The sequence below is a fragment of the Coturnix japonica genome, chromosome 13 (assembly GCF_001577835.2).
Source record: "Coturnix japonica isolate 7356 chromosome 13, Coturnix japonica 2.1, whole genome shotgun sequence".
Classification (NCBI taxonomy): Eukaryota; Metazoa; Chordata; class Aves; order Galliformes; family Phasianidae; genus Coturnix; species Coturnix japonica.
Window position 1 is genome coordinate 2,140,648 of NC_029528.1, and position 137,085 is coordinate 2,277,732.

A 137,085-nucleotide genomic window follows, 5' to 3' on the forward strand; every position below is an offset into this window, starting at 1 on the left:
CTACATGTTTAAGTAGTAAAATATTTCCATGTTCTTGAATGGGTAACACTGCCATGCGAGTCGTGACTGAGGCACCCACAGCCCCAGCCAAGATTTCTCTGAACACAAGGCAGCCCAGCAGAAGGCACTGAAATATTTCCCAGTGTCACAGATGGCAGTTTCACTCTGCAGGGTGGGTCTGGGGATGAAAGCAAACTTGGCCCCAGCAGACAGCAAAAGCCATCAGGGAGTCCTTTGTAAATGTGAGTCTGTCTCTGTGATGGGTTACTCTCTTACTTGATGCTTCCCTACACAGACTGATCAACTACATGACACTTAAACGAGGGGAGGAGCTCTCAAAAAAAATTAAGAATATAACCAATGGATGATTAAGCTTCCAACAGGACAATGGGAGTCTATCAGATTTGAGGTTAAGAAAACAAAAAGGCTGGATTTAATGTTACTCTAGTCACATTTTTCCTAATAAACTTGAACCTGCGCAGCATTCCTTGACTGATACCCACAGGTCTAAATGCTTCTGCTCCCTGTGCCCGTGAGGATGAGCACTACAGCTCTGGTGCACAGCAGATGCCAAGGGACGCATCTCTATGATACATGGGCTGGGAGGAACCGCATCAGGCTGTGACACCAACCAATGCTGGTATCACCACGTGAGGATCTTCCGCCTCAAGACCAAAAAAAACCTGATACACTTCCTATTCAGCTCCTTTATGGAAAGAAAAACTATTCCTTGGTATGAAGTAGCTCTTAAGCACATTTCTGGGCTCGCAGATATGCAGCCATTTATTTCCCCTTGTGGTTTATCTGCAATAGCCCACAGCGCTCAATGTGTGGGCACAGCCCCCTGCCCTGCCAGGTGCTGCACTCACTGCTGTGCCCAGCACTGCCTGTGCAGTTTGGTTTTCCCCACTCACATCTCAAGGCCATTTGAGCCCTGGTGGCAGCGTGCTCAGAGTCCCAGTTCTGCAGAGACGTGAAAATAAATGAAGCCACAAATCACCAGGTAGTGCCATGGGGTCACACACCACGTCAGGCACAGATATGAGCTTTAGGAGATGCCTGAAGTTTGTAAATGCTCTGCATTATGGAACAGAGCACACGATAAGATTCTCTGCCCCAACGTGTGCTGTGCCATCACACATCCACAGAGCTGCATGGCTCAAGATTTACAGCCCTGCAGTCTGCAGTTTCATTCATGCAGGTAATAGTGAAAATGTGCAGCGTCCTTGTGATGATCTACAGCACCTGCAGGACCACAGCCTTCCCACTGCAGCTCTGCTTTCAAACTACATGCACCATAGAGCAGATTTCATCTTTAAGGATGGATTGATGCCATGGATCTGTAGCACAACAAACACTGGAGCAGAAGGGAAATAAACAGCTTAAAAGCAAACGTAAATACTGTGATTTAGCCTGAACTAATATTTACAGAATTAAAGAAAGAAAGAGTCTGCTCTTAATTGCACGGGTATAAATTATGAGCAGTGTTGTACCAAACCCCCTAATTAAGCGATCACACATAAATATCAATTTAACAGAGCTGGGGATGCCGCAGCCTGTTGTAGCTGCTGTTTGCATTAGAAGTGCAAGGAGGAAGAAGTGCACATGCCGTGCATTGAATTAAGAAATGACAGTAACTCTCGGCTCCTTCCAGCCGCCTGCAGACCAGGAAAGGAGCAGCGCTGCTGTCACTCCCAGCAGTTCAGGGCTCTCCGTGCACCCAAGGGGGCTCAGCTCAAACGTGCTCAGGGACACATCCCTTGTGCCCGGCCCCTCTGCAGCAATGCCTCACATCCACCAATAGGGGTGACTCATTGAAACAACACCTCCCCTCCCAGCACGTTTTGACACCTTGCTCCTCCAGCACCAAAGAAGAGCAATATGGGTTCTCTCTCCCTGCAGCACACATAGGTGAGGAGCTCCCTGACTGCATCCCATGGGGACATCACTCCTGCTGCCAGGGCAACCCCATTAATGCCCCACATCCCCATTGATGCCCCACATGTCATCACAGTCCCAAACAGGCTGGAATAAAGGGTGCAGGCTGTGGATATGTGTATGCCTTCCACAGAGCATTCTGGGTGTGGGGATTATAGTAGGTTGCCTTCATAAGGCCTTTTTGGAAGGAACTCTGAGCAGATCACACTGATTAAATTCCCTGAGGCAGACGAATCACAGAATCATTAAAGTTGAAAAGATCATCCAAGACCATTAAATCCAACCCCAGCCCCACTGCGCCCATTGATGTGTCCCCAGGTGCCACGTCCCCACATTCTGGAGCAGCTCTGCGGATGGCGACCCCCGCTCCCTGCGCAGCCCATGCCTGTCCATCACCGATGGAAATCGCTCCTGATATCCAACCCGAACCCTCGAGCATCCCCTGCACTGAGCAGAAACCTCCAAGTGCTCCTGACCCCCATCACAGCGCGGTGTCAGCATCGCCACGAACATTCCCCACAATATTCCGCGGCGTGCACGGCTCGGGCAGGATGAGTCAGCTCTGCTTCGCGTTCTGACGTTTTTCTCTCTTTTTCCTTTTTTTTAAACCAAACCCCCCATGTCGGACGGTCTCCATCACCCTCCAGCAGCTGTTGTACCCAGCGAGGCTGTGACGATGCACAATGGAGGCAGCTCCCACCGCAGCCGCCCAGAGCTCCCAGTGCAAACCCGACTCGTGCACGTTTCCAGACGGCCATTTCCCCCCACCGCGAGAACTGAACTTGAAGAATAAACGCAAGTGAAACCAACCAGCGAAGGGCCGCGGCTCGGCCGCTCTGAGCTTCCGAGGTGACCCGAGGCCACCGCGCTGCCCCCCCGCGTCCCCACGCAGCCGGAGCGGGGCAGTGCAGGTGCCGGGCGCGGCCGCCGACCTTCGCTCGGCGCAGGGGCAGCGCAGCGCCGGGAGCCCCGCGGCTCACACCGCCCCCAGCCGCGGCTCCCGACCCGGGGGGCTCCGTCACGCCCGGCCTCAGCTGTCACGGCCCCGGCGCCGCGCCGTGATTTCGTAACCGGGTGCCGAACATTACGTAAGAAAACAGTTATTCCCGATGTGACGCGGCTCGGAGGGCAAAAAGAACAACTGCCACGAGCCGCCGCCAGCTGCCACCCGGCGCCGGCCGCCCCCCCCCGCACCACGGTGACCCGGCGCTCCGGACCCCCCTGGCCCTACCTGGCCCCGCCGCGGCGGCAGCACCGCGCTGCGCTCCCGCTCCCGGCGCCGCCTCGGGCTCCTGCGGCCCCCCCGGTCCCCGTCCCTGTTCCGGCCCCGGCCCGGCGCCTCCCCGGGCTCTGCGGTGGCGGCTGCGTGACGGCGGGCGGGGACGGCAGGGAGGGGACAGACGGCGGGGGCGGGAAGGGGCGGGCTCTGCCGCCGCACCGGGTGCCGGGAGCCCTCCCCGGGACTCAGCGGCACCGAACGGCCCCGGTTAGATCAGGGCTCAGCACCCCTAAAGCACCTGCGTGGCGCGGCGCTCAGCCCCGGCTGGAAGCTGCGTTGGGTTGGAATTGCCGTTCCCGCAGGTGGCCGGGCGGGCTGTGAGTCAGCAGGCGGCGAATAGCGCGGGGCACGGCCCGGCCGCGGGGCGTGGAGATGCTCCGGTGAACGAGGGCGTTGGGCACCTTTAGAACTGCCTCTTGGAGACGTGAATCAGCCTCAGCTGCGGCTGTGTCCAACCCCACGTCCTCCCCGTGACACAGCGCAGCACAACACCGCTGTCGGAAAGCAGCAGGTGCCGGTGCCGGTGCCGGGCTGCGCACGGGCTGAGATAGGAACCGTCATCTCCGCCCTGCAGGGAGCTCCGAGCGTCCCCCGGAGATAAGCGGCACCAACCCGCCCGGAGAACTGCTGGTCCTGATACCGCCCCTATAGCCGCGGCGTGTGGGGAGGGGGGTTGGCAGGAAAGTCGTTGCAAAGAGTCCACATCCCACCCATGCCAAGTTTTTATATGATTACTTTTAATAACGATTCCTTGCCTGTCTTTTCTCCTTCGCATACCAGGAGCAGACAGCGAGTGGCAGAACTCTTGCTTGGCTCACCCCATTGCTTTCCCAGCAGCACTGCCCCAGAAGTTTGCACAGCTGTGGGTCACAGGGAGATCAGAGTCATCTGCTGGAAAACAAACCCGGAGCACTCAGCACTCAGAAGGGCACCAGCATAAACCAGGGCCCTTAACACAGCCCCAGAGCCGGGCCACGAGCCCAGAGGTGGCTCAGCTCAGCCCATGTCTTGGTCCTGCACTAGGGCTCGGGAGTCACTTCTGCAGTTCACTTCATCCCATTTTTGGGGGTGGATGAGCGTTTCCTATCAGATCAGAGCAGATCTAGTTTCCAGCTGATGGAAAGCTCCCATGTCTGCATTGGAGCAGAACCATAAAGGCCATAAGCAGGCTGTAAAAGAGCAGGTGTGGGAACATGAAGTGCTTGGCAAGGAGCACGTTTCTTGTCTGCAGTCAGGGAGCATAACGAAAAGAAAGAAGAGCACAAGAAGAAGAGCCGAGATCCTCTGCAGAGATACAGCCTATTCCCTCCATCTTTTCCTAACTAACTCACGGGGTTTTTATATCCCAGAGGACTCCTCAGTGAGGGCACGGGTAGGACCGGAGGTGTCTGCGTGATGCGGCAGCGGGTGAAGGAGCTGCAAAGCGGAGCCGCTCCGGGAAGGACCGTTTGCTCCGCTTTCCATAACGCGTATCTGCCATAAGATGGCAGCAGAGCCCTGGGATGGAGCTGGCAGCGGTGACAGCTGCTCTGCAGGGCTCTATTTTCCATACGCTCTATGAGCCGAAAATTGTGCTGGTGATAATCGGGGATTACACCGCGTGTCCCCAAGGGGAAAATCTCTGCTCGTGACGCCACTCGATAGGAAAGAGATTCCTTCAGCAGAATGAGAGCACGCAGATATTTTGGGCACCTCTAGACATCAGACCCCTCTCAAACTTTGCCTGCCTGCTGTTTGGATAATGCTATGTCTTAATTTCATTATCTGAGTGGAAATGGAATAACAGAGAACACAGAAAGATGGATTCATTCCACAAGTAATGAGACCCCAAATAATTCACACACAAGGTCCATCCAAACATTCCTCACCGCTGGAAACTTTGGCTCTTGAGCACCCAGAGAGGTTTGTGCTTGGTGGAAAAATCAAACCTGTTCCTCTCTTTGTTACATAAATCCATCAGCAGGGTTATTTCTCAGCTCAGTGCCGTATCACCAGCGCTGTGTGGCTGTGACCCTGCATTGGGTGCAGTTTCATGCTGTGGGAACAGGGAATAAATGTGAGTCAGGCACAAAGCCATGGGATCAGCACCTTCTGGTGGTGTTCAGCTCTGTGTCTGTTTGGAGCAGTGGTGGTGCTGCTCAGGGCATGGTATAGGCAGCCCTTCTGTGTGTTAAAGTGTGCTCCTTCCCATTCAGTTCTGTCACAACCCAGGGGCAGGAAGCAGTGCTTTCATTCATCATTTTTACGTGGTTTAACCTATGCAAAGTTGTGTGGTTTTTTCTTCTATTTCCAGTAAGAATGATCTGCCTAAAATGGAATTATGAGGGGAAAACACTGCCCAGATGCCCCGTGTTGTGAGTTTTACATCAACAGCTTTGGGCTGATTCAAATACAGCTCCATCCCTATCTCCAAAGGAAGTAAGAAAAGAAGAACACCAGAAAATTAAAGGGGACCACAATAACAGCAAACTCCCCCCGGCTTCTTTTGATCTCAGATAACAGCAGCAGGATGTCCTGACAGCCACGGTGATTTCTGAATCTACACAACCACCTTGTCTTGGAAGCAATGATTTGGTATGTAAGATAAGTGATAAAAACCTGCCAATGTTCCTTGTAGGCTATTTAAATTCAAAGAGCTGCTGTAAAAGGAAGCATTGGTATTAATTTGGCAGATAAGGCTTCCACTTGTGGTCACAGAGCTGCAAACCAATGTGATTAATACAAAGCAGTCTAGCACTTCAGGGTTCCTCTGTACAGTTAAGAACAAAATGCATGAGTGCAAACCTACATGTGGCTGAGCTTTGGGTCTGCATCCTCAGCCCTAAACACAGCTGCATTTCAGTAGCCAATAAAATAGGATGCATCCAACCTGCAGGTCTTTTCCTGTTCTTTGGACAGAAGTGAGTACATAACACAGGACATCCCATGTCTCTGGTGCTGCTCACAATACAATTCTGTTGTTGCCAGATAACTCTGGATACAGTCAGCTCTGGAGATGGTAGAAACTACTATTGGAGAGCAGAGCGAGTTCACCTCCTTAGTGCTAACAAATAACGTTCATTAAGAGGTTGCACATCCCAGAGTAGATAGATACACCCACACAGAAAGGTGTACACAGATGGTTCTTGCACTGTCATTTTACACACAGCTTTCCCATCCTTCACCTCCTTCCCAGGCAGTCTGACAGGGAAGCAATGCACCCACAGGGGACCTTGTGGGAAGGAGCTGGAACAGATGTGGTTGGGGGTGGCAGCGATGGGTTGGTGCTTAGACTTGATGACCTTTTCCAACCTTAATGATCTTATGGGGCCATCAAGCAGCTCTCAAGCTCATTCCACCACTCCCCAATCACGCTGCTCAGACAGCCCCAAATATTCAGGCTGGTCAGCTAACCCCATAGCTGGATGGCAAGAATAGCACAAACATAACATCAGAAACTTGAGAGGAAGGATGACATGGTCAGGAGGCAGCAAGAAAAAAAATACTTTCCTCAGCCCTTTGAGCAAGGCCTGGCATCAGATTAAAGTCACACTTTGAGCGCACTTGTAATTGCACTCCTGGGTGGAAACTGAGAACTGCATTAGCACAAGACAAGTGTGCAGCTGAAGGCAGGGGACTGCTCCATGGAAAAGTGTTTTGTTGTTTTTTCCTGGAAGATGGAGGAAGGTGACTGAGCTGGAAGAGCTGCACCACAGCTGCTCCCAGATCCCCAGAATGGAGCTCTGTGGTTGTTACAGTCCACACCTCCCAGCCCATGTGTTGGGGTATAGGAGATATATATATATATATATATATATATATATATATATATATATATATGGGGGAAAAAAGGAAAAAGAGGATTTATTCCTAAAGGAATATTTCCTACAGCTGGTGGCGAGCAGTGCTATGACCTTCCAGTCACATCTGCCACCCTGCTGAGCCTGGCAGGGCTGAGCAGGGGCTGACCGGAGCCAAGAATAATTAAAACTCTTTAGTTCTGTGTTTACATAAAAACAGAGGACTGATCCTCCTTGGGATTCAGTTTCCTGTTTGCATCCAGCCTGGCCTAAGTCCAGCAAGAAGGACAGTAATAACAGCTTGCTGTAAAGATGTGCATGTTCTTGTCTGGAAGAAATGCAACTCTTTGATCTACTCCACCTTGGACAAGGGAAAGGCAATTTTCCACCTAGCTCTGAGAAACAGCAGTTGTGGTGTGGAAATGCAGCTCCATTACTCTGAGAGGTTCAGTACAGTCCCAGCTCTTACTGGGGGTGTGTCTTTGAGGGGTTTGCCACTGCAGATCTATAATACAATGGCCTGGGAGGCTCCTGAAAGGCCTGAACCTGTCAGAACTGCAGCAGGAATGGGAACAGAAGCCCAGAGAGCAAACTCCAACTGCTGACAAACACACAGCACTGTGCAACAGGAATTCGTGCAATAAACACCAACAGAACAAGGCAGAGGTCAACCAGAACCACAGACTTGAGGCTCCCAGGACAGAGCACAGCAGCATGGCACTTCCCAGGGCAGTATGGATGTTTTGTGCATTCCCTGCCCTCAGAAATAGATTTAGAAGGATGTAACGTGGGGAAGAAACCTCTCGTGCCTGGTTTGCCCTGAGCCAGGACAAGAGCAGCTCACATGTGCCATCTAGTGATGCTGACGCTACATGGAGTGCGGTTTCTCTCAGCAGGATCAGAAATGCTCAGGGAAGTTTGTGGACAAAGGCAGACAGAGAGCAAACTTCAGCCCTCAGAGCACCCCGTCCCACAGTGCTTTATGGTACACAGCATGTGCTTAAATCTTACATGTCCATGGGTGCATATGTCTGGCTTAACTGGAAACTAAACAGTAAGGGAAGGACCAAGACTGAAATCAGAGAATAACACACATAACACACAGTGTTTAAAAGTACATCAAAGATGTGCTGGGACCATTATCCAAAGGCAGAGCATACATGCACACACACCAAAGCCCTGGGGCTGGCAGGACTTACCAGGCCATGAGAGCAGCCTCAGACATTTGGGGCTGGGTGTTAGAGGGATGTGAACCCGCTCTGTCAGTCACACACAGGCACTGGGCTCCAGCAGCCCCCAGAATTCATTCTATCTGTGTCACAGCAAATCTCAGTTCCAACAAGTCCAACGTGGGACAACCACACCTCACACAGGATTGTTACAGCTCACCACTCACAGTAAGAAATACTCTCCCAGAGCACAGAGAAGAGCAAATAGACAATTCCCCCCCCCAAAGCCCTTCTTTCCAGGCACCTTGCCCCTCTCTGCGTTACCAGTCCCATACCCCAAAAGTTTCACTTATCACCGCTGAGTCAATTTCCAGTTCTAGGAGACTGACTACCTTTTCCTATCAGAAGTGGGATGCTCCATGGAGATCTGCACAACCCAAGGGGGACAAACCCAGACCAAACTGCTCCTCCACTCTCCTCTAAGGGCAGCTGTAGACAGATGGTCATTCCCATCCAATTAAGCCCCAAAACCATCCATCTCTGTGCTATGTTCCAGCGGCCCAAAGGGTGTGGGTTGTCAGCAACACAACCCAACTTCTCTCCCAGCTGCAGTTTGCTGGGTCCTTCCCTGGGAGCTAGAAGATGCCTCCAGATTTTTCCCAAACTGTTTAATCTCCCGCTCTCTCACTAAGATGAATGGTTCGACTCACTTTCAACCCTCAAATGATTGCCCTTTTCCCTGAAACAGCTACAGATTTTATCTCTCATTTCCCTATCCACCTACTCTCACATTTAAGATTACCCCTGAAAGCCCTGAATTCTTCTTGCTTGCTTTTCATGGCCTGCAGCTTCTCTTTTAACATTAAGAGCACTGTTCCTGGCAAGACATTAAGGTGCTCCTCAGGTGCCAGCCTGAAAGCCATAACTGCGCCATTTGCATTCATGTTTTGATAGTCCCTCCATCCCTGCTGCTGGGGAGTCTCCCTCAGTGAGAAATCTGGTTGTGCCCATTCTCTTGGTCCCAATCTTTCCTCTTTCCATCAGAGATTGCTCCAGCTGAGAAAGGCACCCAGCACAGCAGCAGGGACAGCGTCTGGCTCAGCCTCTGGCTCTTATACTCCACATCACAGCTCACAGAGGGCACAGCCAGACCTTCACTGGAGCACACCATGGGATGACATGAGCACGACACCCAGAAATCATGATGACCAGCTGATATTGTTATGACAGCAGTCTTTCTTAGGTCTTATACTGCTTTAATTCAGTTTCAAGGCTTTGGGAAGAAGATTTGGGCCTGGAACTATGAAGTACAGGAAGATAAGCCACAAAAACATGCAGAGCTCTCAGCAGTTCTGGGCGGTGCCACACATCCTGACCACCAACAGCTTCCCATGCTCTGGACTAGAATTGTCACTTTGCTCTCAGGTTTCCTACATCCCTTGGGGAAGTCCATTCCCGTAGCTCTCCTTCAGCAAGGTCTCATCAAATGGAAACACAAATAAAGAAACTGATTTATTCTCATTTAAGGACCAACAAGTTCTGCACTGGCAGCTGCCCACATGTGCTTGGTATCCCTGTACCTGCTCTGAGCTTAACCACATAACCCAGAGATGACAAGTTAGAAATTCCCCAAAGGGCAAAGCCTACAACCTCAGCTCTCAAAGCCCTGGATGGCATTTACCAGTCTAGAGACCACTCCTTGTTTGAGCCTGCAATGTGCATGAGAATTAGGGAGAACAAAGACTGAATTTACTTCATTTTTTCCCCAATATTACTGTGCAAAAGGCATCTTCTGAGACTAGCCCTGGAGATGAGCACAGCAGCAGCCTTCCTGCAACATTCACAGGCTCTTGCAGATATCTGCAGCAGCAGTCCCACCATGACCATGTGTGGTACACATACGTTACAGCTGAACCCTAAACAGAAATGGGCTGCAAACTTTCCCAGGGCAGATCACACACAAAGCGTTAACATTCGGTTCCACTTTGAAGCCAGGTTTGACCTAGTTTAGTTCTTCTTCTCTCTCTCTGTTAGTTCCTTTGGCTCACTTGAGCTCTTCTGGAGGAGTTCAGAAATTGGGAGGTGTTGGTCCCATCCCATCTGCCCCTCCATCCAGCTCAAAGCATCAAGCTGCACCTCTGCCAGCCTTCCTCCCAGCCCTGACTCTTCACACCTCTGCCCACACTCAACCAGCACGCAGCAAGCTAAGCAAGAAGCTGAAGGGCTGGCAAGAGCCACCCAAAAATGCCCCAAAAGCTCCATAAGCCATGCACCCAGTAGAGTACTGCAGCAAAAGTGCAGAGCTGCTCTGCACAGCACTTCTCCGAGCCAAGTAGGTCACAAGAAGGTCAGCACAAGGTTTTCCCCTTCTCAAAAGCAGAATCATCTGCTTGTGGAATAGCTGCAATGGAAGACGTTGCAGCAAAATACCATATGGCAGCCTCATGCAAAAAATCTCATTTGCAAGCATTTTCGGAAAGAGTCATATTGAAGGAAAGAGGTTAAAAGCTTTCAGATTTATAGGAAAAAGGGTATTTTTGTTTTCTTCAAAACATTAAGGTCAGATTAAACAATGTGATTTGTTCTAATGATGGCTGATCAGTGTGCTCCTTCATACAAGTCCACAACGTCTGTACAGTTCCCTTACCCACACCAAGGCCCTCCAGCCCCAAGCACAGCTGCTGCACTGCTGAAGATTGCAGTTGTCCAAACAGTTTAACATTAACAGTTCTTTGCCCAGCTTCTCAGAAAACTGATGTGGGGGCAGATTTTGCCCAGCCTTCCAAACTTCCCTTGATCATATAGACTCACAAATAACCCCAGTGTCTCTGAAATCAAATCAGTCTGAAATCCTGCTCAATCATTGTACAAGAATGGCACCAAAAGCCATTACTCCAGCTCCTTGATGGCCTCAGCTATAATAAAAAGAACACAAAGCAATGCCACAAGAACAGCAGAGGTGCTCATAGCTACATCTGACACTGGCACAGAGACCTTGTGGTTCATTGAGCACATGCCCAGCACCTTCCTGAAGCACCTGACTGTCACCTCTACCCTTTTGCTTCTGTATATTCATATTCATTACTTGAAGGAGAACTCTGTTTTTCTGAGCCTAAGAGGAATACAGTCTGTGATGATAGAGAAGCTTCACAAATCATGCTTTCAGACCAGTACATCTCCAAACACACTTTAGTTGTGTTCCTTCCCCCTTCAAGCCAGCTCACTTGAAGGGTTGTTGGAGTCCTTTTATAATACAGCAGCCAGACTGGAGACCTTAAAAGAAACATCAATGCCACATGCTCTGCACAGGGCATTGGAGGCAATGAGCAACCAGGTACACTGAGTGCTGTCTCCTGTGGTCACCTACCACAGCCTGTGTTACCAGCTGGACAACAGGAAAATGCAGCATCACCATTTCAAAACCCATTCCCACGTGCACCTTGAGCAACCTTGTGCAATCTCTAAAAATCAAGAGTCTGTTGGTGTGAGCATTGTGGTCACCCCAGTGGTGTTTACTCCGTTACAAGTAAGTGCTTTGCATTAATGGTGTCTATGGCCTCAAAAGTCCACATGCATTTTAGAAGCATTTGGACTAATTAGCAAAATCCACATAAGAAAGCTCAAGTTCCTGCCACCCCTCCCATTTCATTAAGAAGATCAAGAGGTTAAAGAACAGCTTTTCAAAGGTGACCAGCACCCAACTGCCTCCTGGCCCTGAGCAGCAATGCGAGCTGCATGTCCTGGCTGTGCCAGAGCCAGGATCATCTCCCAGGAGCTCTGCTGCAGACAGAGGTTCTGCTCCTACAGACACAGGCCTGCACCTTTGGCAACAGCCCTGTTTGCTGGTACATGAAGGTGACATTAGAAAGGAGCAAGCCATGGCCACAGAGTCAAAGAAAATGAGATCTGATCTTTGAATACATAGTATACATATCCATATACATATGAATATACATATACAGTATAGGTGTCCTGCTTCACACCAGCATTCACCCATGCACTCATACCTATCCCATCAACTGACTACAAAGGAAAGTTAAGGCTTTGTCAGTAGCACAGTGACATCTCTGGATTCTGAAGAGAACATGTACAGCTCTGTATTCCAGCAGACAGAACCAGAAGCCTGGATTTAGCCAAGCAAAAACTCCATGAGCATTTTCATGTGAGTCTGGACATGCTAATTCCACACAAACACCAAGGATATGTTACGTTAGCATGGTAATCTCCTTCCCAGAATAGTTAACACTCAAGCTCTTGGAGATTGGAACAACACTGCCCTGTATTTCCTGAAGAAATACACAAAAGGGTCATCCTACTGTAACATTTTAATTCTTGATTTCAAGAGGGATGCATTTGGAAATACAAACTCCTACAGAACTTGTCTTAAAAGAATCTTCTTAAAAGAATGTGGTAACTTTGGGATCTGTGGTCCAGTGAGACAGAGGAGTTCTCCTGTGTCTGAGTCACCTCAACAGCTCCTGGGAGCTCCCACAGGCACTGGTATAGGACCAGCCTCCAATGGGCTCTTCCAGGAATCCCAACACTCACAGTGATTGTATCTGCCGTGGTCAGACTTTGAGCCTCATCTGTGTGCTCCTGAGAGCCTGTAAGCACAGCTGAACACCAGATAAAACATAAGAGGGGACATTAACATCATTTAGGTCTTTGCCATTGAAGATACTCTTTTGTGGGCATCCCTAAAACCTCGATTTAGCTAATCGTTAATAAGACCTACGTACATTCCCTGATACTTGTTCTTCGCTTGCTTTCTCACTGCCAATAATTATCGTGGCTTGCCTGTCTCCCAGTAAAACCTTCCTTACTTTCCTAATTAAAATTCCTTTGCGGCCATCATCTAAGAACTCATAATCCAAAAAACTCAAGCCATTGCACAAACCAGATCCAACTCATACCTAATATAAGCCCATTGCAATAGAGTCGACAGCTACACCCAAAACCAACGAACCAGAGCCTGGAAGGAGCACCTGAGCTGCTCAGCCTTCCTTTGTGCTACTGTGGGATTGCTCTCTACCAAATCTCCCCAAGATCCCGAGCAATGTAGTTTGCAAGAAACCAATGAATGCCCTTAAGACCTCATTGCCAAGGGCACAGCTAGATAGCTCAGCTGCATTTGCTTCTCCCTACATCTCCACATGCTGCACTAATGAACGTTGGCCTCCTGATGTTGGAGCCCTTCAGCACCACAAGCCGTGACCACCTTAAGCACTGCTCAGCCAAGCTTGCCTCATTTTGCTGGTTTAACCTTTCTTCTCCAACACCCCAAATAGTTTTTGCCCTTCTCACAATTCTTAATTAGCTGAAGAAAAACCCCAAACCCCAGTGATGCCCAAACCTGAACACAGCCACTGATGAGAAATATGTAAGATCATGTGGTGGTGGGTAATACCATGAAAATGCCCATTTGTCTGGATAACTGAGATTCATTCCAAAATCACGCCTAACAAGGAAACTCCAACACACCACCCTAATACCAATTATTAGCTTCAAAGGCAGCAGAACAGACTAATGCCGTAGACAGATAATATCATACATCCCTATATTAAAGCAAGCACAAATGATTTAATTTCACTTCACCTGGAAAGTTCTGGCTCTCCCATTTATTGCACTGGTCCTGGTGTGTCATGAGAATGGCATCAGCCGTGCTGACCCAGCCCTGCCCGTGTCCCAGCTGTCACCACTCCTGCCCACAGCCATGGGCCACGCTGGTGGCACCATGCCTTGGCCAACAAGAGCCACAGCATGCCCTGATACCGCCACTGGTTACACAGAGGTCAAAATAAGACTGAGGGAAGAGTTAATAATTCACTTTGGATATTAAACTTTTTTTCTTTTCCAAAGACACCCAGATTACAATGAGGTGTATATCAGGTCAGTATTGCTACAATGGGTATCAAAGAAACTGGAGGACACTTGAGCCATGCTCATGTATCTTCTGACCCAATCCAGTTTTAACAGGACACTTTATATTTCAGCATAGCTGAGCTTCAGCAGCTCACAGGAAGCTTTAACTTGCTTATTTCATGGAACAACGTGTTGCAACACACACTGAGGGCGCAGGGCATGGCAGTCAGGCTATGCTGACTAATGAATGGAGAGAATCCCATTGACCTGGGCAGTGTCCAAGCTGAAACTGGTGGTTGTGCAAGCTTGTGTGTTAGCCTGTCTTATTTCAAGAATTACCTTGTATCTGCTCTTGCCAGCATCTGAAGGCACGCTCTTCTCACAGCTGCTTCTCTGGTGTCGCTAGGTCTTCCCATTCTGTCAATAAAAGCCCAGTGAATGTCCCCAGCCCTGCTCCAGGCCACCATCCTACAGCGGGATGTACAAGACAATGAGGAATAGAAAAACCATGCTGCAGCACTACACCACATGGACTGATTGGAAACACAAGGAAGGGCTCAGTGCAGTTAAAAGAGACCATCTGAATAATGTGTATTTACCTTTAATTGCCAAGAATAAATTCCACAAATGTTTTTACGTGCCTCTTCCAAGGTTTCCTGTTGGAGCTCTTTACAAAGGGGCTGTAGGTCCTTCAGCACAACCTCATGCATCTGGCTTCATTCACTAAACAGTTTGTTTCCTCGTATGGTTAAAAGACAAAAACAGTTGATGTGCCTGCACAGAACAAGAGCGGTGCCAGCCACAGTCAGAGCTACCACAGCCTGAAGCTGGGTCCAGAGCTAACAAAATAACCCACGATATTTTCTCTGTTCTCAGAGGGGGAGAGAATTCATTGCTCTGTGCAGCAGTGGCCACTGCAGAGCCTCCAGCATGTCAGATCTGAGAGAAAAAAAATCATGGGCAGCTCCATAGGGTGCAGGCAGGAATACTGGCTCCATGAAGTCAGGCATCAGCCATTCAGCTCCCCACTGCCAGAACAGCAGGTGTAAGAAATCCTCATACCATAAGGATGTAATAGAGCTACAAAAACACAAGAAGGCTTTGTATGAAGTGCTGCAGAAACATGGAGACTTACTTGAATTTTTTTCCACTGTATCCTATAGCATTCTGTAGCAGAACTGAATAATCTCTGTACAAATGTTGGCTATAAAGCCAGCAGAAACCTCTGTCATTACATTCTACAGTTCTCTCCAGTGCATGCCTTGGACAAAAAATAAATAAATAAATAAATATAGTCTGCAGCTTTACTGAAGAGTAGGGGCTTGGTTGGCACGGAATTCCCATCTCCAGGCTTTGGGAGCTATGGGATGGAGGCTTTCCTTTCACATGGCAATACAGCAATACACAGCCCTCAGTTCCCCAAAGCAAAGCCACTGCTGAACTCATAGTACAACTGGGAATGAAGTAGAAGGAGCCCCAGAAACAAGGATTCACCACATGATCGTCTGTGAGAAATTACCAGCTCAGGTCTGATCAAAACCTTTCAGCTGCTTGACCCCATGCCCCAGCTGGAGGCAGGCCATGGCAGAACGCACCTCTCAGTGCATCTTTTAACAGCAAAACTCAACATATGAGCTCCATTACAAGGCTTTGTCTTCACAGATTCTTGTTTTCACATCATAAGTTTCTGCCAATTATTTTTAAAACAGAAAATGAGCACAATTAGGGGAATGAGAACAGAGGAACCCAAAAACTAACAAATACGAGTCCGGCCTGCGCTGTCAGAACTTGCATTAATGGGTTTGTGTCCATTAGCCCATGTACAAGTCCCAACCCAGCACCTCATGCTCCAGTGTTCAGAGATGTACCATGGCACTGTGCAACCATGTCAGCCGAAACCCAGCCAAAACCCCAAACTTCCTTTCTTAAAGGATGTAAAAACAGATCCTGCAGAACACCTGCATTAAAGATTTTAACACTTTGCTTTTCTCATGGGGATGGTGACATTTCAGATGTTGTTCCTCCCCTCCATAGACTGGGAAGAATCAGAAACCTGGGAGCAAGTATCAGAGTAGGTGTCCAATTAATCCTTTGGACAAAGTCAGCAGAAAAGGTAAGTGGATTTTCCCAGGACCATATTATGTGAGGCATGAAGGATTAATGCATGGAGACATCAAAGCCCGGTGTGTTGTACAGAGACATTAACTGAAGGTTTGCTATGTGTGCCATGAGGTGCACACCAGGTTCCTGTGGTTAGTGGAGACCTCATGACCTCTTGCACGAGTTGACCATGGCATCCTGGTCAAACACCAATACCTTAATTACATTTTGACTTCTGGTGTTGTCTGCTGGGTGAGCTCCCAGGGCAGGGTGCCTCACTGGTGGGCAGCTCCAGATGCCAAGGAGTTGCTGCTTGGGTATTTAAGGCAACCTCTGGGTACATATAAGAGCACATATACTGCAGATTCCTACTGCTTCGAGAGTGTGATTTCTCCTTCCATGTCACAATGCTCAATGGAACTATAAATAAACTGGCCTCCAATTGCTGACTCTTAGTCCAGCAGGAGCTCACAATTGGCGACACCCTGAATGTAGATGCACTGAATGCAGCCTTTTTCCCTTTCTAAATAAGGCCAATAAAGGGAAAATGAAAGGTCAGAAACAATCACAATTAGAAATAATAATAAGAGGACAGGTTCCATCTCCCTACCATGGGCACCTATCCCGTACACCATACACAGGATACAACAAAATTAATTGCAGCTGAGTTCTCATAGCTTAATTCAAACGTTGACTCAAAGTCATGTAACTCTTCCAGTAGTTTGTATCAAATTATCATGGAAGAAGCTACCAGGTGTCCTAAGGAACGTATCTGTTTACCATCTCACTATGATTCATTAGCTCCAAGCTCCAGCCAGGATTAATAATAACAATAATAATAATAAAAAGTTCACTTAATTGGTCTAAAAGCAGTTATTTTCATTTTCTGTGAGGGTTATGCTCTTGTTTTTTCAGATGTGGTTACCTTCATTTTTCTTAGAACAGTTCCTTGTTTGCTTTCCCTCCCCTGCTCACAGGACTTGAGAGGTACATGGATAGAGGAAGGTATCTTTAAAGTTAAAAATAGGAAACTGAAAAACCACACACAACTCTCAGTGAGACGTTATCTGGGGCTGCAAGTCCACATCAGCCCTTTGACCACACCATGTGGGGACTTTGCTCTCCCCAGCGAGGTGATCTCATGTTCCTCCTGCTGCTGCACAGAGAGACGTTGGCAGCAGGGGTAAGTTACAACACAAAGCCCACCTGCTTCTCCGTGTTTTAATTTTAATGCTTTAGAGGTCTCTCCTAAGCCAAACTACACACCCAGGGCTGGTACAGAGCAGGAGCTGGTGCTGCAGCCCATACTAACCATGCTCAAGAGCCAGTCTTGCCTTTTCCTCTCTCTGCTTCTAGGATCCTAACCTCACTTTGGCATTCCTTGAGGAAACAGGTGGTGTAGCATCTCACTCAGTGGGACATTCAGATCCATGCTGAAGGGGTGAGGCTGCACCTGGCAGCAGAGCTGACAGCCATATTCCATGTGATGTGGGGCCACCAGTGGGACTCACAATCAAAGAAAACTCAACCCAAAGCTGCACATAGGGAAGAAACACCTAGAAGTTACACTGTTATGCAAAGCAAGCGAGATCTAAAGTGCTGAAAAACAGATCTGAGAAACCCACAATACTAGGAAGAGCACTGTGAGCCTTGCCCTGCTCAGGGTCACTCCTCAGCCTTGGAGAAAGGAAATTGCTGCTGTAATTTAAGGTGCATTGACTGCATTTCTGCATGGAAACAGCTCCTGCAAAACTGAGCACATGGCAGTGCCACCCTCCAGATCTGTTCATACATCAGCCACCCCAGGAGGCCATCAGAAGCCCCTAGGGCTGCCATAGACATGGCAAGGGGATGGAAACCCAGCCCACAGCCACAGCATTTGTTCCCTTCAAGCTTTTGAGCAATATGAACGTACCCTGTGGGGTTACTGCCAGAGATCCTTAGGGTGGATCACTCATTGCATGGCCTGAAACAGTGTGAGAGCACAAAAGTCACCTATGAGAGGTCTCTGCAATCAAACACCTGAAAACAACACTTCAGACAGAACCCCACACAGTCTCAGGACCCCCCACCACAAACCCCTTACCAGAGGGGCCTTCCTCCTGCAGCTACATCCTAGCAGGGCCACAGGGAAACATGGATTGATAAGGCTGCACCCACCCATGCCAGCTTTTAACGTGCTAATTGGTAAAAGCTGGTACTAATACCTGGGAGAAATGAATGATGATGGGGGAGAGCTCAGTGAGGCTGCTGTACCTGTGAGCCAGGAGCAGAGTGCCACTAGATGGTGACAGTGCCCACAGAAATAGAGCTACCAGGGGAGAGTCCCATCTCCAGTACCAGGACACAGTGAGTTGGAAAGGATCTTCAGGCAATGAGTGGTCAGAGAGAGAGCGGGCCGAGCCATAGAATGGCTTTGGGTTGGGAAGGACCTCGAAGACCATCCAGTTTTATTCATCATCTAAATAATGCACGAGAGAAAAATGTAACTTCCTCAATCAAATAGTAGCAGAGGAGAAACTTTATCTCAGTGTTTAATCATCTTTGTCATCTCTAACCAAATGCCAGTGGATAAACAGAAGGGCTTGGTTTATCTGGTTGTCTCCTTATTGGTGTTCTCTTATCCAAACACAGCTACAGCAAGAGGAGACTGACCTGAAAGGAAAGGACAGGACCCAGATTCTTACAGAGTGCACATCTGTGTTATGATGTGCTGCCAGCCCTGTGCCTGCTCCCAGCTCCCTGCTGTGCAACACAGAGCACAACCAGAGCCATCACTGTAATCACCACGGTGCAGACAGCAAAAGCACCGCTTCCCTCCTGTCACACACTCAGCTCCTTCAGCCAGAAGAAATGTCCTCATGACTCCAAAATAAAAAATACGTAGAAGCAAAAGGATTTCTCCTCCTTCACAATGGATCTCAGGTGCTTCTTCAAACACTGCTGCCCAGATGTGGCCTTCTGCTTTTCCAGGCTCATAGAGCAGCTGGCACACAAATGCACACATGCTTATCACAGAATCATAGAATGGCCTGGGTTGAAAAGGCCCACAATGCTCATCAACTCCAACCCCCTGCTGTGTGCAGGGTCACCAACCAGCAGCCCAGGCTGCCCAGAGCCACATCCAGCCTGGCCTTGAATGCCTGCAGGGATGGGGCATCCACAGCCTCCTTGGGCAACCTGTTCCAGTGCATCACGACTCTGAGTTATGTCACTGCAAAGCAATGTATTCCCATTGCAAATCCCCTCTGCTTGAAGGTGGGACAACGATTACTCATTTCTAAGCAAAGCCTTGTCTCTTTGCTTGAAAATAACTCATTTCAGAATGGAGAAAAAAAAAAAAATCAGTGAATTTTTTCACAAAAAAAAAAAAAAAAGAAAAAGAAATTTCAAGTTTCGGTTTTACGGTAAGTGCGAAAATCCTCCGTTCTGACAGTTTTCACTTTTATTATATATTGCATTTATCTGCACACTCCCTCCTTCCCCAGGACAGCAGGACCCCATCAGCCTGCATGGCCACAGGGCCTCATGGGGGGGATCTCTGCTGTCATTTTCTGTATTGGTTCCCATTTGGTCTCAGCCAGTGCTGCCCTGCAGGGCTGTGGGGTGGGAGCTGGGGGCAGTGCAGTGGGTGTGGGTCACAGCCTCTGGATTCCTGGGCAGAGCTCTGTGAATTGCCCCCGATCTCACTACAGTTCTGAGAACATCTCCTCACTTGTGGCAGCACCTGAGCTGGTGGCGTTCCCTCTAGAAAAGCAGCTTAAAAAAACATGATGGGAAAACATGGTACCAATTTACACATGGGTAAACTGAGGCAGGATGGGCAGCACCACAAGACACAAGGTGATGGAGGGGTCTGTGCAGAGCTACGAGATCACTGGCTAGACAAGAGGGCTCAGATGCACACACGGGTGGCACAGTGCAGGGGGTGGCCCTGTGCTGAGCTCTGCGGGGAGGCACTGAGCACACACAGGTGGGCTGGAGCTGGGGCTGGGGTCAGGGTTGAGGTGCTGCAGCCCCAGCACCGCACTGCAGGGATTCACACGGTGCCATCACTGCGGGGCTCTGTGTGGAGGAGCGTGGGGTGGAATTCCCCTTTCCCAGCTAATCAGCTCCATTACTCGTGTTGCAGCGGACTCCAAAATTCCCTTTGTTAGCTGTGCAATAAACTTTGTCCCTGCACTGACTGCGTGCATCTCTATTTAGGAGAAAAGTGCTTTGCAGAGTGGCCCACGTCTGCCTGCAGTAACGGGAGCCTCGGTTATGGTAACCCTTGCTCCTGAGATGACAATTATTTTTCCAGACATATGAAAACCAAAATCATTTGAATGTTGCATCATATAAGCAACCTGGTTCTCAGGCATGGACTCATCGATTCCATCCCGAAACAGATGTGCAGAGGATGATGACGAAGCAAAAGCAAGGGACCACCAAACAAATGCTTTCTGCAAGCAGGGGACTGATCCAGGCTCCATTACAATTGCCCTCCCCATCCCAGCAGTGATTTCCACACCTCCCCAACTTTCTGGCATGCACATGGAAAGATGTGGCTATAAAACATGAGCAAAAATGTCAGGCTAATTAAAGGGCTTCTATCTGGTTAAAACCATATCTCTTTTGAAAAACAGACATTTCCTTGCCCATATGTCCTGAACAGCACCTGAAGTTACTGCAGCAAAAAGGAGTTGTACAAAGCAGATTTGCATGACACTGTTTATTGCCTCCTGTGCATTTTTGCATGTCTCCCAGCACAGTCTCGCTGCTCCTACCTTTCTCCACCAGCACTTTCTAATCAATGGTGTTTGCAGACACTCACCTGCCAGTGCCAGACAGCACTCCCTGCCACCCTACAAAGCACAGGGTTGGGTGCACAGTTCCTGGAGCACATGCCCAATATTGGGGCACAGGGATGAGGTGCCAGCTCCCAGCTTGCAAATGTCACCACCACTCCTCAAGCAAAGCAGCAAAACTATGAGCTGTGTGCTGCAGTACAGGCAGCGAGGAACCCACAGGTGGGGTGTATGGCTTTGAAGGAAGGAGACTTATGAAAGGGTGTAAGGGCGCTGTAGTCCCTGGGGTGCAATGTAAATCCTGGCTTTCCAGGCAAACTCCCTGCTCCAGAACTGGAGTGACTTTATTCAGGCATAAATGCTCTGCTTTAAATAGCATGGCAGTGCTTATCTTTCCATCTCAGCTATTAAGGAGCTCTTTGTGCTTCAGCAGACTGCCACTGGCCTGAGCGCTGCTGCTGTGGCACATGACTGCTGTGTTTGGTTTTAGCCAAAACAGGATTACTCGCAGCAGCTGGAGATGCTCATTTTCCTTCAGCAAAACCCTTGCAGACTGCAGCCGTCCTGACTGGGGCTGCACAGAAATGTGTGGGAGCAAAAGAAGAAGGCAGGACTGGTTTTGCCCCATCCTGGCATAAGAGGCTGAGGTTATAGCCTTGAAGATACTGCATGGAGAAGCTTTGCATCCTCCCTAAAGCACATCCCAATGTGTCTGGTCCAGCAAAGCTGTCGGTGATTTGCCACTTGTGCATCTCCCTTCTCCCCCAGCATATCCCCTTTTGTTACCCCAAGTCTGAAGGCTCTGCAGCTGCTTGTGCAGAGTCTGGAGAACACCTGGTTAACACAAGCAGCCACTCTGCCTTCTGTGCTGTAAAACACTGCAGGTAGCCAAACGAGAGGATATTGGCATACTGAGAAGTTCTCCACTTCAAACAGATCCCATCCATCCCAGGTTGACAGAGCCCAGAATATTGTCATCTGACACCAAGGCTGAAGTCAGGCTGTACCCCAGCAATTTAAATCTGCAAGGATGTCAGAAAAAATACAAAACATAGCCTAGAAGTGCATGGTTTGGAATGGAACTCCTGAGCTTTGCACACAGTGGTGGAGCTCAAAGCCTGGATATGCACCCATTGGACATCCCAGGGGCCAGCAAGCTCCCAGCTCACACAGGTGTGGTCTTACATTCCCCATCATTTTGCTCAAGCTGTTAAAAGCCCTCCATAAATCCAAAAGCATCTTTTCATCTCAACTGCTATGGATGCTGGAGCTCCTCGTTCACACGCTGATCTCCACCAAGGTGAACCCATTCACGTCCTATGAGTTATGGGATGGTCAGCTCTAATGTTTGTAACAGAATCCATGAAAAAGCAAAGCAGTAATTCTGCTGTCTCCCTGCTGTAGCAGTAATCTGCCATGCAATTGCTAGGAAGCTTTCACAGCTATGAAAACACATGCTACTCTGTGCAGGCTGAAAATAGCAATCCCTACAATTACCCGTTAAGGCTCAGTTTGCCCTAAAACACCACTTGACTGTAATTACTTATATTTACCTAATTGCAACTTATCACACCCTGAATAAGAGGGATTGGCAGCACTTTCATGAAGATGCCTCGGAACACAGCATTGCACCCACAGCCCTTTGGGAATCGAGCACCAGGAGTTAATCCCATATAAGCACGGCTGGTTCCCATGGCCAGGCTGCCTGCTGCCCTGCCACGTCACGTCACCCCACATCACATCACCCTGCAGTGAGGGACCCAACTGCAGCTGCAGGGCTCACATCGCTGCACTGGGTCAGTGCCAGCCCCTCAGACTGCAGTCCTTTAGTACAGTTCCATAGGATAACATGGGGCATCAGTGCTTGTGAATGCTTTGTGCAGAAGGAGGCAAGTAGCTGAGAACCTGGAAGTGCTTTACTACTCATTTCTGCTACAAACTGCTGATTTGAGCTGCAAGTACTGACTGATTCAGCAGGACCTTGCAGTATATACTTGGTTTTAGCTGTGTACCCCAGGGGATGTGTCTGGATGCTTTTCTGAATCAGGCTTATAAATCACCAGCTTATATCCGTACTTAGTTTTTCCTTGAGGTTTCATAGACTATTGAGAGTTAGAAAGGAAATTAGAAAGATTTCTTATGATGAATGCAAATAATTCCTTTCTTCTTGCCACCTGTCTGCAGGCTGAGATGCACTGAGGGGCTGAACCAGAGCACCATTACAGCAAGCAGCATCCCCAAGTTACACTAACAACACAACAGTACCATTTTCCAGGAGTCTTTGTAACACTGGGTTTTCATTGAAGTGCTTGGCTCTGAAAGAGCTACTGGAAAAACTGCAGGAGAATCAGCTGCTGGATTTTTATCTGGGCAGAAACCCTGCAGGAATAGAGGTGTGACATGGTCAGGGGGCACAGTGGGGGTGGGTCGGGGCTGGATTTGGGGATCATTCCCAACTTTCACATTTTTATGATTCTATGACAGAAATAAAGAGTAGATGAAGCCCAGTGCTGGGCTGGCCCGTGGGGTTCAGAGGCAGCTCTGTCCCAGTGCTGCTCATTGCATGGGTCTGTAGCATCATTTCAGCAAGTACCACTCACTGCATTAACACCAGTCATAATATTACGCAACTGTTTGTTGTTGTTATGAAAAAAAAATAGACAACAATAATATTTAGCTATATGGACATTTTGCTGTAACAAGGCATTGCCAGATGTTCTGCCCCTTGATTATGCATGCCACAAAAGCATGTTTTATAATCACATAAAACAAAGTGAGATGAAAGCCATGGAAACGTCTGTGTGTTCTTTCCCCAGTGCAGATGCTTTTGAGATGGCTTTTGCATCTGTCAGGCATAAATCAAATGGGAAAAATGATCCTCAGGAGCAGTGCATCTCTTGATTGAGTCGGTGGTTGTGTCACTGGCATTAGTTCACGTCAATGATTATTTTTGTTATATACTCCCTACACTCATGTGGAGGTTAAGTTCAATGTTAGTAAAACATTTCAGTGGAAACGGAGCGTGCCGAGAGTTTCAGATTGAACCGCATTTATTGATTAGAGTTAAGAGATAAATAATGGGCCCTGCTGAGGGGGAACTTATGTTAACTATCATCCCTAATTTCCATTCCCAACAGTGCCAAAATACACAAGTGGCTGTGGCCAAATCTCAGGCTGCTGGGGGTCACATCAGTTAATTAATAGCATTCCAAGATACTCAGATGAAACCTTCATTAGTAGATAAGAATATTTTCACGTGACCCTGCTGGGACCCAGGCAGCAGGATATCATACCAGTGACTAACACTGCAGCAATAAAAGGTGTTACTGCATAAGCACAAAACACTGCAATGCCGAAAGAAAGAGCACCCACTTTTTCTGACCTTTCCAAGCACATTGCGGCTGTGTGCCACCTATATCCTGTATGAATGAATCCCTTTCTTGTGTGATCGCTCAAAGCCAGTGTGTCCGTTTCTATAGAAGCACCCACAGGATCACCGAAAACCACATATTCAGCTCTTGTTAATGTCACCAATGACGTACCAGGGCAAGTACTTGTTTGTCCCGAAGAAATACAGGACTTCCACCACTCGGTGCGAGCGCTGCTGCAGAAAAGAAGTTGTTGACATGAGAGGAAAAACCAGGTTTCCTGTTTGAACTCTGACAGGTACTGGAAGATATGAGTAACATCAAATCTTGGTCTGCTCTAAAGGCAGTCTGTGGTCAGGGGGTTCTCACATTTGTTTGTGTGGAACAGCTTTGAATTGTTTGCAGATACTGCGCAGAAGAAACTCGGAGATGCTTATCGCCGCGCGGGGCCTGTTATGAGATGTGTGCGTTTGTGAACGGGTTAGGGGAGATCAAAACGGCTCCAGATGATATGCCTCACATGCTGTAAATGTGGTAGATGATCCCGAGATACCTCCGAAAATATCACATGTTGCAACGTTGTCGAGTACAGGCGGCAGCTGCCCCTGTTTCCATCTCACAGCACGGGGCAGGCGAGAGGAGTTTGGGGGATTTTTTCCAGATCATTCGTATTTGTGTGTGTGTGCCTGGAGGCTCAGATGAAAACTTTCCCTCCTTACGATTCTCACTAACGGAATGGCTCAAACAGATCAATCTGAAAGCAGTGAGGTGTGGGAGGTGACGGCTCTGAACACCAGGCTTTGTTCTTGCTGCCCTGTGCTGGTGGCCACAGCCCAGGGAGCTGCTTTCATCCCATTCTGCCCATGGTGTCCGTGCTCACTGCAGGAGTGGGAATGGATGGCCTTCACAGGACCCTTCCAACTCTAAGGATTCTATGATCCTATGATCCCGCACCAGCGGGGCAGCACCCATCCCCTCACCCTGCAAGGAGCAGATCCCAAACATTTGCACACACAAAACTAACCCTCGGTTTTCTTTAACACAAGCCATCTTTTCCAGAAATTCTGCTAAGACAAGACCTTACCCAAACTCTGCCAAATCGGAGTAATATCTGGAGATATAGCTGGGTTTGTAGATTCCTCTTACAACTTAGAGCTGTTGTGGCTCATTAACAAAACTCTCCTCCAAAGCACTGGCCCTTCAGTCATAGAATCACAGGATGGTTTGGGATGGAAGAAACCTTTAAGACCATCCAGTTCCATCCTTCTAGACCAGGTTGCTCACAGCCCCATGCAATTACCCTGTGCCATCACCTCTCTCACAGCTCAAACTGAAAAACCTGAAATGCTCTCCCTGAGACCAATTCTGCTCACGCAAGTGATGCCCAGACGTGGCACTCCAGAAGGGCATCACCACCATGACCTTTCCCATGGAAACACCACACCAAGGCACTGTCAGATCAGCTGGGCTGCATCCCACTCAGCACTCTACAAACTGGTTCCTGCTCACTTCTGTTCGCTCCCCAACATTTTGTCAAGATTTCTTGTTCTTTTTTTTCCAATAGTTTGAGTGCTCACAGAAAGCAAACAGTCCTTTTGAGCACAGCCGTGGAAACAAAGTGAAAAGTGAAACCATTCAATCAAGAAAAAGAGCAATTCCCACCAACAGGGCCAGCCGCTGCCACCCAGTAACTGGGCTTTCAGATCTGGGCTACTCACAAATTAACTCCGACTGCAAAAGACTATCTTGAGCCACTCCTCAGGCACCTGATGCTCAGCCCCTCGCAGAGCACCCAGCTGAAGAATAATGGGACAAGAACCATCCCTTGCAACACTGGGTGCTGGGTCTGTCCTCATTTCTGAAAGAGCTGGAAGCCTTTTAGGTAGAGTCACCATTTTCTGCATTCGTTTTTATAAACTTAGTGAAGATTTGTGGTACCCCACAAAGCCGATCAATTTTGCCAGCAGGATTGCAACAGCTCTGGTGCAGATGGCACTGAAACGCAACATTAACTAAATGTTCCCAACAGTCTGATCCTGAAACACCCCCAAAATCGCTGGGACTTGAGTGGGTGTTTTCTTACTGCCTGTGCTTAATGGTGCACCTGAACGGGGCTCTGACCACAAACAGAAGCAGGAGGGATCTTCCTTCCACTGCCACAGCATTTATTTGAGAATACCAAGATTCAGCCATTAACTTTTTCAGGTAGTAGTCCGTGCTAACACCATTAGAAACAGATATAAAATAGCGCTGACAAAATGAACCGTAAGAAAACCCGGTAGATTCATAACTAGAAATAGTGGGGAATTTGTTCAGCACAAGACACAGCAGTTTGGAAACGGGAACGCTACAGCACCATAAAGCCACCGGTGTGGAGGGTTTTCCTTTACCTGAATACTAATTTGTGGACAATTTTTGAATAACTTTCAAAGTGAAACTGTTTAAAACAACACATTACGGGCCTTTATTCCTTTGAGTCTACAAGCACCGATGCAAACTATTCCATTCCAAGTGCTCCCCACTGATTCACTCTCGTTTTAGCAAATAATAAGACCAGGTGTGTTTACACTCCTTGGCTATTAATATTCAAATCCTACATTTGGGAAAAGAATCAAATTTAACCAAGAGATAAGAAAGCCAGATTAAGTCAATTATTAAATATGATTTGTGCTCATTATGTTCATTAGGTATGATTTCACCCAGGAATTTTCCCCTTTTATTTAACTCTTCATGCTTAAGTGCTGGTACCAAATGTTTTGATGCTTATTTGAATAAAAAATTACAAGGAATATCTCCCTCTTAGACTTATTCAAATCTCCCTTTTCAACTTTCAGCTTGTTTTACACGTTGGATTTTGAGACGGTTAATAAGATACAATGCATGCTCTGAGCAAAACCTTCATTTCATACAGCCGGGCTGCAGGCAGCAAACACCCAGCACAGAACCCAAAATGCCACCAAACTGCTCCTAAATCCCAGTGGGTGCCACGCATCACTCGTGACCCCAACACTGCCCCATTACCCAACTTTATCTCATCAGAAAAGGGCAAGCAGAAGTCAAGAATTAAAACGTGGTGGTTTACAAGGAAAAAATAAAAATAATATTAAAAGCTTTTTCTTTTTTTAAACCAAGCAACAGATTTTCAAAGTGTGTAAATTCTCTCTTTTCTCTCTCTCTTTTTTTTATTCTATACTTTCAGAATACCTAACCACAAGCATTTGAGCAAACTAGAGAAAAGAAACTGTTGGTAATTTTCTGTAAGTTTCAAAAGGCAGCAGGATATATACGCCGCTTTATGTTTCTATGTATAGAGACCTACTGGCAAACGTACAGTGGAACAAAGATAGACATCTAGATAGATTCGTACCTGCCGTTCATGTGCCTATATGGACATAGATGCTTAATTAGATAAGTAAACAATGGAAACTTTTAAAATTGGTAGCATTGTACTAAACTCTGAATGTATCTCTTACCTCTTTAGCACAAAGGTTTGAATGCCCTCCATGGGTGCCAGCTGGATGCACACCCAGCTCCTCACCTGGGCACATGGGGTGATTTGGCCAGATCTGGAACACAACTAAATACCTAAATGTGAAATAGATATCTGTGACTGAATATTTCAATCAGCACATGGAACTTCTTAGCAGCAAAATGAGTTCTGAATCGTCAAACCAGGTGGTTGTAACACAGAAGAGCTTGAGCAGAGCTAAGGCAAGAAAGAAGGGAGATTCAGACTGGATGTAAGACAAGTGGCTTATGCTAAGAGTGGTGAGGCACTGACACAGGCTGTCCGGAGAGATCCAAGGTCAGGCTGGAGCACCTGAAGGAGCTGTGGGTGTCTCTGCTCATTACAAGGAGTGGGACCAGGTGGCACGGAAGGGTCCATTCCAACCCAAACCATTCTATGATCCTGTGGTTATATTTCATTTTCATTCCATTCAAGGCTATTGCAACTCAAACCCAACTTCAGGCTGCAGGACCTGAGATCCCATGAGATCCCTGCCCAGTTTCTCAGCACTGTTGAAAGAGCCATTGAGCTGTCTATGGAAATCAATCACTCCCAGCAAACCGAAAAGCAATTTGCTTATTTTTATTAAGCTTTCTTTTCCCCTTTGCTGGCAAAGCTTAAAGGAAGCAAAGATATAAAACAGAAATATTTAAGAGAACATTCATTAATTCATAATAACTACAACATTGTGTGTTTCAAATCCCTGTCTCTCTGGGAATCGTGTGTTGAATATTCATTCCGATAGTCACACGGTACCAAAGAGGATACATTTCTTTGCAACCAAACTTTAAAAATTAATGAAGGGAAATAAATCCAATGAAACCCAGATGATGACTCTGACTAACTCTGATTTTCTGAAAGAAATCTGATGACTTAAAGAGCTTTCTCCTTCTCTCATGGTCCATAGAGTTTGGTTTTAACTGTGATTGATGGCTCCTTGGTCTTTGTAACAGATGATGAAAAACACAACCTTGGGTCTTTGTAACAGATGATAAAAAGCACAAGTTGGGTAAGCTGACAAGTAAACCTGACTGTAAAAGAAGAATGGGAAGCAGACATCAACAGGCTGAAGGCTTTTCCCAGCCTTCTCAGTGCTTTTTGGAAACCTGAATGAGTCTCCAAGTGCAGGACCAAATCTGCCATACAGCCAGGCACACAAGTAACTGGATTAGGTCCTCGAATAATACGTGCCATTGCACTTTATCTTCAGCTAAATGAACATTCTGCATTTGCCAGAAGTTGACACTCAGATGTGAGTCCAGCTTAGGGTCCCCTATTTATGTGTCTCTTCAAAATTAATGTGAGCTATGAAGGCTGCACAGACTTTGTGGCAATCCCTTGCTTTATTTCCAGGCTGCAGGGATAATACTAAGCAAAAAGCAACAAAAGGGATTAATAACATTCCTTGCTCTCTCTAAGCAAAAGGTTACGTTTCATTTGCAGAAGGCACTTTTAGGTTGACTATTTTCTTATTCCTATCAAACTTCTTGGTAATTTTCACTTTCAAGGTCTGTACCCTGTCAATATTTTACTCTTGACCTCAGAGACTGCTCACAACACTACGATGAGTTTTTGGATTCCTATTGATGCCTTTTCAGGAGTCTCTCTAGCAATCACTTCCTTCCTAATTCTCACCATTGGTTTTTCCAGCCTGTTGCACAGCTGGCAAACACCAAAGCACCCTATGAAATCCAGCACTGGAAATCACCATGGAATTTTACATCCAAATTTCAACACTAACTCTTTGGCAGCTGGGAATCCACACTAAAAGCAATAATTCTGTTCTTGCGACACAACAGAAGCATACAAGTGGTTGTTGGTACTGCTATTTTTAGGCAGAACAAAACTTACACTTCCCCAGACTGAAACAGGCAGAGATGAAGGAGAATTTTCTGCAGAGAGTGAGTACCGACAGGCCTCTATGCGTGCAGGCTTTAAGTGCTTCTCGTTGGGACAATCCCAGTTGTTCTAAAATCCACATCACCATCACACATCAGGTGGTACAACTCCTCCTTCCCTCAGCTTTCAGGCTGTGATTCAGATCCTAGCCATGTTTTTTCCACCAGCTCTCTGCACTTACCTTGACCTTCTGCTCCCAGTCCTGGCCCTCACCTGGCCTTGACCACTGGACCAAGAACCCAAACCTAAATCACACCTTACACAGAAGCTGCCATTTACAGTGCAGGATTTCCCAGACAATATTGTGCAAATGCATATATGTATTATAAAAAAACAAAACAAAAAACCCTGCTCTGAATGCAAACTTTCCCAAACCCTTTGATGACGGCAATAGAAAGTGGGATTGCAAGTGCTGATGTGGTGCTGCTTACTTGCATTTCTCATTACTGTAACGAGCAGTCAGGCTACAGGCACTAGAAACCGAACAGCTGCTACGGTCTAATTCTCCTCTGATTGCTATGCTGCTAAAATGTTAAAGTACAGACAGATTCTGCCCTCAGACTTTCATATAAACACACATACATATACAGCCCCACAAAAGGTACTCAGTAGCATCGCTTCTAATAGCAATTAACAGGATGAGACATGAGGCATAAAATTGTCTGCTTGGGGAAAACACAGGGGAGCCGCAACAAACCACAGCACCTTTATTTCCATGGGTGCAAAATGCAGCTGTACAGAGGAGAACAGGAAAGAATCCACACGGCACTGAGTCCCAAAGGTACAGCCAGGACAAGTCCAGCTTGGCCAGCACACTGACAGGAGAAGGTTAATTCTCAGAACACAACCCTGAGCACACAGCAGCATGTACCACCTGGGGCATCAGAAAGCCTGAAGTTCACTTGGTTTAATTTGTCTACATTTGCTGTATTTTTGTTATATACTGCCGCTCTGTTCCACCTCCTCTCTCTCTCAGGTTCTATATTATCATTACTTAACCGGAAAGAGCTTTCTCTACACATTTCAAGTGGCCTTTGGAAGGGTGCCTTTCCATAGCCCTTGAAGTTACTACAGAAATACATTTTTCTCTCCTATCTCAACAATCTTTTTGCTTCAACAAGACGTTTATTTTTTCTCTCCTCGCTCTGCTTTTTTAGCAGCCCTCCGCATGGCCACGAGCTGCCAGTCAGAGACTTTCCATCAACCTGAATGAGCTTCAGCTCACGCTTCGGGTTCAAAAGTTTTCTGCCCCTTCTCATCTTCAGATCCCTTTACCACAATGCTTCCTACCCACACAGGAGCTCGTTTGTATGAACTGGAAATCTCATGAGACAGCGGCTCTCAGGCTATTTCCAGTTCCCAAAGAAGGCAGTGCTTGTGCCCTCAGAGGGCTGTAGTAACTCCCAACTCTGGCAAGAAATATAATTGTTCAGGCACAAAAGCATCCCATTTCATCAGGTTTAAGTAGAACAGCTGGAGCTGTTTGGCCACTTTTAGCTCTATACGTTTCATAAGGTTTGAGCAAATCTTCAGCATAGGTGCCAAAGCAGATACCCGTTCCCAGTAACACCCAGAGGGCAAGCACCTGCAACTCACTATCAAGTGGACACATCAAGAGCAGGTCTACAGGAAACTAAGATTCAATTTTGTTCAATGCTTTCCCTAAAATCAAGGATGATCAGACAGAAAGGACATCTTTAGTTTTGCAGATTATAAGATTGTGGAATTCCCTGCCAGTATATTGAAGGGCAAGACCAAAGTTCAACATGATCTTCACAACAGAAATAACAACAGATGTAGATCAACATGGGCAAGTGACAAGTAGTACAAAAAAAAGGAGTGAGCACCAGCAGACACCACCAGATGCACCTGGTGAAAAGATGGTAGTGAACAATGCTCAGGTGATGCAATGGAGGAAGACAGAGTTCAACCTTGGCAGGAGAGAATCAAAAAACCAAACTATATGGAAACTCTCAGGAGACAGGGATGCCCTGGAACAGGCTGCATGGAGGAGATGCGAGTTTCCATCATGGGAAGTCTATAAGAGCAGATTTCAAGGTTTCTCACTAGAACGACAGACGACGTTTTTCCTGCAGTGGTTCAGGGGATGGGCCAGCAGACCTGAGAAATCCTTCCCTTGCTCATTACATAGCTGGCTATGGTTAGGTTTTCTGGGAAGATCAAAGCCAACACTTAACCAAGTGCAATGCAACTGCAAAACTACGGATGTTGTTATGATACAGCTTTCTGGATTTTTAAACCCACAACAACAGTTAGTGGCCAACCTTGCCCGGAAGCTCCACTGAGATGATGCAATTCCACTCTGCTGACAGAAGCCTTTGGTGGGAATGGGGAAGAGTCCACTTTGCTTGTTTTTCACTCCCAGAGCTACAGATTCACCCAGGAATTTGCTTAGTTTGAGTGAGAAAGATGGAGCTCCAATGACACAAAGGGATTTCCATGGCACATTCGATCTCATGAGTTCTGCTTTATTATTTTCTAAGAAAACAAACAAACAAAAAGGATCTAAGACATCTGTCAGTGCCACGTCAGCCTACTTCCAATCCTGCCCCCATCTGATTGTCCTTTACCCCATCCCACCACCTCCAGAGCTGAGATTTGTTGAGAAGAACACTCAGGTTTTGTCCATGAAAGGAGACAGAAACCCTCCCTCCCACATGACATTCATTCCATGTCATTAGAGGGAAGATCACAGCTGAGATAAGCTGTTATACAAACAGTGAAGGAAATGAAGACAATAAGCAGCAAAAGGATGAGTAACAAATGCCAAACAGGCACAGGACAGCATTTAGGTGAAGCAAAGTTTCTGCCTTTCACATACATCCTTCCCTTATTCTGCTCAAAACAGGGCAAGGCAAAGGTACACAATCAGCAGAACTCCAGCCAGGAGCAAGGCATTGTAATCCCAAACCCTGGGTCACATCCTCACTTTCTGGCATTCATTTACCCAAAGGAGGATCTGCCCACACACCTCAGTCACCTTCTGCCTCATTGTTCTCAAAGGGCTGCTGTGTGCACGAGGTTCGTTCAAGTTTTGCTCCCTTAGCTCTCTTGATATTTACTTACACAATTATTTCATGCAGACTTATTGTTCAAGCCTTTTCTTTTGTTCTTGTAAAGATTAACTTCTTAGAAACGAGCTCGGTCGGCAGAGCATTTTGAAACGTAATTCTCTGGTGGTGGTGGTCTATTTTCAGCAGTGACATGCTTGGTGGTCATCGTGCTTTACTGCTAGCACTTAGTGGTTTGAAAAGTTGTTTTCTGTTCTTTGTATTAACATATTTCGTTTACTATAAAAAGACTCCTAAACATATATTTCTCCAGCCTTCCTTGCCCATTACAGAAAGAAACCCAAATGTTATATCAGAGACTAAGCCAAAGTCAAGTCTCAAAAAGCCCTTACCCAAAAACTTTGCTTGCAGACTCTCTAACCATTTATTTTCCGGATGAGCTTAAAAGCCCTTAAAACAACTCAGGCACAGCCACCACACCCCATCAAACACACACTGTGTTTCCTTATTGTTAACACAACAGCAAGAATCCCAGCACATATGAGACACGCACAGTGAAAGCAACAACCGTGGTCTGCGCTCAGCACACAACATTGATGGAAAATAAACAGTCATATAAAAAGCAAGCTGCATGACTTTGAGCTGTGTCTCAGCAACTGCTTCCACTGCAGAAGGGCCGTGCGAGCACAGCTTTCAGAAGAGGATATTTAAGTGATTAGGAAAAACTATCTGTCTTCAGCCATCAATGCTTTACTCTGGGCCAATATTTACCAGCAAACAGTCTGTGACGTGTCGTGCTCCTGTCCGTGGGGCAGAGCCAAGACAATGGGCTCAGCAGGGTCTGCGCACAAACACAGCTCTGTGGGCTGCATCCATGGGCAGCAGGGCACTGTGTGCAGCTCAGGCATCATCAAAAAATGGTACTGACAAATGGGAAGGTGTTCAGAGCAGAGCTAGCAAAATAATGAAGAGCTGGGGGGAACAGATGGCAGAGGGGAGATTAGGGAATTGCATATATAGGTCTTTGACCAAGGGAAATCGTTTGGGATATCTGACAGGTATAAGACCAGAGAAGAGGAAAGTGCTCAGGTTGGGATGGATAACAGGGAGCAATTAGAGGCAGCTGAATGAAAAGAAAGTCAGACTCAATACAGGGAAAGAAAATAAGGAAAGAAAATCAGAATAGAAGATAGTTTGGGGTAGAAGGGTCATATGCAGAAACTCCTTCATAGGAGAATTCAAAGACAAGCATGATAAAGTCCTAATAAATATTTGGCAAAGGACTCAACCTTTGTGAAGTGAGAACACTGAGTGACCCACTAATGCTTTGCCAGCTCCAGGATCTAGTGCTCTGTTTACACCTGACCACCTGCAGGATGCGATGCAGTAAAGTCAAACACATTCACTTTTAAGGCAGCGTTTCCTCAAGGTCTCTGTACGGCCAACTTCAGGCAGCTCCACGAGCTCCAGGACATCTGACCACTACTGCCACAGCAGCAGCAGCCCAGCACATGTAGCAGCACTACTACAAATAGCAGCCAGAGAGCAGAGGGAGCTGCCACGTGCTCTCTTCTCCCCAGAAGAGTGAAGCTCTGGAACAATACACATCACTGGGCTGTTCTCCTATGACACAAACAACACAGTGCCCTCATACTGACATTTACTTCAAGAAACACCAGGAGAGCTTCCAAAGCAACCACTAGACAATGAGAAAACATAAGGAGCTTCTGCAACAGCCAACTCTTCTTTCTGATCCCAGAGGCTTCCAGCTCAGAATCCTCTGTTCAAGCACAGAACTGCAAGACATCACGGGGTTAAAACCAAACCTTGCATCAAGATTAAATACATCTGTTATGAAAACTGGCTGTGTTTTGCATACATGATTCAATAACGAGTCTTAGTGGGATAATTGCTTTGCCCAGTTTATTAACCAGAATTTTCTTTACTTTTTTTTTTTTTTCCTCATTACTCTTTAGAATAATGTTTAAGGTAAACAACTCATAATTGTGTAAGAAATGCATTAAGTGGAATGCTCCATCCCAAACGTTCATTCCCGGATATTATGTACTATTACCAAAAGTCAGCGTAGGAAATGAATATATCAAAGAAGCTGAAGCACACAGTGCATGCATGCATGCAAAACATACAAAGCCCACTGAAACATTAGCTATTGAATATCAGGACGGAATATCAAGGGGCAAATGAGACTCGTACGAGGCCGGAAGGCGCTGAAGGTGTGGGCAGAGAGAAGCGGGCGGGATGCGCGGGGGTTGCGCCCGAAGCGCTGCGGGGAGAGGCCGCCTCCGGCCGCCAGAGGGCGCTGCAGCGCAGCCCTCACCGGAATCGTATTTAGATCTATGAAACGATGGATTTAGATCTACGAAATGATTTAGATCATTCGGAAATGAAACGCAGGTTGGAGGAGAGCAAAGCAGAGCGCTTTAGGACGATGCTTAAGACGAACTTCAGCGCTCTCGTGCCCAGGTGAGACATCGGATTGTTAGAATATGGATTTGAGAAACTAAGAAACCCTGATCAAAGAAGGAATACAACACAAAGATGGGCTGATGTAGACTTTAAATTCCAACATCCAAACTAGCAAAGCTCCACATTGCCATCCATTTACAAGTGACTGCATTAGTCCATAGCAGAGCCCCTCTATTTGGACCAGAGCATCTCAATCCAGCTCTGAACGAAGCCACGTGGCACCAGCAGTTATTGTTTTACCTGGGCTCAGCTCAGAATTGTTAGAGCACACTTAGATCAAGTGCTGGCTGTACTCCCCCTCACCTCTGAATTCTGCTGTAAAAGAGGACAGGGACAAACCGTCCTGAACCACATCCTCATGCTGGGAGCAAGGTGCCAACCTGCCCAAAGCCCAATCCATCACCACATCGCTGCAGAGCCCTGCCAGCCTCAGCCCTTCACACAGACAGAGCTTTGCCTACTCAGCATGCCCTGCCAGGGCAGCAGCATGAAATAACCACTTCAAGTCCCAGTATTGCAACAGTTCACATTCTTAAGCAACTGTCACCTGACACTAGAGACTCCTGGAGCTGAATGATGCCTTTCCCATCACACTGATGGCACAGAAGGTGTCCAGCAGGGCTTTTGAGAGGCCACATCCCAGCAGGGTTTTGTTAAGGATAATGAGCTGGGTGCCCACAAAGGATGAGGCAGATAACTGGGAATGCCACAGCTGAAGCTGAGAGTGACCACAGGTCAGCATTGCAAGCTGCCGACAGAAAACACATTGTTTTCTGCTATGTGGACAAACTGGTTGGACTCTTTACCACATATAATCATTATTACTTATGCTCGACAGACATCGGAGTTTTGTCTTTAAATGAATTTATGGGGGGGTTGGGGGGGGAATAAATCACAAAAGCTGAATAATCCCTTTAATTATATGCTTAAAAATCCTGAATGGAAGAAATTAGGAGACACAAAGGAATCAACGTAAACTAATTATTCCTTGTTTTGCAGTTAACTTATTTCTATGGTAACCATTATGGCCTTCGAAGAAATTAAATGATCTTTTAAATCGGTCCATCAGGAAAGCCACAAAAGTAAGATCTTTCAAACAAGTCTAGAGATGATGAAGGAGAACAGCAGTTTTCCCAGCTGTTGATCATTAGAGCTTTGAAACTGGATTTTCATTAAAACCACCGAGGAGATTCTCTCTGGTTGCTCGGCGGGAGGTTGGTGGCTGTGTGCATGGGTGCACACATGGAAGAAAGGAGGGATGACTTCTGTACAGTGTGCCAGCAAAGCAAGGTGAACAGAAGGCGAGCAGGTGCGGCTTTGTTGGGTTTCTGAGAAGAGTTGCACTTTCTGCTCACATACTTATTGAGTTTCCCAGTGCAAGTTCAGGTAGATCATGTAGTGTTCCAGCTCTGCCTCTCTATTACATGGGCAAAAAGAGATCTACCATTCTGGTAGGTCAACTACACATGCAAAGTGCTGCTGTACTCAGTAAATACCAAGTTTACACATTTTTCTCTTGAATTGTATGAAATTAATCAAAACCATGCACTTAAAACCTAAACCAGGCTGTCATCGGCTTTGCATTATTAAAGTTTAGCTCAAGGGGTGCATTGCCAGCAGAATAATTCAACCAGAATGGGCCGCAAAGCAAGCAGATTTGGGCTCAGTGGGAGGTTTGCCTCTCCAGGCTGTGCAGAGCTTGTTAGCCAAGCAGACAGTTCATGCAAACACGCCTCACTCCTCTTTTGTCTGCACCACCAAAACCAGCGTCTTCCCCTATCACATCTGTGGCCATGCTGGCAGCTACAGATAAAGAGATGAACCAAATAGCCTCATATGGAGGGATCATCGGTGTTCAGTTAGGAGGAAAGTCCCTGCCGCTGAAGGGTTTAAACCCTTTCATAGAATTTTTCTCCTCCCCATGGGCTCTGCATGGCACTTTTGCTGCCATTCTCCTGTGCCCACCCTCCTTTAGCATCATGAACAAAACAGGAACTTCACTGCGAAACACTGAATTGAATGCTGCACACACTTGCTTTGTCCCTGTGCAGGCAATGAGTTGTCAGAAGCAGCAGAAATACCCCACCAGCCAAGTGTCAGCAGGGACACAAAGGCACTGCAACCTGACATAGGGCTTCTCCATAACATAACATAACATCTTTAGCTTCACTCAGATACGTTTTGCCACAGCTTTGAAAGGACAAAGACATATCACAAACCCCAGACACTGTCCAGCAACAGATTCATTCCTGCCTTCAGTTAACATAAGGTGATAAATATTCTTAATAACAGCAAGAATCACTCTTGCCAAGACAATCCGTTGTCTTCAGAGAATAGGTTCCTATGTTCCTTAGGATCTCATTTTAGAAGCCTCAAGAAGGGACTATGTAAACTGTTAAGCCAGAAAGAAATGCAAACCCAATACAGATTATTTAAAGCACATGGTTGGTGAAGAGACTCCTCAAGTGAGTCGTGGGCTTTCAGATCTGCAGAACAAAGTGAAGCACAAGAGCCCCCTGAGCCTGGCTGGGCTGCTGCTAAGAGGAAAAGCTTTCCCAGGAACTTGACAAGAAGACAGCAAACTTGTGGGAATGGCCAACATGGGGATTCAAACCCTGTCAAGATATGGGAAAGGTAACAGGGATAAGCACGGAGCCATGTGGGGAACTCAGCTGATGGGGAAGCTTGCTCTCATTTGACACAAGGCACAGCTCCAGTTGCTTTTCTAGTCAGTTTTCTCCAAAAGGTAAAGCAGCTTTTTGCACACCAAAATATATTCCTAACATCAAGTCCATTCACATCATATTTTTCTTTCTCATTATTCCAGTAAAAAAAAAAAATATATATATATATATATCAAAAGCCATGCAGCATTTGCATCACACTTCTAACAGACAAAAGAGCAGAAACATCTTCAAGACTTTTTTAGCTCTTGATTCTACAGAGCACTCCAGCAGCTTAATTTACTGCACATGAGTAGTATGCAGTGCCAGTGGGACCACATAGATGACTAAAAGAATAAATGCAATTGTCTCCATAGATCAATGCCGTAATTTATTCCTCCCTGAGTATCAGATGGGTCCTTACTGCCTCTTTGATAAACTCACGCAGCGCAAAACCTTGTGATCCAAGCTATAAAGCCACATACACTACTGGAAATCTCTCAGATACATATAAACATTGCAAACTGATTGTTTTGTTTCTACTGCATTTCTCTTTCTGTTTGCTTGTTCCAGAAGTCTGTACATAACAGAGCTCCTAAGAGCAGCCCCTCACCTCTTCCAACAATTCCCTGACTAATTCCACATTAGAAAACATTGATCAGGGTCAGATCCCTTCAGCTGGGATACGTTTTCAAGACTCTGGAAATACAACTTAAGGCCCTTAAATGATACGAGAATTTTGCAGAGCAGCAACATGGCACCAAAATCAGCTGGAAGATGATGCTTCGAATACAGGTTCTTCTCAACTCTGAGGACCCTCAGACTCTAAAGATCAGCTTCCTTCAGAGGCAGGTTTAGTGGCCTCACTGCAGTGACACTACAGGAAAAATAAATGAGTATGTGTTGTTTGCTGAAGGCGAAGGCATGTTTTGCACACATGATGTCACTCTTGCAACTCAGGAGGAACTAATTGCTTGGCTTGTTGTAGTCTCATACTCGTTGGGCTCACTTGCAAATTATAGTCGTCTGGAGAGCTACAGCATGTCATCAGCACACAGCTATGTTGTCTGAAGCGTAATTAATATCTGCCTTTCTTTTCAAGTTCCTTATTTACCCTCTTTCCCCCATGACAAATATGTTAATGACCTCTCCAAAACCCACAGGTTGTCATTTTCAAAGAGCCCCTGTCTTTCTGCCTTGAGCTGAACACTTGAGACTAAATCACGGTGAGCTTGTTCCTGCCCCCATTAAAGCTGCTGAGGGTTTTTCAGTGACTTCAGCGTAAGCAAACTCTCACAGGCTCTAATGGGAGCAGGACCACAGACCTATTTTACTTTGCACCTTCAGCCAGAGGTTAAAAAACAAAAAACAAAACCAAAAAACAACACACCAAACAAACAACAGGGATTGTCCTACAAGTCTGCAGGATTTGGGGTTGAATCAGATGCCCAGGGCAATGCCTGGATCTCAGACCATCCAGCCCCATGGGTTGCCAAGCTTTGTTGGAGCACAGGGCCTGAAACGCTATCCCTTTTGCCTTTGGTTTTGGCCAGTTTTGAGGATGAGTTTTAAAACCTCATTTCAATTTTTGAGAAAAAAATATTACCTGCTTAACTGATTCTAAGTACTTTCCTGCAAAGGGTAAAATATTTCCCGGATCTGAATATAGCTGCATGTGAAAACAAGCATAGGCAGTGCATCTACAGCAATAACTGTACTGGTAGCCCAGATCATTACTGTGGAACATCTTCATACCAATTTATAAAGTACTGCTTGCACTCATACAAGGACTTGAACAATCCTCACTGCATGACTCTTACATACATGTATATATAGATCGGTATCTTTACAAATGAGTCAGATTTAAAAATAATAAATGTATTTACACTAAAAACAGAAATAGGATCTCCTATATTTAACTACCCACATCTGTATTCTACTTTTCCTTTTTTATTTAAAAAAAAAAATAAAAATCCCCTGATTAAATCATCTGCCAAACATCAGAGATCTCCATACAACAGAGAAATACTATTTCCACCACTACAGAGCTGTTAGCTTCATATGTGAATAAAGCATTTCCCTTGCCAAGACTGAAATGCATGGCAAGTCCCCACACCATGTTTATCAAGTTGTCACGTCTCTACCCCAGTGGTGAGCAAGGAATCCTTACCATACCACTAATGTGAAGGTACTTGCAGGTAAAAACATATCTTATATGTTATACCTTTCTTTTTTTGCACATGGTGTTGTAAACGAGGTTCAAGCTTATGTTTCTAAATTGTTCTCTTCTTCCACCTCCATGCAGTCTCCTTCTCCCTTAGCTTCTAAGCTTGCTTTCTACCTGGCCATATCCTGATCCCACAATTAGCTGATATGTGGCACACCTCTTGTTGATGTGATGATAGTCCCAGGAGGGTCTGCTCATACAAACCACTGCTTGTATCTGCTACTGTTGGCCTCAGAAGCATTGCAGACACACCAAGTACAATGTCTTGAGGATGAAAATTATTTTTGAGGGGCAGTGTTAAGATCTGTGTACCACTGCAGCCTCAGCTACACAAAGATAAACTTTGCCTTCATTGAGCACCTTTCCTCAGTCAGAAGCATCAGACCATCCTATAAGTTTTCCAAAGCGTGGGCAAGGCCAAGAGATACAGAGCAGGGGAAGGACCATAAAACATGACAGCTCTGCCACCTCAGCCAGAGTCAGATTGCAATAATTTAGGAAGCTTGTGGCCTGACAGAGATACAGAGAATTATCCATCCCAGCTTGATTTCTTTTTTTTCAAATGACTTGATTCCTGCTTCATCATGGTTTAAATGTGTTTCTTCAGTGTTCTTCTAAATGGTTCCTGCATTTTTCTTTTATTAAGGAAACCATTTGCATTTAAAAGCATTCATAGTTCTATGAAGTTTGCTAGACTTTGTAGCAAGTTAAGTGGATTTTAGAGCTCCTTTCTTTTCTAGCAACAGCAGAGCAAGGTTATGATTTGATTCCTGGGTTCTTGTCTTCTTTCTGCAGTATCATCACCGAGAAATGATGTTTGACACCTCTGTGCCTCAGCTTGCCTAGCTCATAAATGGGCCCAGGAACACCTCTGTCACGTGGTGTTAGAAGGTTGAGTTAATTGCTGCTTATAAATCACACTGCAAAGAGAAATATATATATATATGCAAAGTAGCGTTGATGACGTAATAGAATTGCATTGCTTTTAGATGTAATTAAATTGTTAGGAAATTCATATTTCTTTTATCACTTTGCTACCCATTAGCATCAAATATTACTTCCAGAATACCCAAAACCTAGGTACAATATCTGCGACTTGAGAAGTTGCTAACCAAGACACTCACCAGGGAAGATACTGGAACAGGAACATTTTTCTCTCTCCTTCTCCCATTGAAGTGGAGTGATTTTTGCATTCATTTTAAATGTTGTAGGACCTGAATATATTCCCCATTCCTAGTCTGCTTTGAAAAGCAACACTGCCACTTTGTAAGACAAATCCTACATTTAATAGCTCAGTTATAAACAAATGCTTCTCCTCCCTCCATTTAACTAGCACACTGGGCTGCTGAAGGATTTAAAACAAGGCACCTTCACTTTGTGAAGTGTTTTGAGATCTGCCAAGTACAAAGTAGCACTAAGATTACCATTTTCACTTTGATTTTTTTCCTCTATGAACCACTTGCTATCATCTACAGCTGCTTTGTGGACTAGGCGCAGATAAGGGGTTTAGGCATGAATACCATACATTTCAGGATATCAGACACACAAACGTAGCTTGCAGTAGCAGAAATAGGGTCAAGCTATGAAGTTTGGATTAGACAAGAAAGTTCCTATTTAAGACCGCAATGATTTTCAAAGCCTTACTCTTTTCTTTCTGCCCACTGGAAAGATGAAGGAACGCCACAAAGTTTTGGTACACGTCCAGAATTCAACAGTACACAGTGAAAAATCTCTTTACTTGGTTTTTATCTGAATTTCAGCTCTTAGGTGAAACTGAAGTGGTCATTCTCTGTGCTTCTATGCTGCACCAAGGAGGCATGAAGATACACAAGAGAGGGAAGAAAGCAAAAAGGACTCACCAATGGAGGTGCCTATGGTGGTGCATCTTTGTTTCCTACACATTTCTCCTGCTGTTCCAGTGAGCTGAATGCTCTCTTTGCTCCAAGCAGACAGCATGCACAGCCACCAGCAGACATCAGAACCCCTGCCGAGCAGTTCAGTTTAGATATGACTTCCAACCACACAACAGTGACAAAATCCCTGAGAGTTACTTGTTTGTGGAATCATCTCATTGCTCTCCATTCCCAGGACAGCTTACCTGTCCTACCACTAAAACAGGCAGGTGAAGATGTTAGCACTGGTTCTTTCAAGGCCTGGGTGTGCTTGGCAAGGGAAACCTGAGGTTTGCTATGAGGAGGTCTTTTACTTAAATCTTACATGTGGGAAAATAATGATTTTTGAAGTGACTAATGAGGTAGAAATATCTCACCTGCTTCACAGAATGAAGCTGCTGCCTCAGGGATTGCACTTTGGTGCTAAATTTCATCTCAGCAGAAAAAGCTAAGCGAGAGTTTCTTCACATTTTAGCTGCCTCCTGGCACCCTACGAACAAATAAAATGACAAAATTAGATTGTATTCATCTCATACTTGGAATTAAGACAAAATGTGGGTACCCTGGATGGCCTAAATTCTGAACTGGATTTGAAGTCATGGTTTTTCCAAGGGGCTGGACTCTGGGCATAGCCACCTCTGTGCTGAAGAATGTCAGCAGGGAGGCAGGTAACATAAATCATACATGACTACAGGATCTCTCACATAGGGGCAGAACACTGAAACTGTAATTGCTCTTGCAGTGAATAGCTGATGAATGAAAACAATTAGTCACTTCATTTAACCTGTTGTTAGCTCTACCAACACAAGTTTACAGAAGTCACCGGACTGCAGGCAGACAATAAAATGAAGGTATTTGATTAGAAAAAAAAGAAAAATAAATCACAAAATTAAAAAGAAAACAAAAAACTTCAAAACAAGCATGTGAAGACATCCCCTTCTCCTCAGGCAGGACGGAGGGCATGGCTGTCCTGTGCCCCCACCCAGCCCATAGGCGCAGATGGTGCTCAGCAGGCAGCGCGCTCCCAGCCAGGCAGCAGCTGGTCCACAACACACAGCATCACAGCACCAGAAACACCTTGTCTGTCTGTGTTTAGCCTGCTTGGCCTGGGAAGCCTGGAGAAACTGGGCTATCATCACCATAGAGCTGGTTTTGTCTCAATTTCCTCCCGCCTGCCGGCCATCTTGTCTTTGGGCCCAGCACTGTGGGCCCGGGGCTGGAAGGGAAGGACAGCCATTTTGTTGCCCTCAGCCCCACACACAGCACTGCAAGGCAGTGGCCACGCTCACCACAGAGCAAACACCACACGAAGTAGGAAAGGACTGCAGCTGTAGAATCATTAATGCTGGAAAGACTGATAAGATCATTGCATCCAACTGTCAGCCCATGCCTGTGACCACTCTAGACCACGTACAGATCAACCGCAACCAGTGTGACAGGAGGAAGAGTGTTTCATAACGGATATTCCCATTTTAATGGACAAGGTGATCCTAATGTCATCTCAAGATGGTCAGATCTGTGTAATCATCACCTACATTGCCCTGGATGCTCTAATGTCCTTCCCTTTCATCTCTATATTTAGACTTTGAAAGCCGCTGTGGTCACATTTCCCTGGACTGACTGACTCGTCTAGCAGATTACAAATGAGACTGATTAAAAACAGATTAATGCCAATAACATGAGAACAAAAGGGGAAAACTGAGACTAAAGTTTAGCCTCCCATCAGTTCACAAGTCAGAATTTCATTGCACTTCAGATGCTACCCCATGTGAACAAAGAACTAATGCACAGAACCCATACACACTCACATTGAGCACAGAAAATTTTGTTATTAAAAATAATAATAATAATCCAGTTTTGCTGTACTTTTTTTCCCAGTTATCAGTAGTGTAAGAAAAGCTTAGAAACAGACTGAGCATCATTTGGCAAGCAAATTCTGTCTAAGCTCTGCTTCCCCAGTATATGAAATGGAGGTTCTTGTGTACTTTCACAGTTTCTCATACAAAGAAGTCTTTGTTGGGTCCTGAACAAGACTAATTTACAGCTAAAAGCAACCAGTGACTCTTCACTTCAATTGGACCATCTCAGATACCACCAATACCTTCTTTAAGGATGGTTCAGATTATTTCATCCTCTATCTAAATAACATGCACTGCTCAAGGAAGTACACGTGCACAGCCAGGAGCATAAGCTGTGCACTACTTCCCCATGCCATAAGCTTAGTAGCAGAAAGAAGCCTTTTTAAGGTTCTTCAGTTTAAGAGAATCCTTCTTAATCTCCAGTCGACTTGGTTCTCCAGGAAGTTGTGCTGAATCTCCTCAGCAGTGTTTTAATTGGCACTGTGAGAGCATGCTGTCATCACTCCCCTTCATTTACTAGCTTATCTCTCCGAAGTCACAACACTTACTTCTCTAATTATTTTATTTGGCAGCCTGGAAATAAAGGCAATTGCATTGCTCATCATTAACTCATGAAGAAGGACAGAGGACCAAATAATTAGGAAAAGAGATAAAACAGACCAGTAGGTCCCAGTAATACTCAATGGGAATCTCTAGAGGAAACATGTGGTTGTCCATGAAATATTACTGGAACCTTTAAAAGCCATTTTCTTTCAGACCAATACTCCAGTACTACAAAAGGGGTATGGTAATGCTGGGCCTGCTATGTTCCCAAACGAGATGTTAAACAAATGTCTTTGCCACATGTGGTCATTAAAGATTTCATGTCAAGATGAAAGGTGTTAACCTTGGAAACCTGGCCAGACTCCAACAGGAGTAATTACATTCTGCCTCCCTCAGCAGTTCTCTGTGGAGTTTCAGCTGGACATTTCAGATCTGAAACCGTTAGGCAGCCTTGCTGTGAGTGGCTTAAGTATTTTGTGTAGTTACAGCAGCAACTCTAGTCTACATCAAGTACTCATACTATGGAGCGGCAAACCTTAGAGCAGCAACAAATCACATCATGGAAAAACTATTTCAGTCTCTGTGTATTGCTGCAGCCCTTTTACATGTGAGTAGTCCTAGGAATGCAGAGAAACCTAGTGTGCAGTTAACTGTTGTGGGATGATCTTCAAAAGGGGGAAATTAAAAAGAAAAGGGGGTGGTATTTTCACTCACACTGACAGCCTTGGAAGAAGCTCACTGATCCAGGCTGGAGCTGGTGTTACAGTGCAGATAAATGCTAAATTTGCATTCTCTAACTATTCCTCATAGAAGCAGTCCCACCTTTATCTCTTATGGGAATTTTGAAGTCTTTAACACCATTACCAAACATAAGCATTATACTCATAGCCTGGCCATTGGATACTACCTGCACATTGAGTGCTGTCGCACTGAGACCTGCTCTGCAAGAAGAGCACTTACAGCACCAGACAGTCTTCTAAAGGAGGCTTCCCTGCAGGCAGTATCTGCACTGCTGGGCAGATGCTCCCTGCAGTACACCCTGCAATCTTCATCCTTAGGCATACACCCTTACCCTGCACTGCCACTGTTAGAGGAGATCTGCATGCAAACCCTTCCCCCATGTGCTATGGTTTCCTTTGTGTGAAAGCCAGGACATGCATGGGGACAGGAGCCAAGCAGCATGCCCAGATGGGGCACAGCACAATGGGCAGTAATGACCCACAGCTGTGGTACTGCCACCTGCATCCATAGGTCAAGCAGCAAGCAGCACTCAGAGCATTGTGCACGTTCCCCGGCTACTGACAAGATCATTATTATGACCATCCTCACCTTCACCAAGTGCATCTTTCCCTTCCAAAAGGAAATCATACTTCATTTACTGCAGAAACAAATCCTGCAAGCCCCAGACAGAACAACATTGGTGCCATTCAAATCTTGATTCACAAGGTTGGTGACGTTCCAGTGACTTCAACTGCAAACTCAGACAGCATAGAAAGACACTGTACAGTCCATTGACTTCCATATCAATATGAGATGAGAAGTCCTTATTTATGTTTAAAAAGAAAAAAGTCACGAGCCCACCAGATCTCATACCATTTGCCATGATATCCTGAATGCACACAGTTCAGAAAACTTAATAACCCTACACAATAAGCAGAGCCACTGAAAGGCTCTTTTCAATAATACATTTCTGAAGCTGCAGAGAACACCACGGATCCTTTTCAGGAGTTTTCCCAGTGCTCAACGTGCAATTTATCAAATTCCCTTCAAGCATTCATCACACCCATGCAAATGATTTATGCTTCCCTACAGAAAAATTTGTGTTTGATCACAATGACAACTTACTGCTGCTACTCCATATCAAGCACATAATGGAGTTTCAGACCTCAGAGCAACGCTTAAATCACACTAAGGAAGCCTATTGAGATGAATATCCACTCCTGCAGCCTTTATGCCTCGTGAACTCAGCAAGATTTACTCGTCAGCAAGGTCTGCAGGACCAAGACCAGGCTTTTGAGAAATGAGTTGTTAATCCCAGAAAGGATTATCACATTGGAATATAGGCAAATGCTTATCTCAAGATTATTGTTACAAGAACGGCACTTTGATTATAAACTGCAGTTTTAACATTTAGGAGTCACCTGTCCTGCAAACACAGAGGCACTCATTTGTCTATGAAATCCCTGGGAAACCACAAACAGGTTTTAGGATCTGCTGATCTGTGTAAGTAGTCTGACAGAATGGTTTCAGCAAATAAAAGAAATGCAAAATACTGAAACATACCTAGAGGACACAGTCTTCTGTCTGAGCGAGATTGCAGGCTGAGACCCAGGGAGCAGCTTATTTGGGGTGGAACTGCTTGTCCCAGTCAATCCATGGAGAAAACCAACATCACACAAGCCATGCGTTTAGCAGGCAGCATTTGACAGCAAGGAACAAGCTGCAGCACAGAAGATCTCTGTGTATTTTAAGTCTTCATCCCAAACTTACTTTTCATACAACTCATCTGCAAGCTGTAATTTACTAAACCCATCTGTTGCTCCTACAGCTTACATTCTGGAAACGCTGCATTTCAAGGGTCTGCTTGTTAGAGAAGGTCAAAGAGGAAAGCAGGCCCTCTCGTTTTAAGGGACTTGAAAGAAAAGGAAAGGAAATTTATATTTAGAAATAGGAATGATTAACTGGGGGAAATATATTACAGTATTAAAAAAGTGACATGGAATAGTTCCTACTTCCAATGAGGCTGACTGCACTTCAAGAAAAATATTTATATACAAATATAATAAGCTGAGGAATGCTAACCTATACTGAGATGAAAGCATCTCTAACATAACTCACATTTAGACTATAAAATGAATAATCATATTTTTATGTGTTTTTTGTGTGTTTCTTTTTTTTTTTTTTTTTCCCTTGTCCTTCTAAAATCTCCACTTCTTCTCTGGTCACCAAAGTTCTACCCACTCCTGTTTGGTACCACAGTACCTCACATGGCTGCATTCCTCCCACTGCTCCAAAGTCTTCAGAAACAAATCATCTGCTGCTCCTGCACTGTCCCAGGGTCCACACGCAGCACAAGCAGACAACAAACAGATGCATGAGTCAGACCAGAACCCCCAGGACGCATCTGCAGTCCTACAAGCACACTCAACTTGCTCTAGCTGGGGGAAGCTCATATGCCACAAGGAATGCAATCACCACAAGTGGGAACAGTAAGCACTGAGCCTCCTGCCCAAATACTCTGCAGCTGATGCCATCATTGCACAGGTGTTAGCATCCATATTACAGGAGAGTCACAGCCTGCTGCAGTCATTCTTCAGGACTGTGGGGGGGGACCACAGTCATAGCATTGCATTTGCTCCATCCAAAACAGTTACAGTGGGAAGACAAGGTCAGTACAGCTGCATTTTGACCAAGATGAGGAGATCTATATGAGCACAAAAATTTCCCAGGACCTCTACCATCAATCTAAAAGCCTTCTGAGCTTGAGTATGCTAACATTGCTCCAGAACCCCAGCTCAGTCCTGACTAAGAAGATCCCATGTCACCTCCTGAGTCATCCTACCATCCCTTGCAGCATGGGTTTCCTTGGAGTCCCCTTTGTAAGCCCTGCTGAAGCCTGGCCCTGTTTTGCCTGTCAGATTTACCACGATGAGAGTCAGGAGCGTCATGATGTAATCAGCTGCATGGTGAGTTTGCTTTCTTAGGGGCTCTCCCTCCAACTGCAGCCCTACCAAAAGGCCTTTGTCTGAGGAGCAGAGCAAGGAGCACAAAAGCGTTTGCATTTACTTATGGAAGAGCTACTCCAGCAACTCCTCTCAACTCCCTGAAGTCAGCCTCAGTACAGTTATTTGGCCTGAGTTCATCGGAGCTAAATGGTCTGACTTGGTTCAAATGCATTGCACAAGCAAATGATAAAACTGGGGGTTGGGGGGAATGACTAGTGATGACACATGTACTTAACACTGCATGTCTCCTCTTTCCAGATTAGGAGGAGCTGGCAAGCTTCAGTCTGTACACATGCCAGCAGCGGATGTCGGCACATATACAACACTTTTCAGAACAACATACTGTTGAAACATGTAGTTCAACTCAAAGGCACCCCTTCTGTTCTGTGAGCCCAAAACAACTCTGAGGATTGTCTTGCTTAATATGGCAGGATTTGTAGCATGGCTTTTAATGCTGCTTTAATCTGGTTGCTTTACAGCCCCTTCAGAAGTGCAGAGATGGAGGTAGCAGCGGCCATGCTGTACTTGCACAAAACCCTCACATACATTTGGATGAGGGGAAGCGATGGAGCTGTTGGCAAGAGAGAAATGACAGGGATAAGTGGGATGGTTTACATGGTGCGGGGCTACAAGCCTGCCCTTAGCATCCACCTTTCCTTCAGTCTTCTTTCATTTTTCAGTTTGAAGTACAGAGATGTACAGGGTTGGCAGGCTTCCCTGGCTTTCTGACAGTGTGTCTCAGGAGTCATTAGCACTGATTTGAAATAAATGAAAATAAATAAATAAATAAATAAATAAATAAATAAAAATGTCCTCCAAGTTGTAAACGAAGTGATCAGCTTTCATTAACAGCACAATTCAGAGCTGTGAATGTGCTCAGTTCTTTCTTCCTCTCAATAATTTAGGTGAGAACATTCATAAATCCAGGATTTCCTATCTAGTCCCATGTTCTTTCCCCTGCTTCACTTTTGCCATGGGTCTGGAATGGTGCTGGGAGAAGTGGCCATAAGTGGTCTGTGTGCCCCAAATGACATGGGTGGCTCTTAGACCACTGGAACCATTTTCCTTTGGTTTCTGATCTGGCCAGCCTATCTCACCACCCTCATCCTGACAATTTCCTTTTAGTCTCACATCCTACCAGCTGGTTCCATTTCTTTCTCCCTTTCTTTCTGCATAACGCAGGCTCTGGAAAGGGGGTGATCAAACTGCAGAGGGCCAGGGTGGGATTCCTGCTGTGTGACTCAAATGGACGTTTGTGTGAGGCAGGAGACTGCCAAGGCCTCCAGCTCTGTTCTGCAGGAGTTTGATGTGCTAATGTGGGGAACACAGAAAGAGCTGCAGCCAAGGTTGCCGTAATCATCCTAAATCCTTTCCCCTTTTCCCAGCAGCACCAGTTGCTGCTGGTACCTCTTTCTCAGTGAAGCAGCCCACACTTTGGGTCTCGCTCCTCTCACTGCTCTCTTGAGCACTCAGAGACAGCACTTCTCTTTTCAGATGTCCCAGATCCTGACTACTCAAGCCAAACTAGCAGGCTGCTCTGCCACTCAGTTCATTGCTACAACCCAGCTTGTTGTTAGTGACAATCCATGGTTAGGCCCATCTAGCCCATGATTCTGGTTAGTGCCTTCAGAACAGCAGGGCTGTCTTCTATCAACAGGCCCACTGAGATAGAAGTGGGCTGAGGAATGTCTATACATGGAATTACTCTGCCCCTTCTTCAGTGGAAGGTGTACAAGGAGGGAAGGAATAGTTGATTGGAGGCTGCCTCTGGATGAGAGCCTCTGAATGAACATCAGCTGCAGCTGGGATGGCATCCCCAACCAGCGCCAGAGCCCAAAGGACAATATTTGGATTTCTCCTGTACTTTGTTCCACCCCGTGTACAAACAGGAATCCCAGGACAAAGGGTACCTCACGTGGCTTGTCACAAGCCAGCAATGTACAGCGTGGAGTGACTGCCATGGGTTTGGAAGGACTGTATTGGAATGTAAAGGACGATGTCAGAGGGAAGAAAAGGAAAGCAGCACTTTCCATTGGTGAAAATAAAGCTTTATAGCCCTGAAAATCAACGTGCTTTTCCCTATGGTTTACAGGAAAGCGGTTGTGGAAGCAGTGAGCATGATTCTGCAAATCCATCCTCATGGATCCTTTTAATTTAGACAGATGACTCATTGGAGCTGGGGCTGCTTGGATGGTTGTGTGACCACAGGATGCAGCCCTGGAAAAGTGTTTTTGTAAACAAATAAACATGCTCCTTCCTGTGTGAAACTCAAATCTTTCAGCATTGGGCAAGTGCCTGAGAACCAAGCAGTGAAAGTAATAAGGAATATTAAGCACGATGCCAGCTGGTTGATCCAGATCTAAAGCATGAGGTGAACAAAACAGAGTGAAAAGCAGGTGAGTCTTCAAAGTCCTTAAAGAATCTGAACTGTCACTTCTATCAGGAGCAAAAAAAAAGACTTTTTAAGTGAAAACTGACCAAAGAGACCATCTGACATCCTGACAGTATTGAAGCAGGACATTTTCTAACAGGGAAAAACAGAAACTGCACTAGTGAGATTTGACAATGTCCTGTGCCATGTTGTGCTTTGCATGCAGGGAGGTATCCAAAGATCACAGTCTCCAAGCTGGATTTCAGAGGCTGGCATTTTACTTCCAATAAAGCCTTTTACATGCAATAAAGCCTTTTTAGAAAGCTGACCCTCTTTCACTCAGAGTTCCTGGAGATGCAGGATGCTGCAGGGTCTCCGCTGTTGGCCTTCCAAGGGTGAAAAGGGGATCTGCAGTCCCAACAGCAGGAAATGCTTCCAGAAAAGCATGTGCACGCTGGAAACTGACCTAAATATCACGACATCAAGAGGTCAATGTTTTGTTGGTATTTTTAAAACAATCTTTTGGCAGCTGGCAGTGAAAGGTGATCAGATCAAGGCACGAAGTCAAACAAGTACTTAGGATAGTTCAGGATTAAGATGGGCAGAATAAAACAAGCAGGAAAATGTGTGAATGATTGCCTTTCTCCTTTTTCTATCACACACCTACAAGTGGAGGGGCTCCAGATTGGAGCCCTGCGGCACCCAGCACTGTGACAAGGGGTGGCAAAGTGAAAGGAAGGCAGCACGGCTTTGTGCTGTCTTTGCTGGGTTGAGATGTTTCAGTTGAAAACGATAAATCTATTTTACCCATTAGAGCTTGTCTAGACTAAGGAAATATTCCTGCTATGACTATGCCGAAGTAATTATACCAGTGTAAACCCCTTTGGGCAAAACAGAGCTTTTAGTGGCCTGATTTACGCTGGTCACTTGCCAGGATGAGTTCAGCTGGTAGCAGCCCGTCCTCCAGGAGCTCCCTGCTGGAGCACACACGGGAGCTTTTCCATCTCATCAGAAGATCCACTGTGCCAATCTATCAATCAGGCTGTCCTTATGGGGCACCCGTGCATGTGTTTCTCCGGAAGAATGGTAAATATTTAGAAGGTTCCTCAGTTAGTGCTGAACTGATTAATTAGCTATGAAAAACACGCTGATAAATCTGTTCTTGAATAAAGCATTGTTTGAAGCGTGTAGACATATACCAGGGAAATGTATCGGCTCTGCATGCAATGAGATAGGAAGGCAGGTGGGGATGTTCAGCCTGCCAGTGGTAGATGTGGTCCTTGCACTAAATAGGCAGGTAGGAGAGGATGAAGTGTCCAGAGAGAGTGATCCAAACTGCTCCCATTAAACAAATGAAAAACTGAGAAAGCAAATAAACTACATTAAATAAATTGGAGTGCTTGCATCTGAAACCCTTTTTAAGGAGCAGAGGGTGAAACCCCACTCTAAGAGGAGCCAGCAGCACTATCTATGCTGGCTTTGGAGGAGGCTTCACTCAACATAATGCACATGGTGAAGCCACACAATGCTGCTCTGTACGTTGGTAAGTGCAGGACAGGGAACAGACGGACTGACAGACGGATGGACTTGGCCATAGGTGAGTGCAGATCATGATCTTCTGTAGGTGTCACAAGTATCCGTAGGTGTCACAATTAAAATGTATCTAAAAAGTTGTTACACACCTCCAGTTCTGCACACTTACAGGGAAGACAGAAGCTCTACTAGCGAGAACAAATATACACCCTTACTTTAAATGTCTCCTTATTAAAAAAGCAAAGTGTGTGTGTCTGAGGCACGGAGGTGACATCAGAACAGTTCCTCAGTTCACAGATGGCTGCACCTTTCAGAAAAAAAAAAAATATTAAAATAGGAACCTTAGATTGATTTAATCACCCATACAAGCGAAAAAACGTAATGAAGATACTTAGTGCCAAATTGGTTTCTTGGGACCTTTTCCATGTAAATAATACAACTCAAACCTTGAAGTTCATTGCAGATAGGATCTGACAAGTGAGCCAGGCTTTCTGTTTTCCTTTGATCCAGCTCCAGAAATATTTTATCCAAGGTAAAGTTGGTTTTAAGTGTTTTCCATTTCAATTTTGGATATTCATCGTATAGGAAACTCGCTTAGAACACTTAAAACACCGTCTGGCTGCGCTGCCTCACCCAACCCGGAGGTTCCCTTGCATTTGCTCCCAGCACAGAAGGAGCTCCCGATGCAGCGCGGGACCACTGGCAGCTCACAGCGCTATGATAATGGGACAGTGGTGTGGACACTAAAGCTGTAGATTCCCAATGCCACATCAGCCTGACTCGGGTGTATCTCATCCCATTCCACTGCTTAATAGTGCTGTTGGAAACACTGTGGTGGGCAGCCCTTGATTCTGGATTGATGCCCCCAATTCCCTGCTCTGCCTGGGTGATGTCTGCGGCTTCTCATGGAAGAAAGCCCCATGCATTGGGCATATGCTGATTTTTAGTGTTTAGCTTTTATTTTCACTTTAGTTATACCCCCAGGAGGACGATTCCACGCTTCAGAAAACTGCATGCATTAAAAAATAAAAATAAAACTCATAAAAAGTTGTTCTAAGATTTCCATGGCTGTCTGTCTAAACAGGGATCCGGGCACCTTGCTGGAGGCATCCCGCCTGGAAAATGCAGCTCCTGTGAATAATGGCAAGTCCTCCGTATTCCCTTCCTTCCCCAAATTGGCACGTAGCATATTGAGGATGAACTGGGCCCCTTTTCTCTTTTCCCTCCAACGTGTGGTGTAAGGTTAATGAAAATAAGACGGATCTTTTATTTTGGGTCTTAAATGTAACATTATTAAACGTGCCCACCAGAAATGTAGGATAAAATATTTGCTCTGCTTGAAGATTATGTGATATTTGTATTCTGAGCTTCACCACAGTGGGTTTCTTTAAATAGAAGCTATACTTTACTCCTAAATTGCTTAAGGCAAAGGAAGCAGAGATGATGTTTTTATGAATGTTTAAATGCAAATGGAACCGAGAGTGAATGCTATGCTAGCTAACATCAAAGGCTCACCAAAGTCTCTGCATTAATGAGGCTCTTTGTTTCCTGGATCACAGATTACAACAGGTTTCCAACTCATTGCCAAGGCTTTATCTCCGTTTGGGAGGGCTGTAAATCTCAGACGAGTTTTGTTTTTTTTTTTTCTTTTTTTCACATGCAAAACAAGAGGATCATCTGAAAAGGGGGGAAAAAAATAGAAAAAAAATCATAATAATTAAAAAATCTGAAAGCAGCAAATATTTCATTCAAATCATTGCTGCTCCAAGTGGCTGCAGCGCGTTACATTGCTTTTAGTGATGTTTAAAGGATGGGAATCCACAGATGGAGTTTTCCTATGGGGTGGGAGAGCAGAGATTCACGCTGTGCCCCCCCCATCCCATCTCCTTCAGCCCCCGAAATAAGAGCAGTGCACAAGAGCAGCAATTAGCAGAAAGGCGGATTTTGCTTCATTTAAATACATTCAGCACTTCTCAAAGTGGCTCCGACTAGTTCTTCTCCTCCCCAAAAAGTAATGAGATTATATCCATAGTAATAATACCCTAATTAACAAGAAAAATAGGGACCGAGATTTTTAGCTTCCTATTCAAGGGCTGAATGCGACAATATGTAGTATATTGGGTCATAAAAAACAATTTACATGGCGTCATTACAGTCTGTAGAAAAGTCTCCAGGTCCCAGGGCTATCTTATGCAATCTTAATTAAGGAAAATAAATATCGGGCTGTTTTTTCAAGCTACCGGAGACATGCACAGGACCTGTCGTACCATCACAGGAGATGGGGAGTTTCCTTTTCCATGGGAACTGCTTCAGAAACAAATCTGACGCCGACACAGAAGTGTCTGCTACCTTCACGTTGGCTGCAAAGATGTTCATTTCGGGTTTCCCGACCCATTGGGGCCACTCAGGGATGAGCATTTTTTGCAGCCCAATGTTGCAACCGGGGCTGGGGGCTGCATGGGTAGTGCATGGCAGGGGGGGGGTGTGCACCCACATGTGCACCGCCTGCTTGGAAATGCCAATGCTGCGTGTGCACACGTGTGTGTGCCTTCAGATGTGTGCAAAGACTTCTGCCCTCCGATCTGCGCAGGAACATTTGTGTGCAGCTGTGAGTGCACAGTGCTGTGTGTGCTCGTGTGGGGCTGTGTGTGCTGCTGTGTGCGGCTGTGCCTTGGTTGGTGCTGGTGTGTGCAGTGGTGTGTGCGGCTGTGCAAGCGCTGGCGTGTGTCAGGAGTGTGCAGTGGGTGCTGATGGTCAGCCAGGAGTTGGATGCAGTGATCCCTGTGGGGCTCTTCTAACTCAGGAAATTCCATGAGTGTGTGTATTGGTGTGTGTGGGGTACACACATCTATAGTGCGAGCAGTGCAGGAGGAGTGTGCTGGTGCATGTGTGCATAGGAGAGTGCACACAGAGCTAGGTGTGTGTGCACAGGTGCATGTGCAGCTGCATGTGCAGAACTGTGAATGCGGATGTGTGTGCAGGAGTGTGTGCACACTAGCACCTCCGTACACACAGTTTGCTGTGCTGTACCATGCTACACCATGCCATACCACGCTGTGTTATATCATGCTGTGCCATAGCATGCTGTGCCAGAGCTGGGTACAAAGCTGTGTGTGCAGATGAGCGTGTGAGCAGGTAAGTGTATAGTCACAAGTGTGTGTGCATAAATATGTGAGCAGAGCTAAGCAGAAGTGCACAGACGTGCACACAGGTGTGTGTGCAAATGAACTCACATGGCTTCACTGTGCCCCTAGCCATGCCAGATGGTGCCATGCAATGCTGTGCTGTGCCGTGTCATGCCCATGCTACCCTGCAGTGCTGTGCTGTACCATGCAATGCCATGCCATGCTGTACCATACCATGCAATGCCATGCCATGCTGTACCATACCATGCAATGCAACATCAGGCTGTACCATGCAATGCCATGCTGTGTTGTACCATGCCATACAATGCAATGCCATGCTGTGTTGTACCATACCATGCCATACAATGCAATGCCATGCTGTGTTGTACCATGCCATACAATGCAATGCCATGCTCTACCATGTGATGCAATGCCATGCTTTGCCATGCAGTGTTATGCAGTGCTGTACTGCAATGCCATGCAATGCTGCACTGTGCAATGCCATGCAATGCCATGCAATGCTGTGCCATACCATGCAACACAATGCTGTACCATTCCAAGTAACACAATGCTGTGCTGTACCATGCAATGCCACACCGTGCTGTAACATGTCATGGAATGCCACAGTGTGCCATACCATGCAATGCAATGCCGTGCTGTACCATGCAATGCAATGCCGTGCTGTACCATGCAATGCAATGCCGTGCCGTACCATGCAATGCCACATCATGTTGTACAATGCAATGCCACACCATGCTGTAACATGCCACGCCATGCAATGCTGTGCCGTGATATGCCATATGACACCACGCTGTACCATGTCACGCAATGCAGTGCCGCAGCAGCTCCCCGCATTCCCCCCCATCTGCCCCTTTAAGGCGAACTCCCCGCTCCGGCCGCGCTCTCGGGGTGCTCGCTCCGCCGTGTGCGTGTGCGCGCCCGCCCCCGGCCCCTCCCCGGCGCTGCCAATCACCCGGCGGCCGCTTTGATGTCGGCAGCCCTTGGCCGCCCCGCCGCCGCTCTCGCACACAGGCACCGGGCGCTCCGTGCCTCTGGCTGCCGCCGGCGCCCGCTGCTCCCACAGAAACTTTGCGGGGCTCGGGCCGGGGGGCGGCACCGGGTGGGGGGGGGGCACAGAGAGCGGCATCCCGAGACAACTGCCCGGCTGCAGCACGCAGAGCCCCCCGCCAGCTGCCGGGGAGGGAGGAAGGGAGGAAAAGATTGAAGAAAGGACGTTTTTTATATTAGTATTTTGTTTTTTTGTTTTTTGTTTTTCTTTTTTTAGGGAGAGTCGGAAGGGAATTTAGGAGGAGGGGGGATTTCTTAGAGAAAAAAAAAAAAAGAAAAAAAAAAAGTTAGTTAGAATTTATAGAGGGGGGAAAAAAAGTTTAGAAAGGCAAATTTGGAGGGAGCGAAGTGTTATTTTTTTCCGAAGGCAAAATAATTGAGGGGGAGCAGGAGGATCGGCCGGCAGCAGGAGGGCTGCGGGGAGAACAATACTGAACAATACTGCGGGGAGTTGTGCGCGGCGCGGCACGGAGCGACATGCCGCAACTGGGCAGCGGCGGAGGGGACGACCTGGGGGCCACGGACGAGCTGATCGCCTTCAAAGACGAGGGCGAGCAGGAGGAGAAGATCCCCGAGAACGCCTTTACCGAGCGCGATCTGGCCGACCTCAAGTCCTCGCTGGTCAACGAGTCCGAGGGCAGCGGCAGCCCCGCAGCCGCCGCGGATCCCGAGGTGAGCCCGGCCGCCCCGCGCAGCCCCCGGACCGCGAGCCTTCTCCAGCTCCCAATTCTCACCCCGTCACCCCCCGCTCTGCCCTCCTCTCTCCTCTCCTCCCCTCCAGGCCGTCCGCCGCGTGCAGGATCCGCAGAGGGTGTATCAGGAGAAGCTCCCGGACCACATGGAAGATGGTTAGTGGCGCCGAGCTTCGGGGCTGTCCTCCTCTCCCTCCCTGTCCCCGACTCCCCGCCCCGGCACCGACCCCCTCCTGCCCCGGAGCCGGGGCTCCCCCTGGACCCTCACACCGTTACGATACGCCCCTCTGGGATCACAGAGCCAAAAGGTTCCCAAATACAACATTGCTTCTTCCGTCCCCCCGGCAGCAGAGCAGCCACCTGTCGTAAGGCAGATCGTAATGGGGAACTCTGATTTTAGCAGGTATGAAGCACCAGGACCCAGGGATGTATAAAGGATCCGCATATTCTGGCTACCCCTTCCTCATGCTCTCAGACCCCTACCTGCCAAACGGATCTATGTCACCTCTGGTGAGTGCATCCTCTCCTTACTGAGACCTTTGGTGGCCTCTCACTGCCCAGCTGTGTTGCAGGTACCATGTAGGCACCTACGTGTGCCTTTTTTTCTGACAAATGGTGTCTAAGAGGCCCAGTGCTGTTCCGTGTGAAGGGGGAGTGATGCTCGGCAGCAAGAGCTGCTTCTCCCCGAATCACTGGGGGAGCTTCTTCACAGCCCCCATTCTCTAGGTTGCCTTTATGCTGCCGACAGCCAGATCCTAAGTTCCAATATGGAAATGCCCCTTCCATTATCTGGGTCTGGAGTTGGTGTTGGTGTCCAGAGCTGTGTGTCGTGGCTCAGCTTCAGTTTGGTGTGTCTGCTGATGAGATGGCCAGCCTGGGGCCTGCTGCTGGTTGGGGCTGTGCTGTGGGTGATGACCCGGGATGAGGATCTTAATGCTGTGAAATGGCGATGGAGGTTTTGTGCAGCTGGACGGCTCTTCCAGTCTTCCCATAAAGTTTTTTCCCTCTCGTGTCAAATCACTTTTAGCATCTCTGTATCATTTAATGCTTACAGTGAGTTTTGCTATATGAATATCTGAACTAACCACTTCTGTACAAGAGCTGTCTTTGCCCATTGCCATTCACATCAGAACCTGAGAATTTCCCAGCAATGCAGCACATGGAGGCTGTGCTCGTGTCATTTCGGGGGTGCCAGCATTGCCGCGTTCGTTCCAGGTGTTATTCCATCTTTACAGTAGGCTGTTGTGAACAGAACATCATTCGGTGTCTTTTAATCTTTAAGCTATGAAGGAATAAGGCTTAAAAGAATGTAGAATGCCCTCCTCAATGTAAGCACTTGGTTTGCTGAGAGGGGTAGGGGTTTCAAACTGGTGTTATGAGAAATGGATGGATCGTGGCATAGGAAACAATGCTGGAGTTGAAGTGTGGTAAAATACGGCTCGTGGCAATCAGTGCCGTGTCCTCCCACCCCAACCTGCTGGTCAGGCAGGAGGAGATGGGTCCTTCCAGCAGCTGTACCCCTGCATTGCTGTGCTGACACAGGAGGGGCAGCTCCTGCTGAGGTCAGGGGCAGTTTGGGGGATCTCTACATCTCAGAGTCGCCTTCAGCTTGCAGCAAGACACGGCCTGGCTGCTCTCAGAACAAGCAGCTCTTCTGTTGTTTCCCACCTTGTGTCTCTTCTGGGAACCAGGTTTCCCCTTCACCCCTCTGAAACACTGAGCTGCTCTGCTGAGGAACTGGAATTGATGAGATGAAATTTGCGTCACTGAAATGCATTTAGTTTGTTCTCTGGTGTAGAATCAGTTCAAGTTTGAAGTTGCATTAATCGATTCATTGTAGCGGGATGTTTCTTTTAATCTTAAACCCTTACTAGACGGGCAACAAAGTGCAATAGCCTATTTATTAGCAATTAAGCTGAAAAGTAGATTGTGGTTTGTGAGTTGCTTTTCCCCTTGAGAGTGTAGAAAACAAACCCGGGAGGTTATTGTTGGAGCAACAGATGGATGTGAATAGGCTGCACAGAACTCATGGAGGAGAAAACTGAGCAGCAGAAAGGGAATGAATCCCTGAGAGGCACCGGAATCACCTACAGCCTTAGTGAGCCTTGGTTGGGTCTGCTGGGATCCTTGCTTAAAATCCAGTTCAGTGTTTTGTGCTAAAAATGTGTTACCAGAGATTATCGGGAGAAATCTTCCCCTTTCTCAGGGCTGGTCATTCCTTTGGATTTTGGTGTTGGCACAGTAATTCTTCCCGTATATATTTCCGAGCTGTTTTTTCTTGTGTTTATGTTGATGGTGTGCATCTTATCATCGCTGTACGGTGTATTGCTCTCATATGTATTGCTGCTGTGTGCATTGTGAGCTGTGATCCGGCGGCCGCTTCAGTAATTGAGGAGGTCAGATCTGCGACCAGAGATCTCAGATATTAACCCTCCACAGAAGTGTGTTTAATTAATGCTTGAGTGTGAGTTGGAGGGAAGGTTGTGTGAGTGGATGGGATTATTGATTGCAGTCATGCGTGCATTTGATGGTTGGTATTTTTGGTTTATGGGGCTTCCTGGAAACAGTTGTTTGCAGTTAGGATTAATTTCGGAGTCCTCAAAAACAAAACATGAAGAACGAGCACCCAGGTGTGTGCTTTTGCACGGTACCGAGGTTTTGCACTTAGCTACTTGACAAACACCATGTAGAAGGGCCCTGCCCAGCAAAGCCCCGTTATTGCTGCAGTGTTGGTGGTGCTGTGAGTGATGCTGGAGCCGGCCCAGAGCTGCCGGCATTGCTGTAGTGCTGCTGGCTTTTCTGCAGTTGTAGTTGCTTGGTAGCATCAGTTTGGTTTTGTTTTGCTCAAGGTGGCCCTGCCCTGGTGATGCTCACCCAGGCATCCTGCCGGGCTCCCTCCATCTCCACAACCCAAACTGTAACTTCTATCAAAACAAACCCACTGGTGTTATTTACACGTGCTGCTGTCGTTCCTGAGCGATGCGCTGAACGTGTCTGGGTACCTGACATCAGCAGCAGCACGGAGCCAGCTGATGTGCTGGGGCCCCCACCTAGCGCAGGATGTGGCCAGAGCCAGCCTGCAGCAGCATCCAGCTCGGCAGGCAGCGGGCTGCCAACATAGGCTGCTTTTTAGGGCAGCTCAGCCAGATGGGCACCATTCTGAGCATGCACAGGTATCCATCCATGGCTGCAGAGATGGCAAAGAGAGAAGGGAGGGAGGTGGGGACAGAGCAGCAAGAGCTTGCGTTCCCAGTGTTCTGGGAGCATAGATAGCCATTGGCTGCTCTGGGTCAGGAGCATCTCGGCACAGGCTGTGCACACATCTGAAATCTCGACGTTTTTCAAGGCACCAGGAGAACCATTTCTCGCTCGGCTCTCAGCTGTCACATGTGTGTGGCACGAGTCTGCTTTCGCTCTCCTGACACATGAAAAAGTTCAGCCTTTCCCAGAGCAGAATACATGGGATTTTCAGGCTAGAAATCTGCAAGAAACTTCCAAAGAATATGAACGCATTGAGGAACTGCTTTTCTAAATGAAATACAAAATCATAAAGCTATATCCTTTTTTAAATAGTACAAATGACTTTAAATCAAATTAAGGTACATCCTTAGTAAGAACACCAGCCTTTTAGGTGGTTACAAACATTAGAGGTCAGACATGGTCAAACATGTTAACTCTTTGATCAGATTAAAATATTTTTCTTGCTACAGTTGTATAATTGAGTTGAGACCCGAGGGGGTTTTCTGAGCATTGTTACATCTTGTACCATGTGGTAGTTAAATGTTAGAAGGAGCACTTGTAAGTTCCTTCTGTGCAGGGGTTTGTGAAGCAGAGGCTGCACAGCTCCATCCCATGCCCAGCGGTTGGGTTGTGCTCTGTGCACTGCCTTGGTTGTGGGGGGGTCTGTCCTCCCACCTTCACTGCATCCCTTTTGTGTTCAGGCACCATTGAGGTGTGGGCTGGCGGGATGTAAATGTTCTGTGTAGGAAGCTGAGGCGCTGGGCTACGTCCTATTCTTGTTGGAGAAACACAGGGCCAAGAGCCTCTATTTCTTTGGAAAATCATTTTCTTTGCTGTTAAGCTCTAACTTGACTCTCGTAGGAGCAAAAGGGTGGCGGTACCTTCTAAATCTCTGCACACTCACAGCCCCCACGTGAAACAGCAGGCCTAGGAAGTAACACAGATGTTCCTGAGGTCTGCCCAGCTCCTCTAGTTTGGTTCCCATTCAGTGGGTTTGAAATGTCCCCTTGGGCAGAGCAAGATCAAAGCGCAGCTACTGCTGGCCCGGGGCCACAGGTCCCAAATGTGTATCATGAGGTCAAAAAGCACAGAGCTGAAAGTCTCCCTCGGTGGTTAGAAGGAGTGGATTGGTCCCAGGGGCAAAGCTTTAATGCTGCCCTATGCTGGACGGGAGCTGAAGGAGCATGAGCTGAACTCTGGGACTGGCTGCTGCTGCAGCCCCTTCGCCAGGTCTGCTCCGTCCTTTGGAGGGAGGCTGTTGTCCTCTTAGCATTTCACGTAACAAGTCTGCAGCTCAGCTGCTTCCTTATAGAGATCTTTCCATCCCGGCTTGCACTGTCAGAGTAGTGGTTTAATGTTCTTTTTTCCTACATGATGTTCTAATTCTGTTGGAACCAGGGGCAAAGGTCCCCGACTGGGGTTTGTCCCTGTGAGGGGCTGATACATCCCTCTCCAGGTGTGGTGCCCAGTTGGCAGAGGCTGGCAGCTGCAGCTCTGTGCAGTACCAGCAGTGCCTGCTGCACTACAAGAGCAACACCAACGCCAGGCAGCTCCCTGGTAGCAGGGCTTGTGCTATGGGACCTCCCCATGGCAGTGCCCCATCCCCATGAATGGTTATATTCCTGGCAGGAAGCGTTAGGAGTGCAGCAGCTGATGATGGATGGGTCTTTTAGCAGACAGACGCATGAATAAATAAAAAAGCAAATCCACTTTTTCCAGCTCTTCTACCCAGCTTCAGACTGGATAATGGTGAAAATAATATTTGATGTTAAAGCGTGCTGTTGGATAGGTGGATGTACCGAGGTGCAGGGCTTCCGAGGTCATTTATTGCATGTCTGATTCAGTGTTGGTTCCCCCCAAGGAAAATTCTTGCGTTAATTTCTGAGTTCATATCACACCCTCAATTTTGAAGCAGAACTTCCCTTTGAAATAAATTAGAGAGCTCTGCTTAAGAAGCAGCGACATGATACAGCGCAGCGTGTGTGTGGTCTAATATAACCTTATTTTTAAAGTTGTTTGGAACGAAAAAGAGAGAGAGAAAAAATGTCACAGGGAAACAAAAGCGAGTTTTATGTAAATCCTTGCTTGTGAATAACTGTGCATGTGATTTAGACGGCCCAACACTATCTGCTCTCCCCCTGGCATTCCTTCACAGGAGCTGAGCTGGCTGCTGGTGGGGAGTTGCTCCAGCACTATGTACTCTGAGGGCACTGTTCCTGCGAGCTCCCAGCTGTTGCAGTTCACAAGATGTTCTTAGCTCAACTGGTTGAGAATGAGGAGAGAACAGCAAAAGGCAGCGTAAAGCCGAGCTCCCAAAGCTCATCCATGTTAATGATTAATGGTTTTGAAACTTTAACTGGGAAGAACAAAGTGGTTTGGGGGTTAGTGGCACACGGCGTGTCCGAGATGAAAGCAGAGCCTTTCAGCCTGCTATCCCGAGCTGTAATGGGGAGAACGGGGAGGGAAGTGGCAGCTCTGGGAGGCAGAGGATGTGTCACAGCATCTCACAGGCAGCTTTCTGCGATAAGTCTGCAGGCACCGCTCCGTTCCTGTGTTTGGGTGGAAACTCTGACAAATCCGTGCGTTTGGGTTTGCCTGCATTTGCTGTTCCAAGGTTCCCATCTGAGTAACCACACGGGCACTTCTGTGGCTGGGTGAGATGTAGCGAGGTCTGTAGGGATGATTCGGGCTGCTCTCACAGATCATCTGTGAAGGGTCAGATCCCAATCTCAGCTCATATCTCTTGTATCCGCGATGTGATCTGCAGGCTCAGCAGTTTACATGGTAGAGGTGGTGTGAGTTGCACACCTAAGATTGCAGCCTGCTCCGGACGGTGTTTGTGTGCGTGCCATGGCAGTCAGCAGCAGATCACAGTCGAACAGTGAGAAACATCAACAGTTCTGAGGGAACATCTTTGCTTTGACATTAATTTCACACCCGTACCGCCTTGTCTGCCCTTCGGCTGTGAGTGATACAGAGAGAGCGAATTTAGTGTTCATTTCGGATGGTTTGGCCTTTGACCCTCCTCGCTAATTCACCACAGGGAAGGTAAAGAGGGAGGACCTGGCTCAGCATGGCCCCTGTTGTGGGGAGGCTGTGCTGCACAGGGCAGGCCTGGGGAGCAGCAGTCCAGCACGTGCTGCTGTTCAGCTGCTAAAATCCCCACTCCATGTGTGTGTTGGGAATTCCTGATGCAAACCCTCAAGGACCATCTCCTGTCTGAGGAGGGATCACCTCGCTGCCCAGCATAGATCTCTCCCATCCCAGCCCTCCCATGCTTTGCATAATCCTGTAATGCACATCATGCATCTCCTTCCAGTTGCTGCTGCTTTTCCTCATTTTCCCATGCCTTTCCCACTCCAGCTCAGTGCTGCCTGTGCCGGCAGATAGCTAGCATCAGCATCTCTCCCAGCCTGATGCATCTGTGCTCTTACCTCATTCACCCACAGTGGGTGGAGGGCACAGAAATAGGAGAGCAGGCTCACGCCGCTTCCTGGACTCTCTGCAGAGCCGCTGCAGCAGGGAAAGCTCCTCAGCCTGACAAAATCCCATAGTGCTGCCAAGCTGGAAGCTGTCAGTACCCCCACATGGGCTCTTTTATGTGCTGTTCTTCCAAAGATCTCTTTAAAAATACACACTACATGATACTTGCTCATTAATCTCTGTGTCTGGAGGCAGGAGCAAAGGTTTGGTAGGACTAGGTGACTCAGAGGGTTGGTTACAGGAGACAGAGCTGCTTGTTTCCCAGTTCCCAGTTTTAATCCTGCTGATTCGGGGACAGCCTCACACCCATCCTGGCTGTCCTGCAACCTGGGTAAGGCTCTGGCCGGCCCCAGGGCAGCTCATGGTGTGGATGAGGAGACAGCCTTGGCCCAGCCTGGCCACACTGAGCCCTCTGTTCATGTAAGCCGTGGGCCTCGTCCTTGCCTTGGGGTTGCCACTTCAGCACATGCTTCTGGCTCAAACCCACCTGCTTGGCTTCTCAGAGGAAGTGATTGCAACACCACATGCCTCTTTGTCTTGATTACAGCAGGATCTTTTTCTTGGTCACCTTCAAATGATCTTGGAAAACAGCTCTCTCCTGCATGATGACATAACGCTGCTCCGTCCCCTGGCTCTTTTTGCTAATATTTGCTCTTGAATGATTATAAATCAAGACCCTCCCCAAAGTTGTGAAGGCCCATTCTGCCTCCGCCAAGTAACGTCAAGGCTGAGATAAGGAAAGTGAGGAAAACCATCTGACAGAGCAGTACCTGCCTGGAGCATCCCATGGCTCTGGGCAAAATGCACTGCCATGGTTCCTGCTCCATCCTGTCCCCTGTGCTGCGAACCACAGCTCAGCTGCAGCTAGAGAAATCTGCTGCATTGTATTTCGTGGGGTCCCAGATTAGTATTTAGTTAAACAAAACAATAAGCGCCATAATGCTATGGGAAGTTTTCAAAACCAAAGTAAAGCTGGATGCTGGAATGTAGGGCACTTTTTCCCTGTGGTTGTCAGAGCTTTACATTCGATTAAATGATAGCAAAAAAAAAAGAAGTCTCAACAGTGTCTCCTTTGTTCCACTGAGAGTTTGGAGCTGTAACATACAAAGTACATGTCTGTCTTAAAGAGCTACATAGTAATCTGGACTGACCTAGAAAGACTTTTCTTTTTAAAGTAATTCCACTTCTGTGCTATATGTTGAATTTGTTTTCTGCTGTCGTTTGCTCTGAGGAGCGATATCCTGGGCTTTAAACCGGGGTTCTCCTCTGCTGGGACTGACATGAGGGGAAAACGCCAAGGCCTGGGGTCATCAGGTGGGCCTGGGATGATGATGAGCCTGTCTCAGCACAGGGGGGAGTTATAAACACGCTTATGGAATAGTTGTTCAGGTGACAGTCTTCCCAGTAAAGAGCTTAGAAAGGATCAGGAATGTGGGATGGGTGAAGAGATGACTCAATAGGGAAAAATAGACCTTCTTTGCTAATAGACCCTTGTAAATCTTCCATGTGAAAGGTGCAGGTCCGAGCATGGCCAGGCTGGTGGTCTGCTTCCCTGGTACACATTGCTGTGCTGTGGGAGCTGGGACAAAGCAAGGAGTATTCTTCATCTGAAAGTTATGCTTTGTGTGACTTTGCCCTTCAAGAAGAAAAGCCCGTTCTAGCGTGGGAGGCGGCACGCAGCCCCTGACACCAGCATAACCCAGGCTGAGGGCTGCCCTTTGAGCTCTGACTTCCTGCTGTATCTCACACAGCGTGGCAGTGCAAGCTTTGAAATCCGACCGTGTGGGGTGATGGGGGCTGTGGGCATCCAGGTGACTCTCGTGGGAGCACTTTGTGCCACGCTCGTGTTTCCATCTGGTGTCAGACGGCCCATGCAGTCATGTAGGAGAAATGAAAATACACATATTCACCTTAAATCCAAAACAGGAGCAGTCGTACAAAATAAGAAACGAAAAGAGAAAAATGACCCTGAACCTTTCTGTTTAACTTTCTCTGATACAAAGCAATTTCTCCAGGACTGTGCACCATATGAAACACATTATAAATGCTCTTGTAAAATCCACATCGTTACACCACATGAAAGGCTGGCTCCTAAAAATAGCCGCTTGGAGAGGATGCAGGCTAGTAGCAATTTCGGTGATCGTGAAATAGTTGTGTTGACATCTCAATGCACGCACACCCACAGAAAGCTTTGACTTTTGAATATTCTTAGCAACATTTGTGCTTTGTGGAATTTTCCCCGTGCTGGTCCCATGAATAGCTCCTTACCCAGCAGTGTTCCTTTTTGATCGTATCCATAAGTTTCTAAACCTCACTATATTGAGAAAATTGCTCGATGATTTTTCCTTTGGCATGAAGGTCTTTCCTTGCTGTCAGTTTGGCAGCGGTTGATGCTGTCAGTTGGATTTTCCCAATCTTGTCAGTGGGATATTTTCTTTTTCCTCCAATAGACACACGTATCCTGATGTTCGGTAGGCTGTCAAAGCGTAAACCTGGAGCATCAGATGATAACACGAGGCACAGCACATCTGCCCGGCCTTTGCATCTGCTGTAGTATTCAAAAGAAAATAAATGAGATCTGCAGTAATTATGCAGTAATATATCCACAACAAAAATTTCTTCCTCATCCCAGCAATCAGAATTTGGCTTTGGTTTTGAAGAATGGAAAGGTACAGCCTGCTGCCTTTGGTGTGTTTGCAGCAAAGCCCTGGCTGGTGCACACTGCCATAGCTCTGGGATAGACAACAGAGCTTTGCCAGCTGATATCACTCAAAATCTTTTTGAAGAGCTCTTCAGATTTTATTTTATTGCTGCCGTGTTTTGGTTTTGGCCTGTTATTTGTTTGAAATCATTACTATAGGGGTAGCTTTCCGAAAACTGGTGGAGTCTTCAGTGCTGATCTCTGTTTGCATTCTTCTTTTGTAAGCAGGGATGGGGATGCCGGAGCCACGCGTCTGCAGACATCCAAGTGTTTGAAGGTTGGGGTTTGGGTCTGTCCAAGGTTTGAAGTGCGGAGCTCCTCTAAGGCTGACTGGAAACAGTTTGCTTCAGAATCAGTTTGCTTTTGCAATTGGAGTAAACTCTTTGGTGATCTTGAGTGAAATAACAGGGTGTTAAAGAAAATTACGTTGCTCCAAAAATAGCTGGCATGAAAATCATTAAGGCTGAAGCCTCGTATAAATCAGATGTAGCTGTGATTCTAATGGGGCAGAATAAAAACTCTTCAAGAAATGCAGCTCAAAGTGCTTCATTGTGAGGGCTGCAGTCCTACTACGGTTTGGTTTAATGTAGAGTGCAACTCTTGTTCCCTGTCTGGCCCTGGAGTCCTTTTCCAATGGCAGCCTTCCCTTGAGGTTTTTAATCCATCTGTTGAATTCTTGCAGGCTGTTAGTTGTAACTTGAAAGGTTCAAATGCTGTACAAAATGTGTTTGCTGTTGCTTAGCTCCCTGAAACAGATGGATGTGGGAACACCTCTATGAGACAATGATTTTAGTTCTTCCAGACATCACGGAATAAATGCATTCGATTCTAAATACAATCAGCATCTTTCCAACTAAATACTAAAAAATGTTGACCCACACATTGGCATAAATGCTCGGAATAATGCAACAGATACATTTGGAAAGAGCCCCCAGAAGTTTTGAACACTTCTACCTTAAAGTTAACGTCATGCCTGGGTCCTAAGTGTGTTTTCTGTAACTGATTGGATGGCTGAAACCAGGGTTACATCTGACAGGTTTCCTGGCATTCTGATGGAGTCCGGGCTTTTCCTGCTGGGAGCAGAATGCAGTTAAAACAATAGATGTGCACTGCTAGGATGGAGCTCTGAGGTTCTTAGCAGCGTTGTACAGAAACATTGTGAAGATTTTATTTCTTCACTCCAATGTGCAGCAAGTTACCTGCTATCATCAGTGCCAGACGTTTGGTGATTGGCATTAACAGAAAATGGTATATGACTACATACAGATACTTAAGCTCTGCAAAAATAATGCTTTTTCAGACTGTAATCTGTTACTGCTACTGATACGGTATGTGGATCTGGTTGGAAATGCATGCCGAGGGATGAGGCAAGCTGCAGTGCTGGAAGAGTGAGGCTGTGAGAGATGAGCACTCACTTCCAAAAGTGTATTTCTTTGTAAATGTGTGTCTCTCCCACTGCTGCTGCCGTGGGTGGGAGCTGCTCCTCTGCCTGTGCCCCGCAATTTGTTTGATACGGAGCCCAGCGATCCTGTTACCAGAGAGCACCAGGTGCCACGTCAATAGCCGACTAAACAGACATTAGTAACGCCAGTTGTTTGTGTGTTAACACAGGATGTGCTCAAAATCAGGTAAGAAGCGAGGCATGCTACCAAGTTTTACAGCGGAGGAACAGGATAGTCTTGTACCTGCGTGTAGGGATGCAATGGAGGAAGCAGAGTTTTATCCCAGCTTCTGCTCTGGGTCCCCCAGCAGCTCGACTGTCTGGGACACAGTTTCCCTCAGGAGTGTTTTGAAGCGTTCTCATTTCATGTGCAAGTGAGCTGTGCAGAGCACTGCAGGCAGAGCCACATCCATACAGGATAATTGTCCCCAAATCCTGCGCAGGCAGCTGCAATGGGAGGTGTATGAAAAGTGATCAGAGAAAGACTGGCTAGAAGAAAGTGAGCCGTGCTGCTTGTGAGCCCATTAGCTTTCAGGTATTAAACACACTGTGATTTCGTGATCTATTAGCAAGCCGCAGGTGGCCCTGGAAGCACAGCTCCTTCAAGGCGATCGGCGAATTCTCACGCTTTCAAAACACATCATTTTTTCAGCCTAAATGGTATTTTCATGGATGACGTTTGTTGGGTGGGAGCAGGGGTTGGGCCGTCCAGTGTGTTGTCCCAAACACACACACTGCACAGATCCCTGCTGTGAAACCCAGGACAAAATGTCATTCCTATTTACCTGCTCGTAACGCACTGATGAGTACAGCCTCCAGGATTGCACCACATACTTTTTGGACACATGTACCAAAGCCCTGGATGCATAATTCACATTCCTTGTCATGAGGAATGAGTCTATTTATCTTGGAACCCTTTTGACTTCAACCGTAATCTCTAGGAAATCATTTGTTAGCAGTTGTTAGCTGCCAGTTTGTCAGTGAATGGCTGGAGGCGAAGTCAGAAGCGAATGAAATCTTTTGCAGGCAGATGCCACATGTGGCACGGGGAGGTTTGTAACCAAAAGCATTAGAGGAGGCCGGCGGATGATTTCAGCCCAGCTTGTAGGAACAGGGGATGGAGAACATAGGCACGACTGTGCAGCCAGCTGCTGGGTGCACGGTGAGCAGGAGAGCTTGCAGCTCCTATGCTGGGCTGCTCCTTCCCGAGGCCAAAGGCTGCCAGGTGCTGTGCTGTGGGGTGATGGGGGGCGGGCAGCCGAGCTCCTGCCCGTCTCTCCAATGTTATTGCTTCTAAATAAAAGTCTAGCAGCGAGTTTCAGTCAGGTAATGAGGGTTATCTGATTTCTCTTTAATCCGAGGAGCATCACGGGGTGTTGCAGATGGAATGATAACCTCAAATTGCTGTTTATCTTGAGCTCGGTGCTGCGTGGAGGGAAGTGGCACAAATGGGTGAAAATTCACAGGAAAAGGAGCTGAGAATGCTCTCCTCAGCCTGCGCCAGATCCCTCCTTCTTGCAGGAGGAGTGAGCGAGAAATAACTGCCCCGAGTAGAAACTCTCCCATGAAGCCGCAAAATCCAGCTGAAATAAATACCACTTCCCTGCAGCATTATCTCCCACTCTGTGCTGTCTGCCCACAGAGGATGGTAGGGTGTATGAACTGGCAGGGGATTAATGGCTGCGTGGTTCATAAAAAACGTTGCTGCCAGAAGGACGTGGGACCCAGACAGAAGCAAAGAGGGGCTGGTTCTCTCTGCAGATGCCCCCAAGTGCTATTTGTCTGAGAGCAGATTTTCCCACAGATCTCTGGCCTTCATATTATTTGAAGAACCCCCTCTGCAGCTGCAATCCTTCCCTCCCCCGAGGGAAAAACAGGGTGGTAACTTTGTGAACTGAATGGTGTGGAGGTTTAGGAGTGCTGCCATGGGAGGGGAAGATTTGGCTCATTAGCGTGGAACATTATGTTGCCAGGAACAGAGTTTTGGGGCAGAACTAATAACATGGAAGCAGATGCAGTCAGCTTTTATTAAACTGGTTTGTAGATGACTTTAAATAGGCAGCAGTTGTACATGGGTCTCTCCTTGGGCAAGGAGGAGCAGCAGACCCCAGCAGCAGCTTCTGGAATCTAGATTCTGGTTCACAGGTGCAGAGCAGCCAACCCAATCTTTGCACATCAGGAAAGAAATTATCTCAAATGTACTTAAAAACAGCATCAACAACAGAAGTTTGTGGTTCTGTTGCATTTTTAAAGTTCTTAAAGTCCACGTATCTCACTTGGAACGAGGAAAAGCTGTAGAGCCATCAAGATTATGGTCTGAAGGAACCAACGATATCTCTTCTTCTCTTTTATCATCGTTTATTGTCTCTGTCACAGACTACTGAATTTCACCTGCCCACCCCAATGGCTGGATTTACCATCAGCTGTTTGGCAGTGCGTTGCAGGTAGGGATGGATAAATCCATCTCCAAGCCCAGTTTTGGAGAGCTTCTCCCTTGAATCACCCTTTCTGTAGCACTAATTACATCCAGAACACTTATCTGCATCGGAGATGATCAGTTGCCATTTCCTGACACATGGCATTCCATGACCACCAGTAATGATGGGCTAAGCTCACTCTGTAATTGCTTTACACAAGTACACAGGCTGCAGCCATAATCAGCCAAACACAAATTGCCCTTCTCCACTGGCTCCCAGTGCCGAGCCATTGATACCTCCAGGATGTCTCCACAAAGATGGTCCATCCCTCTGCCATCTATGAATATTGCTCTGCATCCTTGCGATGTACTTCTGTTCTGCAGTCTGGACTTCCATGAGCCTATCAGTCAGGAGCAGCCAGCCCCTTCAATGCAGCGAGCCTGCAAATCTCTTCTGATGTGTCCACTGAGTTCCTGATATCCCCTCAGATCATTCGCTGCCACCTCCTTCCACACTGGCTCGAGCCATCATTTCATAGAGCAGAGAGCACCTCCAGAAATTGTGGAGTCAACCGTAGAATCATTAAGGTTGGAAAAGACCGCTGAGGTCAGCTATTCCAACCATCAGATCCTTTCTTTGTGCATGTGAAAGCATCCATCCGTTTGCTCCTTGCATCCTCGTCATCCCAGTCTGGCTGAAATAGGCTCGAAGAATCCCATTTGAATGCTGCACTCCATCCTACCTTTGTTGTGCAATGCTTTTTTCTCAGGCAGTTTCTAATCTACAGATTTTCTGGGATCTGTGCATAGCATGAAGGGAAGTCTCCTCATCACCTCAGGTTCTGTCTTTCAGTATCAAGTGTTTAAGACATAATTCTAGGCGTCCGGGGCTTGCTTTCTCTTTGTGTCTCCTTTGCTGTTGCTTTCATTTACTAACATGTTGAACTTCAAAGTCTATTCTTTCTCCTTCCTAATTTTTATGGAAAAAAATGGTCTGAACCCCATTTGCATTTCCTCCCTCAGGATACTGGCAATCCTTAATCCTATATATTAAAGAATCTCAGTTTTCCCAGCAGCCTTTTATTCCGGGACTACTCTGCCACACTTCTCTCCTTGAAATTCTCTCCTGTGGTTCCAAATTGCTCGTCATGGTGCCCCTGACCACTGTCACGTTCTGTTCTTAGCTAATTGCATGGATGTTTGATCACTTTTGCGTCCTTTTCCTCCCCTTCCCAGCCTGTCCTTTTGCAGCTGGTTGGTGTGGGTTCTGCTCTTGCAGCATCACATGCACACTTGCACTCAGTTGCAGTGTCTGTTGCAGGGCTGGGGGCACTGAGACCCGCTGCTCACCAAGGACTGATGAGGATCGCTATTTCTAGAGCCAAGAAACAGCAGGATGACATCGGGGTGGTGAATAACCAGGTGTAAATGTATTACACGTGGTGCTCACTTCACACTTACAGGCTCCATTCTCTAGTTGCAGACCAGGCGAAGGCTCTTGGCAGTACCAGGAGCCAAATGGCAGCGGGGGCTCCAGGCTTCCCCATCTCTTGTCCTTCTTGCTGCTTCCATGAGCATGCACCAGGACAGCTCTGATGGCAGTGGGAGCTGTGGGAAGCAAAGCTCAGTGCCGGCCGGGCCGGCCGGATCCAGGGGCTGAGATCACGCAAAGCCAGGCTTCTCTCCTATAAGTCATTCTCAGCTATGTGCGCGGGTAATTAGCATGTGCATAAACACTTTGTAATCTTGTGATCATGGCTTGCAGATTAGCTCTTTTGCCAGCTTTGCGATTTCTTTGCCAGTTTTAGTTTTAATTGCAAATCCATTACTGCCAGCTCCCTTGCATATTGTAGCAATAGGCAAATTAAAACACTTGGACACAGTTGGGCGGGTTTCAGTTAAGAAATTAATTGTTACTGCCAACCAGGGCTTTTTAATGTGAGGGTGGCATTCGAGCTTGTTTTTGAGGGCATAATCTCCAAGACTTTCTTTTTTCCCTTTTCCTCCCCCCCACCCAGACTGCGTGGCCCTGTCGAGCAGCTCTGCAGATGGCACGAAGCAAATGCTCGCCTCTTTGATCTCCTAGTCAAGAAAGTTGGAAGTCGTTCTGAATTTATGAGAATCCTGTCTGAAATAAATCTGTCTGCGCGCAGGGCCACGCCGAGCTGCAGGCAGGGCTCACCTGCACCGCGCAGGATGCGTCCCGCAGGAGCGGGCTGATGGCGTAACGATAAAGAGAAAACATTATGTGTGTTGTTGAACATGAAGAAGTCTAGACAATCTACAATTTACCAGTCAGGGTAATTGGCTAAAGGCTTAATCCGCCCTGATAATCCAGTAATGGCACTGCTGGCAGGACACTGATGGAAATGTCGCTCCGCAGCGCTGGCTGCTGCTGCCTCCTGCGATCGCAGCCGTTCCTGGTTCCCGTTGGGCTGATGGGGTGTTTGCAGTTTTTCAAACTTTTCCTTTTTGGCTTTCTCCAGAACTTCTCCTGCTCCCTTGGTGCCGTTTTGTGCCGTTTGTTGTTGAGCAAGCACCCCTTGCTCCCAGCTCTTGCTCCTGACGGACAGCTCTTCACATGGCTCTTTCCAGCCTGCACCCTAAGTGCAAACAGCCCCTGGGTTGGGGTGTGCTGTGTGTCACCTCCAGACCTGGGGCACTCACTGGGGTTCAGCAACAACTGAAGGGAAGGATGGATGGGCGAAACCCCCTCCTGGATGGTTGTCCAGCCATTGGAGCTCCCACCCCCATGTGTTGCCTTCATGGCCTGTTGCTGTATTAGAGCATAGCTCAGTTCTGAAGGCAGACTATAAGAATGTCACCTATCCTATTGCTGTTATATTTTTCCCTTTCACCCATTCCCTCCATTTGCCTTAAAAAACTGTGATGTACTCAGCTCCTTCTGTATCCTTCCCAGAGATGTAGGTGTGCAGTGCAGTATCTGCACAGCACTAAGCCTACACGAACACTGCCAGGTGCTGGGCTGGGAGAATGCCCATCATTTATAAAGCAATCATACTTGCTCACTGGACAGCCACTTGCTTGCACCTGATTGCTGCCCTTTCTCTGTGCTCCATGCCCATGCGGTGCCCTGAGTGCTGGCTGTAAACCCCACTGCCTTCAGTGCCTTTGCAGATGTGTAATGGGTTGGAACTCAGCAAACAGCTCCTGCGATGGCAGTGGAGGGGCAGCTCAGGGCTGGCACTGCTGCTTGGGGCGGGCTCCAGCTGCCAGCAGGGGCTTTAAAAACCATAGATAATAACATATAGGAACTCCCTTTGGTCACTGTCTGCCTGAAATCAAACCGACACCATTTTTAGAGCAGCTTTTTTTTATTTATTTTTTTAACATTGTTTCTTCTGTTTTTTTCTTTTTTCTTTTTTTTTTTTTTTTTTCTGCTCAGAAAACAATGGAAGAAGTACAGTTCCGCTGCAAACAAAACCTGAACATGCTCTTAGCTCACATGCAGAATATCAAAGGGTGCTTATTCAGTACACATTACCACCCTTCCGCTTTACAGCAAACACCTCTTCACAGCTAAGAGGCTTTGGGCAGGCTGTGCATTCTGCAGGACGTCCCCCTGCAGTTCCCCGCAGCTCGGGCTGACAAATCCCACTTTAATTGTTGGTGATCTCTATCAGAACAGACACCGGGGTTGAGTTCAGGGGGAACAAACACGAACCTACAGTAAGATCAAAGCGGCGGCGAGGTGCGCATGTGCTAATAATAATAGCTTATGAAAGCTCATATTTTCCTTCAACAACATCCTGTCATTTGTGTATTGGCTTTGAAAAGGGGTAATATATATATATATATATATATAAAAATTCAGTGTAATTTACTTCAGCAAAAAAAATAATGAGATGAAGCTGATAGTCGCTGTGCGGTTTGCTGCGAGGGTTGCGCGTGAACCGCGTCCCCGTGTGCATGTGTGAGCCGGGTGTGCAGGGCTGAGCGCCCAGTGCTGCCGTTATCTGATGCCTGCATGCAGACTGTGACAGGGTGATGCTGAATGGAGGGTGAGGTAAACAGTCGCCAGGCTGGTAACCGCATCCACACCTGGTGCACCTCGATGAATGTCTGTAAACAGTTTGCATGGAGGGAGGTTACCACGAGGCCGGGGATGTCTAACGGCTGCTGTGAGCGGGGTGGGCTCGGGAGGGTGGGGAGGGTTTGGGGGGGATTCAGAGCGGCATCTCGCTGGGGTGGAGGAGCCAGCAGGGCTGCGGCCAGGAGATGTGGGGAAGCAGGGATGCAGGGGCGCACACGGTGTGGTCAGTGTGACTGGGGCATTTTGGGGCTGCTCAGCCACACGCTGGGTCCGGCAGCTGTGATTTCCCCTTGGCAGGACATGACCTACTTGGGGAGCGCTGCTCAGCCCACAGAGCCAGGCATGGCGCTGACCGTTTCCTCTGCCCTCTTCACATGTTCTCTATTACCTTTAAGCCTGGGGCAGGGGGTTGAAGCCCCCAGCATCCGAGCAGAGTAACCGTGATGCTGAAAACCTGCAGAGGAGGGCTGTGCCCAAGGAATGCTGTGTGCTGGGTAGGGCACAGTGACTGTTTTGAGCTGCACGCTGTGGTTGTTGACATTCAGCTGTGCCTGTAGTTCTGTGTGCAAGCAGGAAAGGGTTTGGGGTTTTTGTGATGCAGAGGAGGGCTGACTGTAAAAGGTGACAGTGGCTGAAGATGGGCTGGGTGAGGAAGGAGAGGGCTGTTAAGAAAGAACACCAGGGGGAAGAGGACAAACAGGAGTGGATGCGTGGTCCCAAACTTTCTGGTCTCTCTGCAGAGGTGCTGCCCATTCACTGGGCACGGTGTGACTGCAGCCACACACCAACGCTGACATGAGCAGCTGCAGTGCCAGGGAGATGCTTTGCAAGGCTGTGCAACTGAGCTCGAGTCTATCCAAACTCTGCAGCGCTGAGTAGCAGCAAACAGGGACTCGTTAAGAAAGTGGAGCAAATAATGACGATCCGTCTGTTTAATGCAGCTGAAAGGCATACTTCAAAGATAGTGTTATCCTAAAAAAGCCCGAGTATGGAGGGGAGAATACTTGATCGCTACTTCCAAGTTTTGAGGGTAGTTGTAAGTAGGTCAGCAAACGGTAATATTTAAATTAACTCCTCTTCCTGGCAACTAGATGGGAATGTAGGTCTGGAAATGTGGAGATGTAGATTTCTTCCCAGCACTGCCACTCTGACAAGTCACTTCATCTCCTTGTGCCTAAGGGAAGAATACACCTTTGGGCTCTGCCCAGTAATCATCATCCAAATGCTTCCCCACCTATCTAAAGGGGTTTAGAATATGTGATTGAAAAGTGCAAAGTATTATTAACGTTGAATTAATGTCTGCCATTACAATATGTAATGGAGTATTTCTGCACACACCCCATTTCCTCCTGCTTGAATGTTTTGTCAGACGAGTCCAAGTGTTTACCAGCTTTATAGACGCCCTAAAAGGGAGCATGAGCTGTGGCTGTGGTAGTGAGTGGGGCTGTGGGGCTGGAATGGACAACTGGGAGCCAGCATAGGGAGCCAGCATAGGGGAGCGTTTTGGGAGCCAGCAGTAGAGCAGGGTCGGGTCGGGGGTGGGGGGCTGCCCCATGGCCAGCTTCCTTTTCTCATGCAAAGCCCACTGTGATGTGCTCACTGCACTGTGCTGAAGGTGCATGAGGGCTGGGCAGACTATGAGTTCTCCATCCTTCTCCCACTGCCGCATCCCCACACACACCCCCAACAGCAACTGGCACCTTTACCTCCCCAAGTGCATTGGCCTCTTCATGCACACTGCAGCTCTCCTGGCACTCTGCTGCCTTTAAGGACCCAAGCCCAGAGCTCTCCAGGCAGCACATCTCCATCCCAGCCCTTTGCTCTCCTACTCAGACCAAGCTCTCCCCAGCCCTCACCCTCTGCAGCTTGGCCCAGCAGAGCCGGTCAGTCCCGCACTGTGCTGCCTTCTCATTGCTGCATGCTGCCTTCTGAACTACCTGGGCACACCATGTAGGTTACTGTCTAGACTGCCTCGCTCTAACAAAGTGTATTCACTAACATCATGCACTATTAGAGCTCACTCAAAGTAACAAACAAAGTACATTTCTTTCTTTGCTCCTTAATTGTTTGTTCATTAGCTTGCTTGCTGATTCATAAAATATGAAAACCTCCAATAGGGTATCTAGTCACTAGTGCAAATTAGCTAGTTTCTAATGTACATAAATAAATTATAAGCCCACATTTACAGTTTGTCTTTAATAGAAGCACTGCATAGAAGTGCTTTATCTTATCAGTAACAAATTGCGTCTGCTGCTATGCACATGAAATCACAAGTAAAGGCAAAAGCTGGGAGTGCTGAATCCTACACCCTCAAAGCATGTTAGTGGCACAAATGATTTCTTTTCTGCTGGGTAATCTGTTTTCTTTAGCTTTAAAACAGGAGTATAGTTTATAGTACATTCATAGGAGGGGTGGGATTTGAACATCAGGGCATGGTCTGTGTTCTGACAGCAGCTTTTGGTACAAGCTGTGGCTTACACCACACAATCTGCCTACAGAAGGCACTTTGGCACTGAGCGGCCGAAGTCCCATGGCAAGAGGCTGGTGTTCCACACAGAACAACCTACAGGTTAGATATTAAAAACTCAGATCTTGTCAGATTTGTTCGGCCAATAACGATTTCTGGTGGAGATCGACTGCTCAGATGTCTTTTGTTCCCCAGTTGATGGTTACAGCCTTTTCCACAGGCATCGTTCCCAAAGCCTTCACTGTGTGTAAGGCTCAGACCTGAGAGTGCTCACGTAGGGAAATGATTTCCCATGTGTGGATGGCTTTGTTGAGATCAGCCTGACAATCTGTGCATAACATTATTTGGATGCATTTGTAAGTGTTGGGCTTATGCATACAAGATCAAGGACTTAGTAAATGTTTTTTGTCTTGATACATAAAAGCTTTGTTGGTTGGATATTGAGGTCTCTGCTGCCTAAGCCCTGTTCGGTTTCAATGGCAACTACTGATATGCCTGTCTTGAGCACACCTAGGTATGTAAAAATATAGGACAAACTGAAGGATATTCCCACAGGTCAGCTCGCTGTGGGCTGCAACATTTAACATGGTATCTGGACTCAAAACATGTATTTAGTACAGGATGAAGTGTACACTTCTTTATCAGCCCCTTTCAGTGCAATTGATTCAACAGAGATTAGGATAATGCGGGGTGCGTATCTTCGGTTATTTTACCTCATTGCTATACCATGACTTTAACTGACTTTACCTCAAAGCCAGCCAAACTTCCTTTTCTCTGCTAAATTTGCTCACGAAGGCTGCTCCTGCTGCCATGGCCAGCACCTCCTCCTCATATAGATGCAGCAAAACCTGAACCATGAGGGATAACTGCCGTGGTGCATCTGAGCTGGCACCAGGCATGGCCCACGGGGGGCATTTCACCAGCAGGCAGGGAAGCAAAGCTAAATCCACATCCTGAAGCCATTTTAGGACCTCCACGGTATCCAAGGGGGTAATTTTACTTGGATGTTTTGAATTTGAAAATCTGAGTGCATGATTCATGTGGTCTGGGAGCTGGCAGTGCTCGAGTCGTGCTCTCCAGCTTCCCCAGGAGCCTGCAATCTGCTCGGGCTCTAAATGCAGACCAATTATGCCACCGAGATGGGGGAAAGCTACTTTAGAAAGTCGGAGGCTTTGGCCTCCCAGCGTGACTCTGCCCACGTTTCCAATAGTTGGGTTTTCTCTTGTTTGACCAGTCGCTGGTTTCTGTCTTTTTTTGGAATTCTGCTTCAATGAAGATAGAGTTACCTCTAATCTATTAACCCACAAGTCCAAAATCTTTTGTCAAAGAAAGCAAACCCCAGAATTGGTAACATCTCATGTCCTACCATCAGAGCTGACCAACCAGTACATGGTGCTGCTCAGGGCTGGGCAAAGGCTCCAAAGGGCGTCATTCAGAAATTCACTTTCATCTAATTCTGCTTGGATTTCTTTGTTTAATTGTTCAAATCATCTACTGTGCTCGAGTCCTTAGATTTTTTGGTTTCCCTGTGGGTAATGCCATCCATCTCTTTGCATGTGACCAAATGAGGTGAAAGAAAATGAATTATGCTTATTTCTGTGCTTTAGGTGCTTGTTTAAGTGTACTGTCCTATGCAAAACAAGGAGTATGGTTCTTTAATGTTTTCTTTAGATCCCAACTCTAATCCAGGTTCCCCAGCTCCACCTGAGCTATGCATGAACATGATTTTCCTCTCTGTACAGATCTTCTGCATTGGTAAATGTAGAGGTTATTACAGAAGGTATGGGAAGCTCTAGATGAACAGTGTTAGTCTAGGTTGCAGAATAGTTCCTTTTCCCACCCATTCAGTTCTCTCTCTCCCCCTCAGTACAACCATTGCTGTGGTGCTGAGACTTTCTGTTGGTGGTTTTTGTGACCCTTGGCAATTGATTTCAGGGGCCATTGCACAGCTCCTCGATGAACACAACTTCTGTTCGCAGCAGGTCCTGTCTGCTCCAGGACCACAACTGGGAGGCAACATATTTTACTGCAGATACCAAAAGTTTTAAAGTCCTCAAGCAAGCTTGCATTTAAAAGGAAGAGTTGCCAAATTCAATGTACGTAATTGACATATAATTTGAAATAATAGCTTCGCAGGAGTGACTGTGTAGATCTGACCTATATATTCCTTAGAATTGTGAGTGTGTGGAGGAAGGAGAGAGCTTGACCCAGCTTGACATTCACATCTCAGAGGAAGGTTGCATGACTAACCATTAAAAAAAAAGCAGCCATTTAATTTCAATCTTAGAATTGCATCATGAAATCTCAAGCTGAGAACCAGGGAACCCAGTATGGGCTTTTTTGTGTATGTGCCATTTACTTATGCTCATCTGCCTGAATGAAGAAAAAGAAGTAGATTACTTTATTTTGGAAAGCAGCAGTAAATGCTCTCCTGAAGCCTAAGAGGGCTTCACTTACACCTTCAGTTCACGTTGTTGCCAGGTGGTGGTGATCCTGCTCATTCAAAATACTTCTACAGAAAATTATCCCAGTCCCACAAACCACTCCATATTATCCCACTGATATTCCGCAGGCAGGGAGACTTCTAAGGTTTTAGAGACTGGAACGAAGGCAAGTGCCTTTCTTGTCCTCCGGTCTTCCTAAAAGTCTGGTGATGCAGGATTTCCCCAGCCTTCAGTGGGAGATACAGGTGAGGGGGCAGTTTGAGTCTCTGCTTCTTGCCTCTTCCTGGATTAGAGAGCTGTTCCCCCATAGCATCACCTGGGGCTGAGCTCCATCCTCCCCAGCTCCTCCACTTTCCCATTCCTGCTGCCACTGCAGCAGGTCGGTGACTCAATGACTTGTGGATGGAGGATGCAGCTTGTAGGGGTGCTTTCAAAACTGGGAATGAAGCCAGTGTCACCAGCAGCCCCAGCACTACATCAGCACTTGAGGTCAGTGCTGAAGGGCAGCACTGCTCTGTGGTCCCACTGTGTCCGTGGCATTGCCCTGTTTCCTACAGCTGCCCAGGTGCCCCTTCATCAGCTTTATGGGAAGGGTGGTTTTATGTCAGCTGTTTTAGTCTCTGTCTCCTTGTGGAGCTTCATGAGTTCCACATGCAGCTGTAGGGTTCACCAGTGTAATTGTATGACACAATGAGCTATTTGGGGTGACTCACCTGGCACTGTGCTCTGCCCCGTGCTGTGTTTGGTTAAGACATAACACGTTCCACGAGCACCAGATCAGGAGGGAGGAGAACAGGAGCAAAATGCTGCTACCGTGATGTGTTTTGTAAAACTGATTGCTGTGCATGCTGAGCTGCTAGAGATCAGTCCTTGTTCTCCTGCTCCCATCAGCAAGCAGTACCCAGAGCTCTGGGTTTTCCCTGGCAAAGTATGTGGGTGCAAGCAGATGGAAGTGCAGCAGGGCAAGCTGTGCTGGGGCCAGCTGTGGTTCTGGAGCTCCCAGCAGCTGTTGGGTCACCCAACCCACGGCCAGAGCTCAGAGCATTTTGCTTTGCAGCCTAACAAACCGTTTTGGCAACAACGTGAACAGATACATACGTGAGGTTTCTTGCCATGCTCCTGTTCCAAGCCTGCGCTCCTGGCGCTGCGTGTGAGTAACGCCTGACTCGCGGGGATGATGCTCATTACTCATGGGGAGGTGTTTGCATCCCATCCCTGAGCACCAGGTGCTGCCGATGCTGGGAGATGGAATTCTGATTATTTGACCCTGTTTTTCACGTTGTTTGTCATGATAAACCAAGACTGCTGTATCGCATAGAGCAAATCAGCCATAAAGTCAAGTCCTCCACCTTCTGCCTTCACTGCTCTTTGTAAAAAGGAGGTAACAAGTGACGTGTGATAGCCACAGACTCTCTTTTACATGAGAATTACATTACCTACAAAGAATGTAGGCAAGCCAGCTTCAGTGGTGCAACTTGCTGAAGAAAAGATGGATAGCCAGCACTAATAGGAGGATCTGGGTATTCACAAATGGATTAATCTTCTTTTCTCTCAGTCAAATGTTTCTCTTTAAAGCACCTGCTAAGAAAGGAGTGAGATAATGAGGTGTCTGGATAGTAGGAAGCATTTTTAGAGCTCTGCTTTTGCTTTCTGTTCTTCAGTTCTTGTGCAGAGCGAAAGAAAGGCTCCCATGGCATGGGGACACAAGAGTGGTGTAGAATGAGGATCCAGGCCCTGAAATACCCACCCTGAAAGGCCTCGTGCTGCAGGCTGGCTGGAAAACAAGGATAAACGAAGCGGAGAGTCTGTACTTAGGGACAGAGCAGAAGAAATGAACGTGTGGTCCCAGAGGGCAACCATTCCCAGTTCTGTATGCAGGATGGTGCCACATCTTGGGGAGGAAGGGAAGGATGGGCCACCGCTGCTGCTCCAAGTGCAGCCCAGAGCAGCCCCAGACAGACCAGAAAGACAGCGTGGCATGGAAATCAAAACACGGCTCCTGTTTGGCTAATGGTGCACAGGATGCAGTGGGGCCAGCGTGAGGTTTTGTGCTTGTGGTCAAGAATTTAACTTTCCTTTTTCTGAACGCGCTCTAACGTAAGACACTTTGGGGGTGAGGGTTTCAAATGAAACAGGATTCTGTGTATGCAGAAGTTGCTTGTTTGCAAATACAGTGATGTGAATTTAAACCCCTTGTGGTTTACCATGGAAAATACAGAGTTGGTGTTTTTCACCCCAACTATGCTACACACACACTGCAGGCAGAGGACCGCACAGCCCGTGCAGGGGAGAATGTGAAACTAAAATTAACTTCCCCTGTGTGTGCATGGACAGATGCAGATAAACGCACACCCAAGAGCTCCGTCAGGGTGATTTCCTTATGCCATTTCTGTCTGTGAAGCCGCTGTGTTGGTGGGGAGAAGGCTGTGGCCCCCAAGTTGTGCCTGGGATGCACCCTGTGGGCACATGGTGCTGAGCCCCAGCTGGGGAGCTGGGTTTGTAGGGCAAGAGTCAATGGGATGGGAGCAATGCTCTGGGGAGGTTACCTTGTCCTTCGCAAAGGGTGCTTGGATGTGTCTATTACTGTGCATTAATGGGATGGGTGCGAGAATTGCCTTAAACATACAGAACTGCTTTTACTTTTGATTCCTCCCTCAGTGTTGAGGATTACAGTCTGTAACACAACATGTGTGGGTTTCACAGGTCAGTCAGTCTGCCCTGAAGGAAATGGATTTCACATGCAGTTTCTCATTCTCATGTACTCTGCATTCTTCATCGGTGCTGAGACCCTCAGTGATCCGAATGCAGAGCATCAGCTGCTCTTGGAGAACCAGGACACGATTGTTTCCACCAGGCAGCAATTTTGGGACGATTTTCCTTGAATGTACAATTTAGTAGAAATGGGAAATTGGTTTTTGAGTTAGGATAAGGCACGTGTTTGGTTTAAGGTATGTGTGGTAGAGACCTTAAGGCAGAATGAGCATGGCTATGTCTGGGGTCAGCTGGGGACTCCTGGGACTCTCAGTGACCCCAGTTTTCAAAGGAGTCATGGGTTCACTCAACACAAGCTTTCAGTTTTGGTGCAGTTTGCCCTCTGGGACAGCACCATTTACCATCACCTGTCTCAGGAGAAAATGAGCTCGGAGAGCTCCATGTCCTCTCCCCGTTTTTTTGCTTATGAGCCTCTGCTGAACCTTCCCGTGACACAGATTCATCCTGAGTTTACCTGGATTACAACCCCAACACCTACTCCAGTCCCAAAACCACCCCTCTCTTGTTGTCATATATTAACCTTAACCAAAGCTCTCATCCAAACCATAAAAGCCTGAGCTGTGTTCAAGCTGCCTGCAACAAGATCTGGAGTCCCTGGGGTGCTGGGTTTGGGATGAGCTGTGGCTGGGGCTCCTGGAGGGGCACACAGCCAGAATTAGGGCTGGAGCAAGTTGTGAGATGGCAAACAGAGGTGGCCAAGAGCAAGGAATGCATTCAGCAGGGCCTGAAGGATATGTGCTGTTATATTTGATATATGGAAAAATATTGGTTGGGTGTGGGGTTCTCCAAATATAGGGTTTAATTCAAGCTGGTGTTTCACCACGAGGCGGGACAGAAGGCAAAGTGCTGTGGTCACTGGGGAAGCTTTCCCAAGCAGTGGGTCCTGCCCTCATTGCCTGGGCTGCCGTCATGGGCATAAAGCAACAACTGGTACCGGAGCTGCGTGGTCTGACAAAAGTCTTCCTTGGAAAAAACAGGCTTCAGGGAAGCGTATCTGATGTCATCACCATGAGATGACTGAGCTAGAACAGTTTCCTTAATTAACCCTCTGTAAATGAGGTGCTTTGATGGGTTGCAGCTCAGCAGTGGAGCAGGGATCTATTTCGGAGGAAATTCTTCTGGATTCCAGCAGAGGTAAAAATGTTTTGAGCGAGGAGGTACAGTATCCAATAATAGCTCTAAAGATCACAGGTAACTCTTTGATCTCTTCTGTATCATGACTCCGCATTGCTTTTGAAAGATAGCTGAGTCTTTGGAGCAGAAGGCAGCTTTTTCCTCCCCTGCTTTCAGTGCAGGCAGCCGGCAGGTGTTGGGAGCACAGGAGGTGACCTCTCCTTCTTTGCAGCTTGGTGACAAACACTGCAGAAATCTGGCTATGACAGCTACTCCTGTTTTACATATAAAAAGGAGCTTTGGGATTTATGTAATCAGCAGTTCAAAACCTATCAGAAGAACACGAGCAGCTCCAGGCTGTTTGCATGCAGCCGAACACAAAGTGACGTAAGGCACAGCCCACCCACACCTCCGTGTCCCCATGTCACGGCCCCTCAGCAAAGCTCCACAGGGAAGCACTGCTCTGCCTTTCCAGAGCCATGCATGCAGGGCAGCAGCCATCCCTACACATCTGGATGGCAGAGCATCCTCCCAGCCCAGTGTCACATAACATCCTCCCATCCCTGCAGTGCCCACAGAGCCCTGTCCCATTGCACAGAGCAGCACTCATATCTTCTCCCATCCATCCCCATTCAGGCTCCCAAAGGTGCTCCTTCTTTTCATTGTGTTTCATGAAGCACCGTGTACACCTACTTTCAGCTATAAATAAAAAATAATCATGTGCATTTAACACTGATTAAAATTCTTTTTAAATTTATATGCAAACGAGGAGCAGCCACAGGCTGCTGGCAGGGTGCCCATAGGGCCCTTTGTTCTGGAGAGATTGTACAGCACAGATGAGCAGATAAATTCATCTTCAGTGCCATCGTCTTGTCTTCGCTCTACATCTTCTTTATAACTACTGGAAGGTGTAGGTTGAGAAACGCTGGTTTGATTAGCTGGGCTTGTGGTTGGTCCCTTTTCATGCCAAAATCATTTAAGTGTTCCAGACATGGCATACACCCATGGAATCTACAAATATATCTCTCCCCAGTGCGTCATAATTCCTAGGGTAGTAAGTGATGAATCATCAGGATCTAATGTGAAGATAAGCTAATTAGCATTAATCAGAGCTCCTGCCCGAGGTGGGAAAATGCTAGGTGAGCAGTCTGTTGGCTGCCATTTGTGTTGTTTAATTCTTTTATTTCTATTTCTTTCCATTTTACAAATAGGCCCCTTCAGAGCTCCTGAGCTCACTGACATGTTCCTTTAGTGCCCTGCAAAATGTGGAACCCCACTGGTGGCCCCAAGCCCCCCGCCCGATCCCACCCATCATCCCACTCCTTGCCATGGGCTGGAAGTCCACAGGCTGCTCCTGGTCACCTTGGGACTCAGGCTGCCTCTGTGTTGAATTTACAAATGCTGTAGTATTGTTTTCCTTCTAGTGCCATCCCTCCTGGCACAGCTCCCATGCAGCAGAGTGCACGCACCCCTGGGTGCTGCCTGGTGCTGGGTGCCATAACCCGGTTGTGCTGCAGGATCACATGGAAAACAGCGTGAGCAAGCACCGCCCTGCATGGCCAGGCTGAAGGATTGTTTATGACAGATTCCTTTACGTCTGCATCGTGCATCTGCAGTGTACCTCCAGAGTCTGAGAGGAATTGGCTTTGCTTGCCCAGCTCCTGCTGTCTGTGCCCTGCACATGTTGGGTTTGGGAGCAGGAATTCTATGCTGAGCTCAGGCTTGGCCATTAGCATAAAGCTAATTAGCTGCCAGTGAGACCTGAGTCCTAAAAGGAAATGCTGTGAAGATGTTTTGGCAGCTGGCAGCCACCAACAGGCTCAGTGTGTTTCGGGAGGTGAAGCCCAATGCAGGGACAGCAGCATGGCTGCAGGGCTCCTTGTGCCATAGGGATGCACCACAGCTGTGCCCACAGTGAGAAAAAGGCAAAGTGTGTTCTGCTCTGTGAGATGGGGGTCCAGCACAGCCCTGGCTGGTCACTGTGTGCGTGCAGCCGTTGGCCATCGCCCTTTGCCACCCATGCACAGAGTGGAGGTTCTTATTCCCTGCTACTGGAGTTGGCTTTCCCTGTCCTGAATCTGCTGCCATCCCATAATTACACAGCCTCTTCCATTGCGGTGAAACCCGCCCCTTCCTTTTGGAACATGGGCTGTCTGCAGGCAGCACCAGCTCTGCTCAGCTCCTCCCGAGCACATCGCTCCTGTTCACATCAGCTCTGTTCCACGGCTCAGCACCGGGCTGAAAGCAAACCCCAACCACAGCTTATCGGGCTTACAGCAGGGGGCAAGCACCAGAGAAGGTTTGCAGCCACTGACAGATGTCATTGCATTTAGCCCTGGGACGCTGTGTGACAGCACTGCAGGGATCCAGAGAGCACCCATGGGAAAGGAGAGCAGCACATCAGTCCTGTGGGTCTGATGGCTGGGCAGCTCTGCCATCACTGGGAGCTGGTTACAGTAGATAGAGTAGATAAGTAGATAGCAGGGATTAAATCCCAGACTACAATTTGTTTTCGGCTGAATAATTATGATTCATTAATGCCAAACACAAATTATAGTAATTCAGAATATTAATACTTTATTTTTATATATAGAAAAGGTGGGTTGTGTCCAATAGATCTGACCCCTACGTCCAGGCTGCCCTCCTTGGTTTTGCTCTACATCCCTAGCCTGGCAATGGCAGCAGTGCATATTTTGGTACAGATATTGCTTTAATGCCTAAAATTTATGTATAGTGGCTGTATATTTAGAAATAGTTGGGTTTTTTAATACAAAACATGTAACGTTGGCCTTCATTCTATACAAAATGCCCTGCTTTGAGCTGTATTTACAGTGTGCTTTGTGAGCATCACAGCAGCAGTGAGCCTGCTCAGATGCAGGAGATAACAGGGCTCCACCCCGGCAGGCACCTTCCAGTTAAACACTGTCATGTTAAATCCTTGGGCTGAACTCAGCCCAGTGCAAATGTGGGAAGGTTGCACGGAGGCATTGAGATGGATGTAGAGATAAGACAGCACCAAGCACTGCTCTCATGGGACGCCCCAGGTGATGTGCTGCAGTGGGACGTGTCCTGCACCCCAACAGCTGTGCCAACATCTGTAAGGGTCCAGCATCAAATGGGCTCCTGCCATGAGTGAGAGCCTGAAGCACTGCAGCATGTGGCAGACGTGGTGGTCATGCTGGTGTTGTCTGCTGGCTCAGGAGCTGTGCTCTGCTCCATCTAGAGGCTGCGCTTCTGCTCCACACCTCGCTGTGAATCTAGAGCACCAAATTAAAAGTGCTGTGAGTTTATGTGCATTTATGCACAGGATGCTGCAGATCAAATACCTGCAGACTGCCAGGCTGCCAGCATAGGGTGTTCTCCCTATTTCCCCTATAAACCTGAAGGAATGTGTGCCAGTGCTGGAGAAAGTCATTGAATTGTAGAATGGATTGGGTTGGAAGGGTCCGTAATGATCACAGAACCAGATTCACAGCGTGGTTGGGCTGGAAGGTGCCCATGGCTGCAGGCACCTCTGGGGCTGGGGCAGAACAGCTCAGAGCAGCAGTGCCAGCCCCTCACCATGTCCTCCTAATATCCAATTTAAATCCTGCCTCTGCACTCAGAAGCACGTGTCCCTCAGAGAAACAGAGCAGTGGAAAGTCTCTGGTTGACTCTGACAAGGATTGCTGTAGAGAAGTGTCCTGTATGCTTCAATATCTTGTTGCTGTTGTGCTGAAGCCCTGCATTCAGTGCTCCCAGCTGCTGGCTTCCCCGGGGCTTTGTGTCACCCAGCACTGCGGCTGAGGTCTGCTCTGTGCTGGGATGCTCACAGGTTCAGTGTTAGGGGAAGAGTGTGCTTTACAAACTGCTTCCTCTGTGTAGCAGCTCAGTGAGAACCAAAAAGAAAAGTGTGAAAACATGTAATCCTCTGTAATCCGTATGGTTTTTACTCATTGTGTTCTCAGCAGCTCAGATGATGGCTGTGAGATAGACGGCTTTATTTCTGAATTGCAGACTTTACATGGAAAAATGTCAATCCCGAAACAATTGGAACAGTGCTTTAATTGGATACAGCATTGGTTGTGAGGAGATACTATTGCAGGGCTGGGTTGGATGGGGCAGGGTCCTTTGAGAGGACACTGCTGTGCAGGTCCCTGTCCTGGGAGCAGCAGCAGTTTTTCATTTCCAGCCTGGGACACACACAGACATCCTGCCAGGACCTGGCTCGCTCCTGCACTCCTATATTGCACTCTGGCTGTGCGGAGGCAGCGTGCACAGAGGTGTGGCGGCTGTGTTTTGTAGTGTAATTGATGCTCTGCGTAACCTCGGTTTCATCATTCAGCAAATGCTGCTGTCAATTATCGTAATGAGGCAGAGGACGTTGCGAGGGAGTGAAACACGAGGGCTGTGCTGCAGAACAGCTGCGGTTGGGCAGCTGTGTGAGTCAGGGGCTGGCTGGGAAGGGTCTGTGCCAGGAGCTCGTGCCTCTTGGCAGCAGCAGGCACAGAACAGGACCCAAACCATCGTGCCTGGGCAAAACTGCATCCCACCGAGAGCTGTGGTTTCCATAAGTTGCATTTTTTTATGAAAATGGATAACGTTGCATAAAATTCCTGCTCCCAAAGCAGGCAGATCCCATAGTGAGATCTGCAGCGTTAATCTGTGTCCTCATGTCTCATGGGTCTGCACCCATCGCTTTTCGGAAGCAGCCAGAGCCCAAACTCAAAGCAAAACCAAGTTGAAAGAGCAAAGTTTCATCCATTATTTTTCTCATCAAAACCATGTGAAATTGTGACTTTCTCATTTTATCTGCGTGAAGCCTTTGATCACTGCTGCCTCGTGAGCATCTGATCACTGGCTGGGAGCTCAACCCAGTGCTGGGCACACTCTCTGTGGTCTCTGGTTTCCAAGTGACGGTGGTATCTGTCCCAGTGTTATCCCAGGCTGTCATTCACATCAAGCTGTGGCCAAACACTTCCTGGGGGTGTTGGGAGAAGCAGGCTGAGTTGCTCCCCTACCTGCAGCAGCATTCCTTTGTGTTTTATTATGTAGCACAGCACGAGGAAGAGCTGTGGTTTGCTGTGTTTCATTGCTGGTTTGAGTGGCAGCTCCCTTTGATGGCATCACCTTGTGCTGTATGTAGCCACAGCACCAGAAATAGAGCACGAGACCTCCAGCAGGGTCTGAAGTCCAAAGTCTGCTTTCCACCCTGGAGTCCCAAAGATGGAAATAATCACATGAGCATCCACTCACGTTGTAAAATCTGATGCAATGGTCTGCGCATCTCAATACCTGAAAAACAGGCTGTGACAAAAGCCGAGAGCTGAGCTGGGCTGCACGCGGCTCCGTTCCACCCGTGGCAATCTGTGCCATCGCACAGCACAGAACAGCATTGAGGCGTGGGGCGGAGGTGTCCTCGTGTGTCCCTGCTCCGTATTGCAGGGCTGTGCTGAAACTGAGCCCGTGGGGCCACGTGCCCCTTCATCCCACCACCTTGGCCAGGCAGCCTGGGGGATGAGCTGCTCCCTGGGCTCCGTTTTGTTGGAGGTAACAGTTAAGGAACTTCCAGAAGTCAAGTGGCAAGACGAGATTAATTAGGAGTCCTGTCTAATCCTAATTACAGTGATATTTGCTTCCCACGATAGGAGGCATTCATTACCATATGGATAAGTTTGTTTCTTCTCTCTGTCTGCTTCCCTCCCCACAGCAAAAAAAGGTTAAATAATATTTAATACATCTTTACAGTAATTAAAAAAAAAAATCACTTCTTTTTAATCTCATATAAACATGAGATGGGCAGAGAAGAAACCCATTCAATTCCCTATTAATTCTCCCCGCTGCCTAATCATATGCAAATCCACCAAGCCCAGGTTTTAGTGCGGCTGTGCACATGAAGAGATCAGAGAAGGGCCCAGACGGGGCAGTGGGCTGTGCTGTGGGTCGGGGGCTCTCCAGAACCCGGCTGGAAGATAAATGCCACATTGGAATTAAAGTGTTTATTTTGCCCTGCGCTGTAACACTTGCTGGCTGTCAGAGGGAGAAGGGGCATTAAGCGTTATGGAACTAATTCCTCCTGTCAAGAACAGGGGGATTTCTCCCAGCCAGACATGCAGCATCATCCCGGATTAGTGGCTGTAGCATTCTTTGTCAACATGTCACCCTCAAGAGCGAGCAGTGAGCAGCACTGCTATTGCTATATGGCTGTGGGCATCCCTGGGAGCTCCCTTTGGCTCCAGGGAGGATTATTTCCCTCTGCTTCATGGAGAAGAAGGGAAATAAGCGTTAGTGCAGATCTGCAGACCTGGCCTGGGGCAGCCGCCCTATGTGGGGTCCTTCATCCCATCCAAGGAGTTCTTGTCCCCCTCCAAAAAATCCACTTGGGTTCAGCAGCAGCAATGTGAGCATGAGGACAGCAGCCGCTCCTAAGCCTGCCCATCCTGCATTTACCATCCCTATAAGTATCAAAGGATTTCACCGTAGCAGTGATACGTGTAGCAGAGAGAGATGATAACTTTTACAAATGATCATCCTCGCTTACACCATGTTATCTGCTAATGAGCCATTGTACACACGTGGGCACAGCCATGTCAGTCCCACAGTGTCTGCCCTGTGAGTGCGTGGCTGTGGCAGCCACATGCAGTGGGAGCCATCAGTGTGTGTAAGCATTGCCATGGGTGCTGCTGCAGCTGATGTTCCCTGCAGCACAGCTGCTGAGTTGGGGACTCGCTGTCAGACAGCACGAGGGACTTTGGAGTTGCTGTGATCAGTGACTGCCCCAGCACCAGGCTTTGAGAATGGAAGGGAACTGGAAGAAAATGTAGTTCAGCCCAGCATAGCATGGCATGGTGTGGTACAGCTCAACATAGCGTGATATCATGTATTACATATGGCATCACACAGCACAGAGAATCATAGAATGGCCGGGGTTGAAAAGGCCCACGATAATCACCCAGTTCCAACCTCCTGCTATGTGCAGGGTCGCCAACCAGCAGCCCAGGCTGCCCATTTAACATATGGCATTGCATAACATAGCACAGCATAACATATAACATAGCATAGTGTTATATATAAACACATAGTATAGCATAACAAAGCCTAACATGTATTAATATAGCATAACGGCATGACATATAGCATAGCATAACATGGAACAACAACATACAACATGACATAGGCTCTAACATAGCATATAGCATAACATAACACATAGCATAACATAACGTATAGCATAACATAACATATAGCATAACATAACGTATAGCATAACATAACATATAGCATAACATAACGTATAGCATAACATAACATATAGCATAACATAACATATAGCATAACATAACATAACATATAGCATAACACAATACAGCAGTGCATAACACAGTAGCAACACACCATTGCCCAGCAGCACAGCACCCAGCACAAGGACGCAGGGTGTGGGTGCTGCGGTGACACCGGCACGGCCACTCTCAGTGCAGAGGGGCAGGTTTCACCCCTCTGATCTTGGGGGAATTGAAACGTCTTCAGTCACATCCGAGTTTTGTGTGTGAGTTTCTGTGTGTTTTCTGTTCTTAATTCCCCTCTTTCAAGTAAATGTTTTTGTTTTCACCTTTAAGGGGAAAGGAAGCACAAAGCCATGTAGCTGCAGCCCTGCGGGAGAGCCCAGGGGATGGCAGCGGGCAGCTGCTGCATGGCTGGCACTTTGGGGCCATGGGGTTCCTGTGGTCCGGCCCCACCTTGGGCACTGCTGTAGGACATGGATGCATTTGGGTCCAGGTTTTGCCAATGGTTTGTCACGGACACTTGTGCTGCGCTCTCCTCCCTCACCCCCCCTTGGACATTTTCCTGATTAATTCTGGGTATTGGTGCGACTGCTCGCCTTCAAGAAGCTAAAGGAGGTCAGATGGTATCAGCACGGGGGTCACGGCCGTGCCTTCACCTCTGCAGCCATGGTGGGTTACTGATAACACTGGCCCTGCAGCACCCGGCCCCATTCGCAGAACTGCATTGCGGAGAGCAGCGGAATGGAGCCCCGTGGGGACATGTCCCAGGGCTGGAGGGGGGTGGGGAGCCAATGGCAGGGACAGACCCAGGGTTTGGTGCTGGGCTGCAGCCAGCTGTGCTGCCCCTGCAGTCGTCCCATGCAGCTGAATGCTGGGGGCTGTCAGGGCAGCCAGCAGGGGTAGGGAGCAGGGATGGCATCCTCAGGCTGTGATGCCACACATTCATTTTTTGGAGGATTTCTGTGGTTTGGGGCATAATCACCTCCACGTTTGCCCTCTGTCACCCCAAGAGCACTTTTAATTTTATTTTTCCATGCCTTTATTTTTTTCATGAAGAACCACCTACATCTTTCTCTTAGAAGATAAATACTTGAGAAGTGAAACGGCTCTTCCTGTGCCCGTAAACGGTGTAAAGCTCAGCCATTTCCCCACAGAGCTGAACTTAAAAACAATAACCCTTGCTACTTACAGCCAGCAGCAGCAGTGGGACCCTGTGCTGAGCATCTGCAGCTCCTCTGGGGATCGTGAGGCTCTCATGCCAACAGAGCACCAGGCCAGGTCCCAGATCTGCAACCAGCAAGTCATCGGGGCTTCAGAAATTGTTGAAGTTATTTCCCTGTCCTTCTCCACAGAGCTCCTTTGTTGCTATCTGCATGCAGAAGTAATGGCTCTGAAGGAATCCAATGTGTACTTCCCTCCGTAGGCAACACAGGATGAGGAATAACTGCATGCATCAGTATAGGCTGAGGCTGCTGGAGGAGGACCTGGATGTCCTGGTGGCCAGTGACTGACCAGCAGTTGACCAGTGGTTGACCAGTAGTTGACCAACAGTTGACCAGTGGTTGACCAACAGTTGACCATGAGCCAACAGTGTGCCCTTGTGGCCAAGAAGGCCAATGGTGCCCTGGGATGTGTGGCACACAGTGTGGCCAGCAGGAGAGGGAGGGTCTCCTTCCCTCTGCTCTGCCCTGAGTGTGGGGCTCTCCAGCTGCAGGCAGATGGGGAACTGCTGGGAGAGCCCAGAGACTCTCAAGTGGGGGCTGGACTGGGGGATCTGCAGAGCTCCCTTCCTGCCCCTGTGGTTCTGTGACTGTGATGCTGTGTGCGCCATGAGATGGGGACGGGGTTGGGGCAGTCCCCACGGGTGCCCGTCCCCATGGGGCGACGTGGCCCTGCTGACACCAAAGCTGCCGGGGTGAGGACAGTGCTGACGTGGGTGGCTTTAACTTTCCCTTCTTCCTTTCTGCAGCGGCAGTGGTGAGGCAATGTGACTGCAGCAAAAGTGAGAAAGGAGAAAATAAAAACAGCGCTGCGAGGAGAAATGAGCAGATGCTGCTGGCCCCAGCGCTTGCAGAACAGGGTCTTGTTGCCTCTGTCTCTGTGGCACAGTGACTAATTCTGCAGAGAAAAGGAATTAATTCCTCATTGAATCAGCAGCAGCAAACTCCGTAGGTTTTGTTTTGCATAGCTGACACTAGACTCATCTCTCTCTCTGAGAAGTGACGTTGAAGCCAACACTCAGGGCTGACTCCTGGCTGCAGCCCGCAGCGCTGCTCCCCTCATTGCTTTGCTGAGAGCTGTTCCTTGGTGCTGGGGATGCCCAGACCCCAATGCACCCCAAGCACCAGTCCCTGGCCAGGCCCCAGAATGTGCAGCTTTGTCATTTCTCTCTTTATTGGGGCCAGCTGTGTGGGACTGTTTGAAGGTGCTGTGAGTGATCTGGCCCCGCTGTGGCTCCGCTCCACTCCGGTGCTGCAAACCACAGCGCTCCGGGTGCTGCACTGCAGGGTCGGGTCCTGCACAGCCCTGGGTGCTGCCAGCCAGGTGAACTGGGTGCCCCTGTGGGGGGTCATGGGGCTGCCCCCTCCCATAGCTCCCAAAGCGTATGGGGTCCCCAATATGGACAGGGTCCCCTGTGCACATGGGGTTACCTGTGTGCATAGGGCACCTTGTGTATATGCGGTCCCTGTGTGCGTGCTGTACCCAGTGTTCACGGGATCCTCTCCATGCATTGGATCACTTAAGAGCACATCTTCCCCAGTGCACATGGGGCCCACAGTGTCTCCCTTGTGTTTCAGGTCCCCTTTGTGTAAGGACCCCCCATGCCTGTGAGGGGTCATTCCTAGGAAGGATGCTTTGTGCCTGTGTGCAACAGAGCTGATCAAGATGGGCCTTGTGAGATGAGCTCCTGTGTTTGGTTTGTGTGGTCGGCTCTTCTTTAACACGCTCACTCCAAGAGCTGTCTGCTCTTTTCTCTCTTTCTGTTTTAACAAACAAATGGTGGGAAGGGGCAGCCCTGTGCAATGCGGGGCCAGACTGAGACCTGGCTGCTCAGTGGGCAACCACCAAAGTCCATCCATAGCTCTTCATTCCTCAGGTACCACATGGTGGGGGGTCAGCATAGTTGTGCTGCTTTGGTTTAGTGCTGATTTGTTTTCTACACAAAACTTAATACAAAATCTTGCCCGGGGCCAGCCCTGAGGCAGCACTGGCTGGATGCTGGGATGCTTAGAGCTGTAGCAAGGTGTGCTTTGCCCAGCATCACCAAAAATTCACTTCTTCTTAAAAAAAAAACATTTTCTTCTCCTAAATTAACCCAAGCAGAAAACCATGTGTATTTTTTCTAACATTTTCACAGCTAAAACCTATATTTTTTGTATTATAGTCCATGAAAATTCTTAGTATTGGCCATTTCACACTAATTCTGGGTTTTAATCATAGGACCATGGAATCATATCTTGGTTTGGGTTGGAAGAGCCCTCTAAAGGCCACCTGGTCCCTCTTCCTGCAATGAGCAATGAGCACCCACAGCTCAGAGCCCCCCAGTGTGACCTGGGCTGTCTGCAGGGATGGGGACCTGTTCCTCGCTGCCCTTAGTGTAACAAACACCTTCCTTATATCCAATCCAAATCTCCCTCCCCTAGTCTGAAACCATTTCCCATTTGATCTCTGCTGCATTTTTCTGGCATCGGCTCCAAACTTTGAACTCTTGCAAGGCAGCAAAGTGCTCGTTCCTGTGCGCTGTGCTGAAATATCTCCATCTGAAACAATGAGTCAAAATACCTGCTGCCGTGAGGTGCTTTCTGAGAACTTCTGGTTACAACGAATCACCATTTGTCCAACAAAAAAGCCACATTTTATTAAAAAATAAAAAAAAAAAGATGAATCCTGAATAGTTCTGCTCAGCCAGAAATGAGTCCCTCCATTCACATCGAGCCTCCATCACTTCCAGATTTCAGCATGTAAGCAGTGAGGTCTCCTCATTTTGCCTTGCCAGCAATTAGTCCCTCAACAATTAGCATGGCTGCATTGTCTCCTTGCTCATCAGATGCTGAAGCCACTTTTCTGCTGCAGAGTGGGAGCTGCCTCCTCATGGCCCTTCCTCTTTTGCACTCAGTGAGTCCCACCTGGGCAATGGGCAGCAGCTCCATGCCTGCACAGTGCTGGGTATGTGGGGAGCTGGGACACCTCAGGGGCCTGCTGGTACCTTGGGTACCTGGTGGTACCACAGTGACCTGGTGGCAGCGCAGGACCAAGTGGCTTGTGCTGGGAGGGGGCACAGTCACTGCTGTATCCCAGCACATGCAGTCAACATGCACCTGGTTCACATCACTCTTAAATACCTCCAACCCATTGCAGGGTTCCTCCCTGGAGCCAGCAGGGCTGCACGCTGCTCTGTCTGAGCAAAATCGTGACCCAGTGAAAGGCAGCGGTGAATCAACCCAGGGGTCTGAGATGAGCTGTCAGAAAGCAGCAGTGGTGCTCTGGAGATGCCCCAGTAGGACAGGAGCTGAGCTGAGCAGCTGCCAGCCCTGCTCTCTAGATAGGTTAGTGCATGAGTGTGTGCATGATACGTGCATGGATTTGCACACAAGTGTGTGCATATGTGTATGTATAGGTGTGAGCATGGATTTGTGCACTGATAAGTGCATAGATGTGTGCACAGGTGTGTGTGCATGTGTGTGAACACTGCTCACAGCTATGCAGCCCTTCAGGCTGGGTCCGTGCTCTGCCATGCAGTGGTACCACATTGTGCAGCAGGGGCTGCTGCCCCCCCAGCCCTGTCCTGCTAACAGGAGCAGCTGCAAAGGCCTGAGCACAGTTTTCAGAGTGAATGTGCAGGATGTGAAAGTCCAGCTTCAGACCAAAGCAGCACATGGGACTGTGTGTGTGTGTGTGTGTGTGGGCAGCAGAAAACTGGAGCAATGCGTTGGGTGACATGCAGTTAGCATTCATCCGGGGATAAATGATACTGGAGATGAATTAGAAAATAACAATTCTAGATTTTGGCAGCCTTGTGTTATTTGGGCTGATCTGCAATCGCCATCAGCTGTTGCTTCTGCTTAATCTGGGGCTTCTCTTGCAGGATGTGCCCATTAAGCAGAGAAGGGCGGTGGCTGTGCTGGGGTTGCTGCAGTCCTCCTTCCAGCAGCACAGCCCTGAGCCCCCTCTTTCCTCCCTTCTCTTTGCAGTCCAACAAAGTTCCTGTCGTGCAGCCGTCCCATGGAGTGCACCCACTCACGCCGCTCATCCCCTACAGCAACGACCACTTCAGCCATGGCTCCCACTCGCCCCATCTGCCCGCTGACATCAGCCAGAAGCAAGGTAACCCATATTGCTCTTATCATACCATATCTTCAGTGGAGATCACAGCACTGCGCACCGCTTGGGGTACGGCTTGTGGGGCTCCAACCAGGGCTGACATCACAGCAGGACGGCCACAGTGGCCGCACGAGCCGAAAGCTGGAGCGGAGCCCGCAGGGCGATGTGAGAGAGTCAACCAGAAAATGGAAAGTTGTCTTTCCTTTGACTCATACCCAAACTGCTGTCAGGTTGTCATTTAGAGAAAATGAATGCTTGAAACAGGAAATATTTTGACTAAATAGGATCGGTGTCTGAGCGCTGGGTGGACCTGTGTGTGCGTGTCCGGCACGCGCCAACCCCCCAAAGTACAGCATGGATAGGTCAAACCTGAGCCTTGCACAGGGGAGCTCACCCCTGACCACCTCTCCCTGTGGGCTGCAGGCTGAGAGTGAAATCAAACCTTCCTGTCAGTGCAGCAGAATCCCTGCACATCTGTTAGAGTCACTCAGATGTTTGCAGAGAGCTGCTCTGGGTTTCAGGTGGCAGCGAGCACATTCACAGTGCTGGGTCAGTGTATCCAGGAGGGATGTGGGACTCATCAGAGCCCACAGAGCTGCTGGGTCCGACACCCGAGCATCATAAACTCAGCAGGGAAGCATGAAGAGTTACCAGATCTATTAGCAGTTTGCTCAGCAAATCGCCAATTTCAGCAGCTGGAAGGGAAGCGTGCAGATTTCCAGGTTAGCGGAGGCAGAGATCCCTCAGGTGCGAGAGGTGCAGAGGTTTGGGCTTCGTTCCTCTCTGGGCTGTGTCTTAACCAAGTGTAGATGTGGGTAAATTCTCACACTAAGTCACATTTTCCCTTTGGTTCAGTTATGTATCAAGTTCAGTTAGCACCTACTGAGATATCTGGAATCCAGTGATGTCATTCCCAAATACTTGTTTATCATTAATCCTGCAAATATCCCAGATCTCTGGGTCTGTGCTCTGCTGCAGCTCCTCACCCATGCAGTAAATGCAGGCGGTGCCCAGGCAGCTGTTGGGCAGCCCCAGCACAGGGTTTCAGCTGCTCCAGGCTGGAGAGCTGAGACATGGAGCTGGCCCTAGAGCAGGGCAGAGAGCACCAAGACTGCAGAAGAATTTACCTGTGAACTATCCCTGCTTCTCCTGGGCTGGGTGAGCAAGTGCTGATGCTGCTGGAGCATTCCCCAGTGGAGAATCCCTAATGGAGCATCCCCCCCTGGTTGCTTTCAGGCTCCCAGTGCTGACAGATGGGCCAGGACTGTAGGGACAGCATTGCATTTCCATGTGCATCCCCCACTGCTCAGCAGTGCCCACAGAGGAGAAGATGGGGCTGGGAGGGTTCATTTCAGTGCTGGCTCCATCTCACCTCCTCCTCCCTTCTCCCAGCAGTGCATCGGCCTTCCCAGACCTCCGATATCCCCGGCTTCTACCCGCTCCCCCCAGCTGGGGTCGGCCAGATCACGCCCTCCATGGGATGGTGAGTGCAGGGATGCGCGGGGTCAGCTCTGAGACCCCCCTGTATCCCCTCCATGTACTGAGCGATGGGGAGGGGGCTTCACTCCATGTGGGATGGGGGGCTGCGGTGTCGCAGAACAGCTGTGAGGTTGTGCTGTGGCTCTGCCTGCAACTGGGATGGTGCTGCCTCTGCCTGCATGAGGAGGTGGGCAGAGAGCGGGCAGCCTCTATGCAGCTGGTGATGGAGGGTGCCATGGAGACACCAGGCTGGATGTTAGGAACAGTTTCTTCTTTGGTGATACGGTGGGGTAGGGTCGGACTTTGGGATCTGAGGGATCTTTTCCAACCTGAATGATCCTGTGATTCTGGAGACGTCCAGGTGTGAAAGCACGTTACCAAACATGAAAACACAAAGTGAAATATTAATTTTTTATTTTTCTTTTTGGTTGGTTTATGAATTTCATATTCCAGTTATTTAACCACAAGGAAACAGAGGCTGAGGCTTCTGATACAGAGTTCGGCTTCAAAGAGATGGCATTTTGCTTTCTGTGCTAAACGTGCTCCTCTTGGGCGATGACTTAATGCCTCGTATGATGTGATTCATCCTCAGGAGGAACAGGCACTGCTGTGAGTGTGCTGCATGTGGCCGGGGCGAGGCAGGAGCCCATGTCCCTGTGCAGGGCTGGGTGCTGAGGACATGGCAGCTGCAACAGGAGCCGCTCACTGGCAGCACACGTTGTGCTGGTGGCAGCTGATAGGGACAGGGAGCAGCATCAAAGTGTGCTGTCTGGAAGGGCTTTTCCCCTTGCTCTTGCCTGCCCCAAATTCATGAAAAGAGCCCCAAAGCACTCAGAGCCAGGGCTGAGATGGGGATAGCAGGGAAGTGCACACGGCCAGTGGCTTCTGCCATGCCCTTTGCCCCCAGTGGGGACAAGAGCCTGGTGACAGCCACTGCACCCCATACATCGCATTTTCCAAGCACTGCTCCCACCACTGGGGCATCCTGTGCTGTGGGTTCAGCTCTGCAGAGCAGAAACCCTGCAAAGCCCCGTACAGTGCATCAGGGCCATGATTACAACACACCCCATGATACCAGGAGGCTTCGGGTTCTTTGGGCTGGAAGGAGCTGGTGCCATTCGTAGGGCAGTGCTGCATGTCACAGCAGAGCAGCACCGGTGTGGCTGCATTAAGGGTTCAGTGCTTTGGGGTTTGGCCATCCCGTCTCACCCTCCCCAGGTGTCTGGGTTTCCACTTGTGGTTTTGGGCTGGGAGCATCTCCTGGCAGCCCGACAGAGCACAGTGAGGTGTGTTGGAGCTATCTCCATATGAAAACGTGGGGGCTTTCCCTTGCTGAGAGCAACCAGGAACTTCCTTCAGGTTTATTTGACTATCTTCAAAACAATTCCCAGCTCCAGCTCTGGTGCGTGCCCGGTTCCCACTAGAAACAACTTTAAAAGAAGCACAGCACCCGGCTTTGGGCTTGTTTGCAAACAGAGGCGAACTTCAGGGGGCAGTGCAGGGTGGCGGAGCTGCGTCCCCCCAGGGCCAGGCAGGGAGGTGCTGAGCAGCCTTCAGCTCTTTGGCCAAACAATCCTTCCTTATTTTTTAAGCAGTTTATTCTGTGCAATAGCAGTATCTCTAATCTCTTCTGCCCACCTTTGTATTCAGCACTGCAACAGGACACAAGATAGTTTCTCAAAGTGGGGGTGGAGGGGAGTCAGGTGTGGATCCAACCCCTACAGGGAGCTCTCTGAGCAGACCCCAAACCCCACAGTGCCCAGAGCAGCACAGAGCAGGGGCACCGAGCCCCCTCTTGGACCCCACTGCTCCAGGCCCCGCTAGGAAAGGGGATCTTTAGGAAACAGCCACGCAGCTGTGGATACTTGATAGACTCTTTCTTCCCGATCCCAGGCAGAGCCAGTCTGTCTATCCGCTCCCGTCATGTGGATTTAGACAGCCGTATTCGTCAGCGCTTTCTGCTGGGGCTTCTTTCTCCAGGTGAGTATGTGGGGCCGGGAGCGGCTCTGCGCCCGCAGCTTGCAGTGTGTGCGGGAGCAGCTTGCAGCCCAGCCAGTCAGGGCAGTGCCCGGATGGCCCCGGGAGCAGCGAGCGGCCAGGGAGGATGCTCAGCGACTGGGTTGTCATCAGCACAGGTCAAAAAAGCAAAGCCAGAGAGCCTGCCTTCAGCTCAGCACTGAAAACAGGGGTGAAACCCATCGCTCCTCATCTCTGACCATGGTGTTGTATGCACCGCCGAGTTTTGCTTTGCAAAGAGCAGCGCATTTTCCTTGGTTTCAGCCTTAAAAGCAGGACAAGCAGTGGGCAGCTGCTGGCGTCACATCTAAACAAGTCTGAGGTCTGCAGCTGATACACAGCAGCCCATGCCTGCCCCATGCTGCCCTGTGCCCGCTCCAGCCCCATGCAGGATTGGGGGCTGCTTTGTGCTCCTGCAGCATCGCCAGCCCCAAGCAGTGAGCTCAATCCTGCACCATCTGCATCTCTGCTGCTCTGTTCTCCGTAGTTTGTCTGCTTTGTGGTTACAGGTCCCCCAGCCCCACTGATGTCCCAGGGAGCAGAATGCATCCCATAGCTGGGAGCCTCAGAGCCTGGTACCTCAGGGTGTGCTGATGGGCAGGGCAGTGGCGTGTCCCTGCTCCGGCTGCTCCCACACCAGCTTTGCTTCTGCTTCATGTTGTCCTGAAGTCAGCAAAGGGTTCCCACAGGAAAACTATGCAAGCCCTCTATCCACACAAACCTCTATCTGTGCAGCAGGGCAGGATGGTGCTGCCAGCCCACCTCGCTCTTGGGGCATCACTTTTTTTAGCCCCGATGGCGCAGGGCAGGGATGTGCTGTCGGTTCCCTTTGGGGCCCTGCAGCCCCCAGGTGTGGCACAGGGGTTCCCGCTCACATGGGGCTGGGTTTTCCAGCGCTGCTGCAGACAGGCAGTACACCTGGCCAGATAAGGATCAGACTGTGCTGGTGGATTAAATTAAACAGCTTTTCTTTCTGTGCCAGCATATCTAACGAGCAGTTCACCTCCCATGGGCAATTCTGCCCTCTTGAGCTGCAGTCAGAGCGTGGCAGGCCTGGCAGAGCCGGCGGCTCTGGCTTTACCCTCAGCAGCTCGAGGGAGCTAATGAGGCCTGAAAGGCAGCGAGACCTCTGATGATCTCATCCTGTGTTGGTGGAGAGCATTGCTCAGGCAAGGTGCACCTCCTAGAGTTGCAGTTAGTTCATGTTCAGACTTATGCTTTTTTCTGTGGGGTGGTCCTAATCTCTCAAATCCAAATGTTGGGTTGAGTTTGTTGTTTCTTCCTACAGCACTAATAAGATATTGCAGCAACAGAGATCTGAGTGTCTGAAACACAGGTTGAAAGCACTGGGGAGCGGCACGGCAGCATTGCTGGGAACAGCAAAGTGATGCCAAAGCCCCACTCCCATCCTGTGCAGCCCCCCTGGGTCCGTTCTGCCCTTGTTCTGCTTTCTGTGCCCTCTGCTTGCCGTCTGCTTCTGCTGCTCCGGAGAGCCACCAAGGGACGGCCCCCAGCGCCCCGCTGCCCCATTGAGTGCTGCTCACCCCATCTCCATTGCAGGTTCACTCACCCGCTGATGCTGGGCTCCGGCATGCACACCACTGGCATCCCACACCCCGCCATCGTGCCCCACTCAGGCAAGCAGGAGATGGAGCACTATGACCGCAACATGTGAGTTCTGGTCAGGGCTCCTATCTGTGCCATTGCTCTGGTGTCACATTGGGTGATGCCCACAGATCATCCAGTGACACTGAGTGGCTCTGGCACTGACTGCTCCTTTTGTCCTTGCCAAGGAAACCTCAGCCAGAACCAAAGAGAGAGAAGGAAGCCAAGAAGCCCACTATCAAGAAGCCCCTGAATGCTTTCATGTTGTATATGAAAGAGATGAGGGCGAAGGTCATTGCTGAATGCACGCTGAAGGAGAGCGCGGCCATCAACCAGATCCTGGGAAGGAGGGTAAGGGCAGGTGGGGGTCCCCAGGGTTTTGGGACTGGGGACATGAGGGGAGCAGGGGAGAATTTCTCCCATCACTCTAATGGAGATTGGAATTTTGGGGGTGTTGGAGGCATTGCACGTCCTCAGGCTGTGAGCAGCCGGTAGAGAGCCCCAAAAGTGGGAGGGAAATCTTGTATCCCAACAGCAATGTTGTGGCTGCAAGGTGCCCTACAAGACCTGTAGCAGCTCCAGTACAGCATCCCCATCCCTTGTACCTGCTCTGGGATGCTCTCTCTCCCCTCACACCCTGCAGTGCATTGCCCCCATGGCGGGGCAGGCTCAGTGCTGTGTTGTCCCCACAGTGGCACGCGCTGTCCCGGGAGGAGCAGGCCAAGTACTACGAGCTGGCACGCAAGGAACGGCAGCTCCACATGCAGCTCTACCCCGGCTGGTCCGCACGGGACAACTACGTGAGTGATGCTGCCTAAAAATGACCCATGGAGGGAGGGGGAAAAACGGGTGCCAGTTATCCCTGGTAATCCTGTTTCGGTGGGGATGGTTTGTATAGAAATATGTGTATAGAAATATTGTGTTATTGGTTTGAACATCCCTTTGGCTGCTCCACGTGGCTCATCTGTGGTACGAATGTTGTAACTCTGCAGCTGCCACTGTTGTTTAGTGACCAAGGAAACAGAACCAGAAAAAAAGAGAACTTTTAAGTGATTTGAATGATGTTTGGAAAGCTCCGTCTGTTGACAGGAGCATAATAATTGTGGAAAATAAGATTTAAAAATGCAAAATAGGAAAAGAGAAGCTGCTTTGCATGAGATGAGTGCTGAGCTCAGCCTGGCAGGGGCTCGGTCCAACTCTGGGACCTCTCATAGGGCTGCATCCATAGGGCAGCAATACTGTGCCCCAGCCCTGGGCTCCCTGTGCTGCCCTGCAGGGTGATGGTCACAGAGCCACCACCTGCCCTGCTGGGACATTGATCCCACAGGGCCACCACAGCTGAGCAAACCAAGCACACCGTGTTCAAAGTATTCAAATGCAGCTGTAGTAAGTGCAGACAGCAGCGCTGCTTGCTCTGCCAGTTTGCAGGCTGGCCCCGGCTCCTTGGAGAGGCTGATTCCCAAGTAAGGGTGTTGCTAAGAAAATTAAAAATCCATGTTCAAAAGGGAAGAAAAAGGAAAGCTCCTGCAGCAGAGAGGGACAGCAGATCAACGTGCATGCTCTGCCCATTGCTCTGTGCCACATCCCACCTAAATGTGCAGGGCTGGAGCGCTGAGAAGTCAGCATGAAGAGAATTCATTCCCTCTTTGCTATGTTAATAGTAGAATAGCAAGGCAATAAGTGAGCTTCCAGTGCTGCAGAAGCATGGGATGCAGCTTTTTCTAGTGGCTTTCTCAACTGTTTTGATCTCGCATGCAGAGAGCCCTGCCTAACGAGATCGTTAGAGACCTGGGGCAGGGTGCAGAGGGCTGTTGAATATCTGCCTGTCGCTGGGCTGTGCTGCTCCATCCAGGTTCCAGTGGTTCCCTCGCAGCCACAGTCTCGGAGCTGTGCTTGGAGCCCTCCTTCAAGCACTGTTCAAAAAGCCCAAAATCAACCAAAACATCCTCAAATAGCCAGAAATCATCATAATGTCCTTACACAGGCGTAATAATTAGCAATAAGTAAATTGCTGGGAGCTCGGCTTCCACGTGCAGCTTTGCAGGGTGAGAGCTGTCTGAGACCCAGGATGTCAATGGAGAATCTGGGGCAGCACCCAGGAGTGCTCCTCTATGGGCATCCCTAGAGGGCAGCAGCAGCGCTGTGAGCCGGGCATCATTGTCCTTCAAGCCAAGTATGTCCTGCATGGAAATCCCATCCCTCCTGCTTCTCTCCTCTTGCAGGAGTTCCTCTTTCCCAGCCAGCACACATCCAGGCTCAGAGCACAGCAGCTCTCCCTCCAGTTGTGAGCAGCTCCAGGTCTCATGGTCGCTGCAGGAGCTGCTGTTCTATCTGGAGCCCCAGCGAGGAGGAGGAGGAGGAGGAATGTAGGTCACCTCTGCTGCACGTGACTCGGCTATTAGGCAGGAAATACAGTTGCTCCCACACTGAAGAAAGAGCTCACCGCAGCGCAGAGCTTTCCACCTTCACTCAAACCACAAGAAGTCATACAAAAAGACAGAGGGCAGAGGAGCCCCGTGAGCCGCGCTCCCCACAGCGGCCAGATTTGCTCCAGCCTCTGGGTGCCCTCCTCCCTGAGGTCGACAGGGAGGAAATCTGGGCCTAGCGCTCTTTTGCTGTTGGGGGGGTGAAGAAAATGTGAGATCTGTGCTGTGTTGTGTAAGCAGAACCTCCTGTAGTGCTTCGAATGGAGCAGGAGAGCCGGGTGATGTTCAAACCAATGTCCTGCAAGGAGGAGCCAGTGTGGAACTGCATTCAGTGCAGCTCTGTCTTGCAGCTCTTTAGTCATGCTGCATTGTGAATGGGGGGGCTGAGCTGGGGGAGGAAAGCTGAGAATGCAGTGGGGTGATGGCAGAGATGTGGCTCCATCTCTGAGCTCCTGCAGATGTGTAGACATGAGCCCTACTGCCGGCAGTGCTGGATGTGGGGGCACTCACCCTGCTGGTGGCTTTGGGATTTCCCTGGGTACATTCCCCAGAGCTCAGAGCAGCTCTGCCCCGTCCATCCCCAGCACTGGGAGCACGGGCTGATGGGCTTTTCCTTGGCTTTCCTAGGGGAAAAAGAAGAGGCGGACACGGGAAAAGCAGCAGGACTCCAACTCAGGTAAATGCTGCAGTGCTGAGCCGTGCAGCCCTCGGTGGGCACTTTTGTGTGGGACGGGTGATCCCACGCAGTTGTTTTCCACGCTTTGCCATATTTTCTTTCATTCTCCCGATCTTAACCAATGATCTGTGCATTTCGTGAGACAGAAAATCAGCATTTCTGTCAGTTTTTCACAGATCAGCTTGAATTAGAACACGAGTAGCTTGTGGAAACTGAAACGATGAGATACTGTTGAGTGCTGATCTGCATGTGTACATTACTGCTGTTATGCAGAGCATCCAGGTGAGCGCCCATCAGCACACACTGCTGCTGCGGGCAGGAAGGTGCCCTTGTCCAGTGCTGCCATAGGGCTGGCGGAGCAGGCAGCAGCTCTGTCACCTGGCAGCTCTCCCAGCCTTTAGGAACGTGGAGGTGTCACAAAAGCTGTGAATTTCCTGGCAGTGTCCTGCAGCCCAGCTGGGTGCTGCTTCCCAACCCCCCCCATCCCCCAGCACTGCAATCACTGATGTGTTTTTTTTCCCCTAACAATCACTTTTTTTACAGGAGAAATGGTGCCACCACCATTCTGTTGCAGAAACAAAACTCGGGATTGTAGTCTGTTAGTGGTGTGTTAAGCGGCTGAAATGATGTTGCCTCTTTTCTTCCTTCTGCTCCTCCTCCTCTCTGTGCCTCTGCCTTGCCCATTCTGCGCCACGCATGCTTCTGTGTTCAGATCCTGCCTCTCCTAAGAAATGCAGAGCTCGCTTTGGCCTCAACCAACAAACGGACTGGTGCGGCCCGTGCAGGTGTGTATCACATCTCCACCTCGCGGGGTTCTCCTGGGCTGCGGGGCTGGCGCTGCTCTCTGCTCCTCTGCACACCCAGGGATGCTCCTGCAGGGCTCCAGGCTCCCATGCGGGCTGTTGTCCCTGAGCTGCCATGGGCAGTGACTGTGTGATGCCAATCAGCATCCCTGGTGTTAAAAGCTTATTTCCAGGTCTGCCTCTGTGACCGTGGTGTGGGGCTTTCCACCCATTTACAACCCCCCCTTGAGGGCCAGTTGGGAGTTGTGAAGGTCTTTGCTAATTTTCCTGAGGTTTTTCCTATTTACCCTGTAGGTAACCATTTATGTCGAGGTGCACCTTGTTGGTTTGCAGCACCCAGCATGGGGTGGGAAAACCCCAAGCAAGGAGCTGGTTTGCAAATGTTCCACACCTTGGGTTTCCAGGGCATGACCCCAAATGAATGTGCTTATTGCAGCCTGAAATCACTCAGTCCATCCAAATCTGAATCCCGGAGCAGATCCCCACCAGTGTGGGGTCACTGGGTCACTCATGGATGATGTGGGCTCAGTGAGGACGGGTGCCTCCCAGGCCTGGTGGATCACAGAGCCCTGGGCATCAGCAAGGAGGTTTGGCTGAGGAATCCTTAGGCTGAGGTTTCCCCATCCCTGCAAGCAGCCCAAGTCAGGCTGCATGTCTGTGAGCACTGATGGAGCTGTGGGTTTCCCTGCTCACTTTGGGCCTTAAAGGTCCCTTCCAACCCAAGCAATTCCAATTCTGTGACTTCATTTGAACTCTCCTCATTCAGCTTCAGCTCTAACTCTCTGCATTGCTTCCAGTTAACGCGGCCTGCTGAGTCTGTAGACCTTAGCATGCTTTTTTGTTTAACTTTTGCCTCTCAAACTACTCAGACACACCTTTCCCACAATTGCCTGTACTAACGCACTGCTGCCAGTTCCAGGGCTTCTGTCCTCCCTGCAGTGGTCGCAAACTGTAGAGAGCAGCTCCCATCTGAGCTTCCCACACCACAGGACAACAGTAACTGGTGACAGATGGGTGCTGCTGGCTGGAGGCTTCACCTTTAGGCCAGGACGAAATGCTGCAGGGCGCTGTAGTTCCTAAGGGACAGGGATACGTCCTTTTAGCCGTAGCGGAGCCATGCAAGCTTTAGTATCAAATCTGCTGCTTCTCCATCATTTTAAATCACATTGAGTCAATGAATCATCAACTGATTGATAGGTTTCTGCCATCCCACATGGAGGTGATGGAGGTTCTGTCCTGCAGCTACTCCTGGTCTGTCATTAGGATGTGCAGCTCATCCTGGGGCTCGGCTGCTCTGGGAGCCCACAGCCCACGTAGTGTTCCATGTTCCTTTCAGCTGCACTGCCGTGTTTAGTGCCGCGTTAATTGGGTCACCCCAGCTGACGATGCCACTGACAGCAGTACTGCCATTCCTCTTGTCCGCAGCCAGTGCAAAGCGGTGTTTAATACTGGGCTACTTAGTGCATATTCCATCACTGTGCAGTTCATTAGTCAGATCAAAGTGCTGTGTGCCTGATCAGCGTGTTCTCCATGGGATGTTTCCTCAGTCGGTGCAGAAGGAAGGTTGTTCTTTTTGCCTGCTGTCACCTTTATCGGTGCGTGGAGCAGGGAATTGCTCCCTCACCGCTGTTCGGTGACATCCGCGGTGCTCTGTGTGTCGGAGCTGCCCTGAGCTGCTGCGGTAGTAGCGCTCAGTACAGTCGGTGCTGCCGTGCTTTGCTGTAGGAGCAGCTCACAGTCGCTGCGCACTCGGTGCCGCCCCGCACAGCAGCAGCGGCCGCAGCCCATCGGGTGACGCTGCCGGCCCGGAGCTCCGCTGCTGCTGCCGCTGTACGGGCGCCCCCTGGCGGTCGCTGCCGGTCTCCCCCCGCCCCGCGTCTGCTCGGCGTTCCGTGACTAAATTCACCCTTCATTTACAGATAACTCTCTTCACTGTTCGTAGGAGGAAAAAGAAGTGCATTCGGTACTTACAAGGAGAAGGACGCTGTGCCAGCCCAGTTTCTTCCGATGGAAGTGCTATAGACTCCCCTCCCTCCCCCCCGGACGCACTCCAACGCGTACCCTCCGCTTTCCCTTCAGACAAGCTCGCAGCCCCCGCAGACTCCACGCACAGCGCACACACCGACCCCGGCCCCGTCTCCGCTCCCGTCGCAGCTGCCGCCCGCTCCTCCACACCGAGCTCCGGCTGCTCCCCCGTTCCCGCAGATCCCTCTTCCACGGGCACGTAGCGGTCCCGCATCCAGCCGCTGGCTGAGAGCCGGCACCGCGCTGCCCCGCTCACAAGGACCAGAGAAGCGGCCCGTATCACTGCCCAGTTAAGCAACAGAGCGACCGGAGGGTGCTGGGTTCCTTGGGGGGAGGGTGGTGGTTAAAGATAGCAAAGTGATTCTTATAAAGGTTTTAAAAACAACCAACCAAACACAAAACTGGCCGAAATTGGAAGTGCTGATGAGTAAATGAGCCTTTTGTCCCCGCCCTGTGCTGCTTTTTGGTTTGTCTGGGGTTTTTCTTGTTATGCATTACCTATGAGCGTGGCAGCCAGCACAGCTCCCAGCTTGCAGTAGGTGGTAGTTGCTCTCGATCTAACACTGCCTTCAACATTCCGCCTTCCGAGCCGCTTTATCTGTTCTCCTCCTGTAGCTGTTATGGCACAGAGCTGGAAAGCTGGACTAGGAGCCTTATGTTAAAGCCCTCGTGTCTGAAACTGAACTGTAGCCATGTTCACTGTCTGGAATGACTGGATGAGAGAGGAATATTTAAACAAACGAGATGTGTGCTTTAAACCTCCTGTTGGAGAACAGGAAGGTGCTGTTTACAGGTGATGGTCTGTGTGCAGGGTGGAGGATTTGCCCCCATGTCAGCAGGGTCTGCCCGCTGCCTTTTGGTTGCTGCGGATCCACACAGCCAGACCTGCATGCGATGGGCTGGGAGCCTCAAACTGCTTCCCCTTAACTCAGCACAGCCCGAGGCCAGGCTGCGGGATGGAGCTGAGCCCCACGCACTCAGGCCCTGCCCTCACTCTGCTCACAGGCCGTTCTCACCCTCTGCAAGAGCAGAAACGTTTCTTGCTGATTTGGTGCCTGACTTTTTGAAGAGCTTATCCAGGCTTTTTCTAACATCTCCCTCACCACGATGCCACACGTGAAGCCATTCCCTCCAGCCTGAGAATCACGACCATGTTCTGGTATCTCACACTGAGCTGTGGGCAGATCCTGGTCTCCACAGGCTGATGTAAATGCTGACTTACCAAACACCCCATATCCCCATGTTTACACTCTGGGCACACAGACCGCACTCTGGTTTGGTGTGAATCTTTTCCTGCTCCAAAGAGATGGATTTTAGGCTGCTGAAAAACCAGCAAACTGAGGGAGGAGGGCTCTATTTTTTGTACTTTACAGCCAGGTTTTAGAGCAGTGCCTACGAATCACGTGGTCACATTATTGTAGAGCCGCGAGGGACTGAAAATGCCCTTTATAATGTACAAAAATATTTTTCTATTGGTTTTTTTTTTTCTTAAAACAAAAAGTCACTTTTTTTTTCCCCCATTGGACTCCACTTTTAAACAAGTTCATGCATCAGACTGGACATCACCGAACAAGACAAGACCTCTCACTGCTCTGCAGCATCTCTGGGCTCATTCCCCCATTTAGGTACTTCTGCTTACATAGATCTTTAACTCGTTGTAGCTTAGAGGACCCACCCAAACCTGTTACTTTATTCCCCTTCTGTGTAAATGTAACTTCAGAAGCACTGATCGAAAGCCACGTGCACAGACTTAGAGCTGTTCCAGCCCTTAAGAAGCAGCGTTACCTGGAGCGCCCACCAGCTGCACGCGCTGCACTCACAGCTCACAGTGCAGCCCTTGCTCACACACCACACACTCATCTTTAAGTTATTTCAGCAGGCTCACACAGCAGCACGGCCCAGCACTGAGCACAGCAGCTCAGCCATGCCCAGACCTGACACAGACTCTTCTGACTGCACATTACATATGTAAACCTTAAAAAAAAGCTTAGTCTTGGCTCACAGTTCTTCACTCTGAGCCTCTGATGGAAGGTGCTGCCCAAGGGACAACTGCTGTAAAAGCCACAGCTGACAGATGGGCCACACTGCACCCGTTATTGGGCAGAACAGGGTGTAAAGCTGGGATAACGCAGTACCTGCCTGGTATTCCAGGGCTGGATGAAATGTAACTCGGCAGCAAAGATGGGTATAGAGAAATACCAGACATCTCTGAGTAACAGCAGAGGAAATGTAAGGGAAAGTCCTGACCAGTATTAAACTACATGTTGTGACTGAGGACCAGGTAGCACTAACAGCCCTCATTCATTTCAGAGCTCGTTAGGACTTCATCTATTTCAATGCTACTCGCAGCCCCTCCATGGAACCCACACTGCCTGCCTTGGTCAGGGTGTGCTGATAGGGAACAGGCCCATCTGTTACAGCCTCCTCTCATCACTGCTGCTCAGTTCCTGCACAGCCTCCCTGGTGAGACCTGCCTTCCCTTCCATGGGAGCCCTCCCACATGCATTCACTGCACATTAGTGGGCATTCCCACAGTCACACGCAGGTACACAACGTGCTCCTCAACATCTCACACCAACACAGCACCGTCTCAGCCTCTGCTGTTCCCCAATTGCTCTTATGGCACAGCTGAGAAAACCTCAATCTTACCCCAAAACAACTAAGAGACCTCAGAGCTGCCCATTGCTGAGACAACACAGCAGCTGACCAGCTTCATACACACACCCCATGGTTAACAGTGCCAAAACACAGTTACATTAGCAGTGCCAAAGGAACCTTCAGAAACGCTCTATGAAGTGTCACCACTTTGTGCTCGTGTGCTTTCTTAATGGAAGGAAAACATCGCCCTGAAGGTTTTAATCACAGAAAAAAATTGGTTTTTCCAGTTGTTACAACAATCTCAGCTTCTCTCCACTGACACGTCTGAGTTCCTAAAGCAGTTTGAATGTAGAAGTCATGGAAATACCACTTCATTAAACCAAGTGAAACCACTGTCTGTATGTAGCAGGGATCAATGTTTTGCAGCTGTCCTTTCATTTGTCCAATGATTATCCATCATTTGTTGTAATTTTTTTTTACTTCACCGAGTTTGTATTTTTTTGGCTTTTATGTTCAAAAATATGTTTATAGCTTTATAAATAAAGTAATTGCCAGGCTGGCTGTTCAGAATAGGCCACTGGAAACGATAATCCTATCACAGTGTGCATTACTTGCTTCTTAGAGCTGAAGAAATGTTCTTGTACCTTTATGTTTAGGCATTTTAGCACAACTTCCAGTAGCCTTCAGCAGGTGAGGCTGAACCTGTAAGCCATAAAGAAGGAACAATACCTCCTTCCACATCAACTGATCACTACTGATGAGTTCCTACCCCCTCCCCCCAAGTGCCCCCATTTCATCACTTCAGCCAAGAGCAGCACCCCCTGCTTAGGCCACGACTTGAGAAAGAAGTGTGTATGCGGCACCGTACCAGTCAGTAACATCAGGTTCAGCACTGGGAGCCTGGGCAGTGTCCTCATTTCAGGGCTGCCTGCTGATACAGGAGACAGCAGCAGGTTCAAGCAGAAGAAAACCCATGCAGCAGCTGCACTGTACCCACAGCAGCCTCCTGCAGAAGGTCCCTCTACAGCTTGTACCATCAGAGACTAAAACAGGTGTTTTCCTGCACTGCCAGGCACATCAGGCAGAGAACTGGGGCTAAGCCTGAGCCAGCACTACAGGGGAATCCAACCAGAGAAAGCAAGTTGTACGGATGCCTAATGATGAACGAGGCTCCTAACATCAATGTTTGTCACAGCTCTGTAATGCCCTGAGCACAGAGTCGGCCCTTTCACACACTGTTCCATGCTGCCACAGCACCATCAGTTCTGGGCAAACTCCTCATCCCAGCAGCCAACTGGCACCATCCTGGAGCAGAATCCAACACCATTTACTTCACCATTCCAGGATTTGACCACAAAGGGTTATTTCTTAGGCAAGCTGTTTTCAGAATTAGCAATTCCTGCCACGAGTGCTTTATGCAAACAGTAGAAGCAAGGCTACAAGAAGGACAAACTAAACTGCCTCTGTCTCTTCCTCATCTTACAGAACAGGGAGGCACCAAAGAGGCAGCAGCTGCTGCTGACCAACACCCCAAGGAAGCATTTGCAGGCTTCTACCACTGAGCACAACTACAGCTCCTTTAGAACTGGCACTTCAAGGATGAAACCAGCGTATCCTGAGCGCTGACTTCATGCACAGAGATGGATTTGTTGCTTATAAGAATCCAGGGTAAGCTGAACACTGAACCACAAGCGCAGATACCAGCAGCTTTTCACTTGTGGTACTGTAACAGAGTTGTGCTGTTTACAATACAGGATGCTTGGCAGGCCTTGAACGTCCCAGTGTTTAACACTGGAGCATTTTATGCCCACTGACAATGCTATAGCAGCACAAAGCCGGGCCCAGCAGCCTTATGAATTAGCATATGTGACCAGCAGCTGCCTCCAAAGCACGGATCTGAGCACTGCTTTACAGCAAGTTATGAATGCTTTCATTAATGGTTACATCAAAGCAAGATTACCTCAAAGCTGATAAGCCATCAAAAAAAAACCCATCTGGATTTAGGTTCAGATTCAACATGAGGAGCCACTGGCTGGCGCTGACCAGCAGTTTGCATTCTCATCATTTAAAACAGAACAATTTCATTTCAGTTCACCACTCCCTCAGTTCTGTTACTGTTTCTCACACACTCATAAGTGACAGGTTTAGTTTCAAACATTTAGAACCGTCTGTAAATACAAGATGAAAAGCCCTTTATTAATTCAGAAGTGAAACACTGATATTTAAAGTGAGATAAGTATGTTTATTAAGGTTCATTCTACTCTAAGATTTATACAGAGAATGGAATGCAATACAAGCTAAGAGCACACCTCAGATCTACCACAAAACCACCACCCCCCTACTCCCTATAAGGGAACTGTAAAAAAATTAAAATAAAGATCAGGAAACCAGTTACTGTTTAACTAACTGCAAGTGGCTTTGTCCAAAGAAGTCAAGCTCAATATTGCATTAGCTTTGTATGCAATAAGAAGTCTCTACAAGCGGAAGTATCACATACATAGGCAAAAAGATCTCCCATGGATACACGAAAACCAGGTTTTCAAGAGCTACATCACAAGGGTAGTTTAAAATTGCCTAAAAACCAGCCACTAATGGCATGCACAGGTCAGTAATCTGAACTTTGGTAATGTCAGTTATTTTTGGTCAAACCTGGATTCCACTTTCAGCAAGAAAAAGGATAAAAACACACCTGTCCTGTGCAGAAAGCAACGCACATCCCATCTCTACCAGCTGGAGGCAGGACTTCAAGACACAGCAGAAGCATGCCAAGATTCATGCCAAGATTGCTGTCAGAAGCTCACTTGATGACCTAGATAACATCTTGCACTACTCACTGGCCTATCAGACAGGACCAACGGGACAAGGAAGAGGGCAGATCTTTTCTTTTTCTTTAAAATTGTACAGCTTTAAGTAACACCAATTTTCCAAAAAGCTTTTGTAAGAAAACCAACAATTTTCCTAAGCTTTACGTAGCTCCCCGAGACACGTTTAATGTTCCTTTCTGAAGCCATCAATACCCTGTAAATCACTGTTTGTTCTTCCTGAGGAAGAAAGCGAAGGTGGTTTTATTTACAACGGTGGAGTCAACGCTTAAGATCGTAACTGGACTTGGAACAGTTAAAAAAAAGTATAATGAAGATGACAACCTGAAGTGCTACTTCCCATACAGAATCCACACTTGGTTCAGTTTTATTCATTGCAGAGTAAAGTAAAAAGACACCCCATCACACTAATAAAAACGCAGATTGAAATTTATACTCAAAAAAAAAAAACCCACTACACATGCAAAGGGAACAATATCCTGCTAACGTAACTTCATTTGCTGCTGCGTTTGTCTAATATTAACAATTATGAACAGAGCAGTGCAACTAGTATTTGGAACAATCCTTACAGTGTTCGAGTATCAGGCACGGCGCTTCACTTCTCTTCACACCACTGGTTCTCCTTACGTACCTGGAAGAACAAAGCAGCTGTGATGTGCTGCAGAGCTTCAGAAGCTCAAGCGAAACGTAAACTCCCATAAGCATTTGGTGTTTACTTACTGTAGAAAGGCATAACATTATGAAATTATGAAGCATCACACGTTAATGCAGCTGAAAAACAGCTAAATTATTAATTTAATAAAGTCCAAATCAAGTACCTGTGCTTCTTCCTCTTCAGTGAAGTCATTCTTAATATTGAATGTCTTGCGAATTTCTTCTGGAGTTTTCCCCTTGATCATGTTGGCAACTGTCTTGCATGTGACATCAAGCAAACCTTTGATGTCCAAGTAATTTGCAGCCTGTAAAACAGTTTCCAAATTTAAAGCTTCCAGATCAACTTCCTGCCTCTGCAGATGTACAACTGAAGTTCTGCTCCCAGCACTGCAGATGCTATAACCACAAAGAGCCAAATCACTGCAAAGCTTCCAGCTGGAACCCTGAATTAACTGTCTACAGTTTCCTTGTCAAACAGGGGCTGTTTCCACCACGAAAGCCCCATCTCCTTTTACACAAGGATTTGGAACCTTGCACAGCTGAGACCTTGGACACCTCAGTGCTGTCATCCAGCTCAGACAGGAGCTGCCGGGTTGAAGAATCACATCAGAAACTAATCCAGCTTTTTTTAAATCCCCATTTCTGCAGAGCTCTAAAACACCACCACAAGTAACAAGCTGTCACAGACCCAACAGCCATGAAAGAGAAACAGACGGCTGTAGGGACACAACTACGGACAAGTATGGGAACTGATAGATAAGCAGGCATAAATTAGTGCCTAGCTTTATGTTAACGAGCATCCACCACTCACCAGTTTCAGCCAGCAGCCACTGTTGGAACTGCTGCCCTCCCCATATTCTCTGCATTAAGAAGTTACTAGAATAAGAAGCATTGAGCCTTATTTTTAAAGCACACAAACAGAGGTCACTGTGCAGGCACAGCCTTCGTGCTTCCACAAATACTTACCAGGATGAGTTCAAACAATGTTCCTTGGTCTACTTTCAGAAATTCTTGATCCCACACAGGGATGTCATCCGTTCTTTTCTCCTTGTTCTCATCATCCTCGGGAGGAGGTGGATCATCTTTGTGATGGGTGCACCACTGAATCACCTAATTACAGTTTTGATAACAAACTTTTACCCAGGTGACTTTCTCATTAGGCCCCAACTCTCACATAACTTTATTTTAGGAGCACTGTACTTCTCAATCTGGATTGATATTAGAATCACATGTTCATGTTTCATCATCTTATATTTGCCTCTTAGAAGAGCCAATCCCCAGACCTGTAACCCAGTAGTCATCCCAAAGCTCAGCTGAGACAGCAGCCAGTCAATGAAATACTCAGGATTCTAAAAAGGAGCCCCTAGCAGCCCCACGTTAACAATGAATCCTGTGCTGACACACACAGAAGTAACATAAACCTCATTTTGAGGAGCTGGAACTGTTTGAAGAATTACTCTTAGTAAGCAGGATACAACGCAGGGGAAGGGTATAGAGAAGTACTTAATAGCTACCAACAGGACACGGTCACCACACTGCGAAGTTCAGGTTTCCAAGGTAGAACTGCTTTACTGCTTTGGGGCTTTTTTAATAAACAAAAGCCCATCTCATCAATAAGACAATTAAAAGTGCGTGCTTTGAGTAGAATGCTGCTCCATTCTGCCACCACAAAGGATCTCCAAAGTCTGAAGCTATTAACATACACTTTCTCTAGGAAATAATTTCTAGCCCCGTGCTTACCCCAACACAGAGCAGCTTTTATTTTGGCCCAAAGTTCTCTATTTCAGAGTAAAAAAAAAATCTCTAGATGCAGCAACATTTTTCACTTTCTTATTTGTCCCAACAATAATCAAACTATTTATAAGCTATCAGACTACTTATATCAGACTATTTATAAGCTTAAAACACCTAAAAGACACTGTTCATACTTGGTGTTAACTGCTACACAGGCAGAGCATATGTACAAAATGCTCACTGACACATCAAACCACTGCCTGCCCTTTAACCTTTCTCCTTACATTTTGCGCTCATGAAGAGGCACCTCAGCTGACAAAACCCAGCCACAATCAGTGCTTTAAACCATGAGATGCTTGGGAGCACAATGTCCAGCAGCAGCCTCACGCCTTAGGAACCCTGCCCAGCCTCCAGCTGCCATTCCAGAAGGTCACTGCTGTAAGTCTTCAGCCACGAGCTGTGACTCCTCCCAGTTCTCAGATAAGCTGCTCGTGCACCTCACGATGGTGCTATACTTGTAGCAAATAGGAAGTATTTTTAATAGCAATATTTAACTCCAGCATTAATTTCATATCTCATTACTGAGACACAACACAACCACTTCTCAGTACCTTACCTTTTTTAAAATAGCTGCATTGACGTTTGGAAGAGGAACAGGGTCATCATCGCCTTCATCGTCCATCCCCAAGTCTACAAACAGAAAGATGACTCGGCAATCAGCAGCCTCAAGCTTTGTTCTCCAGACTGGGCTGCTTTATTAATTCTCCACTATTCCAACAATACCAAGGCTGAACAAATAGCAAATGATCTGAGCTAAGGCAGAAACTGTGGGTTCCACTAACTGTAAGCTAAACAGCTGAATAATGCTGCCTCCAAAGAGCTGCTGACATTCTTTGAGCATGAGCAGTCTATTAAGTCAGTTACTTATCACAGCAGAACGTGATAGTTTCGGGTTCTGGGAATACAAAATGTTTAAGACATTATGAATGTTTGCCATTTTCAATCCACAGGTTAAGCCAAACTGTTCCAAATCAGATCTCCCATTCTTTTAATAGAAAAGAATTTAGACCTAATGCGGTGAGTACAGACAATATTTTGTCTTGCACAGGAGCAGTAAATACTGAAGCTGTTGTATTTAGGCAAGTTAACTACTGTCATTAGCAGGATATCAATATTATTTTTTGTTTACAATATCTGATTTCATAGATTCTGAAACCAAAATGCTGTCATTACAGGGTACTGCATATGTTACCAATTACTGGGAGCTCCAAATGCATGCTTGGAACATACTAACAGATCATGGTGTAAGACATCCCCAAGGGGTCTATCCAAAGCTGCTGGCACAGGGAAGTAACTTGAGAAACACCCCATCATCAGTCAGCTCTGCTCAGCTCATCCCCAGCCCTCCAAAACTGGACTTTCATCTGTTATCAGAAAATCAATGCTGCCTTGGTGGTTTCATGACGCCTGATGCAACCTCACTTTTTAGCTCCTCCCCTTCATTCACATCAAACAGACAAAGCAGCGTGTATTAACTGATGGTGCTTAAACATGCATACAGCAGAACATCTTTCCTCTGTGCTGGTCAGCAGACTGGATCTCGGTCAGATTACTGAGGCCAGCTGATGGTGCCCAGCTTACAATACCTTCAGCACAGGCAACTTCCATCAATACCTGTGTGTGTCACTGAACGCTGCCAGTGAACAGCCTGTGTGTGAGCAGATGGAGAGGAACTACAACCCCACTGTATTCCCACTGATTGCTGTGTCTCCTGCTCATGTTGCTCACAATGTTTGAAAGCATCTTATTATCAAAACTAAAGTGGTCCAATGGTTGGTGTATTTCAACTCTATTTCTGTTATTGTTCTTACGTAGGAGGAGTCACAACCAAAGATACACAGCCAAGGACTTCATTTTAACCACATCTACAAGAAGGTATTTTCTAAATTAACTTGTGAATATGCCCAAAAACTGGAAAGAAAGCAGTAACCAATGAGGATTTGCAGCAGACAGATTAGACACAGTTTGCTCTGTATCTCAGCCATCTGGCAGCTCCCCTCCCCCACCACGAGTTCCTTTGTTTCAAATTCATGTCAGCAAGAGATCAGAACCAACTATTTACCAAATAATTTACTGTGTAAATCCACAATACACATCTCCCTTCGACCCTCCATTCACTGCTTCAGTTGATGTCCTCCTTCTCAATTTAAGAAAAGACAGTTACAGAGCAACAACCATTTGCACAATTAAAAGGAAAGCTCCACATACAATATAAACCAGAAGCGTCTATTAAAACTTCACCTAACTCTGACAGAACTGAAGCAAGCTGCAGGCAAAGCAGTGGGGGATTTATACCCTGCCAGCCTGTTGGGAACTGCTTTAAGAAGAGGACTGCAGTTCAGGGTTTGAGAGAAAACATTTACCCCAAACCACGTTCAAGCTGCACAGCAATTGCTCCAGCTGCTGTGACATGAGACAGCAATCAGCCCTTTGCAGCTTGGTAGCAGCTTGTCCCCCTTGTCACAAACCCTGCCCAGGAGCACTGCTGCATGCACTGCTGCCTCAGCTGCATTCTTACCTTCCAGCATAGTCTTTATGGTCACAGACTGCTTTGCAATTTCAACATCAACTTCGAAAATCTCTCCATCTGAACTTTGCAGCTTAATTGAAGGCATCTGTAAGAGAAGGACAGTTATTTTCACACAACATTCATCAGACTTTACAAGTTGAGCTGATTCAGAGACGCAGGCTGCCTTCACTATTTACACTGCTTCTCAACAGCCCTGCGTCACTTACAACACACTTCAATTTGCTGCTTGAATCAACAGTGTTAAGTTCATTAATCCTCATGTTTAAGAAGGACTGATACAAATACACCTACCAACCATTTAAAACAGAAGGTTTTTTCCTATTTTTTCCCTTAAGTTGAAAGCAAAACAAACAAAAGCACTCTTTACTAATGCACTCATTTGTTTTCACGTGCAGCACAACACCAAAGCCATCTGTCTCTTGAAACAACCCTTCAACAACAATTCCAGAACACTGCCCGTCTTCCAACTCAACCACTGCTCATTTCAACCCAGGGCAAATCCCCAAAGCAGCTTCCAAATGATAACGCCTGGAGCAGAACAGCAAAACAGAAGGCAGGAGGAACCTCCAGATGTGCTGCAGCCAACTCCCCCCTGCCCCATATAGAATCAAACACAGCAAACTACCCAGGACCAAACCTTCCTTCAGAAAGAGCTTTGCATTCTGAGGAGCCTGAGAAAGCAACACAGCACTACAGGAACCCTATCAGCACGTAACACTGCTCACAGAGAGTAGGAAGTTACATCAGCACCTCGTTACCATTAGGAAAGAGTAAGATGACTCAGTATTTTTTACTAAGTTTTTTTCAAACACTGATAAGGCCGACGGTGCAAACAGCACTTTGAAAATTCCACTACTAAATAGCATTTCTGGAACAACTTCTTCTCATACTCTTAACTCAGAGCCAGAAGAAACATACTCCATACAGCAGCTACCAGGTGACAGTCTGTGTCTGAAGCTGAGCTTTAGGTCTGCAGAGACACTGAAATGAAGGGACCCGAAAGACACAACAAACCTGGCTGCAAAAATGCATTAATCAGTTCTAACAGCCGTGGGATGCACTCCTTTACCATTCAAAGCATTGCTCTGCAGCAGACCAGTGCAACACCCAGATTCTTCCACGAGACAACAGCTGGAAAATACCTACAGCACATAACTATCAATGCAGCCTGCGAGTTGGTTTAGAGCAAAACCCCAGAAACAATGAATTTCAGATTCACTTCCATCCCTTTCCAGACATTCTTCCCCAGCCAAGTTCACCACCTAAGTGTGCTGACTCCTTGCAGCAGTACCTCAAATACCAAGAGTGAATCAGCTGCACCACTTGCAGCAGACATACATTACCCTTTTTCAAGTGCTTTCTATAGCTCCTCAGTATGGCTGAGCCTGACAGCGCTGCAACAAATCGAGGTCAATGAAGGCCAGCCAGAGTATGTTATTAAGCAGCTCACAGCAGCCCCAAGTCCTCATTGCTTTAATTTCCATTTGGCAGAGCAAGCAGCTAGTTAATGTTCACACAGCAATGTAACCCTATATGACAGTGCTGCTTCTAATTAGGATTGGAGTTTTAGAAGGACACGGTCATGGCCGTTCCGAGGATATACACATGTATATAAACACCCACAAAGACCAAGTGAGAATTAAAGCACAATCCCACATTGTAGCTTAAACACGTTCAGAACGGGAAGGGGGGGGGAAGGAATATCGAGACATACATTTTGCATTTAACACATGTGTTGTTGCAGCACTGGGCTGCAGGCACTCAGCACAGCCCCAGCTCCATCCGGCAGCTCCCAACCCCCTGCCTGTGCCTGGCATTACATAACGCCGCTCAGCACAGCCGGGGATGCTGCCTGAGCCAGCACGGCAGGAATAGCTGCATCACCCACACCTGCTGTACCACGGCCTGTACCTGCTCGGTACGAGCCTTAATCAGCCGCAATCAAATCAGCTTAGACATCATCAGAGATAAAGCAGTGTGTTGTGTATACAGATATCGCCGCTTGTTATATTTTAGTCCATTTTTGCTGCAATACAGCTCTGCACACTGACAGGCCGCAGGGAACAGCACCACTGTGACTAAACAGCCCCGAATAAACACAGCTGGGGGGGGGAGGAGTGTTCGCTCCGCGGCCCGGCCCACATACAGCGGCCCCTGGGCACCCCTCGGTCCTACCCCGGGCCTTGGCCCGCCAGGTGAGCGGGCAGGAGCTCGGGGCGGAGCCCCGCCTCGTTTACAGCTGCTTCCCCCGCAGCCGCCCCGCTCGGCCCCGCAGCACTGAAGGATCCGGGCCCGGTGCCGCTCCCCGCCCCGATCCCCTCCTCAGGCGCCCGCAGCCTCACGGCCGCCCGCCCCCAGCCCGGCCCTTGGCCCCGCGGCCCAGTCCCACAGCTCAGCCCAACGGGGGCCGCCTCAGGAGCCGCTTCCCGCTCGGTCTCACCGCCTCCCGCCCGCAGCGGCCTCACCGTGAGGTGCAGGCGGCGTCCGGCTGCTGGCGAGACCCGGTAACGGCAGCGCTCGGGGCTGGACTGCGGCGGCTTTATGGGGGGAGGGGAAAAGGACCCGCCTCTCGCTGCCTCGCAACCGCCGGGCTGCCCGCAGAGCGCCTGAACGGAGCGCTCCGCTTCTCTGTGTCAAACCGCTCCGAGAGCGACTGTGGTGCTACAAGCTCCTTACCGTAACCGCTGGGATAAGGGAGGATGGACGCGGGGCGGCAGCGCGGCGGGGCGGCCCGATGGAAGCGCTCGGTTCTATGGCGGCAGTGACGCGGCCGCACGGCACAGCGCACAGTGCGCGGGGAGCGGAGCGGGGAGCAACGGCTGCGGCGCCACCACACGGCGGGGAATGAGAGCGGGGCTGCGGGGTGCGATGGGCCGGTGTCTGTGTGCAACGTCAGGACGGCGAGTGCGGGATTCTGAGCGGTTATTTACCCACACACAGCACAGAGTTATCACAGTTATTTCGCTGAGAATCGCTGTTGTTGATTTTAGCAAAGCAGCGCGTCTCCACACCGCGATAGGCGATAGCAGCGCCTGCAGAGCACATACAGCTGGGGTCAGCGCTTCCCTTCTCCTCAGGGATTAAGTATTTTGTGCCCTAAATGTGTTTCTGAGGACTCCACAGCACTGCTGGAGGTGGTGTCTGTCCTAAGAGCCGCGTTTCCCAGCAGCTCGTTAATTACTGCTTGAAAGTGACCAACCAACACATTAAAGCCTCAGAAACTGATGTAGAAAGGAGTTAATCCTGCTCAAATCATCTTCCAGTCTCAGCTCCTGTGCCTGGGACGCTCATCTCCACGGAGCCCCTCACAGCAGGTGAGTGCACAGCTGGAGGTGGCAGGTGCTGCTCACACACAGCACAGCACAGCACCACTGACGTGCTCCTCAGGGATCCTGCTGGTAGGAACCAGGTCATTGTTGTCTGCACTTTGTTAGGACTTCATTATCCTGTGTGTATAATACAGATTTGCATATATATATAATACAGGGCATTTGCACACATACATACCCCAGATGTGCCTCAACATATTTACCTCTTTCCTCTGAAATCCCTTCATCTCACGGCTTCCCTGTAAAGAATGGCTTTCACCGCATGATAAGAAACAGCACTGCCTTTATTTTCTTTGTATAATACTCCTTGACTTAGAGGATCAGGTGGTGACATAAAGCTGCCTACAGAAAACATCTGCAAGTCCAAAATGCCTTGTCCTGATGCTGCCCACGATGAAGGTTTCTGATCAGTGAGCACAAATCCCCTCAGCCTGCAAATCAAAGGTTTGCTTTCCACAAATGGCATATTAATAAAACCTAGAAACAGGCAGAAGGCAAAGTTCTGTGCCTGAACAGTTGTTGAATTAGAAGTCTGGGAAAGTTAAAGCAACAAAACCACGGAGCTGTAAGAAGTGGCAGACAGCTGTCACAGATTGGCTGGAATCACGTGAAGGCGCCTCCCACTGTGCCCTACATACCGTGTGGGGAATCTCTCAAAGCTGTTCTGAATGCTTTCTGCTGTCATTGTCATGACTAAAGCCACTGCTGGTGATAGCCAAAGTCCTGCCAGTCAGTCAGTGTGAGCAGCACAGAAGGTTCATCCTTCACCAAAGCTGCAAAGCAAAGAACAAGTTAAACAAAAAGAGACCAATCTCTTGTTATGTGCACAGCTAATCACTCCAATGCAAATAACCCTAAACCTAAGCATTACCATCTTGAGTAGTAAAGGTAATTGTACGAGGTATCAGTCACAGATAAATTACAATTAAGGACCTTTTACCACTGAGAATTCAGAAGAAGAGGGAAGCTTAATGCTATAGCAAATATATGAAATGATTGGAGCAACTAAGATCAACATAAGCTTAATTTAACGCTTATCAGATCCAGAAGAGCTCTGACCTACATTCTTGCAGCATCACTGGGCTGTGGGCAGAAGCCAGCTGAGCAGATGCGCAGCCATAGGGGGAAGGGAGCTCTGACACTGAACATGGCGTTAGCAGCAGAGAGCAGCCCCCTGGGCACAGCACTGCATTAATCCAGACCTTGGACTATGTTTGTAGCTATTCCTCTTGGCTGTTCAGCTAAAAATTTTCTCTTATCTGTGCCCTCTTCCCACCCCTCAGCCCCCACCCACCCCCAAAAAAACCCAAAAACCCAAAACTAACCAGTTTCCACTCCACTTTTATAGACAGAAATGTTCTTTGTTAGTGATGGTTGTGATTTAGAGATTATGGAGATAACACGATGTTAAAAGATGAGTATTTTTTTTAATACAAGTGTTACACAGGATTATCAAAGCCCAGGCTTTGATAGCAGGCTTGAAAGACCTCAGCTCTGCTCCACCAATAACAGGCAGGGAATCATCACAGGACTTGGTCTGCATTTGCTGAGCAAAGGGAAGGTGAGCCTGCAAGGGCTGAACTCCAGGAGACCACAGCTGCTGTGGCAGAGCCTGGTGTCACTGCTGGGAAACCTGGACGAGAAGCTGCTCTGTGTGCACAGGCAGACTCACAAATGTGGTCTTCTTTTTTCTTCAAGGAAAGCAGAAGGTAGGGAACTTATTTTTTGTCTGATACAGATGCTGGAAAAATACTGCTGGGCTCCTTGTGCCAATGTTATTTAAAGCAGCCTTGCAACAATGCAGCAGAAAAGAAAGAAAATTCTTGTCTGCACCAAATTCCAGAAAAATTGTGTCTCCTTCACAAACTGTGTAACAGGAGCATCTTCAGGGTGCTGCTTTCTGTGCAAGTTGTGTCCCTGCCAGGCAAGGCAGTGGGTGGACACTGAGGAAGGCAGAGTCTGCAGATCAGATGATGTAACAGCAGTAGGCTGATAAAACTCAACCAAATTATCTCAGGCAACATCAACTGAATTTTTATTTCTTTATCAGCTTTTCTTTCTCCCTCAGATGACACTTATATGCTCTCCTTGCCCAAATATGAGGATCTGAGACAGCATAGAAAAGATGAGGGGAAACTTATTCAAGAGAAGCAAACCTACCTCAAGCATATTCGCTGCATGCTTTTCCCAGCCTCATCTGCGGTCTGCCTCCATCTACGTAAACATGCTGGGTTTTGTACCATTTTTCCCCTAGCACCCACAGAAATCATTTAGAACACTGCAATCCTACAGTCCCAGTTTCTGCATAGGGAAGGAGATGCTGCTGTGTGGCAGCTGCTTCCAGCATGGTTAGCAGGAGGCTGCTTCATTCCACCCCATGGCACAGAAGTGAGGCCATGCTGCACCCACTGGCTTGTGGGGAAACATGGCTGCCAGAGCGAGAACAGAACAAGAACGACTTAGTGTAACTGGCCTTCAGAACAGCTTCAAGCAGTTATTTGTGAGTAGTGAAGACCTTTCAGCACCAACTATGATATTTCAGTAAACTGAGTTGGCTTTACAGGGTTTTTCTTTACTGTGTGGGAGGTGAAGCATGGACACAGTTACCCAGACAGGTGCTGGGGTCTCCGTGGAGACCTCCAAACACAGCAGGACACAGTGCCAGGCAGCAGCTCTGCTGTCCCTGTTGCTGACAGAGGGATCCAGAGGTGCCCTCAGCTCCAGTTCTGTGGCTGCACAATGCTGTTATACAGCCTAACAGCTGTTCAAAGTCCAAAAGGCGGATTGTGGGCTGGTCCTGGTGCCAGGGACAATAAAAAGCAGAGGCTTTAAGGTTTCAAAGATCATGGGAATAAACGTAGAACATTTCACAAGTCAGGTTAACTGAAAACATTTTGAAAGGAGAATGCAGTGGAAAAGTGACAGTGCGGTGAAGTGCTGAGCTGGCTGAGCAAACACTGGATTAACCTCAAGAGCTCAGAATTTTGTATTTGAAAAGGAGAAGCCAGAGCAGGCTCTCAGAGCCAACACATCTCACACACACCCAGGGCAGCACCAGGCAGCGTCTGCTTCCCTGAGGACAAAGGCAGCGAGTGGCAGAGCATGAGCAAAGCTGACTGTAAAGTGGGTCAGGCACAGAATGAGCAGCAGAGGCTCCTTCCCAGCAGCCCTCCTCCAGGGCCTCCCTATTTCTGCAGGACTTACACTGACAGCTACAATAAAGGCGGGTTTTGGCCAAGTCTTACAATCAACCAGCATGGTGCTGGTGGTCTCAAACCGCCTGAGTACAGACAGCAGGAAGGCAGGCCAAAGCCTTTCCATCAAACGTGACATTACTGGTTTAAAATGCGGAGTCCTATTTGACAGCTCAGCACTTTGTATTTAAATGTATCATCCCATCTCAGATAGTTCCTATGTTTTGTTTCATTGTTGTTTTAAAGAGAACAGTTGCACTTAGGCATGATCTGATGAGAAATACAGATACAGAAGTCAATAAGAGGACCACAAACGTTTAGTTTTTATACCATCTCACAGAATGAGATGTTGCAGTGTTGATGGTTCTCATCAACAGCGCCCACCCCAAAGCTGCCACCAGAGATGCTCACCTCAGTTTGTGTCACTCCTCTTCCATCACCCAGGCACCAAAGGTGGCACAATGCAGCCATAGAAAACCAACAGAAATGAGCTGATATCAATTGGGACCACTGGACACACCTGAATTATCTTCAGTTGATGCTGCAAACCAAAACCAAAGTCTTGACATCTTCACAGCACTTTGATGACGAGGTAATGGGACAAACAAATACTGTGGATCTCACGTGCTGCAGCTGAGATGCTGCTTTTAGCACAAGGATGTAGGTTGGGCTGCATCTCAGTCTGGTCTAGTCCTGTAACCTTCCCAGAAGAGATGTTCTGGAGCCTCCCCACAGTTGATCTTTTCCAGTACCACAGTACCATCCTTCACTAAAAGGGATGCTTTTATGTTTTTTGTATGTTGGCAATACATATGTAAGCACTTAAATATTATTAGCAGTCTGTGTTTTATATACTAGAAGCAGTTTCACTTTCAGCTATAAGCAGTAATTGAGATCAGGTGCTGCAGCTCTCAACCCACTTTAAGGAATAACGCTTTTAAGCTACAGCACGGGTTTTAAAGGGCTAAAACATGTTGCACTGCTTAATTTAAAACCTTAAGCGTTGTTTCAGCCTTTTTTTTTTTTTTCCTGTACATAAGCCAAAGAACTCTGGTCCCTTGCTCAAGAGAACACTTTGTCTTTATTCTCATCCAGAAGGAGCACAGCCAAATGAGTTAAAGCACCAGAACCTTAAAAAACCACAGTAAGCTGACTCAGCTGCTTACTCTGCAGGGCTTTCTCAGTGTGTTCACGTGTCCTGAAAGATTTCTGTGTAGTCCAATGTGACTTTTACTTCATCCTTAACCTGTTTCCGAGCTACCTTGTCTGGAACTAGCAGAGAGCTGATACAGTGCAGGCATCGCTGTGTGGCCATAGCTGAGCAGTCAGACTGTGTGTCTGGGCATGAAACCTGCAGCAACGTACAGAGAGCAGCAATTCAGTTGTACAGACTGGAAATGAATAAAACAAATCCTGAATTGCCACAAATTCTCAGCATGTAAGGAAAGCAAGAAGCAATTAAAAAGCGTATGGCTGGTATACAAGCAAGGGATGAGTGGAACCACACCTTGAGTGAACTGAACGTGGTGTTGCTTTATTTGAAATTCCGAGCAGTCATTCGATAATCTGCTGCTTCTTATAGAACAGGATGTTTTTCCAGAACAAACAAGTGCTTCCCACCTTGAGCCCTGTCCTGCTCCACATCACAGCTCCTCCTACAGCAGGAACATGGTGGTACTAGTAAGGAAATGAAGGGGTAAGAAGGGAAGAACACAGGGATGTATTTATTGAACTACGATGAAGATGCAAAAAATAAACTGAGCCCTTCCACGTCTTATTTTTGTGTTGTCCATGAGAAAATGTACAGCTGGCCTTTAGGATTCAGACCGAATATTCAGATCACCAGAGGAAACACTTTGTGCCAGGCCCTTACCATACAATCTTTATCAATGTGACATTCAGCAACTGAAAAAACATCCAGGCCGACCTTTGATAGTAACCAGTCTGCAGCACAATCAGATGAAACGTCAAAGCTTTCATCAGCAATAGGTTCACTCACCACCTCTTCTCCAAGGCAGAAGCATCATCCAGGCAGACAAGGAACAAGGTACCCAGTTCTGTCCATCTTCACCTGCCTGTGCATCAAGAAACCTTAGAGGTATTGTCAGACCTAAGACAGCAGAGCAGCAATACTCAGCTTGTATGCAGCTGTGAGCAGCTGGAAACTATCTGGCTTCAGCCTGAGCCTACAAGCACAAGTGTCCATTTACCTTGGAGAAAACAGGCACCTGTACACAGCAGCTCACATCAACCACCGCAGCTGAGGCAGCAGGGCTCTGCGGGATGCAATGCAGGACAGCTGAGCACCGGGGATGCTAAGGGACAGGCAGCAGGTGGGGGCAGGCAAAGGAGTAAGAGAATGAAGGAATGAAAACCTGCAGATCTGTATGTCCTAAAGCCTTCCATCTTCTCCTTTTGAAAAGGAAATTACCAAAGGCTTTCCTGTGTATGGGTGTGTGTACTGATACTTGGATTCTGACTTAATGATTCCTTAGTTCAAAGAACAGATCTCAACAAATGAGAGTAGTTTACTTCAAGCTGATATACAAACCCAGGCAACAAACATCACTGAATGATAAAAATACAGGACTTTGAGCTACTCCTTAATCACCTTTCCAGGGGATCTACCAGTCTCTGCAGTGCAGAAGGAAAGGTCAGTACTGATCTGTGAAACAGACTGAAATCCTGATTATGCAGTAGCATCACAGTTTGAAGTGAAGCTTACATTGAGGGAGGTGATCCCCCTCTACTCTGCCCTGGTGAGGTCTCATCTGGAGTGCTGCGTCCAGTTCTGGGCTCCCCAGTACAAAAAAGACAGGGACCTCCTGGAAAGAGTCCAGCAGAGGGTCACAGAGATGGGGAAGGGCCTGGAGCATCTCCCCGGTGAAGAAAGGCTGAGTGAACTGGGTCAGTTTAGCCTTGAGAAAAGAAGGCTAAGAGGGGACCTGGTCCAGGTCTATAAATATCTGAGGTGAGGGGGGGGGCAAAGTGGTGGCCAGGCTCTTTTCAGCAATGTGTGGAGACAGGACAAGGGGAAACGTCCAGAAACTGGAGCATAGGAAGTTCTGCACGAATGTGTGCAAGAACATCTTTACAGTGAGGGTGACGGAGCCCTGGAACAGGCTGCCCAAGGGGTTGGGGAGTCTCCTTCTCTGGAGATATTCAAGACCCACCTGGAGACCAAGCTGTGTGATGTGGTGTAGGGAACCTGCTTTGGTAGGGGGGTTGGACTCGATCATCTCTGGAGGTCCCTTCCAACCTCTACCATTCTGTGACTTCTATTTTAAGTTTTCTCTCTTCTCTTGAATCTCACCTCCTAGCTGGCTGGCAAAGAGCATCACTAATCCCCATCAGAACAACCATTTCTTGTTCACAATGCGATATTCTTAAACACAAAAGCCTACAAATGGCCAGTCACAGTGTAACTGTGGAGTGCAAAATCTGGAGTGACTGTCAACGTACTCTGTTGACTTCACTAACAACTGCTGGTATTTGCATACAGAAATGGAACAAATGAACTGCTTCCCCCTGCAGCAGGGAATGCATCGTGCCAAAGGCAGTAGGGCAAATCATTGATAGAACTGTATCAATGAAGGCACAAAGTTCTATCTGCAGAAGGACAAGAGGCAAATGAGAGGAAAGGGAACTTAATGAACTACTATCTAAAGCAAAGGAGCTTCTTTTTGTTAGTGATCAAAAGCTCCCAACATATGAGATATAAACAACAACAAAAGGAACACCTCCACGTGAGCATTAGCTTTAGAATGCTCTTCTCCCTGTAAAAGGTCACGCTTCAGCAGGACTGAGCTTTCCAGAAACAGTTTGGAGCTCCACCTGAAGGTAGAATTTTTGCTAAAGAAAAAAGTAACCCCTCAAACCTTCCAGAAAAGGTGTGAATTAATGAGTTGTGAAGTGTCTTGCAAGTCTGACAATTACGCAGCCCTTCAAGAGAAAACCTCAGAAAAGCAAGGAAAAAAGTGTGTGAAGGCAGACCTGCACACATTTCTGTGTATAAGAAAGAACACCCCTCTGTTTTGTCACACTGAGCCCAAAAGCCAGAGTCTTTTAAACAGTCTGAATAGCATTGGGGCCTCCTTTCGAACAGCCAACTAAGCTCTTCTAAGATGTGTCCAGTAAGAAGTTGCAAGCAGGAGCCTTAATAATGCAGAACATTTGAATGTGTTTTGAACAAAATCGTCACCAGATTCAGATTAGGGGAAAGAAAAAGCTTTTAAACAGAAGTTAACACAAATCACACTTAGCTTTGTAACGGAAGCCTGGGCAATACACATAGTACTGAATTTCAAGTTATTCCTTTAATATTTAGAAAACTGGTTTTATTCTTAGTTTTTCAGATTTTTTCTGAAGTATTAGCACCTACAATGGAAATAACTCAGATTTACACTTGAAAAACAGCCATGCTCGATCAGTTAATTTGTATTTTTCTACTTCTGAACATTTCACAGAGCACCAAGAGGGGAAAAAAAAAAAGAGAGCAACATTTCAGTGGTGAGTGAGCTCTGTTCTCAGCTACATCACACCGCAGGACCGGGCATCTCACCAGGGCAGAATTCAGAAGGTCGCAGTTTTCCAGCACATTCCAATCACCTCATTTTTGTTTTTTCCATTATTTCCGGTGGAAATTTCTCTCCAGGTTTATAAAACCTACCCAGCTGTGCATTCGTTTATTAAACCAGAGCTGACCTGAGATGCAATTAGAATTTGACATTTTTCCATACTTAGTTCACAAGTTTATTATGAAAAACACTGCAGCTCCGTCCTGCAGTAACATTGTTTTACAGAAAAAAAACAGTTCTGTTCAAAGTAACTCACTAAGCTCCGACAATTACAAGGGACAAAATGGCTGGGCAAAGAGTGGAAAAGGGAACTGAGTGCAGACAAAAAAAATCAATACAATTAAATTAAACGGTATTCCCTGAAAACAAAAACAAACAAACAAGTTTCAGAACAAATATGAAGCCTTGGTACTTATTTTAAAAATGTTCTTTAAGCTTCAATGATTGTTTGCTGCTATCCTTATCTACAGTCATGCTGAATAAAGCTATAGCTAAATGGAAAGTTAAATGTATTCACGAGGTGTTAATGTCTACATCTTATTATTTGCAGTCTCTCAGAGAAAGCAAAAGTAACTACAAATAGCGCTATGCCAGAAACTGGTTTCTTGACCAACAATGTTGCTTCAGCATGCAATGAACTGGTTCATTCTAAAGTGGTCACAGTTGTTGACGACAAGAGGCTTTGTATTTGAATATGGCACGTCTTTTGGTCCATGTGAAAACAAGTTTGAATGTTAAATATTTTCTGACACTTTGGAGTTACTGTTGCTCTTCCCATTTTCTTTAGGTCAACATATGGTTCATGGCAATACTGTACAGGTCTATAATCTCTTTACAGGAAGTAATCCGGGGTGCGACGAGTCACATGCGGTTCACCTCTGCGCGGCGCTGGATCGAACTGCAAACTGAGAAGCACACGTATTAATGGCAGCATCCCATTCACACGCAGGTATTTTTTCAGAAGTATTTTAAACTTATCTATGGATTATTTCTATGCACTTGGAAGAAACAAATCTTGGCTTTACGACTCAAACCGGTCAGATATCAGTATACATCTAGACGCTAGGAGCCTCCAGTAATTATCAAAGAGTTAATTTACACAGTACTTTATACAATTCCTCATTTATTAGTAAAACTGCTACAGCAGCTCCAGAAGTCAACATCCTAACAAGACTGTCAGTCTCTTGCCCTAGACTTAAAGGTGGGCATAATTACCTCAGGTAATCCAACTTAAAATGAAATACTTCTGTAGTATTTCATTAAACTCTGACTTTATTGTATGTAATGAGCTTAATGACAGCTGTCCAGATGTCAGCAACAACAGTTTCCAATATCTGACTGTAAAGCTTCTTACATATGAGTAGCCCAACCATTCCACTGTCAGGTCACCTCCTGAAGGTGTACAGGGTAAAAACCCTACCTCAAAACCACAATTAGTTACTGTAGCAAAATACCACTTATTAGATCTTAAAATCATGTGCAACACAGACCTCATTTCTAAGCGTACTTACAAGGAGTATTTTAAAGTATCATCAAGTTCCATAATTGCAGCCTGGTTGCCACAACGGTAGCAATAGTTTGGAGCACTGAAAATTGTTACTACATTCCGATCATGGCACCAGTTGTACCCCTGGAGAGGAAAATAAACTATTTAGGAAAACCACATTCATTTGTTGCACCCCGTAACTTACTACTAAACTACATAGGCTTTGCAGTTTTAAGTAACACTAAGCTCTGTGTCTATTTCTCTTCTCAAATGAAAAGGGAAAATAGGAATTGCATACCATAGCATATAACATCATCCTATAGTAAGCATTAGATAAGCACATTTAAAAAATAGCAAGACTTCTCTCTCCACTACTTTGTTAAAAATTAAAATACCAATTCTGAGTTACACGATGTTTTAAAGGTGTGGGTTCTGGTTTTGATGATTAGAGGTTAACTTCTAGGAACAACCAAGAAGAAAACCACACACAAACCTTGTAAAGAGGCCAAGTGCACATCTCGGGCACCACAACAACTGACTACACTATAAACAGCTTAAACACACAGCCTTTGCTGCTTACCTCCATTACCAACTGATGGGCTCTTGAAACCAGCGTAAGGCCATTAGCATGGTTAAAGGTTTCTGAAATATCCTGTCCAAATGTATAACCTGCACCTCGAGGAGAAATTCCCCAGCCACCACGATCATCTGGATCCGACCACAACAGATCACACATTGGACCCTGTAAGAGATTTGGAAAGTGTTTCATAAATTGAAGCAAAAAAAAAAAAAAAGGCAAGAACAAAAAACATAACCTACACACTCACGTTGTCCCTTCACACCTCAGCATCTCTTTAAGGCTTGGCAAAATAACGTAAGAAAAACCCCACCTGCCACCTACAATAGTTAGTGTAGTTAAAGCTTGAAATACTAACAAGGAAGTTAATTTTAATGAAAGAAAAATTCACAGAAGTAGCTCTCACCTCTGAGATATTAAAGCAACTTCAGGCAAGAATGCGTCCCTTAATTTTCCTCCAGAAGACTAGCAGGGCAAGACAGGCATTCTCAAATTGCTACATCATTTTGAACCTGATTTTCTGCCTTTGTATACATAAAATACCCAACACATGCTGAATAATGAATCCCACTGCGAGTTAAGACAATTTTCAGTATACCTCATGGGGAACTTCCTGCAAGCGATCGAGTGCTCTGATGTGATCCAGCGTATCTATTGATGGAGAGAGGCCACCATGTAGACAGAAAATCTGAAAGAGATGATGATGGATGAAATTCCAATTGTTTGCATTTATTGGTACAGAAAATGACATCTGTTTAGTATTAACAATTCAGAAAACTTTTGAGATTGCTTTCAAGCTGAGCACTCACTGAATACAGCATTAACAGCTCCCTTCACAACCAGCAACATTTAACTTTATCCAAGTTCAACCTACCTGGCCATCCACCAAGGCGGTTAGAGGAAGGTAATCAAAAAGATCTGTGAAGTACTTCCAAACATTTGCATTTCCATATTTTCTTAAACACTCGTCATAGAAACCATATACTTGTGTGATCTGCCTGCTTTCATGGTTCCCTCGAAGAATTGTGATACGTTCACGGTAACGGACCTAAACACAGTAATTGAAGATATTTTAGAGGCATGACAGTATGCACTTCCCAAAACCACAGTTTGCTTTTCCTCCCCTCCCCAAAATATGTCAATTAAAAGATAAGAAAAAATTAAATCACAACATTAAAGGAAAAATAAAAAACCACAGCTGAATGATGGCACCCTTCAGTTGCCAGATGCCTGGAAATAAAGTGCAGACCTCACTATCCCTGTGCCCCGAGCTGTTACCTCACATTTTTAGAGACTGCTACTTCCAATTTAAAGAAAACAAAAATAAATGCAGTGCTTCCTTTAGAAGAAGTGACACGGGCTTTTCAGAAGCACTAAATCTATATAGGTTTACCTTTGCAGTAAATTGATAACTGATACCAAATACAGTCAGAACAGTAACAACACATTTTATACTGGATGGCACAGAAGAAAGTTTACCTTAAGAGCTACAAGCAACGTGACTGTTTCGACTGAGTAGTAGCCTCTGTCCACGTAGTCTCCCATGAACAGGTAATTTGTGTCTGGAGACTTCCCACCGATTCTGAAGAGTTCCATGAGGTCGTGAAATTGTCCGTGCACATCCCCACAGACGGTGACAGGACATCGCACTTCTTGTACATTGGATTCTTTTGTCAAAATTTCTTTAGCCTGAAAAACAAAAACCGAGAAGTTTAAGATCATCTGTGAGCAGTTTTTACGACACTGTGCTCTACCATTTGCAACGTTACAACATTATCTGCCCTTTCTAAGAACTCTCGTCCTTGTCTGAAGCAAATGGAATAGGAGCTTATCTACTTGAAAGGCTTTGCTTTGTGCTACAGATTGTTAAAAGTACTTTTATTTTTTTAAAGAATTGGGTTTTACCTATTTGATGCTGGGCGAGGGGGAATTTCAGAATTAGTTTCCAGAATAGAAAAAAATAGCATGTTCTATAAAGCAGCTCCAAGAAAGGAAGCACAACTACCTTCAGACCAATGACCATCATCTCTGGGACTGTAACGTTTGTAGTAAGCCTACAATCACACAAATAACTGTTTCCCAACTCTTCCAAAGCCTGAACTCAGTCACAGCCAAGTCTGGGAGCTGAGCATGGCTGTGTTAACCAGACAGAGCTCCAGCAGGGTTCCGTATTTCACATCTTGCTTCAGAAGTGAGATGACAGTTTGCTACTCATGTGTGCATCTCTCTGAATACAGTAGAGGATCCTACCTGAAGCCAGAACTCAACCAACATTCAGAGGTATTTCCAACCACACAGTAACTCTGTGCGTGTTCTACGTATGCACAAATACGCCCTTTTTAAGCTGAAGTAAAAAAGCAAATTTCTGTTCTCATCATTATCTTCCCCAAAGTTTCGCACACAGAAGTTGCTGACGAGGGTAATTCATCCCGACAGCACAAGTTAATTATAGCATCAAAAAGGTAATTTGGAAATACTGCCAGAATGCCTCAATCTTCTCATCATGATGCCAGTTGTTGGTAACTGCTCTGAGAACAAGCTATAAATACATGCCACAATAGTTTTCTAAATCAAGGAAGTATTGGAGGCATTAGTAATATAAATAGTAACAAGTTTACAAGTTACCATCTAGGAAGACTTAAGCCTTTCAATGTTCCTAATCAAAATGATGTTTTTGACCTCATTATATTACCTAGAATATGAAAGCTGCATTCTACTCCATTACACAGAACACACAGTAGCAGCACTAAATACCACCTGCACACGGCCACAGTGAATGCCAAATACCCCAAAGCACACAGCAGCATAAGGGATGGGCGGAAGAGCAAAACCACGTTCATTTTAGGGTCATCTCCCTCACTGCTTTCTCAAACCTCACCCGACAACTCAAACCTAAGGTGACATCTAAAGCTGCATACTTGTTCTCAAGGCTTTCTGCTAAGCAGCGAAGTATGTTGAGGCACTGTAGGAAAAGAATCATCACCATTTGAAAAGCAGGAGATTTGGAAGGTTAGGAATGAAATATCTGAAATTAAAAGCTAAACCAGAGATTAAATGCCTGGTCCCAACAAGAACCAGGCTCATTAAGGAACCAGCTGCTCTGTCCAAATCCCGCTCTAGCTGTGAGACCATCAGCTGGACACCAATGGACACCCCCAGATGTGGTCTCACTGCTCCTAAGCATTATCCAGCCACTTCAAACACCAAGTACCAGCAACATACACTTGGATGACAGAGATGCAAAGATTCCATTCAACACTGAGAAGAAGTGCAAAACACAGTCATGGTTAAGGACTGCACAACACTCTGCTTGAGATATTAAAAATCACGAGTAACAAAGTTAAACGACTCTGCAGACATACTTACAACAGAAGCCAAGCTCATATGAGTTTCCACTCACGTTGTGCCTAGTGCCAAAGATGGGCCGCTGGCGGCTCATGGTAGATGCTAAAAACATCCATTTATTTTAAGATGGTCTGACTTAAGTTCATTTTAATGCAGTGACACTCACCGGATGTTTTGGAGGTGTTCTAACAGCCTGAGCCTCCTCTAATACACCATTACAGTCAGAAGCATTACCCAGCCTAGCTCTCCTTTTGACAGAGAAAGTAACAGAGACTTATAGCGCTTCAGTATAAAAAAGCATTCTTTAATTAGAGTGCTTTCTGCTGCCTATTTTTGTAATGCACTGGAAGCATCACACAAGGAATGCTACATTCATTTTTCATCAAAGGTTTGCAACTTTTATGCTGACCGAGATTAAAACGGCATCATTCTCTGCCGAGTTGTCGCTTCCTCAGTTTGTGAAATATTAAATCCCTCAGATCTGCACACGGCCGAGCACACAGGTACGTCACACAGCCGCTCTGATACGAAAAGACGGTTCCAGGTCAACTTGCAAAACAGCAATCTCCATTTAAATCCTGCAGCAAAAGGAGGCTGCTGTAGTCATCTAAATATTTTCATGTTCTTAAAATGAGTTTAATGAAATACCAACTTCTGAACTGCTTAGCCCATTTACAGTCTTATGTCCCACAGCATTAGCAGAGGCACACACTGAACTGCTTCAGCAGTACAAGAGGCTCTAAAAATGAGCTGTCCCCTGTTTCTGCATTTTCAGTTCCTATGAAAAAAGTCACAACTGTTGGAATACACTGTGACATTACAGAAACACCAGCTGGCAAGACAAGAGTAGAGGTAATACAGTTAGGTTACATTCATAAAGTCAAGCTGTTCCAAATAACACTGAAGCACAGGTGACTCCAGCTTTGTACAGGACCACACACCAACCCATGCACTTACGTGGTTTCACTCCCCACTGACTGATCCCCAAGACCCAGGATGATGCTATCAGCTCAGTCACATTACTGAGCTCCCCCACCTGAAATGGATGTGCCACCAGCAGCCCCTGTGCCTATCCGCAGCAGGGAAGCAGCAGAGCACTGCAGCAGCCTCCAACACTGCCAGAGCGGAGCACTGCTCAGTCAGGCCGCCTGATGAGGGAGGAGCAGGGAAGCACCAGGCACACCTGATTCCCACTTCAAGAGCCCTGTGACCTGCTGCCAAGGATGGCAGTGCAACACTTGACAGTGTTCTGACAGTAACATTTTGAAACACTGGCGTTTCACTGCCATCTCTACATAAACAGTTACGCAATCCCGAAACTCAGGATTTGTCTCCAGCGCTTACAGTGTTTTTGTTTCTTCGACATTTTTCACTGCTTAACAATTCTTAACATTAAAAGAGCTCTGAGCTTCTGCAGGTCTTCGGTTCTCAGGACTCCACGGGAAGTTTAACTTGTATTCTACATTCTAGAAAGTCAATAAACTGAAGCAAATGCCCAACGTCAGCAGCATGCAACGCTTCAATGACAAGTCCCTGCATGCAGCTGTAAGACACGAGGAAAAAAGTAGCAGAACTCGGTAAAATCTGTCCTACACAGCACTTGCTGATGTGGAAAGTCACGTGCTACACTGAGAGCAATCCCCAAGTTCCAACAGTGAGCACGTATCAAACACACGTCAGCGCAGTCAGTGACTGCAGTTCACTCTCTACCTGCACTATCTGCTTACTCAACTGTTTTTCTGGGGGAAAAGCAACTTGCGCAAACTCAATCAAGAGCCAGAAGGCTGGTGTAAAACTAATGCTAGTTTAGAGGCACAAGAAAACACACTGTCACTTTATAGTAACAGAAGTATCACTGGGTGAAAATAAAGCCTGCAATTTAAGGACCCAAACCTTCCAGGACTGCTGCATATCTTCGAAACCAAGAAATGAACAGCAAAGCATTGTGTTTAGATTCTTCACAAAGCATCATCTTATACGCCAAAAACAAACAGAAAAACCCCATTCTTAAAATACAAAAATCAGTTCCATTGTTTTAAAGCAGAAAGATTCAAGCAAACACCACATTTTATAACAGGCTGGGGCACAGAAAATCCAAACAAGATGTCTGGCTATGAAAGCTATTGGGATTTGACTTTCAGACCTGCAGGGTTTTATTTAATGAAAGGCAGTTGTTGCTGCACTCTGGGTATCTCCCATTTCCCCTCACTCTGCCTAAACTTCTGCCCAACGAGACACAGATCACAGCTCGGAGCTGAGCGCCTGAGGGCTGCAACACAGCCACTCTCACACTGCTGAGGGCAGGCAAGTTTGCTTCATAAGCACAATACATCATCTGCCTTAGCTCATAAAGCAAATCTGAGCTGGTCCATTTCTGAACAATCTCTTCAATTCACCACTATACAATTTCCCTTTTGTTTCCAGAACTTGCAATTTATTTCACGCCTACCCTTCCTCAGATCATTACCTTCTAGCAGAAGCTCTGTAGCTCAAACCAAGTACCTACTGCAAGGCACATCATACAGAAATAATAAAAGCAGGAAACATTACTGAGCCATAAAAACAATGTTTGAAACTGCTGTGCAGTGCTGAATCAGTGCAATAAAGCAGTTATCAGAAGATTAATACTAACTCAGAAAAGGAAACATAAGCATCACTTTAACGAGACAGCACAGCTCTGCAGTCACTGTGGAAATTTGTAATGCATTCTTGGAAGACCAAAACTCAGAGCTGTAAGGCACCGTGCTGTCTAATAAAGCTCGTACAGAAAGGCAGCCACTGTAACCAAGACAAAGTCACACATCTGTGGTTACCATAAAGATATTTTGTTGAGATCGAAGACTTCAGCCACACCCATAGCTTCCTGTCGTCAAGATGCACAGGATGTGACTAAAGCCACAATGATCGGCTAATTGGGATGGAGGCTGGTTTTAGCCGGCCAGCATCACCACCTGGAAGGGATCCCAGTTCCGTGCAAAGTCAGCAGCTCTTCCACAAAATAAATGCATTCCTGTTTCCTTCAAGTGATCCCAACCCCTACCTGCAGAGGGGAGATGTTCAGGTCAAACGTGGGCTGCTTTTAGAACAAAAGGGGTTTCGTTTTATAGTCTGACTTTTGTTTAAAAAGTAGAGACATCAGGGCCCTGACAGCATCCTCCTGTGAAGATGTTAAGGCAGCAGTCAGACCACACGGCACAAAAGGACACCTGCTTTATTGTGAACGTCAGAATCCACTAAGGAGTTCAATGTGAATGCGTATGCAGGAATAAAATTAAAACTCAAAGGTCTCAATTAACATTGAATTATTTACTATTCTACAGCAAGTAAAAACAGAATTTCCATCCAACATAAAAGCACTAACAACAGCACCATACTCTCCCATGACTGAAACAGAGAGCATCCTATCTGCTCTGCTCTGGTGAGCAGCACCTGTACCAGCAGCGCTAAGGTCAGTCACTGCAGGCCTTGCTGGAGGTTTGGAATGAGGTGAAGGAACAGCTCAATCACAGCACAGCTCCTGGCAAT

The 137,085-nt window shown here is 47.6% G+C and overlaps 4 protein-coding genes and 1 long non-coding RNA gene across 14 annotated transcripts in view; 1 reads left to right on the forward strand and 4 right to left on the reverse strand.

Annotated features, from left to right (window-relative positions):
- Positions 1 to 3,303, reverse strand: part of VDAC1 (voltage dependent anion channel 1) — a 13,662-nt gene extending 10,359 nt beyond the window's left edge. Inside the window, exon 1 of one of the 2 annotated variants that reach the window (XM_015875802.2) lies at positions 3,170 to 3,303. The gene's annotated coding sequence lies outside the window, so the exon portion shown is untranslated. Of the gene's footprint in view, positions 1 to 2,748; positions 2,771 to 3,169 lie in introns of those variants that run through there. The other variant, XM_015875804.2, reaches the window with a different exon arrangement.
- Positions 3,304 to 39,530: 36,227 nt separating this feature from the next.
- On the reverse strand, positions 39,531 to 42,480 carry LOC107320242. The gene is made up of 3 exons (XR_004308937.1): positions 42,371 to 42,480; positions 41,961 to 42,085; positions 39,531 to 41,021 (listed from the first exon to the last, which is right to left on the reverse strand). It is a non-coding gene; the product is annotated as an uncharacterized LOC107320242 (long non-coding RNA).
- A 13,637-nt stretch (positions 42,481 to 56,117) lies between these two features.
- TCF7 (transcription factor 7) lies at positions 56,118 to 109,847 on the forward strand. Of its 8 annotated transcripts, none has more exons than XM_015875891.2 (12): positions 56,118 to 56,889; positions 56,999 to 57,065; positions 57,310 to 57,419; positions 95,495 to 95,627; positions 97,020 to 97,107; positions 98,997 to 99,083; positions 100,680 to 100,790; positions 100,913 to 101,075; positions 101,417 to 101,524; positions 103,778 to 103,826; positions 104,539 to 104,611; positions 106,572 to 109,847. In XM_015875891.2, exons 1-12 carry the CDS (start codon positions 56,695 to 56,697, stop codon positions 106,855 to 106,857), a joined length of 1,470 nt encoding a protein of 489 aa, XP_015731377.1. In that variant the 5' UTR covers positions 56,118 to 56,694; the 3' UTR covers positions 106,858 to 109,847. The 8 variants fall into 8 exon arrangements, with proteins under 8 accessions (XP_015731377.1, XP_015731375.1, XP_015731380.1 ...); XM_015875889.2 differs by having other exon boundaries at positions 56,119 to 56,889; positions 57,313 to 57,419; positions 97,017 to 97,107; XM_015875888.1 differs by having other exon boundaries at positions 56,120 to 56,889; positions 97,017 to 97,107.
- Positions 109,848 to 111,473: 1,626 nt separating this feature from the next.
- SKP1 (S-phase kinase associated protein 1) lies at positions 111,474 to 119,844 on the reverse strand. 2 transcript variants are annotated; one of them, XM_015875860.2, is made up of 6 exons: positions 119,729 to 119,844; positions 117,041 to 117,137; positions 115,079 to 115,152; positions 113,695 to 113,838; positions 112,893 to 113,033; positions 111,474 to 112,705 (listed from the first exon to the last, which is right to left on the reverse strand). In XM_015875860.2, the coding sequence occupies exons 2-6, from the start codon at positions 117,135 to 117,137 to the stop codon at positions 112,670 to 112,672; spliced, it is 492 nt and encodes a 163-aa protein (XP_015731346.1). In that variant the 5' UTR covers positions 119,729 to 119,844; the 3' UTR covers positions 111,474 to 112,669. The 2 variants fall into 2 exon arrangements, with proteins under 2 accessions (XP_015731346.1, XP_015731345.1); XM_015875859.1 differs by having other exon boundaries at positions 119,518 to 119,774.
- Positions 119,845 to 127,872: 8,028 nt separating this feature from the next.
- The window catches only part of PPP2CA (protein phosphatase 2 catalytic subunit alpha), a 15,518-nt gene continuing 6,305 nt past the window's right edge, over positions 127,873 to 137,085 (reverse strand). Inside the window, exons 2-7 of the mRNA XM_015875864.2 lie at positions 131,695 to 131,904; positions 131,090 to 131,263; positions 130,814 to 130,903; positions 130,219 to 130,380; positions 129,664 to 129,782; positions 127,873 to 129,057 (exon numbers count right to left, since the gene is read on the reverse strand). Of these exons, the coding sequence (XP_015731350.1) occupies positions 128,985 to 129,057; positions 129,664 to 129,782; positions 130,219 to 130,380; positions 130,814 to 130,903; positions 131,090 to 131,263; positions 131,695 to 131,904 (828 nt within the window). The 3' untranslated portion in view covers positions 127,873 to 128,984. The remainder of the gene's footprint in view (positions 129,058 to 129,663; positions 129,783 to 130,218; positions 130,381 to 130,813; positions 130,904 to 131,089; positions 131,264 to 131,694; positions 131,905 to 137,085) is intronic.

Bases quoted from the DNA above. Each gene is read 5' to 3' on its own strand.
- TCF7 (XM_015875888.1), top strand. From the start codon at position 56,695: ATGCCGCAACTGGGCAGCGGCGGAGGGGACGACCTGGGGGCCACGGAC. The intron at 56,890-56,998 runs GTGAGCCCGGCC...CCTCCCCTCCAG, and splicing joins CAGCCGCCGCGGATCCCGAG to GCCGTCCGCCGCGTGCAGGA. The intron at 100,791-100,912 runs GTGAGTTCTGGT...GTCCTTGCCAAG, and splicing joins GAGCACTATGACCGCAACAT to GAAACCTCAGCCAGAACCAA.
- SKP1 (XM_015875860.2), bottom strand. From the start codon at position 117,137: ATGCCTTCAATTAAGCTGCAAAGTTCAGATGGAGAGATTTTCGAAGTT. The intron at 115,153-117,040 runs GTAAGAATGCAG...TTCTGTTTGTAG, and splicing joins CATAAAGACTATGCTGGAAG to ACTTGGGGATGGACGATGAA. The intron at 112,706-112,892 runs GTACTTGATTTG...TTGTTCTTCCAG, and splicing joins CTGAAGAGGAAGAAGCACAG to GTACGTAAGGAGAACCAGTG.